General features: G+C 42.1%; 1 protein-coding gene across 5 annotated transcripts; it reads left to right on the forward strand.

The window, feature by feature from the left end:
- Positions 1-17,590: 17,590 nt before the first annotated feature.
- On the forward strand, positions 17,591-104,171 carry BBX (BBX high mobility group box domain containing). Of its 5 annotated transcripts, none has more exons than XM_073664592.1 (15): positions 17,591-17,906; positions 22,238-22,480; positions 39,439-39,634; positions 41,653-41,762; positions 42,657-42,737; positions 45,026-45,106; positions 48,269-48,349; positions 48,755-48,835; positions 51,345-52,140; positions 70,244-70,373; positions 80,261-80,409; positions 81,783-81,872; positions 93,171-93,359; positions 100,097-100,286; positions 100,903-104,170. In XM_073664592.1, exons 1-15 carry the CDS (start codon positions 17,832-17,834, stop codon positions 100,985-100,987), a joined length of 2,577 nt encoding a protein of 858 aa, XP_073520693.1. In that variant the 5' UTR covers positions 17,591-17,831; the 3' UTR covers positions 100,988-104,170. The 5 variants fall into 5 exon arrangements, with proteins under 5 accessions (XP_073520693.1, XP_073520696.1, XP_073520692.1 ...); XM_073664591.1 differs by having other exon boundaries at positions 17,592-17,906; positions 81,780-81,872; positions 100,903-104,169; XM_073664595.1 differs by lacking the exon at positions 48,755-48,835 and having other exon boundaries at positions 100,903-104,171.
- The last annotated feature ends 17,725 nt before the right edge of the window (positions 104,172-121,896 follow it).

Below are 121,896 nucleotides of genomic sequence, written 5' to 3' on the forward strand. Positions count from 1 at the left end.
GCAGAGTGAAGGCAAAAGGGCCAACAAGTGCTAAGCATCTCGGGGAACTCCTTCAAGATTGTTGGAAGACCATTTCTGGTGACTACCTCTTGAAGCTCATCAAGAGAATGCCAAGAGTGTGCAAAGCAGTCATCAAAGCAAAAGGTGGCTACTTTGAAGAACCTAGAATATAAGACATATTTTCAGTTGTTTCACACTTTTTTGTTAAGTATATAATTCCACGTGTGTTAATTCATAGTTTTGATGCCTTCAGTGTGAATGTACAATTTTCATAGTCATGAAAATACAGAAAAATCTTTAAATGAGAAGGTGTGTCTAAACTTTTGGTCTGTACTGTATGCAGGGTCAGTTCAATTCAAGGGCCAGATGTGGACTGTCAGGGCGGGAGCTGTGGAGTACTAGGGTTAGCACAGTAATCTGAGGGCTACTTAGGACCTCCTTGAAGCTCCACCTGACAAACTGGTATACAAGATGGATGTCTGATGTGATGATCGTTCCCCTTGGATAAAGAAAAACTTGGGTGAGATCGTTTCTGGTGGTATAATGAATATATTTCCTTTATCACGAGTTATACGTTTGTGAGCATTGTCACTTTATGCAGTACATCAACACCGGTAGCTGTTTTATGCGAGCTGAACCACTGTCAGCCACATATAAGCATTTGTGAACTAATCATTGTTAGATTCACTATTTCACGAATCTAACTAGTGTCAGTTTCGTATTTTATTGGTTTACCTCAAATGAGGATGATTGTGTGCACTATTGACTTTTAGGTAATTGTGACGTTACCACTTATTATCTTAATCAGCCAGACATCTAGATTTGTAAAGCCAAGAGAAATGCACTATTGTGTTTGTGTCGACTTGTAAATATATGTGTATTTCTGTGGCTGGTCAAGAAGGACACACAATTATTTTTATAACCCTGATTGTTGTCTTCTCTTGGTTTTGAAACAATAATGTTTGCTAATATGCTAATTACATATTATACTAAAGCCAGCCGAATGTTGATTTAAAGAGCCCCCTGCTACACCTACTATGTAAATTGATTAGCTCAAACAATGAGACCTGAGTGAGCCCTGCACCTTTACCTCTAACCTGTGACTGATGACCTTAGCCACATATGTAAATATAAAAAAAGGGTTTTTCTATCCTGCTGTAAAGAGATTTGAAAGAGAGAATTAAAAGTGACTTTACAAGGAAAATCAAAGATCAGACTCTCTCAGACCATAAGCTTGGTAGCATGGCTTTACCCTGAGAGACACAGATTTGTATTCTACATGATTCCAGCCTAAGGGTATATGGCCCTGACTGGAAAGATACGGATCTGCTCCATTGACCATCAGAGAGCCCATGGATACATTTGGGGAGACCAGGTGGAGACGATGAAGTCACCTGGCCTCATGGATATGTTGTATGGGATTGCCAGGTGGGACCCTCTGGTTGCCTGGAACCCATGGAGACATTCGGAGAAGCCAGATTGGGACCAGCCGGTCATCTGGCCCCATGGAAACTCTCAGAGAGGCCAGGGTGGGACCCTCGGTCTCCTGGCCTTGTAACTCGATAGACTGTCAGCTTCCTAAGCTTGCCACTACCTTCTCTCTGTGGGTGCCAGCCAAAAGTGGGGGGCCACTAGTTGAGCTAGTTGGCCCGGGAAGTCCCATAGTCGCTGCTGTTCTATCCCAGGCGGGCCAGCGGAAAGGTGAGGACTGTGTAATATTGCACAATCTTGGGTATTTACTGGGACTGTTCTATATGTTACTGTTTGCTGGTGGTTCAATAAAGTATTGCCACACTGTTTTACCCTCACTCTGTGTTGTCTGAGTAGTATTACGCCCAAGGAAGAACACGTGTCTTCACAGTAATATTTTAATTTTTGTCTATTTTAACCTTGGGATTAAAAGTTATATTTTAGCAAATCTCACGTTAGTGCTGGTTGGTCCAAATTTTGAGTAGGGAGCTACATTTGATGTGGGCACATTTCCCTTGTATCAGTCTTTCTGCAATTTTTTTATAACTGTAGTGTACTATGGCTGTGTGGTATTATCGCTGTAGTGTACTATTGCTGTAGTGTGCTATCGCTGTATGATACTGTCACTGTAGTGTACGATCGCTGTGTGGTACTATTGCTGTGGTGTACTATCACTGTGTGGTACTGTAACTGTAGTGTACGATCGCTGTGTGGTACTATCGCTGGGGTGTACTATCACTGTGTGGTACTATTGCTGTAGTGTACTATCGCTGTGTGGTACTGTCACTGTATTGTACTGCTGCTGTGTGGTACTATTGCTGTGTGGTTCTTTCGCTATAGTGTACTGCCACTGTGTGGTACTGTCGCTGTAGTTGAGAAGAATTGTTCCTACAAATACTCAAATCCCGATTATTGGTCTTTAGACTAGACAGAATTAACTACTACGATAAATCTGGTGCATTTTAAGACTGTGTACCCTAAGTTTACACTGTCTAAGGACACAGCCCAACTATTAATATATGGTCACTATTCGGTCAGTATTTTTTCTCAGAAGTGGGAGACAAAGCCAGGAGTGGGTGATAAATGCAGAATTGGTTACTTGTTTCTATTATACCTTTTCTCTGACTGTTCCTCACCTGGTTTTAGCTTCCACTCCTGAGAAAAAATACTGACCGAATACTGACCAAAAACTGATTGTGGGGCCGCAGCCTTAGCGGATTTCTCTCAGTGCTACTAAGTTTGGTGGATGGTCTCATTTGCACACACGTTGACAGCTTCCTCTTTCCTGAGGTTACTGTGTGGTATTATCATTGTAGTGTACTTTTGCCACGTGGTACTATAACTATGTTGTACTATAGCTGCAGTCTACAATAGATGTTTGGTACTATCACTGTAGTATACTATAACTGTGGTGTACTATCGCACAGTGGTACTGTCGCCCTAGTGTACTATCGCTGTGTGGTAATATACCTGTAGTGTATTATCAGTGGGTTGTACTATTGTGATGTACTAGCGCACAGTGGCACTGTCAATGTAGTGTACTGTTGCTGTAGTGTACTATCGCTGTGTGGTACTATCACTGTAGTATACTATAACTGTAGTTTATTATCGCTGTGGTGTACTATCGCACAGTGGTACTGTTGCTGTATGGTACTATCACTGTTGTGTATTATCGCAGTCATGTACTATTGCAAAGTGGTACTGTTACTATAGTGGACTATTGCTGTAGTGTACTATCGCTGTGGTGTGCTATCATAAAGTAGTACTATCCCTGTAGTGTACTATCGCACAGTGGTACTATAATTTATTACTGTAGGGTACGATCACTGAGTTCCACTGTCACTGTAGTGTACTATCGCTGTGTGGTAATATCGCTGTATTTTTTATAGCTGTGGTGTACTATCATACAGTAGTACTATAACTTGTAGTGTACTATTGCAGAGTGATAATGTCATTATAGTGTACTATCGCTGTGTGGTACTGTTGCTGTAGGGTACCATCACTGTAGTGTACTATCACACAGTCGTACTATAATTCATAACTGTAGGGTACGATCACTGTGTAGTACTGTCACTGTAGGGTACTATCGCGGTATTTTACTACAGCTGTGGTACACTATCATACAGTAGTACTATCACTGTAGTGTACTATTACTGTGTGGTACTGTTGCTGTAGGGTACTATCACTGTAGGGTACTATTGCTGTGGTGTCCTTTCGTGCAGTGGTACTGTCACTGTAGTGTACTATCGCTCTGTGGTACTTTCACTGTAGTGTACTATTGCTGTGGTGTATTATCATACAGTAGTACTATCACTGTAGTGTACTATTACACAGTGGTACTATAACTGTAGTGTACTGTCACTGTGTGGTACTGTGGCTGTATTTTATTTTCGCTATAGTGTACTATTACTATGTAACACTATCACTGTAGTGTATTATGGCTGTAGTGTACTGTTACTATGGTGTACTGTCACTGTAGTGTAATCATAATAATAATTGTTGTGGTGTACTATCGCTGTGTTGTACTGTCAATCTAGTGTATTATCCCTGTGATGTACTATAGCACAGTGGTACTGTCGCTGTGGTGTACTGTCACTGTAGTGTAGTGTACTATCGCTGTAGTGTACTATCGCTGTGTTGTACTGACACTAGTGTACTCTCACTAGTGTACTATCGCTCTGGTGTACTATCACTGTGGTGTACTGTTACTAGTGTACTATCGCTGTGGTGTACTGTCACTAGTGTACTCTCACTAGTGTACCATCGCTGGGGTGCACTATCGCTGGGGTGTACTGTCACTGGTGTACTATTGCTGCGGGGTACTATCCCTGTGGTGTACTGTCACTCTAGTGTACTAATGCTGTGCAGTACTATTATATAAATATTAGCTACATTAACATCTTCATCAGAGCTTTCATTACAGATTCTGTCACACTTGTGCAACCTAAAATAAATTTACATAAGAATATACTCACAGCACGGAGCCCCACGAATTAGAGCAGGTTCGTAGACGTCTTGTTATCTGCATCTGTATTTTTTCTAAAGTCTGCAAATTGTCTCTTCAGAGAGGAAGATGACTAGAACTCTAGTGCCACCTATAGGAAGTAGCAATCCTAAAAATTAATATTGACTATCTATCAAGCCTTGTCACATGACTTAACAATAGGATAATAGCCAAAACCAAAGTCTCAATTTGTAGACACTGCCCCTCATCAGTGCAAAGTGTGAGATCTGGTTTGGCTGGGTGAGGAGACTTTTAAGTCTCAATTCTTGTCTGGGAAATATACAAATTGTCTCTTCACAGAAGAAGAGGACTAGAACTCTAGTGCCACCTATAGGAAGTAGCAATCCTAAAAGTCAATATCGACTCTCTAACGAGCCTTTTCATATGACTTAGGATAATAGCCAAAACAAAAATCTCAATTTGCAGACACTGTGTTTCGGGGTACTGCCCCTCGTCAGTGCTAAGTGTGACATCTGGTTTGGCTGGGTGAAAGGAGTCTGACCAGGATTCAAGGGGTAACATTTCTCTTTGCGGAGAGTGACATGTCAAGCCTGACATGCCAAGACACTGTGTTTCAGGGTACTGCCCCTCGTCAGTGCAAAGTGTGATAACCCTTTAAGGAGGATCAGGCACTGGTATTATATTACACTGAGCCTTAGACTGCATTCAAATGTTCCATTACATTCCTCTGCAAGGATATGTGCACACGACGTCTTTTAGATACAGGTGTACCCCCATAGCTTTGATATTAGACACTTCAGTAAAACGTCTGCTGTAATTATTACTGATGAGCAAGCACTAAAATGCTCGGGTACTCGTTGCTCGGGTCCAGCAAATTGAAATGCTTGATTGCTCGGTCCGAGTAACGAGCCCAATGTACGTAAGTCTATGGGAAATTCGAGCATTTTTCCGGCGGCCCCCCATCCTAAAAATTGCTCAAATCGATGGGAACAGTGCTCAAATGAAATGTGAACACCATGGGGAACACCCCTGGAAGCATCTCTCACTCCCAGGTCACTGCTGTCAACAATATTGTCAGAGTTATTACGCCACTTTTACAGACTCACAATAAAACTTACAAGAACAAAACCAAAATGGATTTTCCTGGGAAAAATGTTAAGGAACATCATTTCCAGGGTAATGACTTGTATATAAGGCAAAATAAATATACAAAAACAAAAATGCTCCTCCACACCTTGGGCTATGTTCACACGTAGCATTTTTGATGTGTTTTTGCAGTTTTGCATTGCTTTCAACTGTGAAAAATTCATTCACCGGTAAATGTCATTCTAACATTTTACTACCTTGTCTTGCCATGTGGTGTGAGGGACATGATCATACACATCCTGTTTCATTTATGAAGGAGAGACTCTGAAAGTCACAAAGACTATTTTTATAGGGCCATCAGGCGGGCCCTTACTATTCTTAAAGGGCCAACAGTCGGCTATGCTTTGTTGTTCCCATTATTAAAGAGTGTGTCTCCTATACTGTTATTGGGTATGCGAGAGCTGTCAAAAATTAGGACACACCCCAATATCCCTTTGAAGAGACATAGAAGAGGGCCTCAGTAAAAAAAATGTCACCCAATAAAAAGGAAAGGGTTTAATACAGTGGTAATGCCCATGCAGTGATTGCAAGGGCTGCCAAAATTTGGGAAAAACCTCAATAACAATTTAAAGACACATAGAGGTGGGCCTCAGGAACGACACGTTACCATTAGACAGGAGAGGGTCTGCTATACAGTTATAGGGTATGCAGTGAGTCCAACGGCTGCCAAAATTTTGGAAAACCCCCAATAACAATTTAAAGACATATAGAGCTGGGCCACAGTAACGACATGTTCCCAATAGAAAGGAGCGGATCTGCTATACAGTTATAGGGTATGCAGTGAGTCCAATGGCTGCCAAAATTTAGGAAAAACCCAATACTAATTTAAAGACACATAGAGCTGGGCCTCAGTAACGACATGTTCCCATTAGAAAGGAGCGGGTCTGCTATCCAGTTATAGGGTATGCAGTGAGTTCAACGGCTGCCAAAAATTTTGAAAAACCCCAATAACAATTTAAAGACACATAGAGCTGGGCCACAGTAACGACATGTTCCCAATAGAAAGGAGAGGGTTTGCTATACAGTTATAGGGTATGCAGTGAGTCCAACGGCTGCCAAGATTTAGGAAAAACCCCAATACCTGAAAATAATGTTCCCATTATTAGTAAGTGGGTCTCCCATACTGTTTGCCTATGCAGTGAATGCAACGGCTGCCAAAAATTTGGAGGAACTCCAATGCCCCTTGCAAGAGACATAGAGGTCGGAGGAGACGTGGATATGGTGATATTGTAGATATGGTGGTGGAGGATGAAGATGAGGAGAAGGAGGAGGACAAGAGCAAATAGACAAATTTAGGAAGCGTATACCCACGTCTGGGTGTGAAGACAGAGGTGCATGGGAATAGAGTTAGACCTTCCAAAAAAAGACACTGTATTTCAGTGTATGTTATGCTGCTATCATTCGGTGGTGTTGAGAAGTCTGGCCCAGTCCAGCCCTTGTTCATTTTTATAAAAGTTAGCCTGTCAGTATTTTCAGTTGACAGGCGGATGCGTCTATCAGTTATAATTCCACCAGCGGCACTAAAAACCCGCTTTAACAAAACGCTAGTGGCAGCGCAGGCCAGGACCTCCAAGGCATAAAGAGCCAGTTCATGCCACGTGTCCAGCTTTGGATACCCAATAATTATAAGGCACAGAGGAATCATGGAAGACGTTGGTACGGTCAGCAAGGTACTCCCTCAGCATCTTCCAAAACTTTTCCCTCCTTGTGAGAGTACCACGCGCCTCAGGGCCTGTGGGATGGGAGGGTCTGAGAAAACTGTACCAGAACTTTGACAGTGTTCCCCTGCCTCTGCTGGATTGGATTTGTGTCTCTCTCGCCTGTACTCCTTGGTTGTTCAATGAACTGTGACCTCTGCCACCAGCATTTTCAGATGGGATTTTTTTAAATAATTCCGCAACAAGGGCATTCTGGTACTGCCCCATTTTATTAGGCCTGTCCGGCGTGGGAATAAGAGACAGAAAGTTCTCCTTGTAGCATGGGTCTAGAAGTGTCACCAACCAGTAATGACTGTCACCCAAAATTTGGACAACCCTAGGGTCACGGGAAAAGCAGCGTAACATAAACTCAGCCATGTGTGCCAGACTGCTAAAAGGCAAGACTTTGTGTCCTCACCAAGAGGATGACTGACCATACTTTCCTTCTCATCCTCCTCCTCCTCCCTGTCCTCAGGCCATCCACGCTGAAGAGACGGTATGACAGTTGTGCAAGTAGTACCGCTCATAGCGCAGGAAACTAGCTCCTGTTCTTCCTCTTCCTCATTGTCACCCAATCCACATTGGGATGAGATGAGGCTGGGCTGTGTGGAATCACCCTGTATGGTTCCTTGCTCCATCTCATACTCCGCCTGCAAAGCATCCTCTATAATTGTGAGCAGAGAGCGTTTCAGAAGACATAGAAGCGGGATGGTGACGCTAATTATGGCGTCATCGCCGCTCACCATCTTGGTGGAGTCCTCAAAGTTTTGGAGGATGGTACAGATGTCTGACATCCATGTCCACTCCTGAGGCCTTATGTGTGGAGTCTGAACTGAATACCGACGGCCTTGTTGATGCTAGGAGTCAAAAACTGCCCTCTTCTGCTCACAAATCCTTCCCAATATCTGCAATGTAGAGTTTCAACGCGTGGGGACATGGCACACCAGTTGGTGAGCTGGAAGCAGCAAACGCTGGAGAAGCACGGCAAGGGCGGCAGAAGCTGTAGCTGACTTTCTTAAATGGGCACACACGCGGCACACTTTGACAAGCAGATCCGGGTAGGTTTTGAGAAACTGCTGAACCACGAGGTTAAGCACATGGGCCAGGCATGGTATGTGTGTGAGCTCACCTCACCTCAGAGCCGCCACCAGGTTCCGGTCATTGTCACACACGACCATGTCTGGCTATAGGGTCAGCAGTGTCAGCCACAGATCTGCCTGCTCTTTCAGAGCTGTCCACAACTCTTCAGCATTGTGCGGTTTGTCACCTAAGCATATTAGCTTCAGCACAGCCTGTTGCCGCTTGGCCGAGGCAGTGCTGCAGTGCTTCCAGATTCTGACTGATGTGGTCATTTCGGAGATGGAGGTTGAAGAGGAGGAGTAGGTGCAGGAGCTGTAGAATGTGGGGGCAACCCTGATTGACCCAGGGCCCGCAATCTTCGGCGCTGAGAGGACGTGTTCCGTCCCAAGGTCCGACTGGGTCCCGACTTCCACTATATTAACCCAGATATACCGTCCCTGCCCACAAGCACTTGTCCACGTGTCCGTGGTTAAGTGGAATTTCCCAGTAACTGCATTGTTGAGGGCACGGCTAATGTTGTGGGACATGTGCTCGTGTAATGGGGGACAGCACACCGGGAGAAATAGTGATGGCTGGGGACCGAGTACCGAGGTTGCGGAAAGTTTCCGTCTCCACAAGCCTAAAAGGCAACATTTTGAGTGAAAGCATTCGCGAAATTTGTAAATTTAGTAGTGTGGTCTGTGGGGCGTTGGGCTGCGTATTTGTGCTTACGTTCCAAGGACTGGGGTAGGGACAACTGAAAGCTGCACTTGGACAAGGACATGGACATGCTTGCTGATGGTGCTAGTTGAGAGTGTGCAACGACACGTGCAGGGAGTGCAGGGCGGGAGGCATCTTCGCATGTCAATTTGGACTTTTTTTTAACTATATAAAAGATTGTGGCAGGTTCAAGTGGACAACGTCAGAGGAATGGACTGGTCACTTTTACCTAAGTCATAGTTTTCCAAGCATGAAGTGGTTAAAAGAAGCCAAAAAGACAGAACGTGTGCACAGCAAGTCATTTTGACATTATGTGCATATATTCATTATTTTTAATGTTTATTGAGCACTTCCGCCTGAAAAAGAAGTCGTGTGCACCTAGCCTAAGGAAGCAGAATATTTAAAGGGGGTCTCCGGGATTATAAAAAAAAGTGTTAGAATACTAAAACAATCATTACTTACCTATTCAATCTTCCTCCAGCATTGCCAGTCATGCAGTGATGGTTTCACATCCATCATTTACTGATGGTCCATCACTGGCCTCAGTGGTAACATTTACAGCAGGTGACCAGTGATAGGCGGCAGTGGTCACATGAAAGATAGCCCTGATGTCATTGCTGAAGGAGTGTAGCTAGATGGGACAACCAGGCATAGGCTGAGGCACTAACACATGCCACTTGGCTAATTAGATACAGGGCTAGGGCAACAAACTGGACCCTTGAAATTTTGTCCCTGGATTAGACAGTGTAAGAGCTTCTCGACAAACTCTGGGGGCAAGGTTTATTTCATCAGAGATTTTGCAAATTGCAAATCCGCCGGTGTAGTCTATATGGCTAGGTGCACTTGCCCTCAAAGCTACATCGGCAAAACTAAAAGGGAACTACAGAGACGGATAGGGCAGCATCTTGGTAATGTTAGACATGGGAGGGATGCACTCCTAGCCCGACACATTAGGGAATACCACATGAATAATTTCAAATCTGTATCCTTCTGTGTGCTTGAGGTGGTCAGATAAAATAATAGGGGCGCGATTGGGACAGACTATTGCTCCAAAAAGAATGTCAGTGGATCTTTAGATTGCGGACGTTGGTGCCAAATGGCCTCAACGAGCAGCAAAATTATTGCTGCTTTATTTGATCAATTTTGGGTCCTCTTGTCATCAGCCTGCCTGGTTTTGGATTATCCTATTCCTCAACAACATGGTATCATATATAATTATGGGTTTCTTATGATTTTTTATCTAGTTCAACTACAACACTGGAGTGTCCTATCCTATATTTATTGTGTGCCATACTACACTGGGTGTATTGATTTTCCGTGTGTGCATAATCTTATCCTTTTAGGGATATAAATATGGGCTGTCATTTATCCTATATGCTCTGGGATTCCTTATATGCACCCAGTATCCCGGCCTGTCTTGTCTTTACAACTGTGTCTCCCTTATATGACAATACACACCAGTAACATAAACATGACAAGTATATTTAATCATCTCTATGGCCAAAGTCTTGGTATTGTCTATTTCGAAGATAAATAATTATGTTATGCGTTCACCTGGCGGTGAACCGAATGTGAGATATACACATGGGTGACGTAGGGGCGTGGCCTCGGTCCCGGTCTTTCTATACTGAATTTGGTAAAGCCCCGCTTTAGAAACAAGACATCGGTTTGCGATATGCGAGCGGATCTCACTGCGCCTGCGCGGGGTCCCTGGCCTCGGAACAGCTGTTACCTATGGCCGGATGAGGACGCATGCGCAATACTCTTCAGCGTGTAACTGCGGCGGTGGAGATTGTGCGCCTGCGCAGTTTGTCACGGAGGCCTCATATCCCAATATGTAGTAGGTGTAATTATAATAATATTAGCAAATACCTACAATTAGAAATGTAGCATATTTCTTTCTGATTCGCTATGTCTCTTTCCTCATGTGCAGGCATTGCAGGACCTTAGGAATTCATGGTTACGTCCACTGATAAAGTGACAGTCAGCTAGTTGCTAGTGGTCGTAACCATGGATACCTAACATCCTGCACATGAGGAAAGAGACAGAATCAAGAAAACTATACTGCATTTCTAATTGGAGGTATTTGCTAATATTATTATTACTACACCTACTACATTACTAAAAGTTAGATTTTAGGGTGTTATTTCTGTTAGACGAACCCTTGACCTGGCAAAGGAAATCCTTGGCTCTACGAGTAACATAAGGCAAATATACAGCTCCCGTATGCCGCCATATTACAGCCTTTAGGTTCGGTTCACTCTTTGGGTTCTGCCAGGGTTTCGGTACCCTGCACCATTCCTGCCATAAAAAAAAACAGACACCTAATAGACCCAATAGACCCATAATATAAATCGATGTATTCACATCTGTGTCGAGGGTTGTTAGGCTATGTTCACACTGAGTTTTTCAGGCGCACACATCCTATGAGGTTTTCTAGCAGAAACCACTTCGGGCCTCCAAATTCCCTGTTGTAGATTCAGTTACATTTGACATATTAAGTAGCACAATGTGAACGTCTTTTCTCTTAGTAAAACGATGGGCACTATTATAGGTCAATAAGCTTCTAGCGCACCCCAGTTTTCTGCCACAAACGGAATAAGTCACCAGTTTTTTGACACCTAATTTGATAGCAGCGTAATATAGAGTCAGACATCAGGATTCCAGAGATGTCACTTACTGGGCTGCTTGCTGTAGTTTTGATAAAATCACTGTTTTATCAGCAGGAGATTATCACTAGGGTACTAGTAATCCTAGTCATGTAGTCTTCCATATTCATGAGCTCTGTATAACCCTGTCTACATTGTATAAGGGCAGAAAGCTGCCAATCAGTGGTGTGGGCAGGGTTATACAAAGCTCAGCATTCAGAGAACTGCTAGATCTGCAGCAGATAAAATTGTGTTTTTATCAAAACTACAGCAAACAGCCCAGTAACTGATACAATGCTGGAATCAGGGTATTTGCCCATACATCATGCTGCTCTCCTATCAGGTAGCAAAAACCTGGTGACAGATTCCCCCCTCTTATGTTTTTTGGAAAATGTCCTTCAGAATGCAGATGCGGACACATCTTTATACACAGTATTATTATCAGGCAAAGGGTATGACTAGCACTGGGGCTGTATCACTTCTATAGGCAGTATTGGCACAGGTTATGGCTGGCACTGGGGCTGTATCTGTCACGGGTGTATCAAGTGTGACAGACAGTCGCTCTGGATCTGACTGTAGAAGGTCACTGGGCTTGGCATTGCAGACGCCTTCTTGATCCTCTCATCTCTGTAGTGTAGTGATATCACTCTCCCTCTAGGACCCAGTAGCGACCTCCACCTTCTACTGCTAATTAACACACCCTTGCTTGCTAGTTAAAAACTCTCAGTGTCTCCAGAGAGTCTCAGGTGATAGTTCTATGTTCCTCTGTCCATGCCTGAAGTACAAATAGTCGACTAGTTTCTTCTTGGGTTCCCATGGAGGACAGTTGGCATTATCTCTCTGGTGTCTTCTCAAGCTAAATGTATCCCCTTTGTTGGTTTACCTTTTTGTCTTTAGTTTCAGTGGGGCTTGACTAGTGTTCACCCCGTCCCCTCCCTACCTAGGTCCTAGCTCTAGGGACATTCAGGGATTAGGTTTCCTGTTTGGCGATAGGTGCGGAACCTATATAGGGACGATAGGGTAGTCAGGGTGATATCAGATCTGCCTAGGGGTCTCCACTCCCCGTTTCCATAGTTGTTGGGCTCCCTTCCCCCTCTTACCGTCATTGTACACTTGTTTCTTACATTACCTTGAGTGTCAGTATCACTTCTGTGGGCAGTATTGGCACAGGTTATGGCTGGCACTGGGGTTGTATCACTTGTGTGTGCTGTATTGGCACAGGTTATGATTGGCACTGGGGTTGTATCACTTCTATGTACAGTATTGACACAGGTTATTATTGGCACTGGGGTTGTATCACTTCTCTGTACAGTATTGACACGAGTTATTATTGGCACTGGGGTTGTATCACTTATATGGGCAGTATTGGCACTGGTTATGATTGGCACTGGTGCTGTATCACATCTATGGGCAGTATCGGCACAGGTTATGGCTGGCACTGGGGTTGTATCACTTCTGTGGGCAGTATTGGCACAGGTTATGGCTGGCACTGGGGTTGTATCACTTGTGTGTGAAGTATTGGCACAGGTTATGATTGGCACTGGGGCTGTATTATTATTATTATTATAGCGCCATTTTTTCCATAGCGCTTTAAATGTGAAAAAGGGGTATACATAGCAAAAACATTTACAATAATCTTGAACAAAACGAGTCAGCGTCTGGTACAGGAGGAGAGAAGACCCTGCCCGTGAGGGCTCACAATCTACAAGGGATGGGTGAGGATACAGTAGGTGAGGGTAGAGCTGGTCGTGCAGCGGTATGGTGGAGCGGTGGTTACTGTAGGTTGTAAGTGTTAAGGGAGGGCAATAACCCTTCACGGTTGACCAAGTGAGTGTCAAATTATTATGTTGATTGCAATCCACAGAAAACCAAACGGAAACAATGTTCTGTATTGGGAGGATTCAAAGAATCTCTGATCCCGTTTATTTTGCTTAGCATTTTATATTGTTTTGAGTATATCAAATAGCCAATCAACTCTACAGACAATACTACAGTACTATGGGCTAACTGATGTTAGTATAATTATTACGGAAAACACATATATGGTCATATTATCATTGTTAGTTTGAAGCACTGTGGAAATTTTACAAGGTCAAACCTGGCCTAAACAAGTTAGATAACAGAGTGTCTGACAAAATGTTCTCTTGAGAAAAGGTTAGTGTGAGATAAGTTCTATGGGAAGAGAAAGAAAGAATGTATGTTATGCAAGGAGTGATAATAACATGATTTTAAAGCGAGCAGACAAAATGGAGTTGCTCTAGCACGAGTATCAATATGTCCTCTACATAAGCTTGTCGGAAGAGGTGGGTCTTCAGGTTCCTTTTGAAGGTTTCCACGGTAGGCGAGAGTCTGATATGTTGGGGTAGAGAGTTCCAGAGTAGGGGGATGCACGGGAGAAATCTTGTATGCGATTGTGGGAAGAGGAGAAAAGAGGGGAGTAGAGAAGGAGATCTTGTGAGGATCGGAGGTTGCGTGCAGGTAGGTACTGGGAGACTAGGTCACAGATGTATGGAGGAGACAAGTTGTGGATGGCTTTGTATGGCAAGGTTAGGGTCTTGAACTTGAGTCTCTGAGTAATGGGGAGCCAGTGAAGGGATTGACAGAGGGGGGAGGCCGGGGAGTAGGGGGTGGGACAGGTGCATTAGTCGGGCAGCAGAGTTTAGGATAGATTGGAGGGGTGCAAGAGTGTTAGAAGGGAGGCCACAGAGCAGGAGGTTGCAGTAGTCGAGGCGGGAGATGATGAGGGCATGCACTAGTGTTTTTGCAGAGTCTTTGCTGAGGAATGAGCGGATCCAGGAGATATTTCTGAGTTGGAGTCAGCAGGAAGTGGAAAGGACTTGGATATGTGGTTTGAAGGAGAGATCAGAGTCCAGGGTTACACCGAGGCAGCGAGCTTGTGTTACTGGGGAGAGTGGGTAGTCATTAACTTTGATGGATAGGTCAGATAGGGGGGATGAATGAGATGGGGGGAAAGATGATGAATTCAGTTTTATCCATGTTTAGTTTTAGAAATCTGGCAGAGAAGAAGGATGAAATAGCGGACAGACATTGTGGGATTCTGGTTAGTAAGAAGTTGATATTGGGTCCAGAGAGGTAGATCTGTGTGTCATCAGCTTAGAAGTGATACTGAAATCTGTGAGACTCTATGAGCTGTCCCAGGCCAAAGGTATAGATATAGAAGAACAGGGGCCCTAGAACTGAACCTTGCGGGACACCGACAGATAGGGGGTGAGATGAGGAGGTGGTGTGTGAGTGGGAGACACTGAATGTCCTGTCTGTTAGGTATGAAGAGATTCAAGATAGGGCCAAGTCTGTGGTGCCGAGAGATGAGAGAGTCTGTAGTACGAGGGAATGGTCTACTGTGTTGAAGACAGATGACAGGTACAGGAGGAGGAGGGCAGAGTAGTGTCACTTATATGGGCAGTATTGGCACTGGTTATGATTGGCACTGGTGCTGTATCACTTCTATGGGCAGTATTGGCACAGGTTATGCCTTGTACTGGGATTGTATCACTTCTATGGGCAGTATTGGCACAGGTTATGCCTGGCACTGGGGCTGTATCACTTCTATGGGCAGTATTGGCACAGGTTATGCCTGGCACTGAGGTTGTATTACTTGTTTGGCCAGTACTGGCACAGGTTATAATTGGCACTGGTGCTGTATCACTTATACAGGCAATATTTGCATAGGTTATGCCTGGCACTGGGGTTGTATCACTTCTATGGGCAGTATTGGCACAGGTTATGCCTGGCACTGGGGATATATCACTTCTATGGGCAGTATTGGCACAGGTTATGCCTAGCACTGGGGTTGTATCACTTCTGCGGGCAGTGTTGGCACAGGTCATAATTGGCACTGGGGTTTTATCACTTCTATGGGCAGTATTGGCACAGGTTATGCCTGGCACTGGGGTTGTATCACTTCTATGGGCAGTATTGGCACAGGTTATAAATGGCTCTGGGGCTGTTTCACTTATACGGGCAGTATTGGCACAGGTTATGATTGGCACTGGGGTTTTATCACTTCTGTGGGCAGTATTGGCACAGGTTATGACTGGCACTGGGGTTGTATCACTTCTATGGGCAGTACTGGCACAGATTATGACCGGCACTGGGGTTGTATCACTTCTATGTGCAATACTGGCACAGGTTATGATTGGCACTGGTGCTGTATCAGTTCTATGGGCAGTATTGGCACAGGTTATGCCTGGCACTGGGGTTGTATCACTTCTATGGGCAGTATTGGCAGAGGTTACGATTGGCACAATGCTTGTGTCACTTCTATGGCCAGTATTGGCACAGGTTATGCCTGGCACTGGGGTTGTATCACTTCTACGGGAAGTATTGGCACAGGTTATGCCTGGCACTGGGTTTGTATCACTTCTATGTACAATACTGGCACAGGTTATGATTGGCACTGGGGTTGTATCACTTCTATGTGCTGTATTGGCACAGGCTATGATTGGCACTGGGGTTGTATCATTTATATGGGCAGTATTGGCACAGGTTATGCCTGGCACTGGGGTTGTATCACTTCTATGGGCAGTATTGGCACAGGTTATTACTGGCACTGGGGTTGTATCACTTCTGTGGGCAGTATTGGCACAGGTTATGCCTGGCACTGGGGTTGTAGCACTTCTGTGGACAGTATTAGCACAGGTTATGCCTTGCACTGGCATTGTATCACTTCTACTGGCAGTATTGGCACAGGTTATGATTGGCACTGGGGCTGTATCACTTCTATGGGCAGTATTGGCACCGGTTATGCCTGGCACTGGGGTTGTAGCACTTCTGTGGGCAGTATTGGCACAGTTTATGCCTGGCACTGGCGTATCACTTCAATGGGCAGTATTGGCACAGGTTATGCCTGGCACTGGGGCTGTATCACTTCTATGGGCAGTGTTCGCACAGGTTATGCCTGGCACTGGGGCTGTATCACATCTATGTGCAGTCTCACGGCATTTTATTTTATTATTGTAAGTTTTTATTTTTGTTGTTACACTCGTAAAAAATAGAAAAAAAGAAATTGCAGTATAAGAAACCAACTTCAGCATCGTAGATACTTATTCAAACCTGTGAAAATTTGCTATTTACCCATTTTGGGCCAGGATAGAGTGACCTGAATTTGACGGGGGTCATCACTATGTATGTAATGGTGGCGTGAGATCAGTGGCCCAACGTCATTTAACCCTTGAAGGTTACTTATTCAAATCTGTGAAAATTGCCTATTTGACCATTTTGATGCCACGTCTGATGCCCATAACTCGTTTAGGCCAGGATAGAAGGTCCTGAATGTGATGTGGGCACCCTGATCTGTGTGTCCACAGTGTGAAATCAGTGGCCCAAAGTCATTTAACCCTTTCAATAACGTTCTTCAGTGCCCACTTTGATGCCCATTTTTGTGCCAGTTTTATACATTTTGTAGCTGCTTTTAAGCATATTGACACCAGGGCACCTCACTGCATTGTATTGTATTATTTTAGTTGTTAAACCTGTAAAAAACAGGAAAAAAAATAAATTGCCGAATAAGAAACCAACTTCAGCACCGTAGGTACTTATTCAAATATGTGAAAATTGGCTATTTACCCACGTTGATGCCACTTCTGATGCCCAGAACCCATTTGGGCCTAGATCGTGACCTGAGTGTGATGTGGGCACCCTGATCTGTGTGTCCGCAGTGTGAGATCAGTGGCCCAAAGTCATTTAACCCTTTCAATAACGTCCTTCAGTGCCCACTTTGACGCCCATGTTTGTGCCAGTTTTATACATTTTGTAGCTGCGTTTAAGCATATTCACCCCCGGGCACCTCACTGCATTGTATAAGCATTGCATTGCCGAATAAGAAACTGACTAATAAGAAAGCAACTTCTGCCTCTCTGTGCAGTGAGCGCCCCGGCCATGTGACCAGGACGAGCTATTCCGGGAGGATGGTTCCCACGTCCATGTCACCCGTGGAGTGACCAGAGCCCTCTGTAATAATTGTGTGCTCAGGCCCAGGTCCGGGCACGGTGTGTATCGGGGCCACCCCACCAGCCCTCGGCTCCATCGGGTTTGGCCCCTCTCTCTCGCCGTCTATCGGTCGCAGCGTGCTGATGTCGCCGTGCGTCATCTCCAGGGCAGCGGAAAATGGCGGAGCCTTTACCGGAGCCCGGACGGTACTTGTGTGAGAAGTGTCCTGCGGACATCAGATCCCGTGTCCCGGTAAGAAGGGTGGAGAGGAGTGAGAGCAGGGGGCGACAAGCAGGAGATGAGCGGGGAGCCGGAGGGCAGAAGGGGCGCTGAGTGGTAATCGCTGTGCACAGCTGCTGGCACCATGATCCCTGCACCCGGAGCATCACAGGAGAGATGGTGCGCTGCCATCTCCTGCACTGCAGCCTGCAAACTTTCTCATGTCCGCTCCCTGCCTGACAACTTGTCCTCAGCTCGGCCGTGCACACAGCTGATCCCGCGGCAACCCACTGCCGGCATTAGGCCTGAGCCGGGGCAGCCATAAGGGCGCACAATCACTGCCCGAGCCAGTGCCAGGTCGTCAGCATGTGCTCACTGGTGTCTGTGCTTGGGAAAGCTGGGAGCCGTCCTGTGCCCAGCACTGCTGTAATACTGCTGCCAGGGTGCCGGCAGGGAGATATGGGGAGTCATCACACAGGGTGGCAGTGCCAGGGGGCACATCACTGCATGTAAGCGTCTCACATCAGTGTCATGGCTGCAGAGCCATACATGGTGTCTGTCGCTGTGTCCAGGAAGGATAATGATGGAGGATCCAACTAATGTGACCAGAGCCCGACTATAGGGACATAGCACTGAGAGTCACAGGTGGGCCCGGAGGGACACAGCAGGATGGAGGATGGGACCGGAATGGGAAATACATTGATGAGGAATCGGATTTATTTGCTCCTAGGATTATTTAATATCGTCTTTTCTTGGCTGCCCGATCATCTCGCACTGACTGTCTATGGGTTTATCTTAGTCAGAAACTAATTCGTTCAACAAAGGCCAAAATACGGTGTGAATCGAGCCTGTGATCTATAGCTGTTCTTAAAGGGATCCTGTCATTAGATCCATGGTGCCTGAACCACATCAGCATGAATCGGGGTCTGGCTGCATCATTGCAACCATTTGTTTTAAGCTGCATCTACACTGAAGGATAATGGTGAACAAGCATTCTTAAGCACGCTCGTTACACGATTATCTTGCCGTCTAAACAGGCCGCCGATCACTCAGTGAATAAACAAAACACTTGGTCGTCGGGGTGAAGTGATCTTTTAGTTTTTATAAAAGATCATCGTTCTTGTCGCTGCGTCTTTCTGTGTAATCAGAAGTTTGCACACGGCGTGATCTTCCACAGATTACTGCGGTCTGCCTGTGTAAACAGGCAGTTAAACGACTGACAAATGTTAACCTATCGACGGTCATTCGGTGTCACTAGTCGGTCGGTGTAAACAGGCCCTTACTCTGAAATGCTCGGTGTTTCAGGGAAAACGTACCGTAGTTGAAAAAGTCGGCTGTGGACTATAGGGAGAGACGTGACTAGTCCACTGCTGGTCCCAGGCCGGATTCTCCCGCTCCGGTTGATTGACTGGTCTCTCCTTACATACACACACACAGCTTTTCAAACTATTCTCTCTGAAACACCGCAGCATTTCAGAGAAAGACATACACGGCTGGAATCGTGCAGCCAGACTTGGATATATGCTGCCCATGGTTTGGACTTCATAATAGGTTCCTTTTAAGACATTTTGGGCTTATTAACTGTGCAACACTCGGACCTCTCACTGTTCTGGGGTGATCCAAGTTCAGTTCACATGAATTCAATGAGTCCAGGACCCACATTTATCAACATGGGGCCTATTTTCGGGTGCCTTTTACCTCAAAATAATGTCTAATCTTGCTGAGACACTTAATAAACGATTGCAGGTCAGGTTAAAAGCCAGGAGTGTGACTTGGGGTGGATGACCGATTGGATGAATGCAATATTTTATTTTTTCAAAAGTGACACAATTTTGGTGAAATGTCACTCCAATAAGGGGATAGAGATGCTCTGAACATTCAAGAACCGTCTTTACATTTTTATTAGTTTGTTGAGATTAATATATATGTTACTCACAGCAAACCGACTTAAAAATACTGCAAATGATAAATCACCCCCAGGTCTCTTATGTGAAGTTCCCACAATGAGTTTTTGACGTTGTGTATTTTCACTGCGCAAAACATTCAGCGTCTTATAGTTCCAGCAAAGAGAATGGGATTTATAGAAGTCTCACCCCACTGTGTTTATTTTTTTACTCAGTGTACACCGGCCAGCTGTGCGGGTTTGGTAGCCACAACATGTCTCTTACGGGTACACTGAGGTTTTCTGCAGATTTTCCCCTCAGACTTGCATTAGATTTGGAAAATACATAGGTAAAAAACGCACATGCGTTTTTAGTGCTTTTTTGGTAATCCTCACATGACTGTATCAATAAAGTTTTGTCAAAGCCAAATACCAGGTAGTATCAAAAACAAAACAGTTTTATTTAAAACATTACTTTACAAAGAGACAAAAGCTGCAGCATCAAAAACGTGATGAATACGCATGTTAAAGGGAATCTGTCACCACTTTGGAGATATCAGACCTCTACTATGGGCATACAGGGTATAGAAAAGTAAATCTATACATGCCTATATGGCCCATAGTAGAGGTTTGATTGCAGAGAAAAGCGCTTTAATCAATTCTATTTCTTACAGGCTTGGCATCCGGGGGACACCAAGAAATCCCCGCCTATGTGCTTATTATTCCCCCAAATCCCCGCCTATATGCTTAATTATCATATTCCCCCCTCTCCTGCATGTCACAGGGCCCTGTAACTTGTACCGCGGCGCTCCCTGACTTCCTGGGCATGCGGAAAGCGCCACTCACATAGAGCGATCTTTGCTTCATGCCAGCCCCGTCTGCCTGTGCACTGCTGCGCCGCAGGGTTCTATTGTGCAGGTGCCGGGGGGTCACTGTCACTTCCTGGCGCCTGTGCAATAGAGCCCTGCGGCGCAGTGCACATAGAGACGGGGCCGGGATGAAGCAAAGAGCGCTGTATGTGAGTGGCGCTTTGCGCATGCCTGGGAAGTCAGGGAGCACAGGGCCTGTCACAGGGCGGGAGGGGAGGAATATGATAATTAAGCATATAGGCGGTGATTTGGGGGAATAATAAGCACATAGGTGGGGATTGCTTGGTGTCCCCCGGACTCAAAGCCTGTAAAAAATAGAATTGATTAAAGTGCTTTTCTCTGCAATCAAAGGTCTACTATGGGCCATACAGGTATGTATAGATTTACTTTTCTATACCCTGTATACCCATAGTAGAGGTCTCATAACTCCAAAATGATGACAGATTCCCTTTAAAAACGCAATGAAAAAACTACAAATAACCTAATTTACATAATACGTGGAGAAATGGAGCAGGAGATCTGCAACATCAAGAGCTCACCAAATACTCACCATGGGAATGTAACTTCACCCTAATATAGGCGCTGACAGGAAGCCACAATATTTCCTCCTGCAAGCAGCTTAAGGCCACGGCCCCACTATCAGTATTTGGTCAGTATTCGGTCAGTATTTTTTCTCAGGAGTGGGAGACAAAACCATTAGTGGGTGATAAATGCAGAATTGGTGACTTGTTTCTATTATACCTTTTCTCTGATTGTTCCTCCATACAGAATAATGGGCCCCACATAGTGCTGCATACAGAATAATGAGCCCCACATAGTCCTCCATACAGAATAATGGGCCCCACATAGTCCTCCATACAGAATAATGGGCCCCACATAGTCCTCCATTTTGAATAATGGGCCCCACATAGTCCTCCATACAGTATAATGGGCCCCACATAGTCCTTCATACAGAATAATGGGCCCCACATAGTCCTCCATACAGAATAATGGGCCCCACATAGTCCTCCATACAGAATAATGGGCCCCACATAGTCCTCCATACAGAATAATGGGCCCCACATAGTCCTCCATACAGAATAATGGGCCCCACATAGTCCTCCATACAGTATAATGGGTCCCACATAGTCCTTCATACAGAATAATGGGCCCCACATAGTCCTCCATACAGAATAATGGGCCCCACATAGTCCTCTATACAGTATAATGAGCCCCACAAAGCCCTCCATACAGTATAATGGCCCCACATAGTGCTCCATACAGAATAATGGCCCCCACGTAGTCCTCCATACAGTATAATGGACCCCACAAAGCCCTCCATACAGAATAATGGTACCATATAGGGTTGGTGGTTCTGGTGTTGGTTGCCAAATAAAACCACCCTGAGGGCCAGATTTGGCCCACTGGCCAGACTTTGACATGTGTGATCTATAGTTATTCTATAGGTCAAGAAATGTTGGACTTGATGGGCCTGTGTCTTTTTTTTTTTTTAACCTATGTAATTCTAAGCATAATTCATAGATATAACGCAAACACACAGACTTGTCATCTGTTTCGTACATATAGATCATGCCTTGTACATTGCTATAATATTTCGTATAATATTCCTGCAGGCTCAGCTCCTTGACGCTGATGGACTAGAACATGAGGTTGATGAAACCGAAGACAATGAGTCCCCTGAACAGAGAGCCCGGAGACCCATGAATGCTTTCCTATTGTTCTGTAAGCGCCACCGTTCTCTTGTGCGCCAAGAGCATCCTCGTCTGGATAACCGCGGTGCTACAAAAATATTGGCAGATTGGTGGGCATACCTGGATCCCCATGAGAAGCAGAAGTACACCGACATGGCAAAGGAGGTTTGTTACCAGATTTGTATGTATGGTTTAATATCTGCCCTGTTTCTTCCACTAACCCATTTCTCTATTACCTGGAAGGAGTGTACGTCTCCAAACTAAAGGGATCTGGATCCTTTGTAAAGCAGGACAAGGCTTTTTTTTGGGAGTCCTTTTCCTCTACTGACTTATATTACTTAAAGGCATAGTGCAGGTTTTTTGTTTATAGGATAGGAAATGATAGAACGTTCTCATATAAATATAAATCCTGCTCACATACTTTTCTTAAATAGGTTCTGTGGACCCCTATTTGAAATAGATGGTATGGTCCATGGACTAACTTATTCTGTGTACTGCATTAAACATGGCATCTGCCATGTGACTCCTGGCTTGTCATGCAGTTATAGCATTTCTGCCATGGGCAACTGATCACTGTCATACTGTACAGCTGGCATCTGCCTATAGCAGCAGAGATCAGAGCCAATCGCTGCAGGTGCTGATGGTGTGCCGTGGTAAAGGCCCTCATGGCTGCTATGTGGCTAGTCATGAAAAACCCAGCAGCAGTGAAAAAATATATACACATATTTAAAAAAAACAAAAACATGAAATTCAAATCGCATCCCTATTCCCCCATTGAAAATAAACACATGAAAAATATATATATATTCTTTATCACCGTGCCTATAAAAGTATGATCTATCAAAATATAAAATTATTAAACGTGTATGATAAACGCTGTAAAAAAAAAAAAGTGGAAAAACTAATAATGACATTTTCGGTCATGCTACCTCTCCCCAAAAAAGGTAAACAAAAAGCATATAAAGCGTCAAATGTACCCCAAGATAATATAAGTAAAATGATAGATCAGCACAAAAAAAAGCCCTCATAAAGCTCTATAGACGGAAAAATGAAAATTACGCGTCTCAGAAAATGGTGACACAAACCAAATTTTTTCTATTTATTTATTTTTTTTACAAATTTTTAAATATTTGTTTCACCACTAAAATAAATAATAAAATTTTTTTTATATATATATATATATATATATATATATATATATACATACATACATACATACATACATACATACACATACAAGGTTGGTAATGCCGTAATCGTAGCCTGGAGAATCATGTTTCCTGGTTGGTTTTACTGCACAATGAACACTGAAAAATACACACAAAAAATACATTAAAACACAATGGTGAAATTAGTTTTTTTTCACCATTTAACCACATGTGAATTTTTTTTCCAGTATATTTCTATGTTAAAATCAATGATACCTTTCAAAACTACAACTCGTCCCACAATAGGCAAGCCCTCTTACAGCGATGTCGCCGGAAGATGAAAATAGTTACCCTACCTCGAAGAATGGAAGTTAGAAAAACAAAAGTGGCAAAAAGAAAAATTGGCATTAAGGGTGTTAGCGAAAATGTTTCCAATGTGTTTATTCTGGTTTCTTTTTTTTTTTTATTCATTTTTTTAGTAATATTGAGGAAATAGTGCACTTGTATGTTTCTCTCTTTGGTTAGTCTACTTTTTTTTCAGTAATATCGAAATATTTTTAGATAATTTTATATTTGAAATATTTTTATGGGTCTGCACATTTTGTAAATTTTTTGCAGAAGCTCAGAATTCAGGCTTAAAAGGAATACATTTATTCCAATGATAGGTAACACCTCTGTATACAGTAGATAATATAGGGTCTGCCATTCACAATAGGTGACCTCACAGCTCACCTCCTTCCCTTCCCTGCACATTGACCCCTGGACATGTTACATAGCATGATTAGAAAACAATTCTGTAGTTGTCAATGGGCTTCTGACTATTATTGTCTAGGGCCCATTGGGTTGCCGTAAAGCAGGGATGTCAAACTCATAATGGGCCCCACAAAGTCTTCCATACAGAATAATGGGCCCCACAAAGTCTTCCATACAGTATAATGGGCCCCACATAGTCTTCCATACAGTATAATGGGCCCACATAGTCCTCCATACAGAATAATGGACCCCACATAGTCCTCCATACAGAATAATGGCCCCACATAGTCCTCCATACAGAATAATGGCCCCACATAGTCCTCCATACAGAATAATGGCCCCACATAGTCCTCCATACAGAATAATGGGCTCACATACTCCTCCATACAGTATAATGAGCCCCACATAGTCCTCCATACACTATAATGGGCCCCACATAGTCCTCCATACAGTATAATGGCCCCACATAGTCCTCCATACAGTATAATGAGCCCCACATAGTCCTCCATACAGTATAATGAGCCCCACATAGTCCTCCATACAGTATAATGAGCCCCACATAGGGTTGGTGGTTCTGGTGTCGTGGGCCAAATAAAACCACCCTGCGGGCCAGAGTTTGACGTGTGCCGTAAAGCATATTTCTAAATCCTGTTAACAGAAAATGGCTGCCCCTGTAATCAAGTACATATAATAGCAAAAATATCCTACATACAGAAAATAAAAACAGATTAGCGGAAGGACTATGTATTAGTATCTGGTTTAAATTATAGGTGATACCTTCCATTTAAAGGAAAGGTGCGGCCAAATATTTAAGTGCACCATCCCATCTACTTGTTTTGTATTTATCTCCGCCCTTCTCTCGCCCTATGAAGCCAGAGCTGTCAATCACAGAAGGAGGGCGGAGATAGAGGGGAAAACAAGCAGGTGGGAAGGTGTAGTTAAAAGTCTAACTCCGCCGTAATTCACCAAGCGGCAGGACTTTGAACAGTCATTCTTTGCTGACAGACTTCTTTTAAAGGGGCTCTCTGGGAATAGAAAAAAAATAAATAACTAGAGAAAATGTCATTATATATAAATTCATAAATATATTTTATTAGCAAATCCCATTTGTTTCTGTCTAGAGAGGTAATCACTATAGAATTAAAATGGCCGCTGTCCGGTTCCTCTGACAGAAACTTGTCCCTGAATGTTGGGAGAGATGCCTGTGAGCATGTGCAGTAGGGAGCACCGCTGCTGTGACCTGGAGATAATGATTCGGGAAGACGGGGCGCCCATGTATAACACTCCTGTTATTTCCAGTAGTATTAGTGGAGGTCAGCCGCCTACATATGAAGGGAGGGGGTGAAGCTTCCTACTGCACATGCTCACCGGCATCTGTCCTAATATTCCAGGATTCTGTCAGTGTAACAAGGTGGCGGCCATTTTAACTCTATAGTGATTACCTCATTAGAAAAAACAATTGTGACTTGCTAATTAAATGTATGTAGGAATTTATTTACAATGACATTTACTTTAGTTATTTATTTTTTTCTAATCCCAGAGGACCCCTTTAAGTTTAGTGTCCAGTACACATGGCATCAGAGCGTCACCCATTTTTTAGCTGGTGAGCCCACTTATAAGATACTCCTGATTGGCACATCATTGGTTAGACTGCCCTGTTTCTATAGGAGGTATTTACCCTTTAACCCATTCCTGCCAATGTCTATTTTTTTTTCATGCTTTCCTTCCCTTCTTCCAGGAGCCGCAGCATTTTTATTTTTCTGGCCTAATAGAGAAATGAGGGCTTGTTTTTTGTGGGATGAGTTGTAGTTTTGAATGACACGCAATGTACTGGAAAATGGGAGAATAGTTTCCAGTGCAGTGAAATTGCAAAAAAAAATACAATTCTGACAGTGTTTTTTGGGAATTGTTTTTATGGTGTACATTGTGTGGTAAAAATGCAGAGTGATTTTCCTCATCAGTACTATTATAGAGATACCAAACTTTTCTAGTTTTTTTATTGTTTTAGTGGTGAAATTTTTTTTTTCTTGGGATTGTGTTGCCATTTTCCGAGACCTGTAACGTTCCTTTGGTCCATGGAGCTGTGTGAGGGCTTGTTTTTTGCGAGACGATGTCTTTATTGATACCATTTTATGATAGGTATGACATTTTGATCATTTGTTGCAGCATTGTTTGTGGTATTGCGGCAACCCAAAAATTGCAATTTTGGCATTTTTAATTTATTTTCTGTTTACTTTATTTAGTGATCAGGTTTATTATTTTTATATTTTATTAGATCTGACTTTTATGAACACGGCAATACAACGTGTATTTTTTTATTATCTTTAATGGGGGAAAACAGTGGGGGATGTTATTAACTTTTATGTTTTTTTTTTTATTCAAATTTTTAAAACTTTTTTCTTTAGTTTTCACTGCTGGAACCAGCACTCATCTGATCATCTGTACTATACTCGGCAATACCACAGTATTTCTGGATATAGTAAAAATCACGGTCTCTTTGAAGGCCGGCCACAGGCTGGGTTTCAAGGAAGCTCCATAGGGACAGGCATAGAGGTCTTCAGCTGACCCTTGGCTGTCATAGCAACCTATTGCCACCCCACTAATACGTGACGGGAGTGCCGATGGGCGCATAGAATGACTTCCCCCATGCCAATCGGAGATTGACAGCTACGTTTAACAGGTTAACAGCCATGGACGGAGCTGCACTCCACTTGCGGCTGTTGAAGGCAGGTACTGGCTGTAACACACAGGCATTAACTGCCAGATTTGGAGCAAGTTCACCCTGTGAGCCCCCTCCATACATCTACTACCGACTTGTGGCGTACATGTACGGTAGGGGGTTAAGCAGATTTTTCAGTCTCCTATGTTGCTGTGTGTGAGATGGCTATCATTGACTATCCCCCTATTCTCTGATGACCCTGGACCTTTATAGCCGATCTTTTACTACATTTTGCATGCTAAACTAGCCACATCATGATGAAGTTGTTCAGCCATTTCATCTTGGCTGAACCAGTTTATCATGTAAAAAATCTTGAAAAGACCTCTTTAAAGGGAACCTGTCACGTCCTAGTTGCTATCTACACTGCCCCCTTAGCCTTGTTAGTGATGCAATGTGCATCACTAACAAACTGTTTTCATGAAAATCAGTGGTAGTATAATGATGTTATAACGTTTTATATACTTTGTCTTACATGCTGTATTCAGTCATAGGGGAGTGATTCTCACATTCAGTCATGGGCTTGCGCCGCGTTCAGTTAGTGCTGGTGCCGCACATGACATCTGAATACTGCTCCTGGCATGCGGTGACCGTAAGATACATTGACCGCGCATGTGGCAGGACCCACAGGTGACAGCGCATGCGCACTGAAGCTGTTAATCACACAGCCTCAGTGTGCACGCGCCAGACCAGCAGCCCGATGTGTGCACTAACTGAACGCGGCGCCCGCCCATGAGTGAATGTGAGAGTCACACCCCTATGACTGAACACAGCATGTAAGACAAAGTATATAAAACATAACATCATTATAACACCACCAATTTTCATGAAAACAGCTTGTTAGTGATGCACATTGCATCACTGACAACGCTATGAGGGCAGTGTACATAGCAACTAGGATGTGACAGGTTCCCTTTAAATGAGCTGTATCATAAGAGGGTCTCTAAGGAGTGCAACCTGTTTAAGCTGGCAAAGTAATGGCATATTCCCCTACTCTTGTAGCAGTTCATCCAATCCAAGCATGTATGTTTTCTGGAAAGTCTGTAGCGGACAACTGTTTATCTGTATAACCATCTTTATAACTCATTTTTAGTTACTTGTTAATATATTTTACATGTCAGGTTCACTCTGAAAAGAATCATAAGACATTTTCTCCGTTCGATTAAAAGGAGTTTTCCAGTTTATTAAAATTGATGGTCTGTCCTTAGGATAGGCCATTAATGTTAGATAGGTAGGAGTTTTGCTGCCTGAAGAGGCCATGGGGCCCTGTCCCTGTCATTTTCTATTTAGGCTATGGTCACACATGTTGGGTTTTTCAGCATTTTTTGCTGCAGATTTTTAAGCTAATTTTCAGCTGTGTTTTGCAGTACCAGCAAAGTCTATGAGAAACCAGAATTCTCTGTTCACACATCATGGTTTTTTTTCTTTTTGCTGTGTATTTTGTGCCTTGGTTGGTTTTTTGGAAAATAGAGCATGTCACTTCTTTCAGCGTTTTTTTCACCCATAGGAAATAATGGGTGGGGAAATAAACACTGAAAAAACGCACCAAAATGTGTATCAGTGTTTTTGATGGCAAAAAAAGAGTGGGGTTCTTTTTGTACTTGCATAAATATAGACAGAAGGACAGTGAAAAAAAACTAGGAAAAACCTCACAAAAAAAACGCAGCAGAACCAGTGAAAATGATCCATGACAATATTCACTTTAAAGACTCCTGTCTCCACAGACAATAAAACATTCAGCTCTGGGGAAAGAAGAGATCTATCTTAACCCCTTTCTGACGTGTAACCTAATAGTACGTGATGGTGACCTGGGCCGATTGGAGCAATGACGTACTATTAGGTCATATGGAAATCGCGCCCGCACATAAGCGGTGCGGGGCGATCGCTGCCGGGTGTCAGCTGATTGTCACAGCTGACACCTGGTACTATGTGCAGGGAGCGGTCCTCAATCTAAGTCGATCACAGCATTGGGGGTGAAGGGGAGGTGATCGCAGATACTCACCCCTCCTGCCGGCATCCAACGCTGTCTGCCGCGGCTCCCGGATGTTGTCATGACGACATCCGGGTTACCAGACAGCAGGAAGATACTTTGGTTATGCGCAATGCATGACCAAAGTATCTTCTCCCTCTTCAGCAGTGACAGCCTGCATAGCACAGGGAGCTGCTGCTGCTCTCTATGCTATACAGTCGATCTGAAAATAAAATGTGAAAGTCCCATAGTGGGACAAAGTGTAAAATTAAAAAAAGAATCAATGTGAAAACAAAATTAAAAAAAATATATATATATATATTAAAAAAAATGAAAAATATAATCCAAAAAAATAAAAATATATTCTATCCATTAATAAATATTATTGTGGAAAAAAACAAACAAACAAAACAATAAAAGTACCCATATATGGTATCGCCGCATCCGGAACGACCTGTCCTATAAAACGGTCCCACTATTTAACCCCTTTAGTGAACACGGTAAAAAAAAAAAAAGAACATGCTTTATCATTATACCGCCAAATAAAAAATGCAATAAAACGCGATCAAAAAGACGAATGCAAATAAAAATGGTACTGCTGAAAACGTCATCTTGTCCTGCAAAAAAACAAGCCTCAATACAGCTCCATCATCCGAAAAATAAAAGTTATAGCTCTCAGAATAAAGCGGTACAAAAAAAATATTTTTTCTATAAAATAGTTTTTATTGTGTAAAAGCGCCAAAACATAAAAAAAATATAAATGTAGTACCGCTGTAATCATACTGACCCGAAGAATAAAGCTGCCTTATCAATTTTACCACTTTCGGAACGGTATAAACAAAAAACAAAAGAAAGCAATACCAGAATTGTTGGTTTTTGTTTATTCTCCCTCCCAAAAATCGGAATAGAAAGAGATCAAAAAATGTCACGTGACCAAAAATGGTACCATTAAAAACGTCAACTTGTCCCTCAAAAAACAAGCCATCACATGACTCTGTCGGCCAAAATACGGAAAAATTATAGCTCTCAAAATATGGCGATGCAAAAACTAGTCTTTACAAAAAAAAGCTTCTTTTAGTGTGTGACAGCTGTCAATCATAAAAACCTGATATGAATCTGGTATCACTGCAATCGCACCGACCCGAAGAATAAAGCGGTCTAATCACTTATACCGCACAAGAAACGGCGTAAAAAATAAACTGTAGGGTTAGGGTTGTGCTAGTGTTAGGATTGGAAATTTTTCCAAAAGTAAAGAAAAAAAATGACGACAATATGGTGATTAGTGTGCACAAGTGCTCGCTACTTGAATTTGCATCGGGTGCTCGGGTATGCACCGAGTATCGCGGGTGCTGGAGTGACATGCTTTAGTCTCCTGCCCCTAGTGTTTTGCAGCTGTTATACAGCTAAAAAAAACTTTGCGGGGATTATCTGCCATGTACGTGGGATCCCTGCATATTGTTTTTTTTGGGGTGTCTAATAACAAGTGAAATATGCGGGCGGGGACTTGAGCCTGTCACTTGAGCACCCGCGATACATGGTGCATTCCTGAGTACCCGATGCAAACTCAAGTAGCGAGCACTTGCGCTCAAGACTAATGACAACTTATTCAATATGATAACCTAATGTTATCAAATTCTGTGTCGTACCTCTGGGTTCAAAATGTTCACTATACCCCTTGCTTAAATCCTTGAGGGAGCTAGTTTCCAAAATGTTGTCATTTGTGGGGGGTTTCCACTATTTAGGCACATCAGGGGCTCTCCAAACGCAACATGGCGTCCGCTAATTATTCAAGCAAATTTTACATTCAAAAAGTCAAATGGCGCTCCTTCCCTTCCGAGTCCTGCCGTGCGCCCAAACAGTGGTTTTCCCCCACATATGGGGTATCGGCGTGCTCAGGAGGAATTGCACAACAAATTTTGGGGTCCATTTTTTCCTGTTACCCTTGCAAAAATAAAGAAATTGGGGTCTAAATTTTTTACACATTCCAAAAATTCCTGTGAAGCACCTGAAGGGTTAATAAAGTTCTTGAATGTGGTTTTGAGCACCTTGAGGGGTGCAGTTTCTAGAATGCTGTCACTTTGGGGTATTTTCTGTCATAAAGGCCCCTCAAAGTCACTTCAAATGTGATGTGGTCCCTATAAAATGGTTTTGTAAATTTTGTTGGAAAATTTAGAAGTCGCTAGTCATCTTTTAACCCTTATAGCTCCCTATCAAAAAAAATTTTTGTTCCAAAATTGTGCTGATATAAAGTAGACATGTGGGAAATGTTATTTATTAACTCTTTTGTGTGACATATCTCTCTGATTTAAGGGCATAAAAATTCAAATTTTGAAAATTGCAAAATTTTCTACATTTTCGTCAAATTTCCATTTTTTTCACAAATAAACGCAAGAGTTATCGAATAAATTTTACCACTTTCATGAATTACAATATCTCACGAAAGAACAGTCTCAGAATCAGTGGGATCCGTTGAAGCGTTCCAGAGTGTTTACCTCATAAAGTGACAGTGATCAGAATTGTACAAATTGGCCCGGTCATTAACGTGCAAACCACCCTCAGGGGTAAAGGGGTTAAAGTAATTTAGAGAGGAGGTATATTCTCACAACTCTCATGTCTAGAAAGGTGAGCGCAGTGCCCTAGTGCCATCCAGTAATTATCCCATGTAGATTCTATGATTCAGCATAGCAGTGAGCTATTCTATGCTCCTCACATCTCTAATACGAGTATGTAACTCCATTCATGGAGGAGGAAGTTATCGATTCCAGTTTTGTTTGCTATCAAACATCGGCTGCTGTGAGAACATGCAGTAGTAACCTAAGGGTTTTGCATCCTATTTTGATCTGTGAGATGTGAAAGGGAATCTGTCAGCAGGTTTTTGCCATCTAATCTGAGAGCAGCATAATGTAGAGACAGTGACCATGGACTCCATGCTGTATTGATAAAATCACTGTTTTATCAGCAGGAGAGTATTACTAGAGGACTCATAAACCTGCTTCCATGTAGTCAAGTATAGTCATGAGCTCTGTGTAATCCCACCGCCACCACTGATTGGTAGCTTTCTGCCTATGCACAAAGTACACAGAAAGCTGCCAATCAGTGGTGTGGGCAGGTTATATAGAGCTCAGCGTTCAGGAAAATGGTAGATCTGCAGCATAAAAAAAATGATTTTTATCAAAACTACAGCAAGCAGCCCAGTAAGTGATACATTGCTAGAATCAGGGTATCTGCCCCTATATTATGCTGCTCTCAAGTGGGTTAGCAAAAACCTGATGAGGGATTCCTTTTAAAGCGGTTATCCAGGGCTAAATTATTATTTTATACTATGAGTCTAAAAACTAAGCATGTAGTTGTTAGCTAGTTAGCAACTACCTGCCTGTTCTATTTGGCGCTAACTCAGATCAGTCACTGACTGCTCCTGCCGGCGTTTCAGCTGCTCCACGTCAGCAGAGCAGCTCTTTTTCTTTCGAGCTGCTCAGTCGACAGGGTGTGATTGCCGAGGTCATGCTGATAGACAGCTGGCTCCCTGCAGTTATGCAGTCAGAATGACATCGGCAGTCACACCCCAACAACAAGTCACACCCCAACAACAGAGGAGAGGGAAGAGAAGCCGCTGCTCTGTCAACGCGATGTCAGCGGAAACCACAGAATCGCCGGCAGGAAGAGGTAGTGACCGCTATGAGCTGGCAGAGATATGTGCCTGGTAAAGCAAGAACGAGATACCTGTCTGTTAGTTCTCAGGCCACAGTAAAAAATGAATATAGTCCTAGATAACCCTTTTAAGTAGATACAATTGGGTCCAACAGAATCCATTTTCCTGTTAAATCGTAGATTAAGTTTTCACCAATCCAAAATACACAGATATGAGGGCACGTTGGGGTACGTTTCTCCATTGGGGACCCACGTTGCCAACAACTATCTGGAATGGAGGGGTTTAAAGGGGTTTTCCCACAAGCTAAAGTTGATTTTAGTCAATAGATCTTGGAATAGTAATAACTTCCACAATTGAATGTATTTAAGTAAAATGTTCCTGTGCTGAGATAATCTTATAAATGTGCCCCTGCTGTGTACTGTGTAATGGCTGTGTCTGACCGTACAGGAACATGGTCTGATCATACCACATCTCCTGGGCAGGGGACGAAGCAAATGAGAGGATAGAGACATTTCAGCAGGGGGTCACAGCTGATTCTTTCTTAGAGGTAAAATATTGTTTAAAAACATGAAGGGAAATGTTTTACCTCACAGAAAGAATCAGCTGTGATCCCATGCTGTGCTGTCTGTATACTCTTTTTTGCATCCTCCCCTTCCCAGGAGCTATGGTAGGATCAGACCTTGTTCCTGCACGGTCAGACACAGCCATTACACAGTACACAGCCGGGGGCACATTTATAAGATTATCTCAGCACAGGAACATTTTATTTAAACACATCCAGTTGTGGAAATTATTATTATCCCAAGATCTATTGATTAAAATCAACTTTCGTTCGTGGGAAAACCCCTTTAGGCTGGGTGCCCACGTAGCGTTTTTCAAGCGTTTATGCTGCGGAATTTCCGCAGCGGAAACGCTTGTAAAACGCTAGGTAATCCGCACCCCATGGTCCCCAAGGGGATTCCGCATGTTCTATGCACATGCTGCGGATTTTTCCGCAGCATGTCATTTAATTTTGCGGAAGCGCAGCGGAACTCCCGCCATTGACTTGCATTGAGACGCACAGAAACCGCGACTGTACATTTTTACAGGCGGCTTCTATGCGTCTCTATGTGCGCATGGTACCCAGTTCTGGAGGAGAGGAGACTCTCATCCAGACCTGGGTACCATTCTACCTGTAAAAAAAGAATAAAATAACAAATAAAGTTTATATTCACCTGTCCGGCGTCTTCTCTCTGAATGCCAGCAGCGCTGAAGGACCTTCGGTGACGTCACAGTCATGTGACCGCAGGCCCTTCACCGCTCTGTCTCATGATATGCCGGCAGCCGGGAACCAGCCAGGAAGCAGCGCTGCAGCCACGCCGGGGCCTCGGGGGTGAGTATAGCTTTATTTGTTTTAATTTTTACGGTTCACACTGTATAAATCCATGCCGTTTGCATGGATTTATACAGTGTGACCTAGTTGTCAAGCACTTTCCAAGTGATGCTAATCGCCTGGAAAGTGCTTGTCAATCTGCATGCGGAAATGCATGTGAATCCGCATGTATTCTGCAGGAAAAACGCATGCACAATCTGCATGCGTTTTTTTCTGCCAGGGAGATGCAGAAATGCTGCAGAAATTTTCTGCTTCAATTCTGCATCGTGGGCACATAGCCTAAACCTGTGAAGAAAAGTAGGAGTGTGATACCAGAGCATTAAACGCTTGATTTACTATGAGTAGAGGAAATAGATGTTTTCATCAATTGTCTGCATATCACTGGCCATGTGTCCGGGAAGTTGAGGCTCCCAGGAAAGAATCCCACCTGTCCACCTATGACTAGTTTGTCTGGGTTTCTAAGTATTTTATATATCAGAGATGAGGCTTTAGGCACATGTGCCATTCTTACACCATCTCTCAAAGGCAGATAGTAAGGAGACAGCCTGCGTTTTATAGAGACTGCATATAACGCTCGATCTGGACATATTGCTAGTACCTTTGTGTTGGTAAGGTTATGCCAGTCTGCAAGGTCACAAATGGAAGGATATCCCTAGTTCTATAGTTAACTATATGCAAACCTGGATCAACAGCTTGCAAAGCAAAATTTGGTCATTTGACTAGATAAACTATCAGGAAATGAGGAATTATATAGAAAGATGTCAGTGGAGAACAAACAAGCTAGAGGAAATTGTTTTAACATGTACGCCGTATTTGTCTGGTCTGGTGAAATTTATGGGGTCTAGGTATATATATATCTCACTTTTGAATGACAAATATTCCTAGTTATACGGCGTTACCCACCACACACTATTTTGCTCCCCACTAGAGGTGTAATGTTGGACGTATTGATTGTCATCCAGATCTACTAACACAAGCAATGTCTAATTTACCGTCCAAGTGATGTTTGTGGCCGGGCTTTCCGCAGCCTGTCACTAGGGGGTGCTATGAGGACATGTGAACGTGACTTCAGACGGAAGGTTTTTTTTTTTCTTTTTCTGTAGAAGCTGAAAGAGAAACTTGATGGCTAATCGTAGCAAAGGGCCCAGGTCTGTGTGCTTGATCGTATTAGTATAGTGTCCCCTGTATAAGTGACTGTGTTCGGTAACATGTCATAAGGAAGTAAATGTGTCAGAATGAGGAAATGTCATGGGCTTTGCGTGCAGTGTTGGTTAGTGTGGCATCTTCGTGCATTGTGCTTTGCATAGACCTTTCTCGTGCAGTTGTCAGGCCTGAATGTGGAGGTTTAACCTTGCCCGGTACAGATGTGCTGATGACGATGCCTGCAGCGTGATCTGGAGATACCATGTCACCCAGCAGATGTGTATGATGACTCGGGTCGGAGCTGTGCATGGTCTATTAATGTTTCATGAATTGCCTATTATACAGACTGATCCTGTCTGCTTATTGTCAGCCAGGTTCTCTTCTCCGATGTATTTGATTTTTTAGGCAGAAATATAAACCTGATGCCAGAGGATTTGTGAGATCAAGGCTTAAGATCAATCATAGGCCATTAATGTTATATTATGTGGGTCATATTGTGGCTCGTCCACACGAGTGGCTGTGCCTGGTACTGTAGCCCAGCCCCATTCACTTGTGCAAGGCACAACTACACAGGCAGGCTAACCTGATGATCAGCCACAATATCAATGTCTGTTACATTTAAGAGATTTCTAAAAACTAGTGCTGGGAAATCCAGTTGCTGCTGTAACTTTCTAAACAGTCTCTGGGAAATGGGAGCTGAAGATTAACCCTCTCACCATGCACAAGAAGGGCAAACTCCTATTCAGGGAGCACAGAGTAAACATCGAGCAGAGGAACATTACAGCAGCCCCCAAACAGTATGACATTTAAAATCCAAATTTACTAAAACTATGTATGTGTGTGTATGTATGTATGTTATATATATAATTTGGATTTTAAATGTCATACTGTTTGGGAGATGCTGAAAGCTGTTCATCTGCTTGATGTTTACTCTGTGCTCCCTGAATATGAGTTTATTCACATACTTATTCTCCCCCCTGTGTAAGTATTTGATACACTGCCGATGTTGCATATTTTCCCATTTACAAAGAATGGAGAGGTCTGTAATTTTTATCGTAGGTACACGTCAACTGTGAGAGACAGAATCTAAAAAAAAGTCCCAGTAATCACATTGTATGATTTTTACATAATTAATTTAATTTTATTGCATGAAATAAGTATTTGATCACCTATCAACCAGCAAGAATTCTGTCTCTCACAGACCTGTTAGTTTTTCTTTAAGAAGCCCTCCTATTCTGCACAGATTACCTGTATTAATTTCTCCTGTTTGAACTCGTTACCTGTATAAAAGACACCTGTCCACACACTCAATCAATCACACTCCAACCTCTCCACCATGACCAAGACCAAAGAGCTGTCTAAGGATAACAGGGACAAAATTGTAGACCTCCACAAGGCTGGGATGGGCTACGGGACAATAGGCAAGCAGCTTGGTGAGAAGGCAACAACTGTTGGCACAATTATTAGAAAATGGAAGAAACACAACATGACTTGTCAATCTTCCTTGGTTTGGGGCTCCGTGCAAGATCTCGCCTCATGGGGTAAGGATGATTTTGAGAAAGCTCAGTAATCAGCCCAGAACTACACGAGAGAATGACCTTAAGAGACCTTAAGAGAGCTGGGACCATATCAAACATTACCGTTAGTAACACACTAAGCCGTCATGGATTAAAATCCTGATGGGCTCGCAAGGTCCCCCTGCTCACGCCACCACATGTCCAGGCCCGCTTCAAGCTTGCCAATGACCATCTGGATGATACAGAGGAAGAATGGGAGAAGGTCATGTGGTCAGATGAGACCAAAAGAGAACTTTTTAGTATCAACTCTACTCCCTGTGTTTGGAGGAAGAAGAAGGATGAGTACAATCCCAATAACACCGTCCCAACCATGAAGCATGGTGGGGGAAACCTCACACTTTGGGGGTGCTTTTCTGCAAAGGGGACAGAATGACTGCACCGTATTGAAGAGAGGATGGATGGGGTCATGTATCGCGAGATTAAGGTCAACCACCTCCTTCCCTCAGTAAGAGAATTGAAGATGGGTCGTGGCTGGGTCTTCCAGCATGACAATGACCCAAAACACACAGCCAGGGCAACTAAGGAGCGGCTCCGTAAGAAGGTCCTGGAATGGCCTAGTCAGTCTTCAGACCTGAACCCATTAGAAAATCTTTGGAGGGAGCTGAAACTCAATGTTGCCCAGTGCCAGCCCCAAAACCTGAAAGATCTGGAGAAGATCTGTATGGAGGAGTGGGCCAAAATCCCTGCTGCAGTGTGTGCAAACTTGGCCAGGAACTACAGGAAACGTCTGACCTCTGTAATTGCAAACAAAGGTTTCTGTACCAAATATTAAGTTCTGTTTTTCTATTGAATCAAATACTTATTTTGTGCAATAAAATGCAATTTAATTATGTAAAAATTATACAATGTGATTTTCTGGTTTTCATTTTTAGATTCTGTCTCTCACAGTTGAAGTGTACCTACGATAAAAATTACAGACCTGTCCATTGTTTGTAGGTGGAAAAACTTGCAAAATCGGTTGTCTCAAAAGTGTATCAAATACTTATTTTCTCCACTGTATATTCACATACATACATACATACATTAACTTTCGAAAGGGTAGCCAGCACAAGACATTCACTTGAATTAAAACATCAAATCCTCTTTATTAGAATTTCATTAAAAGGCATAAAAAGTCATTCATGCCAATCAGTCTGTTACCTATGGTGACTGCCTTTTTATGCCTTTATATGGAATTCTAATAAAGAAGATTTTATATTTTAGTTCATGTCGATGTGATGATGTGTTTGTGTGATCTATCTATCTATCTATCTAGTGCTCAGCTTAAATGCATACGCTCCAATTATATTATTAACCTTACTTTCATGTTTTAGGTTAAGAAAATGTTCTATAAACCTCAGTGTGCGCCACCCCATGACTGAAGCCCGAACGCTGCCGGGAGAAATAAAGTTCATTTTCTCCTGGCAGCGGAGTTCAAAGTGCAGGCGTTGGGCAGAACGCTATTAACTTATAGATTAACACCATATCTGCAGGTTATTAGTGTTTTTTTTCACGTGACAGGTTGCCTTTAAGCTTCATCATAAAGTAAAGCTGTGACATACAGACAAACAGAGGACATTTCTAGGGTTACTTCTGCTTCCCTTTCGGAGCAGCTTTCCATGGAAGAAAGCTTCATTTGTTTAGTTAGGCTGTGGGCTGAGGCATGTGATGACTACAGTATTGATCTACAAGACCATGGCAATGGTCACCTCTGAGTTTTGCTTGCTACCTAATTGTCAAAATAAGCTTATTCACCATAAAATTCTTAGAAATAAACTTTGGCGTTGTACTTTAGAAGATAGATGTATTATGGCTCTCCTAGTGAGTTAAAGTCGCTATGCCACAGGTCTGGATGAGCAGTACGGACTGGAGGCGTCATTTTAATGTAGAACAGTGAGCTGGATATGCTGGATGGCACTTGGAGCAACATGAAACAGCAGAGCTGGAAAAATTGGATGGCCCCTGAGGCATGGAATAGCAAAGGTGATTATAGAGGATGGCAAGTTAGTTGTGGAACTGCAGATATGGATATGCAGACAGGCTCCTTGGAGTAGCGGAGCCAAGTATGAGAACAGGCACCTTGAAGCAGTACAGCTGGCTGCATATGGGGATAGACATCTTGGAACTGTAGAGCCGAGTAAGCTGACTGACACCTTGGAATAGTGAAGCCAAGTTAGCAAACGGGCACCTTGGAGCAGCAGAGCCAACTATGCAGACAGGCACCTCGTTACAGCCGAAGCAAGTATGCGGATAGGCACCTTGGAACAGCAGATCTAAGTGGACAAGACTTAAGATTGGCTAGAGACTAACTTTAGAATTTAAGCAACAGTGCCCAATGGAACAGCAGAGCTGGGTTTGTCTGGTGACCCACTTGGCACTAGATGCAGCAGAGCTCAGCAGAATTTGTAAAGAGGTATACAGTAGAAATGGTCCAGTGGAATAGTAATGACCAGCACACTTAGCTAACTGAATACTCAGGCGGTGTGCTGATCATTAATCTGGCCTGGAAAGGCCTTAGCGGGTAACATCAGAGGTGTGCACAGCTTACCATGGTAACCTGGCATGTACAAGGGCAGAGCTAGCCAGTCGGAAGGAAGATGCAGAGCCCAGCACTGGATCCGTAACAGGTCCCCTTTATTCACAGCGACTCGTAATGTGTTTTTTCCCTCTAAAAGGATATTAAGATTGAATTGTAGATAGCTCTCCATTTATTTTTATTTGAATTATATATATTTTTTCTACTCTACTAATTTCTTATTTTACCTTAGTCTACTGGATATTTGCAATGAATCCATTCTCCACTTTTTGTCTTTCCAGTACAAGGATGCATTTATGAAAGCACACCCCGGTTATAAATGGTGCCCAACAACTAATAAACCCGTGAAAACCCCTACAACAGTCACAACCAGGAAAAAACTTTGGCCTTACCCTCAAGAGGCAGTCAAAGAAATAGCAAGTTCCAAGACGGCCTCAAAGGAAGAAGAAATGCCACAGCTAAATTTTGGTATAGCAGGTAACGGGCACTTTTACCAGCACTCATTACTATGTTTCTGAGTAGGCAGAACTTCTCCTGCTCTCAGTTCTTGGAGCAGGAAAAATCTGACTGTTACTTTCTGACATGAGGCTCCATGATATATTCACTCTTACCGTCCCCCATCGATCGGTTGCAGTTTACTACACATAATTATCCCTCTCACTGTGCGACATCCATAATTGAATCTGTCTCCATAGGTAATAACCTATGAAAGGTGAAATGTTTAATGGGATCTGTCAGTAGGATCCACCCTCCTAAACCGTCTATATTGATCTGTAGGTCATAAGAAGCTGAAGAACATGATACCTTGGTGTCTGCAATCTCTAATTTCTTATTCCAGAGAAATCCACATTATTCTTAATATGTTAATGAGCTGTTAAGATCTATGGGCCGGGCATAGATTTTCCTGAGATTCTGCCTCCAGAGTTTATTTTATATGAAAGTGGGCTTTACCAGTGTGAGACATGTAATGACTGACTGTCTGCTCTCCGGATCTACATGTCTCACACTGACAACACCGCATTTTATTTAAAATAAGCTCTGAGGGCAGATTTTCATGCAGATCTGTGTTCATTTACAAATAAGAAAAACGAAGATTTCTCTGGAATAAAACATTGGATCGCAGATATCAATGCATCATTTTATTCAGCTTTCTATGACGTACATGCCCATGTAGAAGGCTTAGGAGGGTAGATCCTACTGACAGATTCCCTTTAAGTTTGCTGTGTAAACAGGATATGTTTGGTCGGCCTGTCTAAACAGGCAATTTAATTACTTCCACATGTCCTCAATGTAGCCGATCGGCAGTTCCTTTAACCGCCGCAACTCAGCCAGGGTAGTCACACACTAAGTGATGAGCTATTTTCTGCTGGGGAACTTGGCTGTGAGTTATAACTCTGGAGGTATGGAAACATTTACTAGTAGTAACAACATAATGCTAAATCTAGATCTGGTAGCTGCCAGGATGGTGCATGCCCCCTTGTGGTGCTGCAATCACTGGGTTCTAGCAGTGCAGGTATGCCCAGCCCTGCAACTAACTCTCATTCTCTTTTTCCAGTGCTGCCTTATGACTCAGAACTCATTAAAGGGATATTCCCATTTTCAGTATCCTATCCCAATATGTAGTAGGTGTAATAATAATAATATTAGCAAATACCTCCAATTAGAAATGTAGTATAGTTTTCCTGATTAGCTATGTCGCTCACCCCATTTGTAGGACATTGCAGTAGCTTAGGTATCCATGGTTACAACCACTCATATAGTGACAGTTAGTTAGCTGTTAGTGGTCATAACCATGGATATCTAAGCTACTGCAGTGCCCTGTACATGATAAGCGACATAGCGAATCAGAAAAACTATACTAAATTTCTAATTGGAGATATTTGCTAATATTATTATTATTACATCTACTACATATTGGGGTATGATATTGGTGATGGGAATAACTCTTTAAGTCCTTGTGTTCGAAACCCCAACTAGAGGCTACTAGTTGCTGTCAGACCTGAACCCTGAGATCAGCACTTCCATCAGCACAGCTCAGACAGTACTTATCAAGTGCCATTATTGGTACCTGAACCAGTAAGGTTTTAATGAAGTTACAGACACAAAAGACTGTAAATAAATACAGAAAAATGTAAAATAAATAAAAATAAATACAATTTGGGAAAAATAGTATAACAATAAAAAAATGAAAAAAAAGTGGGTAACTCCAAATCCAATAGTAGTTATCCTGCATGACATAAACATATTTTACAAGTACTCAAGCATTCATGTGTTACATCCAGAAAGTCACTCATTGTTCTGGTTTGTCCATTGCCTATCCCAGATCCATGTGATTTTGCACTTTCACTAAAAGATGTCTGTGCATGGATGATTTCATCACTGACTTCTGCAGCATTACTAAAAATGATTCCTGTGCGCTTTGATGTGCACGTAGAGGATTTCTGTTAGCTTGTATCCCAGCATATTTCTAAGTATTTTACGTGTTTCTTCCTAAGATCCAACACAGATGGGAGGACTGAGCATGCTGCTTCTGGCTGGGGAACATGCCCTGACTGCACACAAGGATCAAGCGATGGCTGCTGACGGAGAGAATGAAGAGCTGGAGGTCTGTAATGACTAGGAATGAGTGTAAGATCTGCATTTCTAGGCAGAGATGATAGTTGGACCTACGCACACGTCACTAGGAATATAAGATAATGACTTTGTAACGTGCTTGTCTTCTCTGGTAACAGTGTGTTCCCAGCTGTTTTCTGAATTATTCATAGTTTTGTACACTTTTAGTATAAATCAGCTGAACATCTTTAACAAGAGCTTTTAGGCCATATATTCTGTTCTATAATGGGGATTACATGTACAGAGAAATGTCGATTCTGGTGTGTACACAATGTGTCCACATGGATGACATTGATCTAGGAGAATCATAAGTTGAATGTTGGAAGTGGTTATTACAGCTCTTGGAGCTGATATTAATGGGAGAATTCAGATGAATGGGACAGTCACAGCGAAAAACTTGCCATATTCAGAACATTGGCATGAAATAAACTACCAAGTTATGTATGGCTGTGTCTCTTTTGCCACTCATTCTTTGTCAGTCTTCGAGGCACAATAAAGGATATAGAACCTGTGTTCTGATATATAGGGTCCAAGGAATACGCCATGAGTTTCTGGAATTTAAAATGACATTTTAAGTATTTTGTGCTTATTTTGTATCATAAGTATTATCTGTAAAATAGTTTCTTCTTTCACTGTTGTTAACATCTTACATGCGATCCCTGCTTTATTACTTGATTACCTATCTTTATGAGTTATAGACCCTAGGTCGCACATGTTCAATAACACTTCTTTTCCAAAGGTGACTTTAGACCCCCGTTCTCTGGATCAGTGGAAGTTTCATCAGCTAGACTCCCAGCAATCATATATTTATTATCTAACCCTTGGATAGATGGGAAATGTTATTTTTGGGATAATCACTTAAATTGAACTTGCTTTATATGCACAGGTGTTTGCAAGTCCTACTGAGTCAAAGGATTCAGACTGCTTTCTGCCCACTAAGAAGTCTGCATTACTTGAACTTGCTGAGGTATGAAACTCCGCCATTTATATCTTATCAATATGAGCAACAATCATTTTTTATTCTTCCCTTTATGTCTGCCCTTGTTCCCCATATAAACCATGATCATAGTGTCTGTCATATTCATTACAGCTTTGATCATCTGCATCATGGCTTCTGATGGATCCACAACAAATCTGTTTATTAGTCAGATCGAACATATCACAGATCCATTGGCTTCAATTGAATCATTTAAAGGGATTTTTCGGCAAAATCAAATTATCATATATCCGAATGATTAGTGATAACTAACTGATCAATGGCACTTTTATCCTTGTTATAAAATTGAGCGGCAGGTCGGAGGCTCAACCATAGCTTCTTTCATTTCCTATGGGGCTACCGGAAAAAGCAAGCACAGCGCTTGGCATCCCCATAGGGAGTGAATGAAGCTCAGGTTGAACATGCTCACTGCCCTTGCAATCTAATGGGATTAAAAGTGTCCCGCTCTGACAATCAGTTCAGTTTTCACTGCATAATCCCTTTAAGTTTTTTTTTTACTTGGTAGAATAAGTTAGCTATTTTGCATGCCAAAAAAATATAAGCCTGACAGAATTGAATCTAACTGAAACCAAATGGTCAAAAATGACTAACTGACAGCACCGAAACACCTAGAGAAACGCCAGTGGGAATATAGCTCCACATTACAAAGTAGCAGTAACAATAGCATGAATAGCTAAGACCTACTTGGCCAGTGAATCACTTTTCACCCTCTTCAGAAATTTAACTGGACTTAAATGTGTTTTGGATCATTGTCATGTTAGAATAGTGCACAGACTGATACGTAGTATCTTCTTTTTCAATATAGAGCAGTATATCTGTGAATTCATGATAACATCAATGAAATGTACCTCCCTGACACTAGCAATGCTCATGCCGCCCCACATGAGTACCTTCCACCACCATGACATTGTAGGCACCATGCATTTTTCTTTGTACTCCTCACCTTTGCGACACTATACAGTTTTGAAGCCATCACATCCAGAAACATTTATCTTGGTCTCATCAGTCCCAGTAATCTTCATATTTGTCACCATGGGCCCTGACAAATTGTTGGCAAGATTTATGTGCATTGGCTTTAGGAGAGGCTTCCTTCATGGATGACGCCCATTCATGCCATTCTTCTACAGTGTATGCTGTATTTTGTCATGGGAAACACCCTGGTTTAGATTTCTATTACTTTTGCTAACTGCAGTGAACTTACATGCTGATTTTCTTCAACCCTTCTCTTCAAACCTTTTCATTAGAAGACGATCCTATTTAGGTTAACTTCCGTGGTCAACCCTGGTGAAATGGTTGTGTTTCCATCTCTGTTAAATTTTTGCATCACTTTTGCTATGGTATTCTGACTGATAAGTAAAGCTTTGCTGATCTTCTTGTAGTCTTCACCTTTCTTGTCTGAAGAAATCATTTTCTTTCTCAGGCTTTGTGACATTTCTCTTCCATGTGGTGCCATTGCTAACAGCATGAAATGGGTAGAGGTTTTCTTTTATACTCAACTGTCTGCTGGACACCTGTTTAATGAAGACTTACCTGTGATTACATTTTAGTTCATTTAGAATTATTTTAGCCCAATCCTTATATTCGCTTCTAAGACTTTCATTAGGGTGTACTCATTTTCACAACATGGCCTTGAATGAATTTGTTAGGAATTTGTGCAAAATAACGAATCTTGTTTGTGAGCAATGGCCCACATTTGTGGGTGTATTTTGTAACATGATATCCTGTTGATAATGTTGATTCTGTTATGAAACAAAAGGTTTTCTAATAAATCTCTTGGGGTGTACTTATTTATGCTGAGCACTATATGTATTTATATGCATTATGAATCATTGTATCATAATTCAGACGAGCCATCACAAGATTCAGTTTAATTTTAATATCTTAAAGGTAACCTAATTAGGAACAGAAAAGTCATCTCATTCCAAGACCCATAAGTTAAAGTGTTTTAAATGTTTTTTTGTTGTTTTTTTTTTTCCTTTCTAAAGAAGTAGTTCTCTATACGGTAGTCTATGAATTGGATTGCCTAGTGGTGACAGCAGGCTGTAATATGATCACCTCAAAATAAGGAGCTAGTTCCCTGAAAAGTGATAAAATAGTAGCAGCTTTCAGTATAATCGCATGTTTGTAGAAACTAGCCTTTGGCTGCGGCGGCCACGTGAATGACATGATCGCTGTAGGACCAAGTGCAGAGGGGGTTATAACAATTTTTTTATTATTTTAACACATTTTCAGATGTTATTAATGTATTTTATGTTTAGATTTCTTCAAGCACATCCGACTCAGATGTCGCTTCACCTGCTAAGCGATGTGACAAGTCTGCACTCTTCCAGTTTGCAGAAGTAAGTGGTGAAACCAAAAGATCCATTTCAATGTATCCAGTTCTATAAAGCTTCAAGTAATAAAAGTGCCTAGACTGTGACTTGTCTGAATGTGGACATGACTTAGCATTATTGAGGCTAGGAAATATGGAAATATTGTAAAATATCCTTGGGACTTTTTTCTATTTTACTGCACAATTGTATGAATATACAGTGTGTAATACAGTGTACTGTATATTTATAAAATTGTGCCGTAGAATAGAAGTCCCAGGGATATTTTACAATATTTTCAAATTTCCTAGCCTCAATAATTAATATAATACTTACACACATATATATATACATATACAGTACAGACCAAAAGTTTGGACACCCCTTCTCATTTAAAGATTTTTCTGTATTTTCATGACTATGAAAATTGTACATTCACACTGAAGGCATCAAAACTATGAATTAACACATGTGGAATTATATACTTAACAAAAAAGTGTGAAACAACTGAAAATATGTCTTATATTCTAGGTTCTTCAGAGTAGCCACCTTTTGCTTTGATGACTGCTTTGCACACTCTTGGCATTCTCTTGATGAGCTTCAAGAGGTAGTCACCGGAAATGGTCTTCCAACAATCTTGAAGGAGTTCCCAGAGATGCTTAGCACTTGTTAGCCCTTTTGCCTTCACTCTGCGGTCCAGCTCACCTGAAACCATCTCGATTGGGTTCAAGTCTGGTGACTGTGGAGGCCAGGTCATCTGGCGTAGCACCCCATCACTCTCCTTCTTTGTCAAATAGCCCTTACACAGCCTGGAGGTGCGTTTGAGGTCATTGTCCTGTTGAAAAATAAATGATGGTCCAACTAAACGCAAACCGGATGGAATAGCATGCCGCTGCAAGATGCTGTCGTAGCCATGCTGGTTCAGTATGCCTTCAATTTTGAATAAATCCCCAACAGTGTCACCAGCAAAGCACCCCCCACACCATCACACCTCCTCCTCCATGCTTCACGGTGGGAACCAGGCATGTAGAGTTCATCCGTTCACCTTTTCTGCGTCGCACAAAGACTCAGTGGTTGGAACCAAAGATCTCAAATTTGGACTCATCAGACCAAAGCACAGATTTCCACTGGTCTAATGTTCATTCCTTGTTTTCTTTAGCCCAAACAAGTCTCTTCTGCTTGTTTCCTGTCCTTAGCAGTGGTTTCCTAGCAGCTATTTTACCATGAAGGCCTGCTGCACAAAGTCTCCTCTTAACAGTTGTTGTAGAGATGTGTCTGCTGCTAGAACTCTGTGTGGCATTGACCTGGTCTCTAATCTGAGCTGCTGTTAACCTGCGATTTCTGAGGCTGGTGACTCGGATAAACTTATCCTCAGAAGCAGAGGTGACTCTTGGTCTTCCTTTCCTAGGGCTTTCCTCATGTGAGACAGTTTCTTTGTAGCGCTTGATGGTTTTTGCAACTGCACTTGGGGACATTTTCAAAGTATGCCCAATTTTTCGCACTGACTGACCTTCATTTCTTAAAGTAATGATGGCCACTCGTTTTTCATTACTTTGGTGCTTTTTCTAGCCATAATACAAATTCTAACAGTCTGTTCAGTAGGACTATCAGCTGTGTATCCACCAGACTTCTGCACAACACAACTGATGGTCCCAACCCCATTTATAACGCAAGAAATCCCACTTATTAAACCTGACAGGGCACACCTGTGAAGTGAAAACCATTTCCGGTGAATACCTGTTGAAGCTCATCAAGAGAATGCCAAGAGTGTGCAAAGCAGTCATCAAAGCAAAAGGTGGCTACTTTGAAGAACCTAGAATATAAGACATATTTTCAGTTGTTTCACACTTTTTTGTTAAGTATATAATTCCACATGTGTTAATTCATAGTTTTGATGCCTTCAGTGGGAATGTACAATTTTCAAAGTCATGAAAATACAGAAAAATCTTTAAATGAGGTGTGTCCAAACTTTTGGTCTGTACTGTATGTTAAAAAAAATAATTATTTATATAGTGACTAATTTTATTTACTTCAGAGAAATGGTATTTTAGTGAATTTAATATCCTTACATTAAAAAATAAATAAATTCCTTAACATTTGTACTAGGTGTATAAAGATGGATTTGCCAAAAATAATAGTGCAGATAATAAGTTTTGTCTGTGTTAGGCCAAGTTCACACAACCATAGTTTTGGTCCAAGTGCTGTCCGTGGAAGAACTGACATCACACTGACAGCTGACAGCACTGGGACCAGTGTTATTCAATTAGGCCGTTCATATGAGCATTTTTTTTCACAGACCATATGTCCGTATTTCGGATAAGACTTGTCTATTCATGGCTATGAGTGCCCAAAAAGAAAATCAGATCCTAAACGGATAGGATTTTTACAAATAAATTGCAATGTTTAACATAAGAAACTGTACTTGGTCTTGTTAATTGTAATAACTGCTAAGGTATAAAAACAGACCTCATACGGATTGCATACAGAGGAGAATTGACATGAAAATCGTCTGTTTTTTTCTGGATGATTTTTTAATATGCTCCTGCGAATATTGCCTTAAAGCACACCTGTAAGCAGGATTGTGCTTAGCAAACCACATACACTGTCAAGTGGGCGCCATTACACTGAGTAAAATGATACCTTTGTTGATGAAATCCGTCCAGCGGTTCTTTTATAATCTTTACTTTCAGTTCTGCCATAATGATATGCATGTGCTCTGGTGCTCTCATTATGTATTCATGTATGCCTATCTCTGACAGGTTACTGTGATTTCAGTGACCTGCCTACTATTTTTAAAACTGACTGTGTAATTTCTCTGCCCATGTGAAAATTACATATCCCAAAATGGCCGCCCGCGCATGTGCAGTAGCATCTTTCGGTTGGGTGCAGCAGTATGGCGCCGCCCATGCGCAGTAGCATCTCGGCAATTGAGAAATTCTACTGCGCAAGCGCGGGCGGCGCTACCACTATTACTGCAGGCAAATTTTATTTTTCCTCTAGCAAAATGGCGCATGTGCTGTAACATCTATCGCTTGCCGATGCTCCTGCGCATGCGCGAGCGCCATTTTGCTACAAAGATGGCACCCGTTCTTTTTATTTACATATGTCCTAAACATGACCAATATATGTAATTGGTATCATACATCTATGTTTCGGGAATGACCATTTTGCTTATTTTTTTATCATGCCTAGATCTCTTCAAGTACCTTAAAAATTGCCAGTCCTGAACCTACAAAACGCTGTGGAAAGTCTGCACTTTTCCATTTAGCAGAGGTAACATAATATGGCCTATGAAAGTTATTAGTGTACGTCTCTTTATTAAATGACTACTAGACTGTGTGAATAACATGTTGGTAATATATTTTATTTAATCTGCGTTTCATTATAGATGAGCTGTGAAGTGACATATATATATATTTCTGACAGTAACCATTACCAGCCTGTGTGTAAGAAATATTACTGGCAATTCTTCTGTTAGGATACCTGACAATGTGAACGCAGACTGATGGTCAAGTCAGAAATGTCAGATTGGTAACTGTCCTTGGACAGCCGCGGTAATGAGATGTCACTGTCAGTCAGTTTTGCTCCATCACTTTTCGTTAGCCATATTATTAATACACCTCACTACTTTTTTTTTCTCCATTGTGTGACTGATGTGTTTGTTGGTTTTGAGTGTAGATTTCCTCAAGCTCATCACATTCCGATTCATCTGTATCAGCAAAGCAGTGTGGGACATCAGCATTGTTTCAGCTGGCAGAGGTAACCACCGCAAAAGTACCTGATGATTTTAAGTTGTGACAGCGTTATATTCCTCAACTACTAAATTATAATTGTACATTACTTTCTGTATCCATCCTACAAAGTGGGGGAAGAAAATATCTAGTGCTACCTATGTATTGGAAGGAAATGTTTAAATCTAGAGTTTTCATAGTTTCTCCACTTTGGACCCTTTTTATTTATTAGAAGGTAGCCTTGTCAATAATCAGATCGCTAGGGTGCCACCTGGCATTAGTGTTCTCTTTTCCTGCAGGTGACATGACTCATTAAACCATGCCCATTCAGATCGGTGGGGATTTCCATGACAGATCCTCCTGGGAGAGAGAAACACCCGTTGTAATCACTCTCCATTTTGAATGAGAGGTCAGGACCCTAGGAGCCTAAATAGAAGAACCCCCTCCCACCCACTCTATTAATTCAGAATTTTTTTAATTGGTATATGAGATTCGGTTTTCTAAACATGAATACCCCTTTAAGATAACATGGCTTACATATGCCTCAATGACAGTTCCACTCCAATCACTCCAATAGTAATAGGTAACATTGAAGAAACCTCAAATTTTACCTGAGTTGAACTCACACATGTTTTCACAGAGCATTATATTGAGACTTTAAGGTCTTGTTCACATGTTGCTTTTTTGCAGCATTTTTTTTTTTGCCATTTCTTTATGCAAATTAAAAGCTGATTTTTACATTACCAGCAAAAGCTATGAGATTTCAGAAATCTCATGTACATGCTTTCTTTTTTCAGTGTTTTTTCAGCGTTTTTTCATCACACAGTGCATCGAGAGAGTGCAAAAAATTCAACCATGCATTTTTGCTGCTTTTTTTGTGAATAAAACCAACTTTATTAAATATGTACTGTAGACAATTGGCACACATAATCTGCACCAAAAAAGCAGCAAAAACAAAGTGAAAATAGCGTAACGCATTTTTGTATGTAAGGTAAGTTCTGTGTTTTTGTACCTATAAAAATAGGTTTTTAATTAGAAAAAATTTTGCTAAAAGTTCCTGTAGTCCTAAGTCAGTGGGGCAGTAACACTTAGGAAGAGAAGGGGTATCTCTAGCATAGACAGAGATAAAGCAGCACCCCCCATCTGCCTATCAGCTGCCACAATGGCCTGCTTTCCTCAGCGCCCCCTAGATGCCTAGGAGCAGGGTGCAGCATCAGTCTGTACAGTGCACAAGCTACTTTGCACATTGTCTAAGGAGTTTAGAATAACTGCAGCTTCATGGAGAAATTGTGGTAATAGTGTAGTAACTGGCTGAGAACACAGGCAATGGATGTACTCAGTCCGAATGCCTACCAAGAGCTGAAAGCACAGGCCATCTGCAGGAAAACACTGCCATGATTCCCTGGGGCTGACCGTGTATTTCACACGGACTACATTGTCACAGCTGCAGAATCCCTGCTGTCCATGGGTTGTTCACGCAGATTTCTTTTAGGGGGAGCGGCTCAGTTTTAACAGCAAAAAACACATTAAAGTAGTGTGAAGATGTGTGATTAACTCAGCACCGTCCTTTTTTAGTTAAAACCACCAACTATTTTCAGTACATACTTTTGTCCTTGAACATCTCAGAATGGCCATTCATTTTCTCTCCTTGCCATGTTTTCTCTACCCTGCAGAGCCAGGGCGAGCATTCACTTTATAGTTCTGCTTCTGATAACAACCTCTCACAATCAGAATGGTATTAGGACCTAGAATCTAAGGAGTTGTCCAAATAGGAATGAAGATGCAACACCCTTTACATTCTACACAAACTTTAGATCCCCTGTGCTCAGATTTCCTGATCTGCCCATACTTTTGTATATAATCTGTATTCATTTTTCCTAGCACACTTCCTTAATGGAATCTATCGCCAAAATCGTACATTTAAGACATTTTTTAAATTTTTTTTTTCTATTGTTCCATGTCATGTTTATGTCCTTATCTTTATTTTAAAAATCTTGAAATATTGCAGTTTTCACTCTAGCCACTAAGCCTTAAAAAAGGATGTATTTGTCTCACCTCAGCTCCTTTCCCTCTCTGCACAGTGACCTCTGCACAGATCACAGAGCATGCCCAGAAAAGTCTTCTATAGAAATCAGTGTACATCTTCAGCCTATTATTTTTTATGTAAAGCATATTTCTCAATGTGGTTAACAAAAACTCATCTCCAATAATCATGTATAGAAAATAGAGTAAAAGAATCAACAATCAGAAAATAAAAAACTAATATGTATCAGCATCTGGTTTTAACTAGTAAAAAAATTTACTGCCTTAAGTCAATAAATTCACAGCATAGCAGGTAGATTTGAGAGGTTTCTAGACAACAGCAAGGATCAGTAACTTATAAAGTTGGGCAACAGTCCACATGGCAGCAAGGTGGCTATTCACTTTAGATTTGCTAGACCACAGTTTAATGTGGTGGTCCTATAGAAAACCGGATATGATACATTTATATTGTTGCATCACGATATTGTGTCTGATCTTTTACCGTTCCTCTGTAGATGTGTGTGGCATCAGAAGCAGTGAAAATCGAAATTTCCGGAAATATAAATCCAGCACAATTGAAAGCATTGAATGTTGAAAAGTCCGATGAAGATGAAGATGTGATATGTAACAGCCAGAAAGAATGTTCCACTGTTTGTAAAGAGGAAGGACTTGGTAATGTTACAATTAAAACCCACGGGTCGCCTTCCTCCGAGCATGTAGATGCACATTTTGTAGGATTCCTGAAAAGGGACAAAATTAAAAAGAAAAAGAAGAAAAACAAAACAGACCACGATGCTGCTGACAAAGGATCTCCAAAGAAGAGCTGTAAAAAGCGACAGTCGTCAGAATCGGACATAGAAAGTGTCATGTACACCATCGAAGCTGTTGCAAAGGGAGATTGGAGCGTGGAAACACCGTCATCTTCCCCAAGCAAAAAAGTACGTTCTGCTGCTAGTCCAAAACATGACTTCTCGGAAATAAAGGCAACAAAGAAAAAAGTGAAATCTAAAGAGAAGAAAGAGAAAGCAACAGAGTCCACCAAAGAATTGATGGAACCAGAGGCGGCCATCATATTGACACATGCCACAGAATCCGAACTGCAGGAAGACATAAAAGATGAACCACTATCTCCTACTGAAGATGTTCTCCAGTCACCGCTACCAGAAATGCAGAAGTCGGAGGACAGTGACGGTAACAAAAAGTCCGAAGCATGTGGATCAAGGAAGTCAGAACGGTCTTGCAAAGGGGCTCTGTATAAAACGCTAGTCTCCGAGGGAATGTTGACCACTCTGAGAGCAAATGTTGACCGAGGTAAGATATATAGCCCAATGTACTGTAAGATATGGATATATGACACATACTTTGTCACACATGCTTGTTAATGTCAATATCTCATCAGTCACTCACCAGCAGCCCAATACATATAAACATGCAGACACAAGGTTTAATTGTTGCCTAGTTCAAGTGTGACCTGATGGTTTTTACCAAATTGAGCTGTTTAAGTATCTCACGACCTGCTTATCTACTTTAAGTCAAATACCCAAGTGTGAGCTACACAAGAATATCTGACAACATGTTGCATGTTCGGCCCCTTCCTGACTCAGACAATTTTCGTTTTTTCCTTTTTCTATTTTTCCCTTCTTCCAATCAGGGCTGTGGAGTCGGAGTCATGGAGTTGGTGTCCATTTTGGCGGACTCGGTATAAAATGGACCGACACTGACTCCTAAAATATATAGTAAATTGCTAAAGTAGTACAGTGCAGGATGTCCTGTAAATGTTTTCATAAGAATTTGGGAAAGTTATGAGATGTCCTATAAATATCTGATCTATTCCTGATCTAAGGATCTCAGCTTTTAGTTGAGATGAATCTGTGCTGCACTTGATGTACATGCTCAGTGGTGAGGCCGTGAGATGAATCTGTGCTGCATTTTATGTACATGCTCAGTAGTGAGGCCTTGAGATGAATCTGTGCTGCACTTTATGTACATGCTCAGTAGTGAGGCCGTGAGATGAATCTGTGCTGCACTTTATGTACATGCTCAGTAGTGAGGCAGTGAGATGAATCTGTGCTGCACTTTATGTACATGCTCAGTAGTGAGGCAGTGAGATGAATCTGTGCTGCACTTTATGTACATGCTCAGTAGTGAGGCAGTGAGATGAATCTGTGCTGCACTTTATGTACATGCTCAGTAATGAGGCTGTGAGATGAATCTGTGCTGCACTTTATGTACATGCTCAGTAATGAGGCTGTGAGATGAATCTGTGCTGCACTTTATGTACATGCTCAGTAGTGAGGCCGTGAGATGAATCTGTGCTGCACTTTATGTACACGCTCAGTAGTGAGGCCGTGAGATGAATCTGTGCTGCACTTTATGTACACGCTCAGTAGTGAGGCCGTGAGATGAATCTGTGCTGCACTTTATGTATATGCTCAGTAGTGAGGCCGTGAGATGAATCTGTGCTGCACTTTATGTACACGCTCAGTAGTGAGGCCGTGAGATGAATCTGTGCTGCACTTTATGTACATGCTCAGTAGTGAGGCCGTGAGATGAATCTGTGCTGCACTTTATGTACATGCTCAGTAGTGAGGCAGTGAGATGAATCTGTGCTGCACTTTATGTACATGCTCAGTAGTGAGGCCGTGAGATGAATCTGTGCTGCACTTTATGTACACGCTCAGTAGTGAGGCCGTGCGATGAATCTGTGCTGCACTTTATGTACATGCTCAGTAGTGAGGCCGTGAGATGAATCTGTGCTGCACTTTATGTACATGCTCATTAGTGAGGCAGTGAGATGAATCTGTGCTGCACTTTATGTACATGCTCAGTAGTGAGGCCGTGAGATGAATCTGTGCTGCACTTTATGTACATGCTCAGTAGTGAGGCCGTGAGATGAATCTGTGCAGCACTTTATGTACATGCTCAGTAGTGAGGCAGTGAGATGAATCTGTGCTGCACTTTATGTACATGCTCAGTAGTGAGGCAGTGAGATGAATCTGTGCTGCACTTTATGTACATGCTCAGTAGTGAGGCAGTGAGATGAATCTGTGCTGCACTTTATGTACATGCTCAGTAGTGAGGCTGTGAGATGAATCTGTGCTGCACTTTATGTACATGCTCAGTAGTGAGGCCGTGAGATGAATCTGTGCTGCACTTTATGTACATGCTCAGTAGTGAGGCAGTGAGATGAATCTGTGCTGCACTTTATATACACGCTCATTAGTGAGGCCATGAGATGAATCTGTGCTGCACTTTATGTACATGCTCAGTAGTGAGGCAGTGAGATGAATCTGTGCTGCACTTTATGTACATGCTCAGTAGTGAGGCCGTGAGATGAATCTGTGCTGCACTTTATGTACATGCTCAGTAGTGAGGCCGTGAGATGAATCTGTGCTGCACTTTATGTACATGCTTAGTATTGAGGCCGTGAGATGAATCTGTGCTGCACTTGATGTACATGCTTAGTAGTGAGGCCGTGAGATGAATCTGTGCTGCACTTTATGTATATGCTCAGTAGTGAGTCCGTGAGATGAATCTGTGCTGCACTTTATGTACATACTCAGTAGTGAGGCCGTGAGATGAATCTGTGCTGCACTTTATGTACACGCTCAGTAGTGAGGCCGTGAGATGAATCTGTGCTGCACTTTATGTACACGCTCAGTAGTGAGGCAGTGAGATGAATCTGTGCTGCACTTTATGTACACGCTCAGTAGTGAGGCCGTGAGATGAATCTGTGCTGCACTTTATGTACACGCTCAGTAGTGAGGCCGTGCGATGAATCTGTGCTGCACTTTATGTACACGCTCAGTAGTGAGGCCGTGAGATGAATCTGTGCTGCACTTTATGTACATGCTCAGTAGTGAGGCCGTGAGATGAATCTGTGCTGCACTTTATGTACATGCTCATTAGTGAGGCAGTGAGATGAATCTGTGCTGCACTTTATGTACATGCTCAGTAGTGAGGCCGTGAGATGAATCTGTGCTGCACTTTATGTACATGCTCAGTAGTGAGGCCGTGAGATGAATCTGTGCTGCACTTTATGTACACGCTCATTAGTGAGGCCGTGAGATGAATCTGTGCTGCACTTTATGTACATGCTCAGTAGTGAGGCAGTGAGATGAATCTGTGCTGCACTTTATATACACGCTCATTAGTGAGGCCATGAGATGAATCTGTGCTGCACTTTATGCACATGCTCGGTAGTGAGGCAGTGAGATGAATCTGTGCTGCACTTTATGTACATGCTCAGTAGTGAGGCCGTGAGATGAATCTGTGCTGCACTTTATGTACACGCTCATTAGTGAGGCCGTGAGATGAATCTGTGCTGCACTTTATATACACGCTCATTAGTGAGGCCGTGAGATGAATCTGTGCTGCACTTTATGTACATGCTCAGTAGTGAGGCAGTGAGATGAATCTGTGCTGCACTTTATGTACACGCTCAGTAGTGAGGCCGTGAGATGAATCTGTGCTGCACTTTATGTACACGCTCAGTAGTGAGGCCGTGCGATGAATCTGTGCTGCACTTTATGTACATGCTCATTAGTGAGGCAGTGAGATGAATCTGTGCTGCACTTTATGTACATGCTCAGTAGTGAGGCCGTGAGATGAATCTGTGCTGCACTTTATGTACATGCTCAGTAGTGAGGCCGTGAGATGAATCTGTGCTGCACTTTATGTACATGCTCAGTAGTGAGGCCGTGAGATGAATCTGTGCTGCACTTTATGTACATGCTCATTAGTGAGGCCGTGAGATGAATCTGTGCTGCACTTTATGTACATGCTCAGTAATGAGGCTGTGAGATGAATCTGTGCTGCACTTTATGTACATGCTCAGTAGTGAGGCCGTGAGATGAATCTGTGCTGCACTTTATGTACACGCTCAGTAGTGAGGCCGTGAGATGAATCTGTGCTGCACTTTATGTACACGCTCAGTAGTGAGGCCGTGAGATGAATCTGTGCTGCACTTTATGTATATGCTCAGTAGTGAGGCCGTGAGATGAATCTGTGCTGCACTTTATGTACACGCTCAGTAGTGAGGCCGTGAGATGAATCTGTGCTGCACTTTATGTACATGCTCAGTAGTGAGGCCGTGAGATGAATCTGTGCTGCACTTTATGTACATGCTCAGTAGTGAGGCAGTGAGATGAATCTGTGCTGCACTTTATGTACATGCTCAGTAGTGAGGCCGTGAGATGAATCTGTGCTGCACTTTATGTACACGCTCAGTAGTGAGGCCGTGCGATGAATCTGTGCTGCACTTTATGTACATGCTCAGTAGTGAGGCCGTGAGATGAATCTGTGCTGCACTTTATGTACATGCTCATTAGTGAGGCAGTGAGATGAATCTGTGCTGCACTTTATGTACATGCTCAGTAGTGAGGCCGTGAGATGAATCTGTGCTGCACTTTATGTACATGCTCAGTAGTGAGGCCGTGAGATGAATCTGTGCAGCACTTTATGTACATGCTCAGTAGTGAGGCAGTGAGATGAATCTGTGCTGCACTTTATGTACATGCTCAGTAGTGAGGCAGTGAGATGAATCTGTGCTGCACTTTATGTACATGCTCAGTAGTGAGGCAGTGAGATGAATCTGTGCTGCACTTTATGTACATGCTCAGTAGTGAGGCTGTGAGATGAATCTGTGCTGCACTTTATGTACATGCTCAGTAGTGAGGCCGTGAGATGAATCTGTGCTGCACTTTATGTACACGCTCAGTAGTGAGGCCGTGAGATGAATCTGTGCTGCACTTTATGTACACGCTCAGTAGTGAGGCTGTGAGATGAATCTGTGCTGTACTTTATGTACACGCTCAGTAGTGAGGCCGTGAGATGAATCTGTGCTGCACTTTATGTACACGCTCAGTAGTGAGGCCGTGAGATGAATCTGTGCTGCACTTTATGTACACGCTCAGTAGTGAGGCCGTGAGATGAATCTGTGCTGCACTTTATGTACACGCTCAGTAGTGAGGCAGTGAGATGAATCTGTGCTGCACTTTATGTACACGCTCAGTAGTGAGGCCGTGAGATGAATCTGTGCTACACTTTATGTACACGCTCAGTAGTGAGGCCGTGAGATGAATCTGTGCTGCACTTTATGTACACGCTCAGTAGTGAGGCCGTGAGATGAATCTGTGCTGCACTTTATGTACACGCTCAGTAGTGAGGCCGTGCGATGAATCTGTGCTGCACTTTATGTACACGCTCAGTAGTGAGGCCGTGAGATGAATCTGTGCTGCACTTTATGTACATGCTCAGTAGTGAGGCCGTGAGATGAATCTGTGCTGCACTTTATGTACATGCTCATTAGTGAGGCAGTGAGATGAATCTGTGCTGCACTTTATGTACATGCTCAGTAGTGAGGCTGTGAGATGAATCTGTGCTGCACTTTATGTACATGCTCAGTAGTGAGGCAGTGAGATGAATCTGTGCTGCACTTTATGTACATGCTCAGTAGTGAGGCCGTGAGATGAATCTGTGCTGCACTTTATGTACATGCTCAGTAGTGAGGCTCTGAGATGAATCTGTGCTGCACTTTATGTACATGCTCAGTAGTGAGGCAGTGAGATGAATCTGTGCTGCACTTTATATACACGCTCATTAGTGAGGCCATGAGATGAATCTGTGCTGCACTTTATGTACATGCTCAGTAGTGAGGCAGTGAGATGAATCTGTGCTGCACTTTATGTACATGCTCAGTAGTGAGGCCGTGAGATGAATCTGTGCTGCACTTTATGTACATGCTCAGTAGTGAGGCCGTGAGATGAATCTGTGCTGCACTTTATGTACATGCTTAGTATTGAGGCCGTGAGATGAATCTGTGCTGCACTTGATGTACATGCTTAGTAGTGAGGCCGTGAGATGAATCTGTGCTGCACTTTATGTATATGCTCAGTAGTGAGTCCGTGAGATGAATCTGTGCTGCACTTTATGTACATACTCAGTAGTGAGGCCGTGAGATGAATCTGTGCTGCACTTTATGTACACGCTCAGTAGTGAGGCCGTGAGATGAATCTGTGCTGCACTTTATGTACACGCTCAGTAGTGAGGCAGTGAGATGAATCTGTGCTGCACTTTATGTACACGCTCAGTAGTGAGGCCGTGAGATGAATCTGTGCTGCACTTTATGTACACGCTCAGTAGTGAGGCCGTGCGATGAATCTGTGCTGCACTTTATGTACACGCTCAGTAGTGAGGCCGTGAGATGAATCTGTGCTGCACTTTATGTACATGCTCAGTAGTGAGGCCGTGAGATGAATCTGTGCTGCACTTTATGTACATGCTCATTAGTGAGGCAGTGAGATGAATCTGTGCTGCACTTTATGTACATGCTCAGTAGTGAGGCCGTGAGATGAATCTGTGCTGCACTTTATGTACATGCTCAGTAGTGAGGCCGTGAGATGAATCTGTGCTGCACTTTATATACACGCTCATTAGTGAGGCCATGAGATGAATCTGTGCTGCACTTTATGTACATGCTCGGTAGTGAGGCAGTGAGATGAATCTGTGCTGCACTTTATGTACATGCTCAGTAGTGAGGCCGTGAGATGAATCTGTGCTGCACTTTATGTACACGCTCATTAGTGAGGCCGTGAGATGAATCTGTGCTGCACTTTATATACACGCTCAGTAGTGAGGCCGTGAGATGAATCTGTGCTGCACTTTATGTACACGCTCATTAGTGAGGCCGTGAGATGAATCTGTGCTGCACTTTATGTACATGCTCAGTAGTGAGGCAGTGAGATGAATCTGTGCTGCACTTTATGTACATGCTCAGTAGTGAGGCCGTGAGATGAATCTGTGCTGCACTTTATGTACATGCTCAGTAGTGAGGCAGTGAGATGAATCTGTGCTGCACTTTATGTACATGCTCAGTAGTGAGGCAGTGAGATGAATCTGTGCTGCACTTTATGTACATGCTCAGTAGTGAGGCCGTGAGATGAATCTGTGCTGCACTTTATGTACATGCTCAGTAGTGAGGCTGTGAGATGAATCTGTGCTGCACTTTATATACACGCTCATTAGTGAGGCCATGAGATGAATCTGTGCTGCACTTTATGTACATGCTCAGTAGTGAGGCAGTGAGATGAATCTGTGCTGCACTTTATGTACATGCTCAGTAGTGAGGCCGTGAGATGAATCTGTGCTGCACTTTATGTACATGCTCAGTAGTGAGGCCGTGAGATGAATCTGTGCTGCACTTTATGTACATGCTTAGTATTGAGGCCGTGAGATGAATCTGTGCTGCACTTTATGTACATGCTTAGTAGTGAGGCCGTGAGATGAATCTGTGCTGCACTTTATGTATATGCTCAGTAGTGAGGCCGTGAGATGAATCTGTGCTGCACTTTATGTACATACTCAGTAGTGAGGCCGTGAGATGAATCTGTGCTGCACTTTATGTACACGCTCAGTAGTGAGGCCGTGAGATGAATCTGTGCTGCACTTTATGTACACGCTCAGTAGTGAGGCAGTGAGATGAATCTGTGCTGCACTTTATGTACACGCTCAGTAGTGAGGCCGTGAGATGAATCTGTGCTGCACTTTATGTACATGCTCAGTAGTGAAGCCGTGAGATGAATCTGTGCTGCACTTTATGTACACGCTCATTAGTGAGGCCGTGAGATGAATTTGTGCTGCACTTTATGTACATGCTCAGTAGTGAGGCAGTGAGATGAATCTGTGCTGCACTTTATATACACGCTCATTAGTGAGGCCATGAGATGAATCTGTGCTGCACTTTATGTACATGCTCAGTAGTGAGGCAGTGAGATGAATCTGTGCTGCACTTTATGTACACGCTCAGTAGTGAGGCCGTGAGATGAATCTGTGCTGCACTTTATGTACACGCTCAGTAGTGAGGCCGTGCGATGAATCTGTGCTGCACTTTATGTACATGCTCATTAGTGAGGCCGTGCGATGAATCTGTGCTGCACTTTATGTACATGCTCATTAGTGAGGCAGTGAGATGAATCTGTGCTGCACTTTATGTACATGCTCAGTAGTGAGGCCGTGAGATGAATCTGTGCTGCACTTTATGTACATGCTCAGTAGTGAGGCCGTGAGATGAATCTGTGCTGCACTTTATGTACATGCTCAGTAGTGAGGCCGTGAGATGAATCTGTGCTGCACTTTATGTACATGCTCATTAGTGAGGCAGTGAGATGAATCTGTGCTGCACTTTATGTACATGCTCAGTAGTGAGGCCGTGAGATGAATCTGTGCTGCACTTTATGTACATGCTCAGTAGTGAGGCCGTGAGATGAATCTGTGCTGCACTTTATGTACACGCTCATTAGTGAGGCCGTGAGATGAATCTGTGCTGCACTTTATGTACATGCTCAGTAGTGAGGCAGTGAGATGAATCTGTGCTGCACTTTATGTACATGCTCAGTAGTGAGGCCGTGAGATGAATCTGTGCTGCACTTTATGTACATGCTCAGTAGTGAGGCTGTGAGATGAATCTGTGCTGCACTTTATGTACACGCTTATTAGTGAGGCCGTGAGATGAATCTGTGCTGCACTTTATGTACATGCTCAGTAGTGAGGCAGTGAGATGAATCTGTGCTGCACTTTATATACACGCTCAGTAGTAAGGCAGTGAGATGAATCTGTGCTGCACTTTATGTACATGCTCAGTAGTGAGGCCGTGAGATGAATCTGTGCTGCACTTTATGTACATGCTTAGTATTGAGGCCGTGAGATGAATCTGTGCTGCACTTTATGTACATGCTTAGTATTTAGGCCGTGAGATGAATCTGTGCTGCACTTTATGTACATGCTTAGTAGTGAGGCCGTGAGATGAATCTGTGCTGCACTTTATGTATATGCTCAGTAGTGAGGCCGTGAGATGAATCTGTGCTGCACTTTATGTACATGCTCAGTAGTGAGGCCGTGAGATGAATCTGTGCTGCACTTTATGTACACGCTCAGTAGTGAGGCCGTGAGATGAATCTGTGCTGCACTTTATGTACACGCTCAGTAGTGAGGCAGTGAGATGAATCTGTGCTGCACTTTATGTACACGCTCAGTAGTGAGGCCGTGAGATGAATCTGTGCTGCACTTTATGTACACGCTCAGTAGTGAGGCCGTGCGATGAATCTGTGCTGCACTTTATGTACACGCTCAGTAGTGAGGCCGTGAGATGAATCTGTGCTGCACTTTATGTACATGCTCAGTAGTGAGGCCGTGAGATGAATCTGTGCTGCACTTTATGTACATGCTCATTAGTGAGGCAGTGAGTTGAATCTGTGCTGCACTTTATGTACATGCTCAGTAGTGAGGCCGTGAGATGAATCTGTGCTGCACTTTATGTACATGCTCAGTAGTGAGGCCGTGAGATGAATCTGTGCTGCACTTTATGTACATGCTCAGTAGTGAGGCCGTGAGATGAATCTGTGCTGCACTTTATGTACATGCTCAGTAGTGAGGCAGTGAGATGAATCTGTGCTGCACTTTATGTACATGCTCAGTAGTGAGGCAGTGAGATGAATCTGTGCTGCACTTTATGTACATGCTCAGTAGTGAGGCCGTGAGATGAATCTGTGCTGCACTTTATGTACATGCTCAGTAGTGAGGCTGTGAGATGAATCTGTGCTGCACTTTATGTACACGCTCATTAGTGAGGCCGTGAGATGAATCTGTGCTGCACTTTATGTACATGCTCAGTAGTGAGGCAGTGAGATGAATCTGTGCTGCACTTTATATACACGCTCATTAGTGAGGCCATGAGATGAATCTGTGCTGCACTTTATGTACATGCTCAGTAGTGAGGCAGTGAGATGAATCTGTGCTGCACTTTATGTACATGCTCAGTAGTGAGGCCGTGAGATGAATCTGTGCTGCACTTTATGTACATGCTCAGTAGTGAGGCCGTGAGATGAATCTGTGCTGCACTTTATGTACATGCTTAGTATTGAGGACGTGAGATGAATCTGTGCTGCACTTTATGTACATGCTTAGTAGTGAGGCCGTGAGATGAATCTGTGCTGCACTTTATGTATATGCTCAGTAGTGAGGCCGTGAGATGAATCTGTGCTGCACTTTATGTACATACTCAGTAGTGAGGCCGTGAGATGAATCTGTGCTGCACTTTATGTACACGCTCAGTAGTGAGGCCGTGAGATGAATCTGTGCTGCACTTTATGTACATGCTCAGTAGTGAGGCAGTGAGATGAATCTGTGCTGCACTTTATGTACACGCTCAGTAGTGAGGCCGTGAGATGAATCTGTGCTGCACTTTATATACACGCTCAGTAGTGAGGCCGTGAGATGAATCTGTGCTGCACTTTATGTACATGCTCAGTAGTGAGGCCGTGAGATGAATCTGTGCTGCACTTTATGTACATGCTCAGTAGTGAGGCCGTGAGATGAATCTGTGCTGCACTTTATATACACGCTCATTAGTGAGGCCATGAGATGAATCTGTGCTGCACTTTATGTACACGCTCATTAGTGAGGCCGTGAGATGAATCTGTGCTGCACTTTATGTATATGCTCAGTAGTGAGGCCGTGAGATGAATCTGTGCTGCACTTTATGTACATGCTCAGTAGTGAGGCAGTGTGATGAATCTGTGCTGCACTTTATGTATATGCTCAGTAGTGAGGCCGTGAGATGAATCTGTGCTGCACTTTATGTACATGCTCAGTAGTGAGGCCGTGAGATGAATCTGTGCTGCACTTTATGTACATGCTCAGTAGTGAGGCCGTGAGATGAATCTGTGCTGCACTTTATGTACACGCTCATTAGTGAGGCCGTGAGATGAATCTGTGCTGCACTTTATGTACATGCTCAGTAGTGAGGCCGTGAGATGAATCTGTGCTGCACTTTATGTACATGCTCAGTAGTGAGGCTGTGAGATGAATCTGTGCTGCACTTTATGTACATGCTCAGTAGTGAGGCCGTGCGATGAATCTGTGCTGCACTTTATGTACATGCTCAGTAGTGAGGCCGTGAGATGAATCTGTGCTGCACTTTATGTACATGCTCAGTAGTGAGGCCGTGAGATGAATCTGTGCTGCACTTTATGTACATGCTCAGTAGTGAGGCCGTGAGATGAATCTGTGCTGCACTTTATGTACACGCTCAGTAGTGAGGCCGTGCTGTGGAGTCGGAGTCAGGGAAATTGAGGAATCGGAGGTTTGGCTTACTGACTCCACTTCCCTGCTTCCAGTAGTCATAACCTTTTTTTATTTTTCCGTCTGCATAAGTATGAAGGCTTGCTTTTTGCAGGACAAGTTGCACTTTTGAATGACACAATTCATCTTAATGTATAATGTACTGGTACAAGTAAACAAATTCCAAGTGCGGTGAAACTGTGTTTTTTTGGGTTTCACTTTTATAGCGTTCATTGTATAGTAAAAATTACCTGGCACCATGATTCTACAGATCAGTACAGTTACGATGATAACAAACTTTTGCAGTTTTTAAAATATTTTAGAGGGGGGGGGGGGGGGGGGACAGATATTTGTAAAAAACCGAACAGTTTAATTGGGTCGCCATTTTACAAGACCCGTAACAGTTTAATCTTTCTGTTGATAGAACTGTGTGAGGGCTTTTTTTGCGGGGCAAGATGAAATTTTTATTGATTTTTTTTTAAGTATAGGTATGATGTTTTGACAACCTATAGAACACCAAAAGGAACTGGTGTTTTTGAATTTTTTTCTGTTTATGGTTTTTAAATTATTTTGGTTAATTGATGTTACTGTATATTTTATTAGATCAGACTTTTATGGATGCAGTGATAACGTATATTTTCTAAATATTTTATTTTTAAGTGCAGTGAATCAATTTTTTAGGTGTTTTTATTTTTATAATACTTTTTAACCCCTTATATTCAAGTGCTTCTCACTAAATTAGAATATCATCAAAAAGTTAATTTATTTCCTTTCTTCAATACAAAAAGTGAAACTCATATATTATATAGAGTCATTACAGAGTGATCTATTTCAAGTGTTTATTTCTGTTAATGTTGCTGATTATGGCTTACAGCCAATGAAAACACAAAAGTCATTATCTCAGTAAATTACCATATTTTTCGGACTATAAGACGCACCGGACCATAAGACGCACCCCAAATTTTGGGGTGGAAAATAGGAAAAAAAAATAATTTTTATAAGATGGGGTCCGTCTTATAGTCTGATTAGATATCTTACCTGAGGGGTGGTGAAGCAGGATCGCAGGTCCCTCCGTTCCCTGCCTCAGGAACCCGGCGGAATCAGAAGAAGTGAGATGCCGGTGTCTGGTTGGGGTCTGGGGCCCGTGGACTGGCCTGGCCTGGGGCTTGTTGTCTGGACTGAAGTGGACTGGCCTGGCCTGGGGCCTGTGGACTGGCCTGGCGCCTGTGGACTGGCCTGGCCTGGGGCCTATGGACTGGCCTGGGGCCTATGGACTGGACTGGCCTGGGGCCTGTGGAGTGGACTGTACTGGCATGGGGCCTGTGGACGAGCCTGGGGCTGTGAGCGGCGTCCGGCGGTGAAGCAGAGGAGCCGGGGCCTATGCTGGGCTGTGAGAGGCGTCCGGCGGTGAGGCAGAGGAGCCGGGGCCTCTGCCGGGCTGTGAGTGGTTTCCGGCGATGTGGCAGAGAAGCGTGTGCGGTTTCTGGCAGCCTGAGGCTGTGATCTACAGGAAAATGGCCGCCGGAGCTCCGGGTCGGCGCATGCGCCAGCTCCGGCGGCCATTTTCCCGTGGATTACGTCCTCGGGAAGATGGCCGCGGCCACCGGAAGCCGCACACGCTGCTCTGCCGCACCGCCGGACACCGCTCACAACCCGGCACAGGCCCCGGCTCCTCTTCTTCACCACCCGACACCAGCACAGGTACAGGCCCCGGCTCCAGCCGCATCTCACCTCTGCCGCCGCCGGAGGACCCTGCGATCCTTTCTCCACCACCACCGGTAAAGTACCGTTCGGACCATAAGACGCACCCCCCATTTTCCTTCCAAATTTTGGGGGAAAAAAGTGCGTCTTATGGTCTGAAAAATACAGTACAATACTTTGTAACAACAGCTTGAAAAATGTTTTTAAAATCCAAAATGTTGTCCTACTGAAATGTCTGTTCAGTAAATGCACTCAATACTTGGTCGGGGCTCCTTTTGCATCAATTACTGCATCAATGCGGCGTGGCATGGAGGCGATCAGCCAGTGGCACTGCTGAGGTGTTATGGAAGCCCAGGTTGCTTTGATAGCAGCCTTCAGCTCGTCTGCATTGTTGGGTCTGGTGTCTCTCATCTTCCTCTTGACAATACCCTATAGATTCTCTATGGGGTTAAGGTCAGGCGAGTTTGCTGGCTAATCAAGCACAGTGATACTGTTGTTTTTAAACCAGGTATTGGTACATTTGGCAGTGTGGACAGGTGGCAAGTCCTGCTGGAGAATGACATTTCCATCTCCAAAAAGCTTGTCAGCAGAGGGAAGCATGAAGTGCTGTAAAATTTCCTGGTAGACGGCTGCACTGACTTTGGTCTTGATAAAACACAGTGGACCTACACCAGCAGATGACATGGCTCCCCAAGCCATCACTGATTGTGGAAACGTCACACTAGACCTCAAGCAGCTTGGATTGTGGCCTCTCCACTCTTCCTCCAGACTCTGGGACCTTGATTTCCAAATGAAAATTGTGGAGTGTGTCAATGACTGCCTTCTGGACATCTGTCAAGTCAGCAGTCTTCCCCATGATTGTGAAGCCTACTGAAACAGCCTAAGGGACCTTTTTAAACGCTTAGGAAGCCTTTGCAGGTGTTTTCTGTTAATTATTTTGATTTACTGTGATAATGACTTTTGTGTTTTCATTGGCTATAAGCCATAATCATCAACATTAACAGAAATAAACACTTGAAATAGATCACTCTGTTTGTAATGACTCTATATAATATATGAGTTTCACTTTTTGTATTGAACTCAAATAAATTAACTTTTTGATGATATTCTAATTTAGTGAGATGCACCTGTATGTCATAGGTCGTCTCCCTCTTTTTGGTGCAGGCTCTGGCAATGAGCCTGCACTTTTTCAGGCACATGACAGCTGATTTCATCAGCTGACATGTGCCCCTAACAGCTGCGGGTGGAATCGCGATTCATCCACAGCTGTTAACATGTTAAATGCCGCTGTCAATCTCTGACAGCGGTATTTAACATGATCGCACTGGAAGCGTGTCATTAGCTCCGCCCATCGACGACAAGGTGTACCCATCGGGACCCAAACACAACTGTTCAGACACCTGCCCCTGCAAAGCTATATAGACAAAATGCCCAAGTCAAAAAGGGGGAACGATGCCCCTGTTTGGTGTTGCTGTAGTTTGTACAAAGAAATGAGCCAGAACATGTTTTGGTAGTGTGTAGGTGCACATTCACACTGTGGATATTTAACAGATAAAACCTAGGATGAAAACAAAATGAGAAAATGCCCTGTGGTAAGTAAATAAAAAGTAATAGTACAATTAAATAACATAAGGTACTTACTTAACATTATTTGATCAAAAAAGCGTAAAAGCCATCCCACCGCAACAAGGTGTACCCAATCGGCGCAGTCCCTAACCTCTAGAATCAACTTCTCTAAGTGTTATGCTTTTTTGATCAAAAGTGTTATCTAAGTACCCTATGTTATTTACTTGTACTATTACTATTTATGTATTTACTTACCTCAGGGTGTTTGGTCATTTTTATCTTGGGTTTAGTAGTATAGTTAGTATATAAGTTGGAAAAAATATACATACAGTGAAGGAAATAATTATTTGATCCCTTGCTGTTTTTGTAAGTTTGCCCACTGACAAAGACATGAACAGTCTATAATTTTAAGGTTAGGTTAATTTCAACATTGAGAGATAGAATATCCAAAAAATAATCAAGAAAATCACATTGTATAAATTAGATACATTTATTTGCATTTTGCAGTGAGAAATAAGTATTTGATTCCTCTGCCAAACAACACTTAATACTTGGTGGCAAACCCCTTGTTGGGAAGCACAGCAGTCAGACTTTTTTTGTAGTTGATGATGAGGGTTGCGCACATGTCAGGAGGAATTTTGGTCCACTCCTCTTTGCAGATCATCTCTAAATCATTCAGGTTTTGAGACTGTCGCTTGGCAACTTGGAGCTTCAACTCCCTCCATAAGTTTTCTATGGGATTAAGGTCTGGAGATTGGCTAGGCCACTCCATGACCTTACTGTGCTTCTTTTTGAGCCATTCCTTTGTTGCCTTGGCTGTATGTTTTGGGTCATTGTCTTTCTGGAAGACCCAGCCACGACCCATTTTTAATGTCCTGGCGGAGAGAAGTAGGTTCTCACTCAGGATTTTACGGTACATGGCTCCATCCATTCACCCATTGATGCGGTGAAGTTGTCCTGTGCCCTTAGCAGAGAAACACCACCAAAACATAATGTTTCCACCTCCATGCTTGACCGTGGAGACGGTGTTCTTTGGGTCATAGGCAGCATTTCTCTTCCTCCAAACACGGCGAGTTGAGTTAATGCCAAAGAGCTCAATTTTTGTCTCATCTGACCACAGCACCTTCTCCCAATAACTCACAGAATCATCCAAGTGTTCATTGACAAACTTCAGATGGGCCTGCACATGTGCCTTCTTGAGCAGGGGGACCTTGCAGGCACTGCAGGATTTTAAACCTTTAAGGCGTGTAATGCACACGCCCGGACTGACTGGCGTGTGCGTGTTTAGTGATTCCACTGTGCCATGAACCGGGGAGTGCCTGGAGGGGCGTAACTAAGTATCTGCCCTATCCGACCAAGGTCGCATGACGGCATGCGACGCCAGTGCACCAGGGAGGAACCGGGCAGAGGGACCAGGTGCTACTCCAGGTCAGACCCCGGACACGGCTGTTGACCCACACAGGGGAATACTGGAACAGGCAGGTTAGGCTGGCACACCGACTGGTGGGTATAGGCAGACACGGCTGGAATACAGACGGGTGGATGCTGGCGAGCACGACTGGTATGCAGGCAGGGAGGTACTGGCTGGTATGACAGGTTGGATCACAGAGTGGATAGGACCCAGTTCACACTGGGACTCAGGAACAGAACCGCAGACGCGGTGGACAAACAACAGTGAGGCCGCCCAGAGCGGCGAGCAAGAGCAGAACAAGACTAGACCGCCAGGAGCGGTGAGCGAGAGAGGAGCAGGACGAGACTGCCGGAGCAGCGAGCAAAGGGTCGGAGCAGAGCGAGACTGCCGGAGCAGCGAGCAAAGGGTCGGAGCAGAGCGAGACTGCCGGAGCAGCGAGAAAAGGGTCGGAGCAGAGCGAGACTGCCGGAGCAGCGAGCAAAGGGTCGGAGCAGAGCGAGACTGCCGGAGCAGCGAGCAAAGGGTCGGAGCAGAGCGAGACTGCCGGAGCAGCGAGCAAAGGGTCGGAGCAGAGCGAGACTGCCGGAGCAGCGAGCAAAGGGTCGGAGCAGAGCGAGAACCGCCGGAGCGGTGAGCAAGGCAGAGCAGGGGGGACAGGGCTCTGTTCACACGGAACAGACTGGAAGGGAAAGGCAGAACCAGATACCCACAGGGTACTTGCAGTGAAGTAGCGAGTGGACCACAAACGGGAGTACAGGGACTACGAGTAGGAGTTAGGTACGAGTTCAGACTCTGCAGAAAAAGGAAAGGTACGGACATAGAGAACAACAGGAAACAGGCTAGAAGAGTATTCAGACAAGAACAGACACAGTAGCAAGATACAGGAGCGGGTCTAGGTATGCAGCCCCTAGAAGGTGGAAGGAACAGGCTAGGAGCGTGTTCAGACAGGACAGACGAGATACAGGAGCGGGTCTAGGTATGCAGCCCCTAGAGGGCGGAAGGGAACAGGCTAGGAGCGAGTTCAGACAGGCCTGGAAATACAGCCTCCAGGAAAGGCAGGCAAGCAAATACAGAAAGGGACCTGGCACATTCAGAGTGAAAGAGCACACTGATGAAACACAATGCTCAGGCCGGGTTTCTTGGGAGGAGCTGGGTTAAATACCAGGTGACAGACAGCAATAGGCTGAGGACGCATCAAGGGTGTGTCTGCAGCAGGTACAAGAAACAGGAAGTGATCGGGCGCCGCCCTTAAGCTGCAGAAACAGAGGCAAGCAGACAGCATGGAGGGAAGCCAGGCTAGCAGACTGGACTGGAGATCAAGTGCGCGCTCTTGCACAGTGGGAGATGGACCACTATGCAAGGACGCCGCCAGGTATGTTACAAGGTGTAATGTGTTACCAATGGTTTTCTTGGGGACTGTGGTCCCAGCTGCCTTGAGATCATTAACAAGTTCCCCTGTGTAGTTTTAGGCTGATCTCTCACCTTCCTCATGGTGCCCCAGATCGATGTCAATTGACAGTCATTTTGTATTTCTTCCATTTTCTTACTATTGCACCAACAGTTGTCTCCTTCTCACCCAGCGTCTTACTTATGGTTTTGTAGCCCATTCCAGCTTTGTGCAGGTCTATGATCTTGTCCCTGACATCCTTAGAAAGCTCAGTGGTCTTGCCCATGTTGTAGAGGTTAGAGTTACTGATTAATTGAGTCTGTGGACAGCAGTCTTTTATACAGGTGACTATGTAAGACAGCTGTCTTTAATGCAGGTAACAAGTTGATTAGTAGTGTCTAACTGGTCTGTAGGAGCCAGAACTCATAATGGTTTGTAGGGGATCAAATACTCATTTCTCACTGCAAAATGCAAATAAATGTATCTAATTTATACAGTGTGATTTTCTTGATTTTTTGGGGGTGATATTCTGTCTCTCAATGCTAAAATTAACATACCCTTAAAATTATAGACTGTTCATGTCTTTGTCAGTGGGCAAACTTACAAAAACAGCAAGGGATCAAATACTTATTTCCTCCACTGTATATTTATATATACTGAATGTGTGTGTAGATAACACATATATATAATTTTAATAGGGCCAGTTGTCCAAAAGTTATGAATTCTTACTCGTCTCACAATTACCTATTTTTTTCCTTTTGCCTGTTTCTTGTAGATTGGAATTATAAAGTACAAGAAACAAGGCTTTATAAGGAAAAAGATAATCAGTACGGTATTGCTGTAGTGGAAATTGTTTCTCTTCCTTACAACAGCCACATGCAAAACATGTGGGGAGCTAAATAACCCAAGCCGCACTGTCTAAAAATAGGCAGGTGGTGACTAGAGTTAGACTATTGTTTTGCAGTCAAGTTAATAAACATTTTTTCTAATTTGATAATTTTACAAAGCTAAAAGAGCATTTATTTTATAGAAATAATCTAGAACACAACCGCTTGAACTGCACATACCAGTTATGAAGATGACCAATCCCTACAGGTCTCTTCACACTGTTCTGGCTAGTGCAGGGACTTCCCTGCGGAGTGTATGGCACCTCGGAGGCTCTCTTTTCTTCTGATATTAATAATGTTCTGAATAATTTCTGTTCTAACTGTGGCCTGTTAAATATATTGTAGGGAAAAGAAACCTAGGGAAAGGTGGCTCTTCTGACCATGAGGGCAGTTGGAATGATGACACATGGATCTTTAGTCAAAATGGAAGCAAGAAACTGAAGAAGACCAAAACAAAGGATGAAGGAAATGTTGGGTATGTTTCATAGTTTGTGTATAATCTGATGCCTCTGTTTCATGTACTTAGCACCGAAGCTTATCTGAGCAATCTCATATTGACTGGTAGGAATACATTTACTAACAACCCTAACAAAGTCCTTTTTGTCCCACAACAACCATCTTTTTTCCATAAGTAAACCGTCCTTTTAAAGGGACTGCCTGGGATTTTAGAAAAATATTACCTAACAATATCTGCAAGGAGTTTGTATGTTCTCCCCATGTTTGTGTGGGTTTCCTCCGGGTTTTCTGGTTTCCTCCCACACTCCAAAGACATACTGATAGGGAATGTAGATTATGAGCCCCAATGGGGACAGTGATGATGATGTCTGTTAAGCGCTGTAAAATTAATGGTTCTATATAAGAGAATAAAATAAATAATAATAAACAAACAGCAAGAATGTTGTTAAAAAAAATCTTTAAACACATATGTATGAAGACTCGCTTATATACACATTATATACGCTCATATTGTACATAAATTATTCACGCAGATGTGAACAGAGACTTACACATGTAAAAATTAGCATGATAAGACATTAATATATTTGGCTGTAATTTTTTGTTCACCATATAAAGACTAAAACCTAGTCTTACTTTCCCATTTGTGAATATGCCATAAAAATGAGAAAGGCAGCCTTAAAGGCTATAATTCCCTTTTGTTAATGTACTTGTTCAGATATCCAGATTTTTTTTTTTTCCACTTTCCCATATTCAACGTTCAAGCTCCGCAAACTTTTACGTAAATTGAGGCTTTTAGGCAGAGAAAATTCTCATCCATGACAGTGCAGTCTGTGTCTCACTGCTAGGCCTCATTCAGACGTCAGTTTTTCTCGTACAAGTTCTATCCGTATTTTTTACAGATAGCACTCATACCTATGATAGCCTATGGCAATAGAAGGGAAAGCGGGCGAAGGAGAGTCAGCTCACCAATAGCCAGCACACCTATTTACACTCGAGGAAGTCCTAACACAGAACCGCCATAGTCAGGGTTGTAACATAGCAAACTTCAAAATGGAATCCCCCAACCATAAAGAAGTAAGTATGAATAAAACTTCACATTTATTGTAAATCTTCAAAACACTTAGTAGTGGTAGAAGCAGATCCACTTATAGACTGGTAAGCCTGCACATTTCGTCAACTAAGGCTCTAAGTGGATCTGCTTCTACCATTACTAAGTGTTTTAAAGATTTACATTAAATGTGAAGTTTTATTCATACTTGCTTCTTCATCTCTGGAGGATTTCTTTTTGAAGTATTACAGTCTATGGGGCCATTCACATGTCCGATCTTTTTCGTCTGACCGAGTGGTCCATTTAAAAAAATGTAGACCTGTCCGATTTTGATCAAAGATCGAAGGTCAGATCAAAATTGTCAATTTAAGTCTAGGGGCCCAAGAAAAAATCAGACTGCACTCTGATGACATCTGTCATGAAGGAGAAGGTGGAGAAACTTTTTTTTTTCTCCATGTGCCAGAAAAATTGATGAAACTCTGACCACACTCTGATCAAAGTATGATCAGAGTAATACGTACGTCTGAATGAGGCCTTAGTGTTCTGCTTTCCATACCATGGGTCCTGAGGTTGTGGTCAAGCTGAGAACTGTTTTAGGCATTATATGTGACTAACTGCAGAACAATATCCCAGGCAACAGTACATATCAACTCCAAGCTCACACCATCATAGATCTGGGAAGCCAAGTCTTTATACCCATTTCTCTGCAAGGGTGCCATGGGCATCTTGCTGGTTTGAAGACATAACCCACTGTATGAAAAATAGATCTGGACTGGACATCTGCACAGAATTCAACTCATACAGCAATAAAAATGTATTTTTTTTAATGTAAAAACAAAAATAAGAAAACAAGTACACATATTTAGTATCGCACCATCTGGAATGCCCTGAGCTATAAAACACTATTTAACTCCTTCACACACACACCCCCCCCAGCCTGTTTCCACCTTCATGACCAGGCTAAATTCTACAATTCTGACCACTGTCAATTTATGAGGTAATAACTCTGGAACGTTTCAACATATCCCACTGATTCTGAGAATGTTTTTTCGTGACACATTGTACTTTGTTAGGCGTAAAATTTAGGTAGATATTTTTTGCATTTATTTGTGAAAATATCGGAATTTTGGCAAAAATTTTGATAATTTTGCAATTTTCAAACTTTTAGGCTATGTGCCCACGATGCAGAAATGAAGCAGAAAATTTCTGCAGCATTTCTGCATCTCCCTGGCAGAAAAAACGCATGCAGATTGTACATGCGTTTTTCCTGCGTAATACATGCGGATTCACATGCGTTTCCGCATGCGGGTTGACAAGCGCTTTCCAAGCGATTTTAGCATCACTTGGAAAGTGCTTGACAACTAGGTCACACTATATAAATGCATGCAAACAGCATGGATTTATATAGTGTGACCTTTAGAATGGTTAAAAATAAACCTTGATACTTACCTTCCGATGGCCCGGCGTGTGTTGCTGCGCTCCTTCCTGGCTGCCAGCTGATCGCGGGACACTGCACTGATAGACCTGCCGTCACATGACTGTGACGTCAGCGCAGGTCCTTCAGTCTGCTGGCAAGCACAGGGAAGGAGACCGGGGGCCGGCGGAAAGTGAATATAATCTTTATTTTTTATTTTATTCTTTTTTTTACAGGTTATATGGTACCTGGGTGTGGAGGAGAGTCTTCTCTTCTCCACACCCGGGTACCATCCGCACATTAGAACGCTCCAATTACGCAAGTACAGATGCAGTCTTGCGGAATTGGCGCGTTCTAATACAAGTCAATGGCGGAGAAAACGCAGCACTTCCGCAAAATTAATTGGCATGCTGCGGATTTTTGAGCGCTGCATAAACGCTGCGGAAAAATCCGCAGCATGGGCATTGAAAGTGTGGAATTGCATAGGGGACCATGGCAGGAGGCTTACCATGCGTTTCCCAAGCGTTTACGCTGTGGAAAATTCCGCAGCAAAAACGCTTGAAAAACGCATCGTGGGCACACAGCCTTAATGTTTATGTCCTTAAACCAGATAGTTATGCCACACAAAGTAGTTAATAAATAACATTCCCATATGTCCACTTTACATCAGCATCATTTTTGAAACATAATTTGTTTTTTTAGGGTTAAAAGTTTATCAGCAATTTCTCATTTTTCTACAAAATTTACAAAACCAATATTTTTAGGGACCACATCACATTTGAAGTGACTTTCAGGGGCCTATTTGACAGAAAATACCCCAAAGTTACACCATTTTAAAAACTGCACCCCTAAAAGTGCCCAAAACCACATTCAGGTGCTTCACAGAAGTTAGAGCAATGTGAAAGGAAAAAATTAAAATTTTCCTTTTTCCCACAAAATGTTGATTTAGCCCCAAATTTTGCATTTTCAGAAAGGTAACAGGAGAAAATAGACCTTACAATTTGTTGTGCAATTTCTTTTGAGTACGCCGATACCCCATATGTGGGCGCACGGCAGGGCTTGAAAGGGAAGGAGCGCCATTTGACTTTTGGAGCGCAAAATTGGTTGGTATAGATAGTGGATGCCATGTAGCGTTTGGAGAGCGACTGATGTGCCTAAACAGTGGAAACTCCTCACAAGTGACCCCATTTTGGAAATTAGACCCCTCAAGAAACTTATGTAAGGGTGTGGTGAAAACCACAGCTGCTTCACAGAATTTTGTAATGTTAAGCCGTAAAAATGAAAAAATTTTCCCATAAAAATGTTGGTTTTTCCCCAAATTTTTCATTTTCACAAGGGTAACAGGAGAAATGGACACTACAATTTGTTGTGCAATTTCTCCTGAGTAAGCCGATACCCCATATGTAGTGGAAAACTACTGTTTGGGTGCACAGCAGGGCTTGGAAGGGAAGGATCTCTAATTGGATTCTGGAGCTCCATTTTGGCTGGAATGGATAGTGGATGCCATGTCACAATTGAAGAGCCCCTGACATGCCAAAACAGCAGAAGCCCCCCACATGTGACCCCATTTTGGAAACAACCTCTTGATGAATTCATCTAGGGTTGTACTGAGCATTTTTAACCTTCAGGTGATTCACAGAATTCCTTTACCGTTCACCGTGTGGTAAAATTGATAAAGAAACTTTATTCTTCAGGTCAGTACGATTACAATGATACCACATTATATCGACATGTTAAATGCCGCTGTCAATCTCTGACAGCAGCATTTAACATGGCCATGGTGGAAGGAAGTCACTAGTCCCGCCCATCGGCGCCCGTGTCACAAGACCGCGGGTCGCTGTTGGGTTGGCATGACAACCCGGGGTCTGCGGGAGACCCCTGCTGTTGTCATTGCCAGGATGCTATGAATTCCACCCAGCGGTCGAAGTTCATAGCAAGTGAGCATTTCTGCTACACCCAGGCGATCTTTCGCCCTATTCAAAATTAAAAAATAAAAACAAATATACACACATTTTGTATCACCGCGTTCAGAATCGCCCGATCTATCATTATAAAAAATAATTAATCCGATCGGTAAACGGCGTAACGAGAAAAAAATTGAAACACCAGAATTACGGGGTTTTTTGATCGCCGCAACATTGCAAAAAAATGCTATAACGGGCGATCAAAACATTGTATCCACCCCAAAATGGTATCAATAAAAATGTCAGCTCGGCGTGCAAAAAATAAGCCCTCACCCAGTCCCAGATCTCGAAAATTGGAGATGCTAAGGGTTTCGGAAAATTACACCATTTTTTTTTTTTTATCAAAATGTGGATTTTTTTTCACCACTTAAATAAAAGAGAACCTATACATGTTTGGTATCTACAAACTCGTAATGACCTGGAGAATCATAATGCCTTTCAGTTTTAGCAATTCGTGAACATGGTAAAAAAAAAAAAAAAAAACAACTGTGAAATTGCACTTTTTTTGCAATTTCAGCACACTTGGAATTTTTTTTCCCGTTCTCCAGTACACAATATGGTAAAACCTATGGTGTTGTTCAAAATTACAACTTGTCCTGCAAAAAATAAGCCCTCACATGGCTATATTGACTGAAAAATAAAAAAGTTATGGCTCTGGGAAGAAGGGGAGCAAAAACGGAAAATGGCCTGGGGTGAATGGGTTAAAAACTGTTTTACAAGATATTTTTACAATTTTTTTTTACTTTTATTTTATTTTTTTTTACTTGTTTACTCTGTCCCTCTATGGAACTTTTATTACTCTGATCGTTGGTATAATGCATTGCAATGCATTATACGTGTTAGTGCTGCACTAACAGAACAGAACGACTTTTAGGCTATGTTTACACGTTTTTGCTGCGTTTTTTTGCGCAAATCAAAGCTGCTGTTTACAGTGCCAGCAAAGGCTGAGAGATTTCAGAAATCTCATGCACACACACTGATTATTTTTCTTGACTGAATTAGAAAAGTGCTGCTTTTTTTAAAACTGCAGCACATCAATTCTTTCAGTGTTTTTGCAGCGTTTTTTCACCCATAGAAAGCAATGACTAAGTGCAAAAACGCAACAAAAAAGTTGCCATCAGTTTTTGTTACGTTTTTAGTGGAAAAAAATGTACAGCAGTATGTGAAACCCATTTATTTTTGTGATTTTTCTCAAGTTTAAACCAAAATGTCTTGGTGTTCTTACCTGAGAATGGCAGTTGGGATTAGTACAGTTTAATTAAATTAGTGATTTGTGTGAAGCTCTGTAGTCAGAAAAATGAATACGTTTTTTTTTTTTTATAAAATTGTTCTTAGTGTGCAGAGGTAATAAAAACAATAGAAATCTAGCACTGCTGTAATCGTACTGACCCGAAGAAGAAACCTGTCTTATCACTTTTACCAGACTGAATGATGTAAAAATACAATTTGTGAATTGCTATTTTGTGGTGATTCTCCCTATGAATAAAAGCTATCAAAAAATGTTAAATACCCCAACATGACACAAATAAAAACTTCAAATTGGGCCGCAACAAGCAAGTGCTTGTACAGCTCTATCTGCAGAAGAATAGAAAAGTTATAGCCTTCAAAATATCGCTATGCAAAATTTTTTCTTTTTTCAAAAAATCGTTTTTAGTGTGTAAAAGTAGTAAAACATAAAAAAAACCTTTATAAATTTGGTATCGCTGTAATCTTACTGACCCAAAGAATAAAATCATTGAATCACTTATACCGCACGAGGAACAGCGTGAAAAAAAACCTAAAAGCAATTCTTGACCTGCTGTTGGTTTGTTCATTCTGTCTCCCAAAAATCGCAGTATGGCTTGGCGCACATTTATCCTGTGCTCTAAGCTGAGCACTTACACTGGGATTTCGGTGTAAATCTCCGAATAACGTAATTCAGACAAAAAACCCCTGACAGAACATTCCCTATAATGAGACTTCTGGAGTAACTTTAAACTCCATCTGGTCTCTTTCCCCGGGTGTTCCATCTTTTTAGGCATGCAGAAAAGCACAGTCTTTCATGCTTTTGTGCACCTCTAAAAAAAAGACGGTCTCAGAGGTAAGATGGAGTCCAAAGTGTCTCCATCTGCCTCACTATAGTGAACGGTTCTGTCGGAGCATTTCGAAATTAAGCGCTGATGTAAATGATAATTGTAACCAAAGATTTAATGCTGTCCATATTATGTACCCCTCTAATAACACGTCCCCAATCAGTTCCATCATCTGTCAACAGAAATAGGGAGTCTCCATGTTGCTGGTAGCACAAAGGCACTGGAAAAGCGACATGGTTTCCGCACCTAAAATAATTCAGCAAAATCTATGATCCCAAATGCCCCCATCCCTCCTAAACCCCCACAGTGTGACTAAACCACAATTAGCGTCCACATGGCACTACTCTTGTGAGGAGAGCCCACTTAAGAATTTGCTGGGTTCGTTTCACCAGAAGCATAAACTGGGCTCAGTGTGTTGGGCACTACAATAGCATATTTGCAATATTCACTCTGCAACACCAAATGTGTGCTTATTTCTAGAAAACACATATGGAGTCAAAATCATCACTACACCGGTAGATGAATTGCCAGAGGGGTGTAATTTCCAAAATGGGGTCACTTGTGAGGATATTCTGCTTTTCTGGTACCTTAAGGGCTCTGCAAATGGAATCTGTAAACTATTCCAGCAAAATCTGTGCTTCAAAAGTCAAGTAGCGAATCTTCTCTCCCAGGTCCTGCTGTGTGGCCAAACAGTACTGTACAGCCGCATATGGGGAATTGGGGCCTTCGGGAGGAATTGCTCAACTAACTTGGTGCCATTTTTACCTGCTGTCCTTGGTAAAAGTGAAAAATCTGGGGCTAAAACAACCATTTAGTGTTAAAAGTTTATTTTATCTTCATTGCCCAAAGTTATAATATTCTTTGAGACACCTGTGCTATCAACATAGTTTTCACCACCTCTATATGAATTCATTGGGGGGTGTAGTTTGTAAAATTGTGTCAGTTTCCTGTTTTGGCACCTCAATGGGCTCCACCAAAGTGACATGGCATTCGCAAACTGTTCCAACAAAATCTGCACCACGCCTTTCCTTCAGAGCTTTTTAGTGTGCCCGAACTGTAGATTCTGACCACATTGGTATAGACGCACTCAGCTGAAATTGCATTACATATTAGGGGTCCATTTTCTCCTCTTAGCCCCTATGAAAATGAATACTTTGCAGGCTAAATAACATTTTAATGGAAATAAATCATTATAAAATTTTGTGAACCACCTATATGTTTAAAAATATTACTACAGCTTTAGACAAATTAATTTAGGGGTGTAATGTAGTATCCAAAATGGGGGGTCATAGGTAAGGTGTTACCGCCGTTTAGGCATCTCAATTCTTTATGGCACCCATAATCAATTCCAACCAAAATTTAATTCCTTTTCCGAGCCATGTTGTTTGCAAAATTAGTAGTTTCTGACCACATATGAGAAAAATTGTGTTAGAACATATGGGGTCTATTTTCTCTTATTACCCCTTGTGAAAATTAAAACTTTGGGGAGAAAGCAATATTTTAGTGGAAAAAAATGTAATCATTCATTTTCACGTCCTACTGTTATAAAAGTCAGTGAATTACCTGTGGGTTCAAAATGCTCTCTGCAACCCTAGAGGAATTCCTTGAGGGTAGTTTCCAAAATGGGGTCACTTTTGGGGGGTTCTGCTGTTTTGGCGTCTTAGAGGCTACAAATGCGATGTTATCCACAATCTATTCCAGGCAAAATTGGGCTCCAAAATTCAAATAGTGCTCGTTTCCAAGCTTTGCCATGCGCCTAAACAGTAGTTTCTGATCACATATGGGATATCGGCGTACTCATAACAAATTGCACATGCAAATTGCATCATCCATTTTTTCCTGGCACCTTTCCATAAATGAAAAATTTTGAGTTAAAGCAGCATTTTACATATTTTCCACTTTCCTGTGGAGCACATGAAGGGTTAACATATTTTCTAAATGCATTTTTGAATACCTTAATACATTTTTTTTCATGGGTCTTGTTTGTGGGTCATCTGAGCCCCTCTAAGTCATTTCAAAAGGTGGTCCCTATGAACACAAGTTTTTAAAATGTTCAAGTTTAGCCCTTCTTAATGCTAAGAAAAAAAAGATGTTTCAAGAACTATGCTGACATATGGTAAATGTTATTATTAACTGTTTTGTATGGTATTACTATCTATTTTAAGGGTATCAAATTTCAGTTTGAATATTGCAAATTTTTCTAGATTTTTGTCACATTTTAGATATTTTCAGAAATAAATGCACATAATATCAAGCTGAATTTACCAGTAACATAAATTAGCATATATCACAAAAAAACACATCCTCAGAATCACTGGGAAATGTAGAGGTGTTTCCAGAGTTATTACCACATAAAGGAACACGTCAGATTTGAAATATTTGGCCTAGTCAGGAAGGTGAAAACAGGCCTCGGTGGGAAGGGGTTGAACTTCAGCATTGGCAAACCAAAGTGAATTTTAGTGAAATGTACTGGTATATACCACAGTGATATCACCAGACAAAAAATAGCTCAAAGGTAATAAAAATTTGTCACTGACATGTCACTTATTGATGTCTATTCTGCACTGGAGCCTCTGTGGGTAGTCACATGCAGAATAACCCCATTGGTTCAAATCCACTTGAGGACCCACGACTTTTGAGAATATAAATTGCATTCCATTGGAAAGACATGACCCATTCCTGCACAGGAAATATCCTCCAAGTGTATTCCTAAATATGTAACTCAGAAACCCCTTTAAAATGAACCTGTCACGTGAAAAAACACTATTAAACTGCAGATGTGGGGTTAATCTGCAGGTTAAAAGCATTCTGAACCTGCCCGGCACCTGCACTTAGACCGCTGCTGCCAGGAGGAAATGCACTTTATTCCTCCTGGTAGCATTCCGGCTTTAGTTACATAGACGACCCCAGCACTCTGTGTATAGAGTGGCGGCCGTAACAGCGCCCCCCAGCACTGATTGACAGCAGCTCAGTGTTAGGGCTGGCTGCCAGTCAATAGGGGGGTGCGGCTAGCGCCGCCGCTCACTATACACGCAGCGGTGACTTAACCGGCTCCGCCACCATGACTGAAACCGGAACGCTACCAGGAGGAATAAAGTTCATTTTCTCACGGCAGTAGGGGTCTAAGTGCAGGCGCCGGGCAGGTTCAAAATGTTATTACCTTGCAGATTAACCCCACATCTGCAGGTTAATAGCTTTTTTTTAATGTGACAGCTTCCCGTTAAGGAATAAGCCGCCATCCATCTAGAATAAGCTAGGAATGAAAAACAATTGTATTTTTCCTGGGCAATAGAAATAATTGTGATGTTAAGGATGTATAATCCATAGCTATAATTGTAATCCATAGCTATAATTGCATTTCCTACATTCCTATATTTAAAGGACTAACTCTGCTGTGTTTTATAGTTTGGCAAAGCTGGAAGAAGAATTTGAGAAGAAATTCAATAGTCTTCCTCAGTATAGTCCAGTTACGTTTGACCGCAAAAACGTTTCATTGCAGAGGAAGAAGAAAAAGCCCAAAAATGAGCAAGCGGAGGAACTGAAAGTAAACAAAGGTACCAGTGGTTTATATCATGTTATCAATGAAATGTCCTGGTGGCCACCATCAATGTCCTGCTCGGCATGTGGCTGTGATATGTGCTTTTCCCTTTGGAGAACCATAGCCACTAATGTATAGATTTGTACACTTTTTTTTCTCCCATGCAACCAGACCGAGCTATTAAAATATGGAGAGCTATTTATAGGGGTTGCCCAATTAATTTTTACTTTACAAACTGACTTTGAACAGTGTAAAGATAAAAAAAGAACATGTATCTACCAATGTCTCATCACTTCTCCACATCATTGGCAGGGTCGGCATGTAACCACTGCAGCCAATCAGTGGCCACACCAGTGTAGCAACACTGTAGTCACTGACTGGCTGCAGTGGTCACACACCAGCCAACCCATAAGAGGAAGAGTGGAAACTCTGGAGAGACCTGGGCAGTGCTAGGGTATGTACACACGACATCTTTTTCAGGCGGATTCCACCTGAAAAATCACCGCCACAAAAAAATCATAATGCAGAGCAATGTAGAAACGACATTGCTGCGTATATGTTGAGGTATTTGTTACTTTGTTGAACCTCTTCTGGGTTTGGAAACCATGAAGGGGTTACAAGTAGCATGTTCATTCTTCACTAGCTACAGCTTAAATAATAGAATGAAAGATGCCTGCGATGACGCTGCAGGAAAGACACAGCCGGTGGCTTTGTCGTGAAGTTGTTGTGTGCACATACACTTATGGCCAGTGCACACGGTGCAGATTTGTCACGTTTTTTTCTGCGCAGATTTGTGCCAAAACCTGATGCCAGCAAAGTGAATGAGAAACCTGAAGAGTCATACACACGTTGAGTTTTTTTGACTTGCAGATTTGGTTCATAAAATAATGTGCAGTATGTCAATTCTCTGCGTTTTTGACCTATATAATGCACTGAAAAAAAACGCGGCAAAAATGCAAAGTTTATGAGGCTGCGTTTTCCTACCAAGAGATGCAGAAATGGTCAACTTGTGCACATACCCTTAGGCCCCCTTAACATGCACATCTCTCTAGTACTTTTGGCGTCCGTTTTCACACGTGCCGGAGACACATACACACACACTCATCCCCATTATAATATATGGGGCTGGGCACAAGACAATACATACCGCATACTTTTAAAAGTATGTTTTCTCTGAAATGGCGCCGTTTTTCAGAATAAAGCCTGCATGGCTGTAATAACTGAGTCAGCATCTTATCCAGGCAGCATGAATCAGCGGTCAGATTACCTTGAAAAGAAGAACTAATATCTAAAAAAAATATAGATGAGTAAATATTTCTTTCCAGCATATTGCAGTATTGGATGAGATGTGATAACCCCACTGGGATCTTGTGTTGTATTTTATAGCAGCTGCTTTACAGTCCCAGAAGAAGAATCTGTTTCATAAAATCGTAAGCAAATACAAGCAAAAAAAGGAGAAACCAAGCACGTCAGATAAAGGTAAGCATTTTACTGTCATAGCTGTATGGTTACATTAACCCCTCACCCCGAGCCTGTTTTCCCCTTCATGACCAGACCAAATTTTACAATTCTGAGCAGTGTCACTTTATGTGGCAATAACTCTGGAATGCTTCAACATATGCCAGTGATTTATTTTTTTTCGCGACACATTGTAGCACTTCAGGTTAGTGATAAATTCTGGTCGATATTTTTTGCGTTTGCGAAAATATCGGAATTTTAGCGAAAATTTTGAAAATGTAGCAATTTTCAAACTTTTAATTCTTATGCCCTTAAACCAGAGAGTTATATCAAACAAAACAGTTAATAAATAACATTTCCCACATTTCCACTTTACATCAGCATCATTTTTGTTAAACATATTTTTTTTGTTGTTCGGAAGTTAGAAGGGTTAAAACTTTATCAGCAATGTCTCGTTTTTCCAACAAAATTTACAAAACCCATTTTTTAGGGACCACATCCCATTTCAAGTGGCTTTGAGGGCCTATGTGACAAAAAATACCCAAAAGTGACATCATTTTAAAAATGCACCCCTCAAAGTCCTCAAAACCACATTCAAGAAGTTTATTAACCCTTCAGGTGTTTCACAGGAATTTAAAGCAATTTGGAAGGAAAAAAATTAAAATTGTTACTTTTTCCCACAAAAATGTTGCTTTAGCCCCAAATTTAGCATTTTCACAAGGGTAACAGGTGAAAATGACCATACAATTTGTTGTGCAATTTCTCTTGAGTACGCCGATACCCAATATGTGGTGTAAAACTACTGTTTGGGCGCCCGGCAGGTCTCGGAAGGGAAGGAGCACTAATTGACTTTTGGAGTGCAAAATTGGCTAGAATAGATACAGCACACCATGTCTCGTTTGCAGTGCTCCTGTTGTGCCTAGACAGTGGAAAACCCCACAAGTGACCACATTTTGGAAACTACACCCCTCAGAAAATTTATTTAATGGTCTGGTAAGCACCTTGAATCCACAGGTGCTTCACTGAGTTTTAAAACGTTGAGCTGTGAAAATGAAACAATACATTTTTCCCCAAAAAATATTTTTGCCCCACATTTTTCATTTTCACAAGGTTAATGGGATAAAATGAACTTGAGTGTTTGGCTTCACGGACGAGAAGGAGCGCCATTTGAATTTTGAAACACCATTTTGGCTGGAACAGATTGCAAACGCCATGTCACATTTGTAGAGCCAAGAGTCCTTGACATGCCTTCACCTCTTGAGGAATTCATCTATGGGTGTAGTGAACATTTTTAAACCTCAGGCGATGCACAGAATTGTATAACATTGTGCTGAGTAAATGGAGAATTACCATTTTTTTCCACTAAAATGTTGGTTTGGGCCCAAGTTTTTAATTTTCAGAAGGGTTTATGGGAGAAAACAAAAGTTCTAATTTTTTACGCAATTTCTCCTGAGTACACCGATACCTCATATGTGGTCGAAAACTATGGTTTGAGGATGCCATGTCACATTGGCAGAGCCCCTGAGGTGCCAGAACAGCAGACTCAACCATAACTGATCCCACCTTACAAACTACACCTCTCAATTAATTAACCCCTTTACCCCCGAAGGTTGTTTGCATGTTAATGACCAGGCCAATTTTTATAATTCTGACCATTGTCACTTTATGAGGTAATAACTCTGGAACTCGTCAACAAATCCCACTGATCCTGAGATTGTTTTTTCGTGACATATTGTACTTCATGATAGTGGTAAAATGTATTTGCTATGACTTGCGTTTATTTGTGAAAAAATCGGAAATTTGGCGAAAATTTAGAAAAATTCTACAATTTTCTAACTGAATTTTCATGCCCTTAACCGCTTCGCGACGGGCCACTGTAGATAAACGGTGGCGCTTGCTGGGCTCTGTGCAGTGCCGACGTTTAAAAACGGTGGGTGGTCTCGCAGCGCTCGGGACCCCCAGGGTCCTGCAAGCGCTGCGATTCCGGTGCAGAGCGTTAACTCTGACAGGGAACATCATCGGGACCTGATTGGATCAGGTCCCAGTGATGTTAACCCTTTGCTGTCTTCTATATGCCGCGATCTATAGTGATCGCGGCATATAGAAAACAGCAGGAGGAGAGGGGGTCGTCCACTTACCTCTCCGACGGCCCCCTTATACCTTCCAGGACCTGGCGTTGCTATGGCAGCTGGAGGTCACATGACCGCCTCCAGATCTGCCATATATGGTGTCCTGCCTGGCTCAGCCTGCAGCTGAAGCCTGGCAGGACACACTGACTGTGAAAGTCAGCAAAGATCTCATGTAATGTAATACATGTCTTTTACATTACATGAGATCTGTGATCAGAAAAATAAAAATTAATGTCCCATACAGGGACTAAGTAAAAATGTAAAAAAAATGTTTTTAAACTGTTAAAAAAAATCACAAAATAAATAAAAATAAATAAATAAAATATTAAACCAATAAATCCGTATATTTATGCAAAACCAAAAAAAGTACACATATTTGGTATCGCCGCGTCCGAAACAACCCGATCTATAAATCTGTCACACTAATTAACTCCTTCTGTGCACACCGTAATAAAAATAAATAAAAAACGGAGCAAAAAAATATGCTTTTTCCTCATATCGCCAAACAAAAAGTGGAAAAAAATGCGATCAAAAAGCAAAATGTAAATAAAAATGGTACCGCTGAAAACGTCATCTTGTTCCGCAAAAAAAAGCCGCCATACAGCTCCAGCCGAAAAATAAAAAAGTTATAGCGCTCAGAATAAAGCTATGCAAAAAAAATATTTTTTCTATAAAATTGTTTTATTGTGTAAAAGCGCCAAAACATAAAAAAAATATACAGTAAGTGTAGTATCGCTGTAAACGTACTGACCCGAAGAATAACGCTGCCTGTTCACTTTTACCACACGCAGAACAGCATAAAAAAAAGCCTCAAAAAACAATTCCTGAATTGTTGGTTTTTGTTAATTTTACCTCCCAAAAAACGGAATAGAAAGCGATCAAAAAATGTCACGTACCAATAAAAATGTCAACTCGTCCCGCAAAAAACAAGCCGTCACATGACTCTGTCGGCCGAAATATGGAAAAATTATAGCTCTCAAAATATGGCGATGCAAAAACTAGATTTTGCAAAAAAAGCGTCTCTTAGTGTGTGACAGCTGTCAGTTATAAAAACCCGATATAAATCTAGTATCTCTGTAATCGCACCGACCCGAAGAATAAAGTAATCTAATCAGTTATACCGCACGGGGAACGCCGTAAAAAATAAATAAAACCAATTCTTCACCTGCTACTGATTTGTTTATTATGTCTCCCAAAGATCGCAGTAAGGCTCTGCTCACATTTATCTTGCGCTCTGCGCTGAGCACTTACACCAGAGTTTCCTTGTAAATCTCTGAAATACGTGATTCAGACGGAACCCATGATGGAAGATTCCCTGTAATGAGACAGATATAGGCCACTGTGGACGCCGTCTAGCCTGGGATCCCACGGTGTCATTTGTTTTAGGCGTGCATAAAAGTGCGGTTGGCCACAGTTTTGTGCACTTCAGAAAAAAAGGACACCGCTAAACAGAGGCCAGACGGAGTCCAGAGTAACTCTGCTGCCTCATTACAGTGAATGGATCCCGCAGGGGTTTCATCTGAATTACATCACTTGGAAATTTAGATGGAAACCCCGATGTAAGTGCTCAGCCTAGAGCGCCGGATAAATGTTACGTAAAATGTTCCCAATAAAAGCTTCAACTCAGTACTCAAAAAAAGCTAGTCCCCACTCAGGTCTGTCATCTGTTAAAAATATAAGGGACTTCCAAGTTACTGGTAGCAGAAAGGCTCTGGAAAAGCGAAATGGCCCTTGCCCCCCAAAAGAAATTCAGAAAATTTTGTGCTCCCAAATCCAAATGCCTATTCTACAATAATTTGTTCTCCAATTGTCAAATAGCGCTCCGTCCCCCCCAGATCTCACCGTATGGCTGAGCGGTACGATACTGCCACATATGGGGTATTGCCACTTTTAGAAGAAATTGTGTGACACATTTCGGCACCATTTTTACCCATTGCCCTGTGTGAAAATGTAAAATCTGAGGGTAAAACATTTTTTTGTGGTAAAAATATAATTATGCTTTTTTCACTGCCCAATGGTATAAATTAAAAAATACTCACTACTTCCCTACATGAATTCCTTGTGAGGTGTAGTTTACAAAATGGGGTCACTTGTGGGGGTTTCTGCTGTTTCGGCATGTCAGCAACTCTTCAAATGTGACATGGTGTCTGCAACCTATCCCAGCCAACATAGCGCTCCTTTCTCTTCCGAACCCTGCCGTACACCAAAGCAGTGGTTTTCCCCCACATATGGGGTATCGGCGTACTCAGGAGAAATTGCACAACAAATTTCATAGTGCAATTTATCCTGTTACCCTTATGATAATGCAAAATTAGGGAATGAAAAACATTTTTTGTGGGAAAAATGTGAAAATTTTATTTTTATGGCTCAATATTATAAACTTCTGTGAAGCAGCTGGGGGTGCAAGATGCTCACCACACATCTAGATAAGTTCCCTAAGGGGTCTAGTTTCCAAAATGGTGGCACTTGTGGGGGGTTTCCACTGTTTAGGCACATTAGGGGCTCCCCAAATGCAACATGGTATCTGCTAATTATTCAAACAAATTTTACATTCAAAAAGTCAAATGGCGCTCCTTCCCTTCCGAACCCTGCAGTGCACCAAAACAGTGGTTTGCCTCCACATATGGGGTATCGGTGTGTTCAGGAGAAATTGCACAACAAATTTCATGGTGCAATTTATCCTATTACCCTTATGATATTGCAAAGTTAAGGGATGAAAAACGTTTTTGTGGGAAAAATGTGAAAATTTAATTTTTACAGCTCATTATTATAAACTTCTCTGAAGCACCTTGGGGTTCAAGGTGCTCACCACACATCTAGATAAGTTCCCTAAGGGGTCTAGTTTCCAAAATGGTGTCACTTGTGGGGGTTTCCACTGTTTAGGCACATCAGGGGCTCCCCAAATGCAACATGGCGTCTGCTAATTATTCAAACAAATGTTACATTCAAAAAGTCTAATAGCGCTCCTTCCCTTCCGAACCCTGCAGTGCGCCCAAACAGTGGTTTTCCCTCACATGTGGGGTATCAGCGCGCTCAAGAGAAATTGCACAAAAAATTTTGGGGTCCATTTTTTCCTGTTACCACTGTGAAAATAAAAAAAATTGGGTCTAAAGTAACATTTTTGTGAAAAAAGTTAAATGTTAATTTTTTTCTTCCACATTCCAAAAATTTCTGTGAAGCACCTGAAGGGTTAATAAAGTTCTTGAATGTGATTTTGAGCACCTTGAGGGGTGCAGTTTTTAGAATGGTGTCACTTTTGGGTATTTTCTGTCATAAAGACCCCTCAAAGTGACTTCAAATATGATGTGGTCCCTAAAAAAATGTTTTTGTAAATTTTGTTGGAAAAATGAGAAATCACTGGTCAAATTTAACCCTTATAGCTCCCTAGCAAAAAAAATTTTGGTTCCAAAATTGTGCTGATGTAAAGTAGACATGTGGGAAATGTTATTTATTAACTATTTTGTGTGACATATCTCTCTGATTTAAGGGCATGAAAATTCAAAGTTTGAAAATTGCTACATTTTCAACATTTTCGCCAAATTTCCGATTTTTTCACAAATAAACACACTATCATGAAGTACAATATGTCACGAAAAAACAGTCTCAGAATCAGGGGGATCCGTTGAAGCGTTCCAGAGTAATTACGTCATAAAGTGACAGTGGTCAGAATTGAAAAAATTGGCCCGGTCACGAAGGCAAAAACAGGCTCTGGTGCGAAGTGGTTAAATCAGAGATATGTCACACAAAATAGTTGATAAATAACATTTCCCACATGTCTACTTTACATCAGCACAATTTTGGAACCAACATTGTTTTCTTTTGTTAGGAAGCTATAAGGGTTAAAAGTTGACCAGCGATTTCTTATTTTTCCAACGAAATTTACAAAAAAACATTTTTTTAGGGACCACATCAAATTTGAAGCAACTTTGAGGAGTCTTTATGCCAAAAAATACCCAAAAGTGACACCATTCTAAAAACATTCAATGAGTTTATTTAACCCTTCAGGTGCTTCACAAGAATTTTTGGAATGTGGAAGAAAACAATGAACATTTAAACATTTTTTCACAGAAATGTTACTTTAGACCCAATTTTTTTCATTTTCACAAGGGTAACAGGAAAAAATGGACCCAAAATTTGTTGTGCAATTTCTCCTGCGCAATACCCCATATGTGGGGGAAAACCACTGTTTTGGCGCACGGCAGGGCTCGTAAGGGAAGGAGCGCCATTTGAATTTTTGAATGTAAAATTAGCTTGATTAATTAGCAGACTCCATGTTGTGTTTGGGGAGCCCCTGATGTGCCTAAACAGTGGAAACCCCCCACAAGTGACACCATTTTTGAAATTACACCCCTCAAGGAATTTATCTAGATGTGTAGTGAGCACCTTGAACCCAGAGGTTGTTCACAGAAGTTTATAACATTGAGCCGTAAAATACAATTTTCACATTTTTCCCACTAAAGTTTTTGAGCCCCAAATTTTGCATTTTCATAAGGGTAACAGGAGAAATTGCACCATCCCATTTGTTGTGCAATTTCTCCTGAGTAAGCCGATACCCCTTATGTGGGGGAAAACCACTGTTTGGGCACACGGCAGGGATTGGAAGGGAATGAGCACCATTTGACTTTTTGAATTTAAAATTTGCTTGAATAATTAGTAGACGCCATGTTGCATTTGGGGAGCCCCTAATGTGCCTAAACAATGGAAACCCCCCACAAGTGACACCATTTTTGAAACTACACCCCTCTGGGAATTTATCTACAGGATTTGACTCCATGAGTGTATTCCAGAAACAAGCAGCAGTGGATGTTGTGGAGTGAAAATTACAAATCTTCCATTGTAGTGCCCAATACATTGTAGTATCCAGTACATTGTAGTACCCAGTACATACCCAGTATGCCCAGATTGTGCTACTGGAGATATACCCCTTAAGTTAAGCGGGCTCTTATTGCTACAGAAATGCCAAACGTGGATGCTAACTGCAGTTTAGGCACATTTCCTTTTTGTAATTTTTAAAGTGTAAAAGATGAAAATATATATACTTCTCAAAAAAATAAAGGGAACACTTAAACAACAGAATATAACTCCAAGTAAGTCAAACTTCTGTGAAATCAAACTGTCCACTTAGGAAGCAACTTTAATTGACAATCAATTTCACATGCTGTTCTGCAAATGAAATAAACAATAGATGGAAATTATTAGCAATTATCAAGACACCCTCAATAAAGGAGTGGTACTGCAGGTGGGGACCACAGACCACATCTCAGTACCAATGCTTTCTGGCTGATGTTTTGGTCACTTTTGAATGTTGGTTGTGCTTTCACACTCGTGGTAGCATGAGATGGACTCTACAACCCACAGAAGTTGCTCAGGTAGTGCTGCTTATCCAGGATGGCACATCAATGCGAGCTGTGGCAAGAAGGTTTTCTGTGTCTGCCAGCGTAGTGTCCAGAGGCTGGAGGCACTACCAGGAGACAGGCCAGTACACTAGGAGACGTGGAGGGGGCCGTAGGAGGGCAATAACCCAGGAGCAGGACTGCTACCTCCGCCTTTGTGCAAGGAGGAACAGAAGGAGCACTGCCAGAGCCCTGCAGAATGACCTCCAGCAGACCACAAATGTGCATGTGTCTGCACAAACGGTTAGAAACCAACTCCCATGAGGGTGGTATGAGGGACCGACGTCCACAGATGGGGGTTGTGCTCACAGCCCAACACCGTGCAGGACACTTGGCATTTGCCACAGAACACCAGGATTGGCAAAGTCGCCACTGGCGTCCTGTGCTCTTCACAAATGAAAGCAGGTTCACACTGAGCACATGTGTCAGACGTGACAGAGTCTGGAGACACCGTGGAGAGCGATCTGCTGCCTGCAACATCCTTCAGCATGACCGGTTTGGCAGTGGGTCAGTAATGGTGTGGGGTGGTATTTCTTTGGAGGGCCGCACAGCCCTCCATGTGCTCGCCAGAGGTAGCCTGACTGCCATTAGGTACCGAGATGAGATCCTCAGACCCCTTGTGAGACGATATGTTGCGGTTGGCCCTGGGTTCCTCCTAATGCAGGACAAAGCCAGACCTCATGTGACTGGAGTGTGTCAGCAGTTCCTGCAAGATGAAGGCATTGAAGATATGGACTGGCCCGTCCTTTCCCCAGACCTGAATCCGACTGCGCACATCTGGGACATCATGTCTCGCTCCATCCACCAACGTCACGTTGCACCACAGACTGTCCAGAAGTTGGCAGATGCTTTAGTCCAGGTCTGGGAGGAGATCCCACAGGAGACCATCCGCAACCTCATCAGGAGCATGCCCAGGCGTTGTAGGGAGGTCATACAGGCACGTGGAGGCCACACACAATACTGAGCCTCATTTTGACTTGTTATAAGGACATTACATCAAAGTTGGATCAGCCTGTAGTGTGTTTTTCCACTTTAATTTGGGGGGGGACTCCAAATCCAGGCCTCCATTGGTTAATAAATTTGATTTCCACTGATGATTTTTGTGTGATTTTGTTGTCAGCACATTCAACTTTGTACAGAACAAAGTATTCAATGAGAATATTTCATTCATTCAGATCTAGGATGTGTTAATTGAGTGTTCCCTTTATTTTTTTGATCACTGTGTCATTTTTTTGCCTAAAATACAAAGGAAATGTGTCATCTTTACCTTTTAGAGATCATTACATCTTCAACTTGTTTAACTGTTCACCATAACAGTAATTTTTACCAGGGGTGCCCAAACTTTTACATGTTACTGTAAAGTTTGTATATTTTTTATAAAATAGATCTATTTTATCTGATAAGAAAGAGGCATCACTAACCAATAGTGTTGAGCGAGTAGGTTTCATTAACTCTTTCGGCGAGCACGCTCGGGTGCTCGCTGAGTATTTTGGTGTGCTTGGCACTTCTTTTACTATAACCCCAGCTGCAAGTGTCACGGCTGTTAGACAGTTGTGACACATGCAGCAATTGCTTGTTTTCATTGGCTGTAAGCCACAATCATCAACATTAACAGAAATAAACACTTGAAATAGATCACTCTGTTTGTAATGACTCTATATAATATGAGTTTCACTTTTTGTATTGAAGAACTGAAATAAATGAACTTTTTCATGATATACTAATTTAGTGACATGCACCTGTGGAAAGTGTCCCATGCAGTCACCTGCTTCCAATGCATTCTCCAGTACTAGTTGCCTATGTCTCTAAGCAACAGCTGAGTCATCTTACTCTGCTATCATCCAACTGCACCATTCAAAACCAAAAACCACAAAAAAAAGCCAATTATTATATAACCATCACATAGGCAAAATAATAGTGCTTTATTTGTGTTTGCCTTTATATAGTCCTGGGTCTGGTAGCTGGACAGCACCTTTCCTTCCTCGCCTTACGAAGACATGTAGGGGGTTTTCTGTTTCTGCTGCTCCTTCTTGCTTTTGTACTTGCTGTTAAGGATTTCATAATGACTGTGGTTGGGTTGTAGTTAGTTTTACTTTCTATATATAGGCTCAGAGAGCAATTAACCATAGTCTACCTATCAGACTGCTGGATCTATTATTATTATTATTATCTATTTTTGAGCACCCTTGATTCCATTGTGTTGTGTATGTGAGAAGGGGTTACATAAAAAATACAAATATAAATTACAGTCAAGAAACTAACTATGACAGACTGGTACAGAAGAGAGAGGACCCTGTCTTTGTGGGCTTACAGTCTACAGGATAATGGGGAAAGAGACAATACAGTAGGTTGGGGGTGCGGCAGCTCCAGTGGTTGTCATTGCAGGCTGTAAGCTTTCTTGAAGAGATGGGATTTCAAGTTCTGTCTGATGGTTCCAAATGTGGTAGATAATTGGACATGTTGGGGCTTAGAATTCCAGAGGATGGGGCTTTATTTGGGAGAAGTCTTGGAGGCGATTGGGTGAGGACCGTACAAGACTGGAGGAGAGACAGAGGTCTTGAGAGGACTGGAGCGTACATGTGGGGAGTTATCGAGAGATTAGTTCAGAGATATATAGAGGAGACAGATTATGGACGGCCTTGTAGGTCAATGTGAGTAGTTTGAACTAGATTCCTTGAGGAATTCATTGCTTTTAAAGGCCTCACAATACACATTAAATAAAAGTCGTCCAAACACGCTGAGTTTCAATGCCTGATCCTTTCGTTTTCAGGGGAGATAAGCCACTGCCAGAGGTGTCTTCCCCATGAAAACGCATATAGAGAAGGCATATGGAGAAGACTTGATCAAGGCCTAAACCGCTGGTCATTAGGTTTTTAGCTTTTTACTGGATAATTAAGTAATACTACTTTTATTTTACCGTCTTCTTTAGAGTTAGGCTGTGTGCCCACTATGCTGTTTTTAAGCATTTCTGCATCGGCAATTCCGCCTCGGAAACGCTTAAAAAACGCTTGGTAGAAGGTCTGCAATGTTCCCCAATGATAATCCGCATGTGCTGTGCACATGCTGCGGAAATTTCCGCTGCGGATTATCATTGCGGAAAAATCCGCAGCACGTCCATGAATTTTGCGGAAACGCGACGTAATTGCCGCCATTGACTTGCATTAAATCGCATAATATCCGCATTACTACATGTGCATATGCGGATATTAAGCGATTCAATGTGCGGATGGTACTCGGGTCTGGAGAAGAGGAGACTCTCTTCCAGATCCGGGTACCATAGTACCTGTAGTTAAAAAAGAATTAATATACTCACCTTCTGATGGCCCCCGGTCTAATTCTCCGGTGTCTTCAACGGCTCACGGTGGTGTAAAAGGACCTTCCATGACGTCATTTAGTCATGTGACAGGTCACGCGACCGCTGACGTCGGCGGTCGCGTGACCTGTCACATGACTAAATGATGTCATGGAAGGTCATTTTACTCCACCGCAAGTCGTTGAAGACACCGGAGAATTAGACCGGGGGTCATCGGAAGGCGAGTATAATGTTTTTTTTTTATTTTTCACCATTTTATTGTTTTTTTTACTATTGATGCTGCATTTGCAGCATCGTAACTTGGTCACACTATATAACTTGGTCACACTATATAAATCCATGCCTGTTGCATGTAAAATCTGCATGCGTTTTTCCTGCCAGGGAGATGCAGAAAAAATCCGGAGCATTTTTGCATCGTGGCACTTAGCCTTACTGTTTTTTTGTATATTTAAGTTAATGTGTATCATTTTTATTTTTGGTTTAGCCATAGCAGAAGACAAGAACACCACCGATGATTCACTAAGGAGCAATTCCAATCCTATCCCTGCCATTCCAGAGCCTACAGCAACACAGGAACCTCTGGTGGGAAGTCAGAAGAGGAAAGCAAGAAAAACTAAAATTACACATCTGGTTAGGTCTCTGGACTGTCAGCCTTCATTAGCCCCAGCTTTGGGTAAGAAACCCTATTATTGGGGATTTTTCTGTAACAGCTATTATAATATCTATTTGCAGTACTGATATATTGTTCATATAAGTGTCTAAACTTTATACCTCTTTGATTTGCAGTGCACACAGAGAGCCTGCAGATTAAGCTTGTGTATCCCCTTTGGTTTCTTTACTTGCTTTTCTGCTTTGCTGTGCAGCAGTTCACTATAGTACTTCAAGTACCTTCTCCTGTATCAAATTGCATAATATTGACCTACTGAGTTTCTATGCATTTGCTGTTTAATATTGTCCCTCACATTTATTTTAATTAATGACTTGATAAAAATAAAAAAAGGACGAATCCCATGTATATGTTAGAATAAAAGTATACATTTAAAGGGGTTGTTTGGGATCAGGGATTTGATGACCTATCTATAGAAAAGGTTGTAAATAGCAGATCCAGTGGAGGATTGACACCTGGGCCCCTACTGATCAGCTGTTTAGTGCTCTGGCGGCAGCCAGATGTAAACACTTTGAATGGAATGGCGTAGGGTACTAGAATAAGACGAGCTGTACCATCAGGCCCCTATCGTGCTCCTGTCCCGCCACATCTTCACCCATTTTCGTTGAACTGGTCAAAACTCACTTGAAAACATGAAATGTTGCAAAAGTTTTTCTGAACTTCACGTTGCGCAAAAATGTTGCGACTTTTCAAAGTGATTTACAACAGAACATAATCACTTTGATGAATCATGGCCAAAGTGTTTACTTCTGACTGCCAGTGAGAGCGCCGGATGTCTGACCCTAACTAATCTGATATTGATGAACTATCTTGCCCGGGCAACCCCTTTTAAGACATAAAACACATATTTAATCTTTCCAACATGGCTATATTCGGTTTTTGCGTTTTAGTTTTTGCCTCTTCTTCTAAGAGCCATAACTTTTTTTTATTTTTCTGTCGACATAGCCTTATGAGAGCTTGTTTTTTGTGGCTCAAGTTCTATTTTTGAATGACACCATTTATATTATTATGTGCTGTACTGGAAAGCAGGAAAAAAATTTCAAGTGTGACAAAATTGCGAAAAAAGCGCATATTCACAATAGTTGTTTGAGTTTTTTATTTACCATGTTCACTATTTGGTAAAATTGTCCTGGCAATATGATTCTTCAGGTCAGAACTGTTAGGCTATGTGCCCACAATGCAGAAATGCTCAGGATTTTTGCCTGAGCGTTTCTGCATCACCCTGGCAGAAAAAACGAATGTGGATTGTACATGCGGATTGTACATGCGTTTTCCTGCCAGGGACAAGCGGATGTGAAGCGTTCTTCACTTGCATTTCCGCATGCGGGTTGACAAGCGCTTTCCAAGCGATTTTAGCATCACTTGGAAAGTGCTTGTCAACTTGGTCACACTATATAAATCCATACAAACAGCATGGATTTATATAGTGTGACCGAAAGAATGTAAAAAAATAAATCTATACTTACCTTCCGATGGCCCCCGTAGTCTTGATTCCCTCCGTCCCGGCTGCCGGCAGCGGTACACTGAAGGACCTGCCGACGTCATCGTCACATGACTATGATGTCAGCGCAGGTCCTTCAGTCCATCGCGAACTGCCGGCAAGTGAAGAGAAGGAGAGCGGGTGCCGCCAGAAGGTAAGTATATATTTATTTTTTGTTTTATTCTTTTTTTTTACAGTTTTCTATGGTACCCGGGTCCGGAGGAGCATCTCCTCTCCTCTAGACCTAGGTACCATCCGCACATTAGAATGGAATGCGCATCTACATATACAGTGATGCGGAATCCATGCGATCTAATGCAAGTCAATGGCGGCGAAAACGCAGCACTTCCGCAAAATAATTGGTAGTGCTGCATTTTTTTCCGCAATGATAATCCGCAGCGGAAATTTCCGCAGCATGTGCACAGCACATGCGGATTATCATTGGGGAACATGGCAGGCCTTCTACCATGCGTTTTTTAAGCGTTTCTGCAGCGTTTTTGCCGCTGCGGAAACGCTTAAAAAACGCATCGTGGGCACACAGCCTAACGAAGATACAAAACATGCATAGTTCTTTTACATTTGTAAAAAATAAAATAAAAATAAAAAATTTGCTTCTGTCGCCATTTTACAAGACCTGCAGTTTTACATTTTTGGTGATGTAGCTGCGTGAGGGCTAATTTTTTGCACCCTGAACCGATGGTTTTATTAATTTGTAATAGATACGATGTTTGGGATAGATACCATGTTAGATCTCCTGGTATTGCATTTCTTGCAGTGTTGCGGTCGACAAAAAAACATAATTCTGCGTTTAGATTTTTTTTCTTATTATGCCGATTTCCGATGGGCTTAATTAATGTTATATTTTGATAGATCGGACAGAATGATGTCACATATGTTTTTTCTTTTTTTACTTTTTTATATCTTTATTTTTAATGGGGAAAAGGCAGTCCCCTTTGAACTTTTTATATTTTTTATATTTTTAAAAAACTTTTTTTTTACTGTATTTGTCAGTCAATTTAGAAGACTTGAACTTGCTACCCTCTGATTGCTTGTGCTATATACAGCAATACCACACTGCTATGTTATACGTGTTTGCATGCATATATATATAGATATCTATATATATATCTATAGATATATGTATAGATATATATATAGATAGATCACGGTTTATAGCTGTTTTTCACAGGAATACCATCATGAGAATCATGAGGGTCTTTAGCAGGCCCCTGGCCGTCATGACAGCCCATCGTTACCCTGTGATTTTGTCACTGGTACGCCAAGGGGCGCATGGAATGATGCGACCCACTGCTGGTGTGCTGTATTTATAACATAATTGTACCTCTTATGTGGGTAAGGGGAGGGTTAAAGTGTAACCTTAGTTTTTTAATTTTTTCAGAAATCAATAGTACAAGTAAAAATAAGAAACTTTGTAATATTTTTTAACAGAGATATCTGCCTTAATTCACAGATAAAATCTGTTTTCAGTGTAGATATTTGTATAGTTGTGCATTACTGAGATACCATATGACAGTTGCTACTGATGAGATTAAATGTAGACAGAGGGGAGGAGCTATGCCTCTATCTCCTCCCTTTTCCTCCCTCCATTTACATAGGAGATGGCAGTTGCTACTGATGAGATTACAGGTAGACAGAGGGGAGGAACTCTGCCTCCAGCTCATCCCTTTTCCTCCCTCCATTTACATAGGAGATTACAGTTGCTACTGAGGAAGTTACATGTAGACAGAGGGGAGGAACTCTGCCTCCAGCTCCTCCCTTTTCCTCCCTCTCTTTACATATTAGATGGCAGTTGCTACTGATGAGATTACATGTAGACAGAGGGGAGGAGCTCTGCCTCTAGCTCCTCCCTTTTCCTCCCTCTCTTTACATATTAGATGGCAGTTGCTACTGATGAGATTACATGTAGACAGAGGGGAGGAGCTCTGCCTCTAGCTCCTCCCTTTTCCTCCCTCTCTTTACATATTAGATGGCAGTTGCTACTGATAAGATTACATGAAGACAGAAGGGAGGGGCTCTGGCTCCTCCCTTTTCCACCCTCTCTTTACATAGTAGATGGCAGTTGCTACTGATGAGATTACATGTAGACAGAGGGGAGGAGCTCTGCCTCTAGCTCCTCCCTTTTCCTCCCTCTCTTTACATATTAGATGGCAGTTGCTACTGATAAGATTACATGAAGACAGAAGGGAGGGGCTCTGGCTCCTCCCTTTTCCACCCTCTCTTTACATAGTAGATGGCAGTTGCTACTGATGAGATTACATGTAGACAGGGGGGAGGAGCTCTGCCTCTAGCTCTGCACTTTTCCTCCTTCCCTTTACATATTAGATGGCAGTTGCTACTGATGAGATTACATGTAGACAGGGGGGAGGAACTCTGCCTCTAGCTCTGCACTTTTCCTCCTCCCCTTTACATATTAGATGGCAGTTGCTACTGATGAGATTACATGTAGAGGGGGGAGGAGCTCTGCCTCTAGCTCTGCACTTTTCCTCCTTCCCTTTACATATTAGATGGCAGTTGCTACTGATGAGATTACATGTAGACAGGGGGGAGGAGCTATGCCTCTATCTCCTCCCTTTTCCTCCCTCCATTTACATAGGAGATGGCAGTTGCTACTGATGAGATTACAGGTAGACAGAGGGGAGGAGCTCTGCCTCCAGCTCATCCCTTTTCCTCCCTCCATTTACATAGGAGATTACAGTTGCTACTGAGGAAGTTACATGTAGACAGAGGGGAGGAACTCTGCCTCCAGCTCCTCCCTTTTCCTCCCTCTCTTTACATATTAGATGGCAGTTGCTACTGATGAGATTACATGTAGACAGAGGGGAGGAGCTCTGCCTCTAGCTCCTCCCTTTTCCTCCCTCTCTTTACATATTAGATGGCAGTTGCTACTGATAAGATTACATGAAGACAGAAGGGAGGGGCTCTGGCTCCTCCCTTTTCCACCCTCTCTTTACATAGTAGATGGCAGTTGCTACTGATGAGATTACATGTAGACAGGGGGGAGGAGCTCTGCCTCTAGCTCTGCACTTTTCCTCCTTCCCTTTACATATTAGATGGCAGTTGCTACTGATGAGATTACATGTAGACAGGGGGGAGGAACTCTGCCTCTAGCTCTGCACTTTTCCTCCTCCCCTTTACATATTAGATGGCAGTTGCTACTGATGAGATTACATGTAGACAGGGGGGAGGAGCTCTGCCTCTAGCTCTGCACTTTTCCTCCTTCCCTTTACATATTAGATGGCAGTTGCTACTGATGAGATTACATGTAGACAGGGGGGAGGAGCTATGCCTCTATCTCCTCCCTTTTCCTCCCTCCATTTACATAGGAGATGGCAGTTGCTACTGATGAGATTACAGGTAGACAGAGGGGAGTAGCTCTGCCTCCAGCTCATCCCTTTTCCTCCCTCCATTTACATAGGAGATTACAGTTGCTACTGAGGAAGTTACATGTAGACAGAGGGGAGGAGCTCTGCCTCTAGCTCCACCCTTTTCCTCCTTCCCTTTACATATTAGATGGCAGTTACTACTGATGAGATTACATGTAGACAGAGGGGAGGAGCTCTGCCTCTAGCTCCACCCTTTTCCTCCTCCCCTTTACATATTAGATGGCAGTTGCTACTGATGAGATTATATGTAGACAGAGGGGAGGAGCTCTGCCTACAGCTCCTCCCTTTTCCTCCCTCTCTTTACATATTAGATGGCAGTTGTTACTGATAAGATTACATGAAGGGAGGGGCTCTGCCTCTAGCCCCGCCCTTTTCCTCCTTCCCTTTACATATTAGATGGCAGTTACTACTGATGAGATTACATGTAGACAGGGGGGAGGAGCTCTGCCTCTTGCTCCACCCTTTTCCTCCTTCTCTTTACATATTAGATGTCAGTTGCTACTGATGAGATTACATGTAGACGGGGGGAGGAGCTCTGCCTCTAGCTCTGCCCTTTTCCTCCTCCCCTTTACATATTAGATGGCATTTGCTACTGATGAGATTACATGTAGACAGGGGGGAGGAGCTCTGCCCTTTTCCTCCTTCCCTTTACATATTAGATGGCAGTTACTACTGATGAGATTACATGTAGACGGAGGGGAGGAGCTCTGCCTCTAGCTCTGCCCTTTTCCTCCTTCCCTTTACATATTACATGGCAGTTGCTACTGATGAGATTACATGTAGACAGGGGGGAGGAGCTCTGCCTCTATCTCCTCCCTTTTCCTCCTCTTTACATATTAGATGGCAGTTACTACTGATGAGATTACATGTAGACAGAGGGGAGGAGCTCTGCCTCTAGCTCCGCCCTTTTCCTCCTTCCCTTTACATATTAGATGGCAGTTGCTACTGATGAGATTACATGTAGACAGAGGGGAGGAGCTCTGCCTCTAGCTCCACCCTTTTCCTCCTACCCTTTACATATTAGATGGCAGTTGCTACTGATGAGATTACATGTAGACAGAGGGGAGGAGCTCTGCCTCTAGCTCTGCCCTTTCCTCCTTCCCTTTACATATTAGATGGCAGTTGCTACTGATGAGATTACATGTAGACAGGGGGGAGGAGCTCTGCCTCCAGCTCCTCCCTTTTCCTCCTTCTCTTTACATATTAGATGGCAGTTGCTACTGATGAGATTACATGTAGACAGAGGGGAGGAGCTCTGCCTCTAGCTCCTCCCTTTTCCTCCTTCCCTTTACATATTAGATGGCAGTTGCTACTGATGAGATTACATGTAGACAGGGGGGAGGAGCTCTGCCTCTAGCTCCTCCCTTTTCCTCCTTCTCTTTACATATTAGATGGCTGACGCTACTGATCAGATTCTCAGAAATATAACAATCTGTCTTCACTGAATACAGATTTTACCTGGGAATTGAGAATAAATGATCAGTCTAGGAAGAAAAAAAAGCCGAATTCTCTTATTGTTCCTGTTATATTACAAAGCTTCTTATTTTCATGTGTATTATGTAAAATTGATTTATGAAAAAAAATATAACATTGGTTACTCTTTAAACCTAGGAAGAGATTCAAAGCTTAAATGAATTGCACCTTTACATTGTGCTGAATATATTTAGTTTTCTGCGTATAAATGCTTGTGTGCTTACAGTAGATTGGCTATATTAGGGTTGCAGTTTACCCAATAGGTGAAAGAAATCTAGGCAATAAATAGGTAAAAATATCATCTCCTAATGTAAATGTGTCTGATGCTGAATAAAAAAACCTGTAACCTTTCCATATTTCTATGTGTGTTTTTATTTTTTTTTCAGATGAAAAAAATCCTCCAAGTAGTTATCAGAGTAGTTGCAGCATGGAGGGAACCTGCAGAGCAGAGCTGACCATCTCTGGAGAAGCGGGTGTTGACCAGAACTGCAGTATTACCCAAGACATACCCGCTGTGTCTGCTTTCTTTAGCCTAGCTGCTCTGGCGGAGGTGGCGGCGATGGAAAATGGTCATAGGTCAGATTTTTTTTGGAGGGTTGGGTTAGTCTGCTGTTTTGTTCTGCCTTCTCTATACCTCCTATAAATTTGTCTTTCTGCTTACAAAAATATTAATAAGGCCTCATTCAGACATCCTTTTTTTCACGTACATGTTCATGGATTGAACACGTATCCATTAAAGTCTGTGGTGCCATTAACATGTCCGTAGGTTTTTTAATACCATCTGTGAAAATCACAGATGGCACACCGATGATAAAAACTGAAGCACTGACCAAACACTGATGAATATGGGATCCTAAACTTGATGACTGTTCTTTTGCATTTGTGAAAACATACGGATGTCTGAATGAAGCCTTAAACAGAAATTCACTTCCATCAGTTCTCTTGCATTTCGGGCTTGTGTTGAAGCCCTGGATAATGTGACTGGCGGGTTGCTAAAAACACATTTAATAACAATCCCATGTTGAAGTGAATGTATAACTGCTAGACTATTGTTCATGACAACTTTTTATGTGACATCTTATAGGAAAGAAGGAATGTTATGGCAATGGTTACACAGTGCTGGGGTGTTAGGATGAGACAGCAGGGAACATGCGTGAAAACTATTCTAACGAGGCTGTCCTTTTCTCTTCAGAAGTCCTAGATCTACCCATGCAAGAGATGGACAGAAGAAAGACATGTCCCAGGCAGCGGTGCTTATATCCTGTGCTGACCAATGAAGCTTCACTTTCTGGCAAAATCTGACTCCATATTGAAATATAAGCCTTGAGCCTTACTTAGGAAGGCTACATTTATCCATTAAATGGAGGACAAAATGGGCAGATAAGAGTTTCACTTGAAGCCAAAAGCTTGGGTTTTGTCTTTAAAGCTCAGCTTGTTCTTGGCCTAATAATGGAGGAAGACGACGCTACGGTCATGGTTGCTTTCCGCTGAGGCTAACTATGGAATGAAGAGTGAAGGCGAAGAAGCCGCCTGTGCTGTGTCTCCGTAGAGAAGCGCCGTGACGTGGAGTGTGATGCTAGTTTCATATTATAGTTACTAAGAAATGAAATACTGATGCACTGCACTAGATAATAGACATGCTTGGTCATTTTTGTAAATGAAGATATACGTTCCAAAAATGGTTTATATAATAGTTTATGCTTACATTTATATTGAGACTGAGTGTAAAAGTTGTTCCAGGAGGATATAATCCGTAGGCTCAGGTGTACCAATGTTAGGGTTGTTGTGTGTCTTGTCTGCGACCCTTGCCTTCTGCACTTCTCTAGTTTTCTGTAGACTATAGACCCCGCTTCATATCCTCAGCTCACGCCATGTGCCATAAACACAGGCTTTCTAAATGCCACCTACTCCATGTCATCCTTAATGTACTGACATAATCTGATATATTGCTGAACAGACACAGATATGCACACACATTCAGTAATAAGCCTTAATAGATAGTCATTAGCCCTCTACATGCTTACAACTTTGTTTTCCATTAAGTACTAAAAATGAAGTGACTCTGTCTAAAATAGCATTTTTCGACCCATCATAAACGTACATGTAATTATATTGGCACTCGAGATGGAGTACATAAACTTTATGTAAAATGGGCAGATTTCCGAACAGATCATAACATAGTGGAATCTCAGTTTCCATGTATGTTTCTGATTAAAGGGAATCTATCACCAGCTTTTTACTATGTAATCTGAGAGCATAATGATGTAGAGACCGAAACACTGATTCCAGTAATGTGAAACTTACAAGGCTGTGTATTGCTGTCTCAATAAAATCAGTGTTTTAGCAGCAGGAGATTATCACTACAGGACTAGGTATCTTGTGCCTTCTGGTCCAACCACGCCCCCAACTACTGGTAGCGGCTTTCTGTTAATGTACAGTGTACACAGAAAGCTGCCAATCAGTGACGTGGGCGGGATTATACACAGTTCATCTTACCAGGCACTGCTATATCTGCAGCAGAGAAAACTAATTCTATCACATCTTCTGTACCCAGTAGACTAAGTGACACATCACTGGAATCGGGGTCTTTTTTTCTACATTATGCTGCTGACGGATACACAGCAAAACTGCTTACAGATTCCCTTTATTGCCTGTTTTACGTAGGTGTGCATTTCACTTTAAGCCTTTTTACTTGGAAGCATAATGAAGCTGAGAAGCTGTCATTAACCCTTTGTAATAGTTGGCTATTTTGTGCACTGTTTATATTTGAAGGTATTAAGGGTTGTAGCACATCACGGAGCTGCCATGCAATTTCAGCAGTAACGCTGTTCATTGATACTGTACTATAGGGTGATGACCGGAGCATCCAGATCAGGGATTCCTATTACCCAGGTCACTCCAGGGAAGTAATACATAACTATGCACTAGCACTGAGTGTGCACCTCGTCATGATTAAGGGGAGCAGTATTTGTCCGTACTTTTATGTCCTCCATTCCATCTACGAATTATTTTGTAAAAGGCTGTAATGTAAGCAAAACACATAACATGTTGAGTTTTAGTTATAACTGCAAAACAATAACCCAAAAAATCCTTTCTACTCCTGGTATATAGATGTGACATGTTTCTGTAAGGATTATGTTTAGATGATCTTTGCAATGCTTTTTTAAAGACTTGATAACCTGGATGGGAATCATTATGGCCATACACAACCCCTTATAGGGGTAAGCAATGCCTTACTGACTGCTTCAGTAAAAAATTGCTTGTACAGCCGCCCTCCCTAACTGTACCTGTTGTCCCTTAGGCTATGTTCACATGCAGCATTTTTGCAGTGTTTTTTTATGCAAATTCAAAGCTTCTTGTTACAGTACCATTTAAGGCTATGAGATTTCAGAAATCTCATGCAAATGCTTGTTTTTTTTTTCTTGACTGGATTTGAGAACTACAGCATTTTTCTAATCTGCAGCACGTCAGTTCTTTCACCATTTCTGCAGCGTTTTTTTTTCACCCATAGAAAGCAATGATAAAGTGAAAAAACGCAGTGAAAACGCAAGAGAGAGAAGGTTTTGGCTGCAGCAAAAATGCTGCGTGTGAACATAGCCATTGTATGTAGGTTTGGTAAACCGTTAAACATATTTTAGGGATTTATATAGGCAGTACTAACCAAAACTATCATTTTGGATATAACTAAAACCTGAGTGTTTGCTGACCTAGTGTGTGTACCACATCCACTACTGCTCTTCCAGACCCCTATCCGGATTTAGGGCTGTCTTCATCTTCACTTGGCCTTCCCCAGTGCCTTGTTACATGGCGCTTATAGTAGGCCGAAGGTGATTGTGCTATGCTCCTTTCTGTGTCTTTTGTATGTAGTAGAGAGGTATATATGCAAGTTCCTAATATACAAATCTATATATCTCTGATTTAAAAAATCCGATAAAATTTACCACGGCAAGAATTAAATCTCCAAAACTGCGTTGTTGTTATTATTATATAGCAATTTATAATGTGAATGTCTTCCAATTAATTAGAACTTATCACCACTGACATTACAGTTTTACTAAACAGTTGTATTCCCAATTAAATAGCAATTTTAAATCATTTATTCTTATAACTGTGTATGGCATTTCTCAGTTATACATAGAAATTTATGAATAAATTGAGAACTGGGGGATCTCATTTCTTTTGTCAAAGGGGTGTGTCCCTACACAATCTAGTATTGATAACACTGATTGGTCAGGGTCGCAGAGTGTAGGAACACCCCCCTCCCAACTGGTAACACCTAGTTGTCAATGTAGTCATACATTTCTAAGAGGAATAACAGAGGAATGGCACAATGTATATTCATAAGAAAAGATGATCTAGGATTGTTATTAGTGATGATCGTTGCTCGAGATTTACGAGCATGCTCGGGCGAGCACCTATTATCTTCAGCGTGCTCGGGGTTTAAAGGGGTATTCCCATCTCCAAGATCCTATCCCAATATGTAGTAGGTGTAATAATAATAATATTAGCAAATATCTCCAATTAGAAATGTAGTATAGTATTTTTGATTCGCTATCTCTCTTACCTCATGTGCAGGCATTGCAGGACCTTAGGTATCCATGGTTACAACCACTAGCAACTAGCTAACTAACTGTGACTTTATCAGTGGATGTAACCATGGATACCTAAGGTCCTGCGATGCCTGCACATGAGGAAAGAGAGATAGCGAATCAGAAAAAATATACTACATTTATAATTGGAGGGATTTGCTAATATTACTACTATTACACCTACTACATATTGGGATAGGATCTTGGAGATGGGAATACCCCTTTAAGTTTTCGCTCCGTGCTCATGATTTACAACTGTTTGACAGCTTTAATACATGTGAGGAATTCCTATTTTTCCAGCATTCCTCACATGTATTAGAGCTGTCAAACAGTCGCAAATCATGTTCACGGAGTGAAGGAAACTTAACCCCCGAACACGCTGAAGATAATAGGTGCTCGCCCGAGCATGCTCGTAAATCTCGAGCAACGAGTATGCTCGATCATCACTAATTGTTATATTATGTGGAATATAGTGATTTTCTGAAATACACGTATAAAGGTCCTCCTTGAGGAAGGCTTCTCCTGTGTTTTAATCACAGTGGCGTGCTTTTCAGTTTGTGATAACCCACTTAGCCTAGTTTAGGCAATATAAAGCCATTGTTTTAATGATTTTGGTCACGTATATACTGTATCATGTACTTGACGGTAACATCAACAATATGAAACTTAAGAATCTTCAGTAGTGTCTTTTACATATACCATTACTAGATAAGGTTGTTTCCATATGAGACTTTTTTTTGTTAAACCACTGCCTGCATATTATGAGTGAAAGCCTTTTACTGCCCTGCTATCTTATCCCAGCAGGGTGTCGTATTGTCCTCTTACCTGGACCATACTCAGACGTTGAGCTTGGGGTACTGTTACAGCAATAAACATGTTTGCCTTCTTTCTAATATAGAAATACCTAGCTTTACGTAGACCCTTGGTATACCAGACCTCTGATCATGTTACTGTAGTCCACAAGGTGACTTTACGGTGTGTGCTGCAGAAGGTTAGGTGTTGGCTGGTCGATTTTCAGTAGTACCTCAAAACCACATATTTAAAATGATCCTGAACTTAGATACTTTGATTGCGGTTTTATTGTCTAAAAATAATTGTAAGTGACCCATAGCTAAATAAGAGGCCATCACTGTTTGCAGTGAACATTTCCAGCCTTCTAACAGCATTGGTGAACCTGATAGTCTCTCATCTGTGGTGCCTATCTTTAGCAGAACTATTTAAGGTGGAGATACTGGTTTTGCTGGTACAGTCTGAACATTTTCAGTTCATGCAATACTGGGTCATCAAGGTTCCTTTCGGGAAATGTAAATTTGGCACAAGACACAATTTAATGCAGTGTTCCCCATCCGATGGCTCAGGAGTCCCATATGCTTCCCGCGTTTAGGTGCTTCACTGTGTGCTGCTCAGATCTCATACTATGTGGCAGTACAGTTGGCTATGAATCATCTACAATTTTGGCTTCAAATTCAAGATCTTATGACAGCAACTTGATACTTGACAGGTGATAACATAACATCATAACATTGTCTGGGGGTGTTTTTTACGTAAAGTATTCTGTTTGTTTGCTTTATTGTTATTAGGACCAGTTTAAAATGACAGTTATTATGTATTTGAGTAGGGTTATTTTAATGCAGTCTTTAATAACATGTTCAGTTTGATCCCTGTTGTTACTAGTTTGGCTGCGTCTCCCACCAGAAATTTAAAATTGGCAGCAAAGAAAATAGGCAGTCTGGTTGCCAACAACGTAAATGCCAGAAGCCTCTCTTCTTAATGGCCTCCTAAGGCAAGCCAATAATTGGCAAATGAGCGTTTGTAGGAACTCTCATTCCGGATTATAGGCTCATCTAAAAAGGCTGGCAATCACGTGACGAGTGTGCAAAACGCTTGTTAATCAGGTGCAATGATTTTTACGGCAGCATAAAAATCACCATTGTTGGCAGCACATTGTCCTATGTAAACAGGATGGTCTGCTAATAACATGATATTCTGTGCACGGAATTATCATATTATTGATTGTACTATGCGCATATATTCTATGTCCTGTCTGAACAGGCCAGTATACGAATGCCGATTAGCTTGTATATAGCTGACTAGTGGTCATTTAACAGTCTGGATCGACTCATGTAAAAGGGCAATTAAGAGCAGCTTCTGGTGTCATGCAGTTGCTTAGGCAATAAGACCACCTGATCCCTCCTGCAATCAGTTTTAAGCTTTTGGTGGTAAACATTTTATATTGATGACCTATCCAAAAGATAGGTCAACAATACAAAATTTGTGGGGGTCCGGCACCCAATCAGCTGTTCTCGGTGAACAGTACAGGTCCATCAACTGTTTAGTAACCTCGGCTGGGTACTGCAGATCCATTCCTATTCATGCGATCCACCGGTCTGATATCGATGACCTATCCATAGGATGGCTTACAAATACAAAACGTAGTGGTGCAACCTTTAAATGGAACCTGTCAGCTGATTCATGGTGCTCAAAGTATGGACAGCATGAATCAGAGTCTGGATGTACAATTGCAGCCAGGTATGTTTTTCACTAAAATATAGTTTGAATATTCTAGCACTGCTAGAGGTGATTGTCAGGCCTCTCTCATATGTGTACATCAGGAGAGACCTGTCACCCACCTGTAAAATTTGGCCAGGGTGGCATTGGACTATTCTCTTCTTTGCCAGATCTTCAACACCATAGCATTTGAGAATAATATACCTAGCTGATATCGTACAGCCAGACTCTGATTCATGCTGCCTGTGATTTGGGCAGCATGAATGACAGGTTCCCTTTAATGTTGCTGAGTATCACTTAGTATAATGTGGCTCAACAGTGAATATGACTTGGGGACCCCCACTTTAACCCAATATAGGATCGGCACTACTGCTTGGCACTAAGTGTTAGATCAGTGTGTTAGTATTTGAGGTATGGCACTTCGGGAATTATAATATGCTGAAATTCAGAATTGTATTACTTTATTTTTGGTCCCGCACATTATCAGTGGTTATGAAATCCTCCTTCCTGTGATCCCCTTAGATATATCTATTTTTGTCAGATTGCCCCTTATAACATTTCAGTACTGCTTCTAGATATTTCTGTATGACTATGGTACCTTTTTTTGGAAAAAAGGAGAGAAAAATATCTTATTTTATATGTGAATACTGAGTTACTAAACCTAAGTGGCTTTTCCTTAGAGTAGTGTAGTGACTGTTTTCAGAAACTTTTGTAGATATTGCTTAATTTTTAAGCTGCTAGGCACTAAGAGTAGCAGAAATCCTGCAAAGCTTTAGTTAGTTTTTAAGATATTGGCCATTGTTGGCTCTGAGTAAGTGATTTTCAGTAGATCTATTTGCTAATGCACTGAATCCTTTAGACAAGGCATTGGTATAATCAGGTAACCAATATTAGCACAACTTAACATTTCACTCCAACATTTCCCGATTGTATGTGTGTTTGTACATAGAGCATATCCAAATCTTAATATTTTATCCAAGAGCTGGCAAAATGTATTCCCAGGATGGAAAACCATTAACTACCTTTGGGTTTCATTCTTGAGACCATGGAGGACACCATGGCTTACTGCGGCTCTGTAGAGACTGTAATAAACAGGGCTTATGTGGAAATGCCACAAGATTGCCATAACGTTCACATGATCATCTTCACGGCAGTGTCATCCAAATGTGTAGCTAAAGTTCCTCGTGGGAAATGTTTGCACCTTATATGAATACCAAAATAGAAAAACCTATTTGCTCTGTTACAATATTTTGCTTTTGCTTACTGAACCACTTATAACATCGATATGTCTGCATCTGTGTGTTGTACCCACAATTATTTCATCCTTTAAATCAACTGTACTGTAGTAAACCTGTGATTAAGTTAAACAAAAATAATAAAAAAAAATGGGTGTCTGGGCGACATCAAATATTTTATAAATTATACAGTGTTCCAGTTAATGTTTTTTTGCATTTTTTTTTGTTTGCTTTTAACTTTGTCATTTGTGCTGTGGTTTGTGCCATAAAACACAGTGTTCCAGAAATTCCCGGCTTTTTTTTGTTTTGTTTTTTTTATACCACGTCATTTTTTTTTTCCTAAAAATTAGATATCAATTCCAATTATGAGACCAAAAGCATTGAACCTCTTTGCTGCAATGAAGCATTTTGTGTTTGACGATGTACCCATCCCAATGCTATGCTCCAAAATGAAACGTATATTTATTAAATAATAATGAACTAATGTTTTATACAGCTGTAATGATCTTATTTTGTTTCCCAGTCAAGCTCCGTGTAGATTTCTTAAACTATTTGAGATGGTAATAAAATGTTTCAGTAACTGACCTTCCGATTGTTTCAGTTTTTACGGTATCTTCATATGTATTGTTGAGAGTTTAAGATGCTTATTGCACATAAGAGACCTGTTTTTTTTTGGGGGGGGGGTAATTATTATCTGACACTTTGGACATCAGTTTTAGAAGGAAAATGTTATGGTAAGTCTATTTTTACACTGTGCATCTCAATTTGTTCCCAGGTACCTCTGCCCTACCAATCTATAACCATTATAAAAGCAATATAGCTTGTCCTTTCCCGCAGTAGAGCAGAGAATAGACAGGCACTTGGATGTTTGACTGATCAGAAATCAGTAACTGGATAACTTGTAATATGGCGTTTTATATACCAAACGAACCTTTCAACTTTGTACGTGTCTAGGGGGATAGGAAATATGTTATTTCTTTAAACAAAGTGATAGTGAAAATAAGATGTGTCAGTAACTGGGCTGCTTGCTGTAGTTTTGATAAAAACTGTTTTATCAGCAGCAGATTATCACTTGAAGACTAGTAAACCTGCTTCCATGTAGTCCTCCATATTCATGAGCTTTGTATGACCCCACCTCTGATTTGGCAGCTTTCTGCCTATGCACAGTGTACACAGAAAGCAGGCAATCAGTGTTGTGAGTGGGATTATACAGAGCTCAGCATTCAGAGAACTGCTAGATCTGCAGCAGATAAAACATTTTATAAAAACTGCAGCCAGCAGCCCTAAAAGTGATACATCGCTTGTATCAGGGACTATTGCCCCACATCATGCTCTTAGATAGGTTTTATGCAAATAGGATAAGGAACAAGCAGATAGCTTATGTATATACATGTAAATAAGAGGAATATGTGCACTTATATAATGATGTAAGATAAGACTAGTACATACACATACAGTACAGACCAAAAGTTTGGACACACCTTCTCATTTAAAGATTTTTCTGTATTTTCTTGACTATGAAAATTGTACATTCACACTGAAGGCATCAAAACTATGAATTAACACATGTGGAATTATATACTTAACAAAAAAATGTGAAAAAACTGAAAATATGTCTTATATTCTAGGTTCTTTAGAGTAGCCACCTTTTGATTTGATGACTGCTTTGCACACTCTTGGCATTCTCTTGATGAGCTTCAAGAGGTAGTCACTGGAAATGGTCTTCCAACAATCTTGAAGGAGTTCCCAGAGATGCTTAGCACTTGTTGGCCCTTTTGCCTTCACTCTGCGGTCCAGCTCACCCCAAACCATCTCGATTGGGTTCAGGTCTGGTGACTGTGGAGGCCAGGTCATCTGGCGTAGCACCCCATCACTTTCCTTCTTGGTCAAATAGCCCTTACACAGCCTGGAGGTGTGTTTGGGGTCATTGTCCTGTTGAAAAATAAATGATGGTCCAACTAAACGCAAACCAGATGGAATAGCATGCCGCTGCAAGATGCTGTGGTAGCCATGCTGGTTCATTATGCCTTCAATTTTGAATAAATCTCCAACAGTGTCACCAGCAAAGCACCCCCACACCATCACACCTCCTCCTCCATGCTTCACGGTGGGAACCAGGCATGTAGAGTCCATCCGTTCACCTTTTCTGCGTCGCACAAAAACACAGTGGTTGGAACCAAAGATCTCAAATTAGGACTCATCAGACCAAAGCACAGATTTCCACTGGTCTAATGTCCATTCCTTGTGTTCTTTAGCCCAAACAAGTCTCTTTTGCTTGTTGCCTGTCCTTAGCAGTGGTTTCCTAGCAGTTATTTTACCATGAAGGCCTGCTGCACAAAGTCTCCTCTTAACAGTTGTTGAAGAGATGTGTCTGCTGCTAGAACTCTGTGTGGCATTGACCTGGTCTCTAATCTGAGCTGCTGTTAACCTGCGATTTCTGAGGCTGGTGACTCGGATAAACTTATCCTCAGAAGCAGAGGTGACTCTTGGTCTTCCTTTCCTGGGGCGGTCCTCATGTGAGCCAGTTTCTTTGTAGCGCTTGATGGTTTTTGCAACTGCACTTGGGGACACTTTCAAAGTTTTCCCAATTTTTCGGTTTGACTGACCTTTATTACTTAAAGTAATGATGGCTACTCGTTTTTCTTTACTTAGCTGCTTTTTTTCTTGCCATAATACAAATTCTAACTGTCTATTCAGTAGGACTATCAGCTGTGTATCCACCAGACTTCTGCATAACACAACTGATGGTCCCAAGCCCATTTATAAGGCAAGAAATCCCACTTATTAAACCTGACAGGGCACACCTGTGAAGTGAAAACCATTTCCGTTGACTACCTCTTGAAGCTCATCAAGAGAATGCCAAGAGTGTGCAAAGCAGTCATCAAAGCAAAAGGTAGCTACTTTGAAGAACCTAGAATATAAGACATATTTTCAGTTGTTTCACACTTTTTTGTTAAGTATATAATTCCACATGTGTTAATTCATAGTTTTGATGCCTTCAGTGTGAATGTACAATTTTCATAGTCATGAAAATACAGAACAATCTTTAAATGAGAAGGTGTGTCCAAACTTTTGGTCTGTACTGTACACCTGCTGGATATATACCCTAGACTAATTGGGAAAATAGCAAATCAAAAGCATGAATCTGCAAAAAATGGTCAAATGAAAAGTAAAGAAAAAACTTTATTGATAACCAAATTGGTTACGTGGTGGCAATATAGGAGACGGGCACACACACAATATTAAAAACAATGAATAGATTAAGGATACCATAGAACAATGAAGATTTGCTGATAGCAATGAGGGTGTCAAACTCCTAACCAATGATACCAAAACGTGTGTCGAGGTGGGCGCCACACTGCTTGCTGGAACCTCCTTAAGGTATACCATCATTTCCTTGTTCACATTATCTCTTAGGCTAAGTGCCCACGATGCAGAAATGCTGCTGATTTTTTCTGCATCTCCCTCGCAGGAGAAATGCATGCGGATTTTACATGCGTTTTTCCTGCCAGGTAGAAGATTTTGTCAAGCGTTTTTGCATGCATTTTCGCATGCGGGTTTTAGCATCACTTGGAAAAGTGCTTGACAACTTGGTCACACTATATAAATCCATGCAACCGGCATGGATTTATATAGTGTGACCAAGTTAATAGTTAAAAAAAATAAAAATGGTAAAAAAAAAAAAAAATTATACTCACCTTCCGATGGCCCATGGTCTTCTCTCCGGTGCGTCCGGTGACTTGGGTGGCTCGCGGCGGTGTAAAAGGACCTTCCATGACGTCATTTAGTCGTGACAGGTCACACGACCTCCCACATCAGCGGTCGCGTGTCCTGTCACATGACTAAATGACGTCATGAAAGGTCCTTTTACACCATCGGGAGCCACCAGGGAGCCAGGACGCACCGGAGAGAAGACCGCGGGCCATCAGAAGGTGAGTATAATGTTTTTTTTTGGATGAGAGTCTCCTCTTCTCCAGACCCGGGTACCATCCACACATTGAATCGCTTAATATCCGCATGTACAGATGTAGTAATGCGGATATTATGCGATTCAATGCAAGTCAATGGCGGCAATTACGCCACGTTTCCACAAAAATAATGGACATGGTGTGGATTTTTCCGCAATGATAATCCGCAGCGGAAATTTCCGCAGCATGTACACAGCATGCGGATTATCATTGGGGACCATGGGGCACGTATTACCAAGCGTTTTCGCTGCGGAAATTCCACAGCAAAAACGCATAGTGGGCACGCAGCCTTATCATTGTATATGAGTTTGATTCCATCCCTCCTACCAGTATTACTTCATTATGCTATGGTATTCTTATTATCTATTAGCCATTATGGGTTTATATACATATTCTGTATACTTCTTTGAATTAGAGTGAACCTTTCATGCCCCCTAAATAGAGAGTGATACATGTACACACACACTTGTGTGATTTGCATCTCAGCACTTTATTCAATGAGTTAACTATTTTGTTCCAATTACATTGACCTCATTTGCGAACTTTTAGCTCATTTAAACATCATTATCATTGTGCCTTGTGTGTATACCCTATAAGTTTTACTGAATTAGGCTATGTGCCCACGATGCAGAAATGCTCAGGATTTTTTCCTGAGCGTTTCTGCATCTTCCTGGCAGAAAAAAACGCATGCGGATTGTACATGCAGATTGTACATGCGTTTTTCCTGCCAGGGACATGCGGATATGAAGCGTTCTTCACTTGCATTTCCGCATGCAGGTTATCAAGCGCTTTCCAAGAGATTTTAGCATCACTTGGAAAGTGCTTGACAACTTGGTCACACTATATAAATCTATGCAAACTGCATGGATTTATATAGTGTGACCCGAGAGAATGTCAAAAAATAAAAAAATAAATATATGCTTACCCTCCGATGGCCCGCGCTGTCTTGCTTCGCTCGGTCCCAGCTGCCGGCAGCGGTAGAGTGAAGGACCTGCCGACGTCAGCGTCGCGTGACCTGTCCCATGACTCTGACGTCAGCGCAGGTCCTTCATTCCATCGCGAAGTGCCGGGAAGCAAGGAGGAGCGCAGCGCGGGCCGCCAGAAGGTAAGTATACATTTATTTTTTATTTTATTCTTTTTTTACAGCTTTTTTAATGGTACCTGGGTGTGGATGAGACTCTTCTCTCCTCTACACCCGGGTACCATCCGCACATTAGAACGCGCCAATTACGCAAGTACAGATGCAGTCTTGCGGAATTGGCGCGTTCTAATGAAAGTCAATGGCGGCGAAAACGCAGCACTTCCGCAAAATAATTGGTAGTGCTGCGTTTTTTTCCGCAATGATAATCCGCAGCGGAAATTTCCGCAGCATGTGCACAACACATGCGGATTATCATTGGGGGACATGGCAGGCCTTCTACCATGCGTTTTTTAAGCGTTACTGCAGCGTGTTTGCCGCTGCGGAAACACTTAAAAAACGCATCGTGGGCCCACAGCCTAAGTCACTGTTTATCTTGTCTTTTTCATTGTATTTAATATTACGTGTACGCCTGTCTCCTACATTGCCACCAAGTACCTACTTGAGTTATCAGTAAAGTTTTTTCTTTGCAGTCACAAAAACCTTTTCATCATTTGACCAGTTTTTTGGATTTGTGGTGTTTTGCTCTTAGATGGGGTAGCGAAAATATGGTGACAGAATCCCTATAAAGGAATTTCAAAAAGTATAAAAATGTTAAAACAATCTATACTTAACCATTTAATCACCCCTGATATAGAAATGCCTCTTCATGCCTACTGATCTTGCAATGATGACATCCTCAGCAGTTACACACGTGGTCAAAATTTTTGGTACCCCTCGTTTAATGAAAGAAAAACCCACAATGGTCACAGAAATAACTTGAATCTGACAAAAGTAATAATAAATTAAAAATCTATGAAAATGAACAAATGAAAGTCAGTCATTGCTTTTCAACCCTGCCTCGACAGAATTTTAAAAAAAATTAAACTCATGAAATAGGCCTGGACAGAAATGATGGTACTCTTAACTTAATATTTTGTTGAACAACCTTTTGAGGCAATCACTGCAATCAAACGATTCCTGTAACTGTCAATGAGACTTCTGCACCTCTCGACAGGTATTTTGGCCCACTCCTCATGAGCAAACTGCTCCAGTTGTCTCGTGTTTGAAGGTTGCCTTTTCCAGACGGCATATTTCAGCTCTTTCCAAAGATGCTCAATAGGATTTAGGTCAGGGCTCATAGAAGGCCACTTCAGAATAGTCCAATGTTTTCCTCTTAGCCATTCTTGGGTGTTTTTAGATATATGTTTTGGGTCATTATCCTGTTGCAAGACCCATGACCTGCGACTGAGACCAAGCTTGCTGACACTGGGCAGCACTTTTCTCTCTAGAATCCCTTGATAGTCTTGAAATTTCATTATACCCTGCACAGATTCAAGACACCCTGTGCCAGATGCAGCAAAGCAACCCCAGAACATAACAGAGCCTCCTCCATATTTCACAGGAGGGACAGTGTACTTTTCTTGATATGCTTAATTTTTCCATCTGTGAACATAGAGCTGATGTACCTTGCCAAAAACTGCCATTTTTGTCTCATCTGTCCATAGGACATTCTCCCAGAGGCTTTGTGGCTTGTCAACATGTAGTTTGGCAAATTTCAGTCTGGCTTTTTTATGATTTTTTTTCAACAATGGTGTTCTCCTTGGTCGTCTCCTATGAAGTCCACTTTGGATCAAACAATGACGGATGGTGCAATCTGACACTGATGTTCCTTGAGCTTGAAGTTCACCTTTAATCTCTTTAGAAGTTTTCCTGGGCTCTTTTGTTACCATTTGTATTATAAGTCTCTTTGATTTGTCATTGATTTGGTTGGCTACAGTCCCATGGATCTTACATTTCTGAATAATATGTGCATCTGTAGTCACAGGAACATCAAGCTGCTTGGAGATGGTCTTATAACCTTTACCTTTAACATACTTGTCTATAATTTTCTTTCTAATCTCCTGAGGCAACTCTTTCCTTTGCTTCCTCTGGTCCATGTTGAGTGTGATACACACCATGTCACCAAACAGCACAGTATCTGTAGCCCTATATACAGGCCCACTGACTGATTACAAGATTGTAGACACCTGTGATGCTAATTAGTGGACACAACTTGATTTAACATGTCTCTTTTGTCACATTATTTTCAGGGGTACAATCATTTCTATCCAGGCCTATTTCATGAGTTTCATTTTTTTTAAAAATCTGTGGAAGCCGGGTTGAAAAATCAATGTCTGACTTTAATTTGTTAATTTTCATAGATTTTTAATTTATTATTACTTTTGTCAGATTCAAGTTATTTCTGTGACCATTGTGGGTTTTTCTTTCATTAAAAGAGGGGTACCAACAATTTTGACCACGAGTGTACGTGATTGCCTACATCAGTCGTCACACAGATTCCATAGTAACGGGGTCTGTACGACAGGACTGGCGCATAGCAAATGTGGTGCCAATATTCAAAAAGGGGACAAAATCTGAGCCTGGAAAATTTAGGCCAGTAAATTTAATCTCTGCTGTGGGTAAAATCCTTGAGGGTTTCCTAAGAGATGCTATTCTGGAGTATCTTAATAAGAATAACGTCATGACCCAGCATCAACATGGTTTTATGAGGGCTTGATCCTGTCAAACTAATTTGATCAGCTTCTATGAGGAGTAAAGTTCCAGATTGCACCAGCGAAACGCAGTGGATGTTGTGTATATGGACTTTTCAAAGGCATTTGATACGGTTCCACACAAAAGGTTGGTATATAGAATGAGAAAAATGGGACATGGGGAAAATATATGTAACTGGGTTAACAACTGGCTCAGTGATAGGAAACAAAGGGTGATTATTAATTAAATACTCTCGGATTGGGTCACAGTTAACAGTAGGGTACCATAGGGGTGAGTATTGGACAGTCTTTTTAACATATTTGTTAATGAACTTGTAGGGGGCACACAGAGTAGAATTACAATATTTGCAGATGATGCTAAACTCTGCAGGGTAATCAAAACAGAAGAGGATAATTTAACATTCCAGAAGGATTTATGTAAGCTAGAGGCTTTGCCTGTGAAATGTCAATTGAAATTTAATGTAGATAATTGTAAGATTATACACTTGGGCAGATTAAATAAAATGTAGGATTATGTATTAAATTGTAAAACACTGGATAAAACTGTCACTGAAAATGACTTGGATGGATGGCAAACTCCACTTTAGTGATCAGTGTCAGGCAGCTACTGTCAAGGTAAATAAAATAATGGGATGCATTAAAAGAGGCATGGATGCTCATGACAAGAAGATAGTTTTGCCTCTATACAAGTCACTAGTGCGGCCACACTTATACACTGCACACCAAAATTGTACACCGTATTGTAAGAAGGTTATAGCTAAACTAGGGCAGGTGCAGAGAAGAGCAACCAAGGTTATTAAGAGAATGGGTGGACTGCAATACCAAGATGGGTTATTCAGATTGGAAAAATGAAGGGGTGGTCTTTTTTCAATGTACAAATATATGAAAGGACAGTACAGAGATCTTTCTATTGATTGTTTAACACTTAGAGGATGCCCCCTTGTCCTGTCACAGGCCTATGTCTATAGGAAAGAAGGTTTAATCATGATCACAGACGCAGATTCTTTACTGTAAGAGCAGTGAGACTATGGAACTCTCTGCCGCATGATGATGTAATGATTGATTCACTGCTAAAATTCAAGAGGGGTCTGGATGCCTTTCTTCATAAATATTACAGATTATTGGGCACTAGATTCTGTGATGGGGCGTTGATCCAGGGAACTAGTCTGATTGCCATATGGAGACGGGAAGGAATTTTTCCCCTAATATGGAGCTATAAATATCTGCCCCATGGGGTTTTTGCCTTCCTCTGGATCAACATGTTAGGCTATAGGTTGAATTCAATGGACTTAAGCCTATCGTCAACCTTAAAATTATGACACTATGATGTGACCGATCCCTTAATTTCTCATTCAGACGTCCGTTTTTCATCATCACGCTAAAAAAAAAATCACAGAGCCATCAGTGTCCCAGCCGTGTGTGGTCCGTGACTAACATTGCTACGAATAGGATAAGGTTTGCAATTTATTTTTCCATATGTGAAAATCACTAACGAAACACTGATGGTAAAAACATATACTCAGACCAAACCTCTAAACTCTCCCTGAAAAGGGTATTCCCATCTTGTAGATTCATGGCATGTCAACGGGATATGTCACATTGCACAGATGATATTGCACTAGCCCTGACAAATCAAATGCTGCACCAGGGAAGTTGAAAGGTAAGATATTCATGAGCCTCTGGTCTACATGCCAGGTACCCCTGACCTAGATTCTGGACCAGAGTCCTGTGAATCCATACGCTCATCGCTACCTACAAGTAGTGTCTGAATAGACTTTATCTACTAGTTCAGGGGTCTCAAACACGCGGCCCGCGGGCCGCATGCGGCCCCTGAGGCTGCTTTATGCGGCCCGCTGGCACAGACCCCTTGACGATCCCGACCTGGTCCAGGAGGAGCCGCCGACAGCAGCGCTGAATTGCCACACAGAGACTGTTTCCCAGCACTGCATTTCCAATGCCAGCCGCCGGCCAATCAGAGGCCAGCAGCTGATATCTGCGTGTCGGCGCAGCGAGTATGACGTCATTGCCATATGCAGATGTCAGCTGCTGGCCTCTGATTGGCCGGCGGCTGACATTGAAAATGCTGTGCTGGGAGACGGTCTCTGTGCGGCAATGCAGCGCTGCTGTCGGCGGCTCCTCCTGGACCAGGTCGGGATCATCAAGGGGTCGGACTCTGTGGTGCCTGCGGGCCACATCTGCAGGAAGGCCGCCGAGGGAACGGAGGACAGGTGAGAATCATCTTTTTTTTTTTTTTTATGTGTGTGAAGAACAGCACAGGGGGCACATAGCCACAAGAGGGGACCTGGATGGGGCACATAGCCACAGGATGGGGACCTGGATGGGGCACATAGCCACAGGATGGGGATCTGGATGGGGCACATAGCCACAGGATGGGGACCTGGATGGGGCACATAGCCACAAGATGGGGATCTGGATGGGGCACATAGCCACAGGATGGGGACCTGGATGGGGCACATAGCCACAAGATGGGGATCTGGATGGGGCACATAGCCACAAGATGGGGATCTGGATGGGGCACATAGCCACAAGATGGGGATCTGGATGGGGCACATAGCCACAAGATGGGGACCTGGATGGGGCACATAGCCACAGGATGGGGACCTGGATGGGGCACATAGCCACAAGATGGGGACCTGGATGGGGCACATAGCCACAAGATGGGGACCTGGATAGGGCACATAGCCACAAGATGGGGATCTGGATGGGGCACATAGCCACAAGATGGAGACCTGGATGGGGCACATAGCCACAAGATGGGGACCTGGATGGGGCACATAGCCACAGGATGGGGACCTGGATGGGGCACATAGCCACAGGATGGGGACCTGGATGGGGCACATTAGTACAAGATGTTTGCCATTATTACTATATGATGCTAATTGTAAGACAATATTACTGAATGTGGCCAATTGGGGGAAACAAAATTGTAAAAATCAAAAAAATAAAAATAAAGCATGAAAAAATATTGGGCACTAAAAATGCTGTTTTATATGTAAACTAAAGTAAACACAAAAAAGTGCACGTTTATTATCGCCACATCCATAACGACCCAAGCCATAAAAAAATAAACACGGAAAAAATGTTCAAAAGGTGTATACAAAAAAAATGGTATCACTAAAAATGTCACATTGAACAAAGAATGCGGCCCCCCAAATTCAAATTTTTTCCATGTGCGGCCCATATACCCAGCCGAGTTTGAGACCCCTGTACTAGTTACATGTTTGATCTCCTCATGTACAGTTAATAGCTTGACAATTATGTGCTGTGTTATATATGGTGAGGGCTTATTTAGATTGCACATCCAGCCTAGCAGGACCTGTGGACTGTGGACATGTAACCTTGCTGATATTATAACAGGTCCTTCTGCACTTCTACCTGTGGAGACTGCGCTGATAATGCAATGCAAGTATTATGAAAGCCGAAGGTCAACCCGATCAAAAGCTGTAAACATATCAAATTTGGCACTTGGAATGTACAAATCATGAACCAAGGCAGACTCGACATTGTCAAAGCCGAAATAGACAGAACAGGGCTTGACTTACTCGGAATTAGCGAACGAAGATGGACTTAATCCGGACATTTTCAGTCAAATGAACATTGGGTCTACTATTCTGGCAAAGACAAAAAAAGATGAAACAGTGTTGCTTTTATTCACAACCGAAGGTTGACCGACACTGTCAGTGATAGAGTCATCTTGGGAAGGTTTTTCATCTGGGTTTAAGTCCATCAGACAGGTTAAGCTGAGTTGTTCATGAAGTTTTTTTCTTTGAAAAAAATTAGTCCATTTACTGGGTTCTGAGCCTTGGCGGTCATCCTCCTCAGCAAAAAAATGTTTCTTGATGGTTAATTCTCGTATAAATTTGTTGATATCTTTAATAACAGAAAAAACATTTAGTTTATGGCTGGTAGGTGCAAAGTTCAAACCACGTGACAGAACACTGATTTCTATAACAGAAATATGTTTGGATGATATGTTGACAACATGACAACACGTTGTGTTCAGTTGAAACTTATGAAGCGATTCCTGAAGAAATTTGGGGTGATGTTTTCAGCCACTTCTTCTTAACCGTTTTTTTTAAATCTTCGGTGGTTTGCGAGATTTTTTATAATAATTCGATTGCGATTTATTGTATTGGGATTTATTATAATGACTAGTCTGATCTCTTGCATCAAAAGATAAATCTGTTGAGGCATCCGAAGATTCAATATCCGATGATTAAAAAGTCACTCAAATTTTTTGAGAATGGTTCAAATTAGGGTAATTGCGTTTTTTTAGTATCGATTTCAGTGATGTTGCTGGTCGCTCCAACCGGCCCCACTCATAAACTTGGTTCTTCTGATAATCAAAAGAATCACAATTAAATTTGTTCTTTTTAGTAGAGATAATGGAATCCTCCAATTTGTTTATTTTGAGTTTTAAATCTTTATGAAATTGGTCAAAATAATTAGTGGACATAGTAGATTTAATTGACATAAGATGTTCCTTTATATTTGATTGAATCTTAATTCAGAATTTTCATGTCTGACAATAAGTTGCATTAATTGTATGGAACATTTGGAAAGGATCAGATTCCATTCAGTGACAAATTGTTCACAATAAACTGTGGTTGGAATTTCCTTTATGCGTAAACCTTGTGGTATCATATTCTTTTGGTTAGAATTAACCAGGGTGGTTTGACCACCAAAGGCCGGGGTCCCACTAGCGTATGGCATCCGATGCGAGATGCTAATGACATTCGGCTCCTGCTCTGCCGCGAGCGGGAGCCGAATGTCAGTGCTCTGTGCTGCGATTCTTTCTCACAGAGAGGATCGCAGCACAGGTGCGGAGGGGGACAGAGAAATCAATTTCTCCATCTCCTCTGTTGCTGGTATTGGCGGGAATCGGTAATATCCGAGTGCAGTGCGATGTTTCACACGCACCCATAGGCTTATATGGGTGCGTGCGATCCGATTCCAGCATACATGCTGCATTTTTTTTCCAGCCCGATCGCATTCCGATTGGCGCTAGAAAAAAACGCCACTGAGCACATACTCATAGGATTAAATTGGTCCGAATGCAATCCGATTTTTTATCAGATTGCATTGGTTTGATTTAATCGCAAGTGAGAGCAATCCCAAATGTGCGATTCTGTGAAAGAAAGTCTCTCAACCTCATGGATTAAATCCCGTAAATTAGATGATATATCAGTAGTATTGGATACATGGTGAAACACTTCTGCTGCACATTCTTTTCTGGCCGTATCAAACAAAGAATCCATATGTGAATGTTGGCCAAGAGAAAATAAAATTTTATATATATATATATATATATATACATATATATATATATATATATATATTTATTTAAAATCAACCTCAAACTACCACCTTGATCACCCAACAAAAACCTTATATAGAATAATAATGAATATAATATCCGCAGTGGACTAAGAAAGAAAAGGGGAGCACGAAGACAGATATACTGGAGGAAATTTGAGAACAAACAAAATCAGCTCACCCCTGGTGGAAACTCCCTGTGAGTTTAAGTATTAGGGCACATCCCTTTATTTGAAATAATGACAGACTCTTTTATTGAATCTACATTTACCAAAAACCCTTATACTTACGATAACGGCCCAATCCATTCAAGCCCATGTCACCTATAAAAGAGTTAAAAAAAATAATCATTGGATATAAACCCCGCTCACCTTTATCACGTCACTGTGTGTCACTGAGGCGCACAAGTACGCGCAGCTCAGTGTCTCTGCTGGATGTCAGGCTGTATAGTTGCATCATGAAACAATTCAGCCTGCCATCTAGATGTAGCAGAGCTAGACGCGTCTATAGACAAATGTATTATTATGTTTTCGTCGGGGACAGGTGAGGATTATGGTTGTTTATTTTTTTAAGTCTTTTACAGGTGAAATGGGCTTCAATGGATTGGGTGTTTTGGTAAGTTTAAGGGTTTTTGGTAAATGTAGATTTAATAATGGAGTCTGTGTCATTATTTCAAATAAAGGTCTTTATACTGAGTGTTTGTATTTTATTTAACAATTTGACTATGGGGTTAGTAATGGGGTCATCTTATAGACGCCTCTCCATTATTAACCCCTGGGCTTGTTGTTAGCTGCCAATACAAAGCTGACATCAACCTCAACCCTACTACCCCACATGGCCCCTTCCTAGGCTATTACTATCAGCCTGCAGCTGTCTG

Source organism: Phyllobates terribilis, unplaced genomic scaffold (genome assembly GCF_046119375.1).
Source record: "Phyllobates terribilis strain yellow unplaced genomic scaffold, ASM4611937v1 Scaffold_2__4_contigs__length_985480577, whole genome shotgun sequence".
NCBI lineage: Eukaryota > Metazoa > Chordata > Amphibia > Anura > Dendrobatidae > Phyllobates > Phyllobates terribilis.

Excerpts from the sequence above, each read along its gene's own strand:
- BBX (XM_073664591.1), top strand. The coding sequence starts at position 17,832 with ATGGCGGAGCCTTTACCGGAGCCCGGACGGTACTTGTGTGAGAAGTGT. Across the intron at positions 42,738-45,025 it reads CATTACTTGAACTTGCTGAG|ATTTCTTCAAGCACATCCGA; the intron begins GTATGAAACTCC and ends TTTTATGTTTAG. Across the intron at positions 81,873-93,170 it reads ACCAAGCACGTCAGATAAAG|CCATAGCAGAAGACAAGAAC; the intron begins GTAAGCATTTTA and ends TTTTTGGTTTAG.